We start from the raw sequence: 106,658 nt of genomic DNA, 5'->3' as shown, positions 1-106,658 counted from the left end.
GGGACTAGGTAATGATAATCATCCATGTCCCACAAGCATCGCTGTAACCCCTGGAAACTCAAAACGAGTTCTTTCCTATAGGAGGGATATGTCACCCTGGTAAATACTAGCCGCAATATACTGCGGGGCTAGTGAGAGCATAATAAGATACAGTAAGATCTACTCTGCTACTGAACTACTTGGAACAGAGACTCTCTACATATACATTACTAACTCCATCGACATTTAGCGGTCAATGGCCCCAGGGTGTATCATGTATTATTTACATCAGTTGGCATCACTATCCAAAAGTGGGTACAGAACTTGCCAAAACACGAAATGTATATCTAGCAAAAAACTTACTATTTTTCCCCAAGTAAAAGTTTCAATACACACCCAGAAAGTTTCACATCGACGATTTTCGTGACTAATTAACTTTTAGTCTTGTTTGGTCACATGTTTTGATATTAATATGAGTCATATCATCATTTACAACTGTTGGTTTTAAATGGATCGTATGCACACACTTACAAACAAGGTTTTGTTGTATACCGCTATGTCCTGTTGGTTTTCTTCATTGTCATGTTCTCAGTAAAAAGGAGTTCTGTTTGTCATGGGTACTCATCGGCTATCTGCCTACCACGATAGCACCTAACTTTATCAGACTGGGGTATCCAGTCACATGATCCTCATACTAAATTTAGACCCACTGCGATCGTAACAGCAGCTTTATCGCCATCTAGTGAGAAATGCCTTCGTTTTGTAAGAGTTACCTACCTTTAACCGTAACGATCTTCGTAATTTCTGTTTAAAATTCCCAAATTCCCGAAATAATACGACTGAAAACTAGTAAATTGATACATCACCGAGAATATCTGAAGGCTACACGTTGTGGCTTATCATTCGAATGACAATTCTAAAAAGTAGTAAGATTGATAGAAAAAAGAAACAATTTAGAAAAAAAAAACTTAACACAACTGGGCCAAAGCAATATATTGTATATATTTTTACTTTACCTTTTGATAACACATTTGAAAATAATGTTATTAGGGTATTTATACATCACATGACATGTAATGTACAATAGGATCGTATCAAAGCTTATGTTCTACCGAAGTCCAACAAATAAATTCATCGGATATTTTCTGAAATAATTTGGAGCGAATCAAAAGAAGAAAGTACTTTCTTAATAAGATACTCTTTTCCGATAGTGAAAACCTTTTGAAAATTAGCTCACTTGAACATAATGCATTAAATTAAGCGTGGTATAAAAAATGAAAACCATATCCCGTTCGTGTAGTTATTTATAAGTTCTGTTTTATAATAAGTTAAAAAATAAAGAATGTTAGTCCTGCTAACGAACAACAGGTACTGACTGCCACAGTCAAATATCAAAATAGTGACACGTAATAAATTGTACGACTGTTCAGTTCATGGTTTATTGGTTCAAACAAATATAAATGTGGAGATACTTGATACCATTACTGAAAGTTTCTGAGATAAGAAATGATGGGGTTGAGAAAATGCACGGGATGGATGAGTGAGGATCTCAGAAAGATCTCAGATTCACAGCTTTATACTTCAGTATATCAATTAAAGAGCTGTTTGGGAGAAACTTACCTGGCCGTATCACTCGGCAATGAAGCGAAGTCAAGTGAGAGCGTGCATTGCAGAAGGGATGTGTCTGTCTTGTTTTAATGAAGTTAGAACCATGCACGTACGTATACTCATTAACATAAGCAGGTACATGATTATACCTCCCTCTTGCAGACTCACATCTCCCTGGTAAGTGTATATGTACTTTGGATGGTGTATATAATTTTCTACACTAAGAGACTGTCATTTTTTGAATTTCATTTGGAAAGTTTTAATCAATATCAGCATGGACTTCTATATCTGTGATAATATAGGTCATGAACAATGTTTAACAGTCCACTGCGTACTATTTGTTCCACTAATTTTAAGTACTGAAAGTACTTTTGAATACAGAATATTCTCTTTGCACATGTAGTATATTTCTTTCGTCGGTTAAAAAATGGGGGGTTGTGGGGGTGGCTAAATACTAAAGCCAAGTTATAAGTATTAGATGTATCAGAGACGTATATATGTCTCTGGATATATAGATAAGTATGTGTTCTTCAAGTAGGAGTCGTTTTAGGGAATGTCGCATGAATCCATTTAGCAATATTTCTGGTAGTAGTTTTGTTATCTCTTTTTTGTCATTATAATTTCTATCAAATTTACAACTGCCTGTTCAAATATCTCTTAAACTTTTATCTGACATATCATCTAACTTGTAAGAGTACGTGATGTTTTGCTCTTTTTTTAAAATGTATTCTCAATATCAGAGACGTATATATCACATATCATATATACGTCTCTGTCAATATTGCCGAATCTATTGATAATAAAGAAAAGAACCAAACACACATACACACGATACATTACTCTCTCTCTCTCTCTCTGTCTCTCTCTCTCTCTCTCTCGCTCTCCCACCCTCTCTCTCTGTCTCTCTCTCTCTCTGAAATAGTAATGAAAATATTCGTATCATCTCTTTAGTACCTAAATACATACAGCACGTAGATGGCCAATGTAACGTGGACATAAATAACTAGAGCAAGTCTAATGCTATAAGGCTAAAATTCCATGACGTCACTTGTCCACGAGGTAAAGAAATGGGAATGGGCCCCGAATCAGCATATTGTAATGCTAAAACTGTATTATTTCTTATCTTTTAATCTTATATGAGTATTCTGATCTTTATTTCAACTTCATTTATTAAGAAATAATTATATCTGATTTCTTATTTATTTGTGATCGATACTTTAGACGCCAGATGTGATTACAATCGTGGTCACTGAAAGAAATATGCATCTGGAAATTGCAAAAATATTTCGTGACGTCACACTACGGACACCTCGAAGAAAAGTATCTGATAAAGAAGGAAGCTCCGGATACAAAGGACATTATTCATAACACTTGACTTTTTTGTGAGACTGTTAGCAATTTTTGATATTGGAAATATCTTTTGGAACATTTTATTGGTGTTTAAACCACAATTTGTTTGGCGCTGAGCCGCTGAACGGCATTCGGGCATTGTACTTTTGTCTTCCCAAACGGACGAAACATCCCTTTTTGCAAGACTATGAAGGAGATGCCAATGGCACACATTCACGATACAACAGGTAAGTAATGTCGTGGACAAGAATGTATGACTTATACTACACCATTTCTGTCACAATTTATTGTAAACGCCATTCATAAACATCGTATACTTTGGAAGAGAACATGATGTCGTTTGTGGTTTAGTATCCGGGAACCGTGCGGGGAGGGGGGGGGTCATATATTCCGCTAATAAGACTGTTGATCCTGGGTTACCCCGGTTCTCACCGAATTAGCTGTTATGTTTTGTTTGTGTCCATCATGTAGGAATTTGAATTTTACACCGTACATTTTTAATACTAGGATATCCAGATATGGCTCATTCGGTTTGTGATTTTATTAGAATAATACGAGGAGTTGTCTGCGCCTGCTTTAATCAATAATTAATATATTGTTGATTACAAACAGCTTTGGCTGATCTTTTAATTATATTGGAAAGAAACACTGGCTTATAAATTAATCAATGGTGTACCATTTATCCCACAGGTTTAGCCGAGCTGGCACACAGAGAATACCAGGCCGGAGATTATGAAAACTCAGAACAACATTGCATGCAGTTATGGAGACAGGAACCAGACAACACTGGAGTATTACTACTACTCAGTTCAATACACTTTCAGTGTCGCAAACTGGAAAGGTAATAAACAACAGAAACATCATGTTAATCTGTCAGTGTAGTATCCTACCAACTCTGCTGGGGAGAATTTCTCTTTAGCTCACTCAGAACAGCCACTACATAATGGTGTTCTCTCACATATCATAATTATTAAATTATAATATTTATATTGCATAATGTTATTCTCACCATTTTTTTCTATTATACATTGTCATGACCATGCTAAGTAGTTATTGGTTGAAGATTTAAAATTTTTTAATTTCACAGGTCAGCTTATTTCAGCCAACTTGCTATTAAGCAGAATTCTATGCTGGCAGAGGCTTACTCAAATTTGGGAAATGTATACAAGGAAAGACGACAACTCCAGGAAGCTTTGGAAAACTACAGACATGCTGTCCGATTAAAGCCAGATTTCATTGATGGCTACATTAACTTGGCTGCTGCATTAGTAGCAGCTGGAGACATGGAGCAGGCTGTGCAGGCATATGTAACTGCTCTGCAGTATAATCCAGTAAGTTTTATAATTTCTGTCACTCATGTGAAAAAAATCCAGCCTATAATTCAATTTTTGTTGTAGAATCACAATTATATTAACTGCAAGATTTGTTGAAATAAGATTACATCATTATGAAATTGCTGACATTTGTTTCAGGACTTGTATTGTGTGAGGAGTGACCTTGGGAATCTGCTGAAGGCATTAGGAAGACTTGATGAAGCCAAGGTATGTTTTGATCTCTAATGGCAAGTAAAGATCACAGGGACTAGGATCAGGGCAAACAGCATCTGTACCACTGTCTATGTCTTGCATCAGTGTGATTCAAGAGAACTTTTGACAACATAACATGAAGAGGGACCATGTTCCTATCAGTTTATCTTGTATTTTACATTGGAAAATATTATTCACAGGATCTGAAGCTTGTTGGTACAAAAACATGTAAATAAGGGAAATCCCCATCAAAATTCTATCAATATGTATTTAAAATCTTGCAAAACTTTGATAGTTCTGGAGAGAACAGAAAAATGTATTGAAAACTTTCTGATTTATTAGTCGCATTTGGATGTGTTGTTGACCTTCAAGCTGCAGACAGACATTTACTTGATCAAGTAGATGTAAATTGCCCAAAGGCTATCATGATGTATGATGGAAAAGTTTTGAAGTGGTATGTTCAGACAACTGTGGATATCTGTACAATTTAGAAACATTCAGAATTAAACATTTTTATGGTATATCTTGCAGAAATGACATAATTTATGTTATGTTCTGCGAGATTTCTAGCTTTCTAATAATTGTATGACAGTTTGCAGATATTGAGAAAAGAAATCCACATGTAATGACTGAATATATTGCTATCAATTTTTAGACAATAGCCTATGTTGCAGTGGAAAGAGGAGTTGGCCATGGACTTCTGTGAGGGTCAGTACAAAGACAAAGTCTGCTTAGAAAATATATGCTTGTTCTTGCGTATACATCAGCAGCTGATCTGAACAAATGAGATATTAAAAATCAGTAGATTATTATTATTTTTACAAGACATTGACTGCAACTCTGCAGCTCAATAGTTTTGTGACAGTGAAAGGTTTTTTCTTTATTTTCATTTATTTGTTAGAACATTGGCCTATTTCTGTGGATTCTTGCGCTGACTATTTTGTTGTGTTTTGTGTAGGCATGCTGGATGGATGTAGTGCGACTGAGTTGCCCTTATTTCTACCTTGACTTTGTCCTTGTACACCCATCACAGAGATGTTGATTTCACGTTACACTGATAGGAACATGTATTCCTCTTCATGGCAGCGACACAAATATAAACATCTGATACTTTCTTCCATGTAATTTTCCTCAGAAGTTGTTCGATTTTTATACTGTTGATGTGATAACGCCTGAATTGACTTTCCACGTACAGTACATTCTGCTTTATATTGCCTCTCATTTGAGAAATATTATGCATACAAGATATTTTAGCATGTATTTTTCTGACTTTTTTCAAGCTCATTAAAACCCAAGTTACAAAGCAGAATCTATTCTGACATATTTCACAATCTATGTTTCTCTGTTGCATTACAAATGATAGATGTTCAAACAAATAATTTTGAGCTGACAGTAGCTTTAAATAATCCAACCCATTGCACAAGTCTCTTCAGATTGTCAGATCTGTGTACTAGGCTGTTTACATATGTCATCAATAGTCGAGCTTTCAACAAAACGCTCCAGTCACCAGGATGTTATGTATCTCTAAAATGCTATTTTAAAAATACTCCTATAACTCCACCCCAGTACATTCCAAATGATGTGATATAAAGCAGATGTGAACAAAATTCAATTATATAGTGGAAAAAACTACGTCAAAAAAGTAATGGAAGTGACATTTGGAACCTATGTTTGAATGTACTGTATGAGCTACTAATGTTTATTTCACATCTTACATTAATCCAATTTCAATTTTTTCTTTACAATTTCCGTACTAGATATTTGTGATGCCAGTATCGATCAAAACGTACCAAACAGGTTTTTGTGTGCCCATAATGACGGCTGGCTGACAGGAGACGCCAGAGACGGGTATGCTTTACAATGGTAAATACTGGTACTACCCATTCAGGGTGAAAGCTTAAGAGGTATTGTATACTATCCTCACAATGAATTCATATCGGGTGCAGTTCCAGTGAGTAAATGTAACTTTTGAAAAAAAAAAGAAACAAAAAATTGAAAAACAGAATTTCATTTCAAGATCTTAAGGAAACTTTAATTCTTTACAAAAACAATCCAAATTATTTGAGGTTAATTGCATTCTCATTTTTTCGGCACACTCATGATTTTGATTTTTTAAAAAAAGCTTATAAGGAAAGTGTTGGCAAATAAGGCACCAAATCAAAGAGAAATTATCTGATATTTATTTAAATTTCAGATTTTATTCTCCAGTTTTTCTGTTATTTCCCCCCCCCCCCAATTTTTATTGCGCGCTTTCCCAAATGCGCTGCGTAAGGCGCCAGCGGTCGCTTGCAAAGACTTACTTGTATAGATCAACCACACTGTTTTCAAATGTATAAATCTCTTTGCTTTCTAGTTTTCAGATATTCTTCATAAGTTTCAAGGGATATGAATGCAGATGAGCAGAACTGTATTTAGTTTGCAACAGTAGATTTATGTGCTGATTTATTCCAATTCATATAGAAAAGATAAAAAACAAAATGTTTTATTTTGTGAAAATACATGCTAGAAATATGCAAGTATGTCTTCTTGCAGCTCAGTTTACTGAACAGAATGAAACTTTCAAGACCAGGTCATCATAATCTTTTCTGAAACTAAATCCTGTACATAGATATTTATAAAGTAAACTTTAATCTACCTTTGTAGATATAACGATGATCTGGCCTCTGGTTTCACACTGGTCTTCCTCACAGAGCCAATGATTTTAGCAAAAGTTTTAATAAAAAAGTGGGGGTTTAAATTGAAATCTTCTGATTATTTTGATATGTCAGTCATCTTTTAATATTTAGTGTATTGCTTCTAATCTATGGCTCTTGTGACTTTTTTCAAACTGTTGTTGCATAAATTGCGCTCTGCGGACGTTTCCCTGCGGCGAAATCTTTGCGCAACTACAATATCAATGTATTTTTATCTAATTAAGTATTTTTTCTCCCCCACCCCCTCCTCTCCATTTAGGCATGCTATTTGAAGGCCATAGAAACACAACCTAACTTTGCCGTGGCCTGGAGCAATCTGGGATGTGTGTTCAATGCTCAGGGAGAAATCTGGTTGGCCATTCATCATTTTGAAAAGGTAGGTACATGTGATGTACAAAAATCTTTCTGATATACATTTTGTGTTAAGTATTGGTGCTTTCTAAAAACAAAATGTGATATTTAAACTAACTTCAGAAAACTTTACATACCAAGGGAACTTTTAAATTATCTTTAAGGTTTTAAAAAATGTTGCTTGTTTTGTATATTTAAGTAAACACTATTTAATGGTACATTTGAATTTCAGGCTGTGGCTTTAGACCCAAACTTCCTGGATGCATATATCAATCTAGGAAATGTTCTTAAAGAAGCCAAGATATTTGACCGAGCTGTAGCTGCCTATCTGCGAGCACTAAACCTCAGTCCAAATCATGCAGTGGTCCATGGAAATCTGGCTTGTGTTTACTATGAACAGGGGTAGGAACACTAAACAGTGGTTGTTAGGCTTAGATCATAATTCTTATGTTTCAGTTAACCATTCGCAAAAAGGGATTTAAAAAAAAATACAGTATAGAAGGAGTATTGTGTTGAAAATTACAGTGTAGAAAGAGTATTGCTTTAAATACAGTGTAGAAAGAGTATTGCTTTAAATAATACAGTGTAGAAAGAGTATTGCTTTGAAAATACAGCATAGAAAGAGTATTGCTTTAAAAATACAGTGTAGAAAGAGTATTGTTTTAAAAATACAGTGTAGAAAGAGTATTGCTTTATATAATACAGTGTAGAAAGAGTATTGCTTTAAATACAGTGTAGAAAGAGTATTGCTTTAAAAATACAGTGTAGATTGAGTATTGCTTTGAAAATACAGCATAGAAAGAGTATTGCTTAAAATAATACAGTGTAGAAAGAGTATTGCTTTAAAAATACAGCATAGAAAGAGTATTGCTTAAAAAATACAGTGTAGAAAGAGTATTGTTTTGAAAATACAGTGTAGAAAGAGTATTGCTTTAGATACAGTGTAGAAAGAGTATTGCTTTAAATACAGTGTAGAAAGAGTATTGCTTTAAATAATACAGTGTAGAAAGAATATTGCTTTGAAAATACAGCATAGAAAGAGTATTGCTTAAAATAATACAGTGTAGAAAGAGTATTGTTTTGAAAATACAGTGTAGAAAGAGTATTGCTTTAGATACAGTGTAGAAAGAGTATTGCTTTAAATACAGTGTAGAAAGAGTATTGCTTTAAATAATACAGTGTAGAAAGAGTATTGCTTTAAATACAGTGTAGAAAGAGTATTGCTTTAAATACAGTGTAGAAAGAGTATTGCTTTAAATACAGTGTAGAAAGAGTATTGCTTTATATAATACAGTGTAGAAAGAGTATTGCTTTAAATACAGTGTAGAAAGAGTATTGCTTTATATAATACAGTGTAGAAAGAGTATTGCTTTAAATACAGTGTAGAAAGAGTATTGCTTTATTGAAAAAATTACAGTGTAGAAAGAGTATTGCTTTAAATACAGTGTAGAAAGAGTATTGCTTTAAAAATACAGTGTAGAAAGAGTATTGCTTTATTGAAAAAATTACAGTGTAGAAAGAGTATTGCTTTATATAATACAGTGTAGAAAGAGTATTGCTTTATATAATACAGTGTAGAAAGAGTATTGCTTTAAATACAGTGTAGAAAGAGTATTGCTTTAGATACAGTGTAGAAAGAGTATTGCTTTATATAATACAGTGTAGAAAGAGTATTGCTTTAAAAATACAGTGTAGAAAGAGTATTGCTTTAAAAATACAGTGTAGAAAGAGTATTGCTTTATTGAAAAAATTACAGTGTAGAAAGAGTATTGCTTTATATAATACAGTGTAGAAAGAGTATTGCTTTAAATACAGTGTAGAAAGAGTATTGCTTTAAAAATACAGTGTAGATTGAGTATTGTTTTATTGAAAAAATTACAGTGTAGAAAGAGTATTGCTTTATATAATACAGTGTAGAAAGAGTATTGCTTTAAATACAGTGTAAAAGAGTATTGCTTTATATATACAGTGTAGAAAGAGTATTGCTTTAAATACAGTGTAGAAAGAGTATTGCTTTATATAATACAGTGTAGAAAGAGTATTGCTTTAAAAATACAGTGTAGAAAGAGTATTGCTTTAAATACAGTGTAGAAAGAGTATTGTTTTATTAATTTCTTTACATTTTCACAGGCTAATTGATCTGGCAATAGACACATACAAGCGAGCCATAAAACTACAACCAAACTTTCCTGATGCATATTGTAACCTGGCCAATGCTCTAAAAGAGAAAGGAAAGGTAAGAAAAACTACAATGAAATGTTTCATCGATAAGTAAATCTTGTTGGCGTTCAGATATAATAAAGTTATTCAATTAGAAACTTTATAAGAAGTCATATTTCGTAACGAAAATTGTAAATTTGGAGTGTCTTGAAGTGTCACATAAACTACGAAAATTCGTTTTTTAGGAATGTTTTATACATCATACAATTCACATTTGTATCAAAAGGTGGCTGAGGCAGAGGAATGTTACAACACTGCTCTGAAGTTGTGTCCAACACATGCAGATTCCCTGAACAACTTGGCCAATATTAAAAGGGAGCAGGGCAATACAGAAGAGGCTGCAAGATTATACCTTAAGGCCTTAGAGGTACACTTCACTTGGGTTACTCTTAGAATTGTAAATCTTCCTTTTTTTTGTGTGACTCATTATAGTTGCTTCCCTTAATCTATGATAACTGAATACTTTTTTTATATTGATGAACAAAATGATATAAAGTAGAAAACTTTGATATTATTACCAAATTTGGTCTTGATTTATAAACTTTTTATAATGACTTCATTTCTAGGTGTATCCAGAGTTTGCTGTGGCACATTCTAACTTGGCTAGTGTGTTGCAACAACAGGGTAAACTCCATGAAGCACTTATGCATTATAAGGAGGCCATTAGGTAAACACAAACTATCTAGTGTTGGTTCACATAAAGAACATGTCCTGTTGGTTGTAAGGTTGAGTGTTTGAAATTCTGCTAGATTGTGGGCAAAAGTAACATATTCTTACAATAATATGTGATTGACAACAGTGGCTTTAGTTGTTGTTCCTTGTCAAAATCTATACTTTGTGAAATATATTTAAAAATTGTGGTAATCCAAATAAATTATTTATGGAAGTTCAAATGTATGTCAATGTTTGAAGGAAAATGTCTCGGTTTTCTTCATGATTAAAGTGTAATAGGATTATACTAGATTTTGATTTAAGACATATTTTAAGGGAGAAATGTTTCATGATTGACTTGTGGAAATACAAGTTTTTATTTCAAAGAATGAATATTTTTTCACTTTTCAGAATCTCACCAACATTTGCCGATGCATACTCCAATATGGGTAACACGCTGAAGGAGATGCAGGACATCCAGGGGGCGCTACAGTGTTACACGCGTGCTATTCAGATCAACCCTGCCTTCGCTGATGCTCACAGTAACCTTGCATCAATACACAAGGTTGGTATTCCTATGGCTTTATATGCAAGCTTGCATAAAAGTTCTTATAAATGGCTACCCATACACATGTACACATACATTAAAAGCTACTCAGTACGATGGATTACTTTCAATTTTATGCTTTCTTATTGAATAACATTATGACAACAGAATGTAGACAGAAAAGTTAATCCAAACTGTTAGGTTGTGGATACTGTTAAGATCCAGTTAAACAAACATAAGCCTTGTGTACACTATGAGAAGAATTTGGTATACTATCACTTTCATTGTTGACATGTGTGATTGAAACTACCTTGCATACACACCTCCATACTTCCATACTTGTAATTGATTTTACAGTGGCTATCTCCAGTAATTTATGTACAGGTATGTCGAGGGCATCACTTGATATTTCTGATGGATTTCAGACATGGTAGCTGATGTTGAAATGAGTTCATTTGTTTATTGTTACAAATTTAATATGAAAAATAGACCTTTTGAAACCACTAGCATACTTTTAGATGCTGTAGTAAAAGGTTAGTCTTATGATAATATCATACAGTGTATAACAATCAATGGACCCTAATACAACACAAGCAAATTTTATACTCATTTCAGCATTAATCTTGTTAACAGTGTTTCTGTTTACTGAAAATGTACAGCGGTCAGGCATGAATACAGAGCAAAGTTCATTCCATTGTTCCAATCTTGATTACTTAGCTAGGGTGAAAAACAACTGTCTTACTCTACTTGTGTTCTATCTTGTTCAAAATGTTGAATTGATCAGTTAAGTAGACAGTATTTCAAAATCGAGACATTGTAAGGCACTGGGATGAATTTTGCTGATTTTGTCATTGCGGATGTTACACAGATTCAGAGATGCATTCAAAAGAGAAAATTTTTAAAGTGATTTTGCATTCTGATGTAATCAAATTCCTTGGGTGTAAAATTTGATTCCCTGGATTAGACAGAAGATGCAAGTTTTGTCATGAATTAGGTATCAACAAGATATGATTCACTTATGTTATATATGGTCATGCTGAGGATTAATTTCATTGGAGGTATTTTTCATACGATACATTAAAAACTTTCAGGATTCTGGAAACATCCCAGAGGCGATATCTTCTTATAGAACAGCACTGAAGCTGAAACCAGATTTTCCTGATGCCTACTGTAACCTTGCCCACTGTCTACAGGTAAGTAACCACCTGTGATATATATATACTGTAACCTTGACCACTGTCTACAGGTAAGTCATCACCTGTGATATATATACTGTAACCTTGCCCACTGTCTACAGGTAAGTCATCACCTGTGATATGCATATACTGTAACCTTGACCACTGTCTACAGGTAAGTCATCACCTGTGATATATATACTGTAACCTTGACCACTGTCTACAGGTAAGTCATCACCTGTGATATATATACTGTAACCTTGCCCACTGTCTACAGGTAAGTAATCACCTGTGATATATATACTGTAACCTTGACCACTGTTTACAGGTAAGTAATCACCTGTGATATATATACTGTAACCTTGGCCACTCTCAAAAAGAAATTTGATGAACTCTGACATGTTCTGTAATCTTGATGGTGTCTATAGTTTCTGAAAGGAAATCACCTCTAAAACTTGTATTGTAGCTTGCCAGGATTTTGTTTGTTTGATTGTTTTTCTTCATTTAAACTTTTAAACATTTCAACAAATCTTTTAATGTTGCTTCCTATACCTGTTCCAGATCGTTTGTGACTGGACAGACTATGGTGTGAGGATGAAAAGACTAGTAAGAATTGTCCAGGACCAGTTGGAGAAAAATCGTCTACCTTCAGTACATCCCCACCACAGTATGTTGTACCCACTCACACACCAGATGAGGAAAAACATTGCTGTGCGACATGCCAACCTCTGTCTAGAAAAGGTAACCTTCTGAACTGATGAACTTGTGTGTGATTTATAATAGAATATGATATGTTAAAATGCTTATCATTCAAGACCAAATATTATATAAAAACAGTAATATGAGTTTGTCATTATTCCAAATGCTTAATTGATGGTTTAATTAATTTTCAGATAAATGTGTTGCACAAGCCGGCATATGATCACGTGCAGGACACAAGAGCTAGTAGTGGACGACTGAGGATAGGTTATGTCAGTTCTGACTTTGGTAACCATCCAACATCTCACCTGATGCAGAGTATTCCAGGCTTCCATGACCGGAAAAATGTAGAGGTGTGTCACCAATTAAAATTAAAACAGCTGATATGTATCATTGGGGTGTTGTTCTGTAATGAGCAGAATATAAAGAAATTGGGCATAGTGAGGTAGATCATTGTATACATTATTATGTAGATATATGTATTTATAGATAAACTGTTGGGTGATGGAGAAAAGATGTTCATACCCCATGTTCTATTTCTTATAGATATTCTGCTATTCGTTGAGCCCGGATGATGGAACCTCATTCAGAGCTAAAATTTCCAGAGAAGCAGAACACTTCATAGATCTGTCTCAGGTAAGTAGGATACATGGACTAACACTTTGATTGATTAGAGACAGGTAAGTAGGATACATGGACTAACACTTTGATTAGAGACAGGTAAGTAGGATACATGGACTAACACTTTGATTGATTAGAGACAGGTAAGTAGGATACATGGACTAACACTTTGATTGATTAGAGACAGGTAAGTAGGATACATGGACTAACACTTTGATTGATTAGAGACAGGTAAGTAGGATACATGGACTAACACTTTGATTGATTAGAGACAGGTAAGTAGGATACATGGACTAACACTTTGATTGATTAGAGACAGGTAAGTAGGATACATGGACTAACACTTTGATTGATTAGAGACAGGTAAGTAGGATACATGGACCAACACTTTGATTAGAGACAGGTAAGTAGGATACATGGACTAACACTTTGATTGATTAGAGACAGGTAAGTAGGATACATGGACTAACACTTTGATTAGAGACAGGTAAGTAGGATACATGGACTAACACTTTGATTAGAGACAGGTAAGTAGGATACATGGACTAACACTTTGATTAGAGACAGGTAAGTAGGATACATGGACTAACCCTTTGATTGATTAGAGACAGGTAAGTAGGATACATGGACTAACACTTTGATTAGAGACAGGTAAGTAGGATACATGGACTAACACTTTGATTGATTAGAGACCGGTAAGTAGGATACATGGACTAACACTTTGATTAGAGACAGGTAAGTAGGATACATGGACTAACACTTTGATTAGAGACAGGTAAGTAGGATACATGGACTAACACTTTGATTGATTAGAGACAGGTAAGTAGGATACATGGACTAACACTTTGATTGATTAGAGACAGGTAAGTAGGATACATGGACTAACACTTTGATTAGAGACAGGTAAGTAGGATACATGGACTAACACTTTGATTGATTAGAGACAGGTAAGTAGGATACATGGACTAACACTTTGATTAGAGACAGGTAAGTAGGATACATGGACTAACACTTTGATTAGAGACAGGTAAGTAGGATACATGGACTAACACTTTGATTAGAGACAGGTAAGTAGGATACATGGACTAACACTTTGATTGATTAGAGACAGGTAAGTAGGATACATGGACTAACACTTTGATTAGAGACAGGTAAGTAGGATACATGGACTAACACTTTGATTGATTAGAGACAGGTAAGTAGGATACATGGACTAACACTTTGATTAGAGACAGGTAAGTAGGATACATGGACTAACACTTTGATTAGAGACAGGTAAGTAGGATACATGGACTAACACTTTGATTGATTAGAGACAGGTAAGTAGGATACATGGACTAACACTTTGATTGATTAGAGACAGGTAAGTAGGATAGTAGTTGAGGCAGAGGGAATTATCAATAAGATGACTATCAGCTGTGAAATTTTATATCTTGGTTACATAGCTATTATTTCAGTGATCTAAATATGTGTGACATTCATATTGCTGATCATTATATGTCTACAATACAAAATGTTTCTGCTCCATTGTAAAACATTGACATGTTTCTATTGTAGATACCATGCAATGGTAAAGCAGCTGACAGGATCCATGCTGATGGCATTCACATCCTTGTTAACATGAACGGCTACACCAAGGGAGCTAGGAATGAACTGTTTGCCCTGAGGCCTGCACCTGTACAGGTGATGTGGCTGGGTTACCCAGGGACCAGTGGGGCATCCTTCATGGACTACATTCTTACTGACAAGGTCACATCTCCTCTCAATCTTGCTGACCAGTACTCAGAGAAGCTTGCTTACATGGCCGATACATTCTTTGTGGGTGACCACAAACAGATGTTCCCTCATCTAACGGACAAAGTATTGGAGGAGGTGAATGGTGAAGCGTCTGACAATAACATTGTCTACAATGGTGTTGACTTGGAGCCATTGATGAAGACTGGTGATGTTAACTACACAACAAACAACTGTGAGAAGGGCTTCACAACAGATGAGGCTGATGGATCACGTGGGATGGTTACTTTCAAGAGTATGAACCTACAGGTAACACCAATCCTTGATGCTATGATACAGAACAGTATGCCTTACTCTTACATCAACAACGTTGGCATCCAGAATGGAGTTACGACAACCCAGGTGTGTACAGAACTTAGACATAGTGGTTCTAACATGATTTCTGTAACACAAATTGTTTTTGTTACCTCAATTTGCAATCTGATTGTAGATGCATGACTGAATATTTGTGATTGTTATATGCCTGCTGGCTTGCTGGTTTGAAGTAATGATGAAGAGAGAACAGACACTAATGTTTTAAATACATTTTAAAAGTAATCATTTGATAAAGTCAGTAAAAATATTTTTGTGGCAAATCTGTCACCGGTCTCTTATTTAGTATTATCTGTAGCTGTCAACAATAACATGTTATAGACATATAATATATTGCAGACAAACAACAAGTCTGCAACAGGAGAGGAGGTGCCTACAAACATCATCATCACTGCTCGCAGTCAGTATGGTCTACCTAGTGATGCGGTGGTGTACTGTAATTTCAACCAGCTGTACAAGATTGATCCAGCCACACTAGACATGTGGGTGGAGATCCTCAAGCGTGTGCCCAACAGTGTTCTGTGGCTGCTTCGCTTCCCTGCTGTAGGGGAACCCAATGTTATACAAGCTGCCATCAATGCTGGACTTGGCCTCAACCGTATCATATTTTCCCCAGTAGCTCCAAAGGTATGACCTGTCTTCCATTTACATGTATAATCTTCACATTCATAACTTGTCAAAATCCACCTCTGAATACAACTGTAAGTCCATGTTAACAATTTGTCACACATCATTTTCCTCTAAATATATTTTGTCAACCAGTGCGTTATTAGTCGATAAAGTTTGATCTTTTAGTCTTTCCTTTCTTTATCAGGAGGAGCATGTACGACGTGGCCAGCTTGCTGATGTATGTCTTGATACCCCCTTATGTAACGGACACACAACTGGCATGGATGTACTCTGGGCTGGAACTCCTATGGTTACACTGTTAGGTTAGTATTCCCTGTAATCTATTAGTCTTGGCAGTTTGGAAGTGTGAGGATAGGTTTGGTGATCATTTTGAAGAATTATGTCCAGGCATACAGAGAAGTGTTTCAGAGACACTTTTTATCGTTAAAGTTCAAAAGCTTCATGATTTCACTGAAGAATTTTGAGTTGTCACTTTGGTTTAAAATGAGCCAAGTACCTATTTTGCCATACTGTTGATTCACATCAAAGAATCTGAAGTGTGTTGGTATCCGTTATAAAGCCTGGAGTTTCTGCAAAATACTTCATCAAGTGTGATTGTGTTATTATGCATCCATCTTTTCCAAATTAAAAATTATATATAGGTATGATAAACTTTGTATTAATGAGATTGGAGGTATGATAAACTTTGTATTAATGAGATTGGTGGTCTTGCATACCTTGTTCTTGATGTCATATTTGTATGATTGTATTTCAGGAGAAACACTAGCATCAAGGGTGGCTTCCTCCCAGCTCTACACACTAGGCTGTCCTGAACTTGTTGCTGAGACACGTGAGACTTATATCAACGTTGCAGCTAGACTTGGCTCCAACAAGGAGTAGTAAGTAGATCAGAACAAGAATTGAATCATTTTCTTCTGCCTTTTTCTGGTCAAAATGTGTAGTTTTAACTTACCTTCTTGATGAAAAAGAGTTGGTTCTAGTGGAAGTTTTATCTTCTACTTTACTCACTCTTTGCAAAATTTTGTTTTTAGCAAAATTTACTTTTAAAAGCCTTGAATATCAGGGGACTGTTTACTTTTGTGAAACATTGCTGAATTCAAGATAGATATAAAGATATTGTAGGTTCTTATTTTATTGGCTTGAAAACTTGTTCACTTTCTAATGCAATTAACAATTCACAAAATGTTGGTAGAGTGAGCACCGCAATATATCATGCATGGTTTACATTACAGTCTGAGAGGGATGAGGGCCAAGGTGTGGAAGGCCAGACTATCAAGTCCCCTATTTAACTGTCAACACTACGCCAGCAACATGGAGTCCCTTTACCGCAAGATGTGGCAGAGGTACGAAGAGGGACTGGAACCTGATCACTTATCTGTACAATGATATTGATGTGTAAAAAGTGACAATTATATATGAAGGACTGCTTGTTCAGTAACCTACTGACCTTTTGATGTACATTGTGTAAGATAGTTTCTTATAAATAGAACAAAGTGTTTAGCACTATGAAAGGTCAGAAGACCAGTGTAAATGTCCAGATGTGCTCAAGACTTGAATTTTGAATGGAATTTAGCTGATGGGAGAATGACAGAATCCTTTGCGATTCTATTCATTGCATGCATGTAGTGCTGTTTGCATTTTATGGGTGAATCCTGTATATCTCGTTTTAAAAATGTGTAGTTAAAACATTCTCTTAATCCTTCCATTTCTTATAAGATAGCAGATATCTGTAATTATGCGAGACGATGAGAAGCATGATAGTGTGAGAATGTGTGATGCATGCAATTCATATTTTTTTTTATTATTTTACTTGCAATTTTCCTTTTATTTAATTCTGGGTTTATGTATAAATAATTTATATCTGGTTTGTTTGTATATATGTATATAGCTTTGGAGACCTACATGTGTATAGTGTGTAGTTGTAATTGTCCATACACTGTGTGATATTATGTGTATCTCATCCATATTGCAAGTAAGGAATAAAGCAGGGTTCTAAATTATATCGTGAGTTATGTCTTAATTCTTTCCAATGAACAAAGAGCTTTCAGCATCGTTTCATTTAATATCTTTACAATACATAATGTATTGAATCTCTTAATCCTTCATTGATAAATTTAAGTGATGGTATACATTTATTCATCCAGTGATACCCTTTTCCCAGAGGATGCAGACCACATTTAGTCAAATTCTCATAAGTAGCAATTACAAAAGTTTGACAGACTCCACCCTTTTCCCAGAGGATGCAGTCCACATTTGGTCAAATTCTCAGAAGTAGCAATTACGAAAGTTGGACAGACTCCACACCGTGGCATAAGCACCTTACCTGATAACTGCCAAAATCGAATCAGGTGTAGAACTTTGTGGTGTGATGCTCTGGTACAAATACTACATCATGTACATGATTTCACCAAATAAAACCTACGATTACTGGGATTTTGTTAACGCAAGGATGACCTTAAACTTTGACCAAGAACTATCAAAACCTGATCTTGTGTAAACTTGATTATGCATGCTAGGAACATGAATATCAACCTTGTTTGTCTAAAGGTCCATGGGAGATTTTTTACAAAGATATTTCAAACGTAGTCAAGGGTGACCTATGACCTTTTGACCTTTATCAAAATGTAATCGTGTGTAAAACTAGTAAAGTTAGTGTGAAAAGGAACTCTGTCCAGGTCATGAAGCAAGTGTTATTTCTGAACGAACATTAATGATGCATCATACAAGTCTTTTATAAACGACCAATAATGATGCACTATACAAGTGTTATTTATAAACGACCAATAATGATGCATCATACAAGTGTTATTTATAAACGACCAATAATGATGCACCATACAAGTCTTATTTATAAACAACCAATAATGATGCATCATAGTGTTATTTATAAATGACCAATAATGATGCACCATACAAGTGTTATTTATAAACGACCAATAATGATGCATCATAGTGTTATTTATAAACGACCAATAATGATGCATCATACAAGTGTTATTTATAAACGACCAATAATGATGCACCATACAAGTCTTATTTATAAACAACCAATAATGATGCATCATAGTGTTATTTATAAACGACCAATAATGATGCACCATAGTGTTATTTATAAATGACCAATAATGATGCATCATACAAATGTTATTTATAAACAACCAATAATGATGCATCATAGTGCTATTTATAAACGACCAATAATGATGCATCATACAAGTCTTATTTATAAATGACCAATAATGATGCATCATACAAATGTTATTTATAAACGACCATTAATGATGCATCATACAAGTGTTATTTATAAATGACCAATAATGATGCATCATAGTGTTATTTATAAACGACCAATAATGATGCACCATAAAAGTGTTATTTATAAACGACCAATAATGATGCATCATACAAGTGTTATTTATAAACGACCAATAATGATGCACCATACAAGTGTTATTTATAAACAACCAATAATGATGCACCATAGTGTTATTTATAAACGACCAATAATGATGCATCATACAAGTCTTATTTATAAATGACCAATAATGATGCATCATACAAATGTTATTTATAAACGACCAATAATGATGCATCATACAAGTGTTATTTATAAATGACCAATAATGATGCATCATAGTGTTATTTATAAACGACCAATAATGATGCACCATAAGTGTTATTTATAAATGACCAATAATGATGCATCATGATGCATCATACAAGTGTTATTTATAAATGACCAATAATGATGCATCATAGTGTTATTTATAAATGACCAATAATGATGCATCATAGTGTTATTTATAAATGACCAATAATGATGCATCATACAAGTCTTATTTATAAACAACCAATAATGATGCATCAGTGTTATTTATAAACGACCAATAATGATGCACCATACAAGTGTTATTTATAAACGACCAATAATGATGCACCATAGTGTTATTTATAAACAACCAATAATAATGCACCATACAAGTGTTATTTATAAACGACCAATAATGATGCACCATAGTGTTATTTATAAACAACCAATAATGATTCATCATACAAGTGTTATTTATAAACGACCAATAATGATGCACCATAGTGTTATTTATAAATGACCAATAATGATGCATCATACAAATGTTATTTATAAACGACCATTAATGATGCATCATACAAGTGTTATTTATAAACGACCAATAATGATGCACCATAGTGTTATTTATAAACGACCAATAATGATGCATCATAGTGTTATTTATAAACGACCAATAATGATGCATCATACAAGTCTTATTTATAAACGACCATTAATGATGCATCATACAAGTCTTATTTATAAACAACCAATAATGATGCATCAGTGTTATTTATAAACGACCAATAATGATGCATCATACAAGTGTTATTTATAAACGACCAATAATGATGCATCATACAAGTGTTATTTATAAATGACCAATAATGATGCATCATAAAAATGTTATTTATAAACGACCAATAATGATGCATCATACAAGTCTTTTATAAACGACCAATAATGATGCATCATAGTGTTATTTATAAATGACCAATAATGATGCATCATACAAGTGTTATTTATAAACAACCAATAATGATGCATCATACAAGTGTTATTTATAAACGACCATTAATGATGCATCATACAAGTACAAGTGTACTTTATGGCACAAGACATTTTCAGATAAAAGTCGGACTCTGTCATGCTTTTCATTATATTTATTTCTCACCTAGCCCACAGACTAGTCAGGAAGAAGTGACCGGATAAAATATAGAATTCAACAAAGTATTCTTTTGTAGATAACAAACACAACACAATAAAACTATACATAAATATTAATGTAATATAAATATCTGTACAGGGTTAACTAAACCAGATTCAATCTAAAACTCTTTTTGCATATTGATAAAACAAGTCACTTTTTCTATCATTTACAAATGCACTAAGCTCATGACAAACACTTCAAACATGTTGGAAGGAAACTCTTGCATACATGCTAGCACAGCTTTCCACACTTTTAAAGAACATAAACATTCTCACACACTTACACAGGTCATTTGGCACTGGTACACTCTTTCAAACACCATTAGCTTGATTCTGTTTGACAAACACTTCAATGTGTGTAACAGGCAATGTCATATGACACGCCCACTATCCTGTCGTCTTGTGGCAGTCCTGGCTAAATTACACACAGACCATGACACATGACACAGATTTTTCCAAGATTGGGACATAGCATTTGATCCTTGCACACTCCAAACAAGCAAAAGCCATATAGATTCTATAAGACCCTGATTCTAACCTAGCACTTTCAGATCAACATATATATAAATCAAGCAATCCATCCAAATTACCATACTAGTTGAATGCTATCAACACACTCTGCAAGAAATGGACAGAATGGCTAAGATACATTTGTAATTAATTAAAACCAGATTTGTTAAGATTCATGACTAAAACATACATCTGTAGTTTTCATTTTGATTGATAGTAGAGATCACAAGACTCTGCTCGAGTTTCCTAGGCTAAATTTTGTGTAGTCAAGTTTTTGTGGAGTCATGGGTGTATAAACCCGAGCCTTGTAGTACATCTATTGTGTTAAATAGCACAAGTGTAAATTATATTGTTTTTAGATTATGCTTCTGATCTCTATTATGAGAAACAGTCCTCAATCATATACAGAAATTGTACAAATCTCACTCAAATGCCATTAGCTTACTGTAAGTGGATTTTCAGGTCTTATAAACCTCCTCTGAATGATCCCTGAAAAACCATGCATTTTTATCTAATTTCTCATTATATTCAGAAATCAAGTTCCGTGAAAGCAGGAAACCTTTGTATTGGATATACTCACTGACACCTGTTTGACAACTGCCAGATATCCAAACTTTTAAGATTTCTAAGGTAGCTTTCAATTAAACAGTTGAACCAGATATAACTACAAGAAAGCTAAGCACATATCAGGACTGAGGCTGGACAACAGAATACTCCCCAAATGTAGTTTCAGGATCCAGCCAAACCTGTACAAAATAACTGGCTGAATATGATTTCTCCATAAACCAGGGTTGGTGCACTTACATATTTCTGGAAATGTGATGATATTCAGTATGCATATTGGTTCATTTTTATATAAATAAGATTTCCAACATTCAGTGCAGGTGTTATTGTGGATAGTTCTGTGCTGGCTACACCATTTCAACCAGGTAATGCATAAACAGTCTCTGTGCGAGAACCAAAAAATGTTCACCTTGTGAATTACATGTAGTTGATGGATATCTTCCATCTACAACTCAATATATATGCATTCATATGGTATAATTCATTTAAAGTTGAACTTCTAAGAATTAAACAATATCCAGTAATTCGGTCGTTTTAGAGTTCTGTACCTTATGTTAACCAGTAGTTTTTTTTTCTTTATTATGTAGTTAACACAATGAGCCAACACAAAAACAATATGTAAATCACTTGATAATTTTTTGTAGTTTACAGTTTTTGAATTATTTTCAGTAAATAGTTCTTAGAAATTTGACATTTGGATAGAAAACACTGACTGCAACAATTAAGAAGATGAGATCACTGCAACAACATCTGGAGTTGTTAACAGAAGTGTTACTTTCATCCCTCATTCTCCAAAGTGTGATGGTGTTGTACAAACACACACAAAATTTATGACAGCAACTCAGTTGGATGAGAGGTGATCAGGCTCCAGTCCCTCTTCGTACCTCTGCCACATCTTGCGGTACAGGGTCTCCATGTTGCTGGCGTAGTGTTGACAGTTAAATAGAGGACTTGATAGTCTGGCCTTCCACACCTTGGCCCTCATCCCTCTCAGACTGTAAACAAATCATATACATCTGTAAACTTGGTATAAACTACATATCTATATGTACGAAAACTATGAAATGGAAATAATATGAAACTTTCGAGACAGTCTCAATACTGCATGCAGCTGAGTTTCTATTATAGACCTCAAGTTATAGCATCACAAAGCTGTTTATAGACCTGAAAGCTTAAGGTCTGTTTATAGACCTGAAAGCTTAAGGTCTGTTTATGGACCTGAAAGCTTAAGGTCTGTTTATAGACCTGAAAGCTTAAGGTCTGTTTATAGACCTGAAAGCTTAAGTTCTGTTTATGGACCTGAAAGCTTAAGTTCTGTTTATGGACCTGAAAGCTTAAGTTCTGTTTATGGACCTGAAAGCTTAAGGTCTGTTTATAGACCTGAAAGCTTAAGTTCTGTTTATGGACCTGAAAGCTTAAGTTCTGTTTATGGACCTGAAAGCTTAAGGTCTGTTTATAGACCTGAAAGCTTAAGTTCTGTTTATGGACCTGAAAGCTTAAGTTCTGTTTATGGACCTGAAAGCTTAAGTTCTGTTTATGGACCTGAAAGCTTAAGTTCTGTTTATAGACCTGAAAGCTTAAGTTCTGTTTATGGACCTGAAAGCTTAAGGTCTGTTTATGGACCTGAAAGCTTAAGTTCTGTTTATGGACCTGAAAGCTTAAGTTCTGTTTATGGACCTGAAAGCTTAAGGTCTGTTTATGGACCTGAAAGCTTAAGTTCTGTTTATGGACCTAAAAGCTTAAGTTCTGTTTATGGACCTGAAAGCTTAAGTTCTGTTTATGGACCTAAAAGCTTAAGTTCTGTTTATGGACCTGAAAGCTTAAGTTCTGTTTATGGACCTGAAAGCTTAAGGTCTGTTTATGGACCTGAAAGCTTAAGGTCTGTTTATGGACCTGAAAGATTAAGGTCTGTTTATGGACCTGAAAGCTTAAGGTCTGTTTATGGACCTGAAAGCTTAAGTTCTGTTTATGGACCTGAAAGCTTCAGTTCTGTTTACAGACCCGAAAGCTTAAGTTCTGTTTATAGACCTGAAAACTTAAGCTAATGAGGCAGTTTGGTCACCGATTGTTAGCAACAGGACCATAAGAGTGTTAAGACAAGTAAGTAAAGATTCCAACATCAAACCTTTGATGTTATTCTAGTGTTTCATAGCATTCTGCTCTATCATAGTAACAATTCCAATGACAAACAAGTTTTACTACTATTACTTACTATTCTTTTTCTGTACCAAGCCTGACAGCAGTATTAATGTAATCTTCACGAGTCTCGGCAACTAGTTCAGGACAACCTAATGTAACCAGCTGTGAAGAGGCTACCCTTGAGGCAAGTGTCTCTCCTACACAAAAATGATGTACAAATTAACAGCTTGTATAGAAGACAAACAATTCATTTCATTTAATTTGCTATATTTTCACCAAGTTTCTAATAATTGAAATTTATCCAATTAAACACTTCACTAAAATTATTCTAGTGTCAATATTGACACAAATATTAAACAATTTCATAAACTGAAAAAAAATTTTTTTTTTTTTATACCCCAGCAAGATGAATAGAGTTTACAAATATGAATGAAGATGTATACGGTTTTCTTTTGTGAATAAATCTTGCCTTGAATTGGACAGACTTCAAATTTTTGATCAACAAGTATGTACAAAATGCTAAACCTTGTTACAAATCAATACTTATTCATTACCCTTCATTTACAGAACACCATCTTCTAATTTGTACCACTCACCTGAGAGGGTTATCATGGGAGTTCCAGCCCATAGGACATCCATGCCAGTTGTGTGTCCATTACAGAGGGGCGTGTCCAGACATACATCTGCCAATTGGCCACGACGTACATGCTCCTCCTAGGAATTTCCAAAGTAAACTTGGTAAGGCAATTTTCATGGGAAAAAATGTAAACTAGTAAATAGGAGAAAACATAAAACAAAACCCATGTAAGCCAATCCACATCCAAAGTTTGTCTGCACCCTGAGATTTTACTTAACCAACTAATGCCAACTAATGAGAAATTGGTTTCAAATAAAAAATCTTATTCTTTGCCAGCATATAGCTAAAAAATTACAGAAACCAATAACTTTATTTATCACCCATCATTTCACCTATAAATCTATTTATTATTCTCTTATCTCCAAATTAACACATCAGTTTAGTTACAGTTCATTTCTAGCCGCATGGAAACTAACAAGGTTCTTTTACGTGGACAACAAGAGAAGAAGTGAGATCAGAAAGTGAAATTGTGGAAGGGGAACTCCCACTTGAGAAAATGATGTACCTTTGGTGCTACAGGTGAAAATATGATTCGTTTTGGACCAAGTCCTGCATTGATGGCAGCCTTTATAACATTGGGTTCCCCTACAGCAGGGAAGCGAAGCAGCCACAGAACACTGTTTGGCACACGCTTGAGGATCTCCACCCACATGTCTAGTGTGGCTGGATCAATCTTGTACAGCTGGTTGAAATTACAGTACACCACCGCATCACTAGGTAGACCATACTGACTGCGAGCAGTGATGATGATGTTTGAAGGCACCTCCTCTCCTGTTGCAGACTTGTTGTTTGTCTGCAATATATGAAAAGACAATACTTTAGCAATGCAAACATGCAGATTATTCACCGATAACCTCATTTGTCATTCATAGCCTTTAACTGACAAGTGTTTAAAAAGAACAACAGATAAGTCACTTTCATATCTTAGTATCATACAAATCCGTTCTGATTTGATCTGTTCTAAACTGACTATAGGAATACAAAATCTTTTATATATTCCAGAAGCAAAGTTTCACCAAACACTAAAGTATCAGCTACAGCAACATTGAAATTTACAATTTGGTATATACAGGAATCATAACAACACTATGGAAACCTTTATAAACTTGACTTCCTGTGGAAAACCTGTTATCATCCTGGTGACAGCTTTTCAACTTGCTAGTCTTATCTGTCCACAATCGATAACATATTTGCTCAGTGTAACATCTATTTTGAAAAAATTGTTCACCAAATATAACCAACAACTTCTTAAGCATTTAGAAAATACAATAAATTTTAAATGTTTAAGTTATTGCATTGGCAAATAATATGCAAAATCCAAAACCGACAACATGACAGCTGTATGTTCCTATTAATTTTCTACCATATATTAGAGTTATTGAAACTGTTCAATACAGAACTATTACCTGGTTAGTAGTGACACCGTTCTGAATAGTGACATTTTTGATATAGGAGAGAGGCATGCTGTTCATTATCATGGCCTCTAGAACCGGTGACACTTCTAGGTTCATGGTCTTGAATGTAACCATGCCACGTGATCCATCAGCCTCATCAGTTGTAGACCCTTTCTCACAGTAGGTTGTCATCCACTTCACTTCTCCAGTGTTCATCAGAGGCTCCAAGTCAACACCATTGTAGACAATGTTATTGTCAGACGCTTCACCATTCACCTCCTCCAACACTTTGTCCGTTAGATGAGGGAACATCTGTTTGTGGTCACCCACAAAGAATGTATCGGCCATGTAAGCAAGCTTCTCTGAGTACTGGTCAGCAAGATTGAGAGGAGATGTGACCTTGTCAGTAAGAATGTAGTCCATGAAGGATGCCCCACTGGTCCCTGGATAACCCAGCCACATCACCTGTACAGGTGCAGGCCTCAGGGCAAACAGTTCATTCCTAGCTCCCTTGGTGTAGCCGTTCATGTTAACAAGGATGTGAATGCCATCAGCATGGATCCTGTCTGCAGCTTTACCATTGCATGGTATCTAAAAAAAGATGTATCAATTTAAATGTTACTCATATGTTACTATACTAATAATAAAATCTAGCTTCCTACATCTATTACCTATTTTAATGTATTGATGACTAGCCAGTTGCTGTCTTCATTATTAAGACTACTCTAGCAAAACATTTACAGACTCCCAAACAAATCACTACTACTTAAAGCAATTTGTCAATTTGATCTTAGGGGTTGTATCTCTAAAGCAGGACCTAGAGTCCTGGAGAGGGGGAGAAGTTCTACAGGAATAGCCCTAATTATGCATACTATAAAAGCTGAGTTTTAGACATCAAATTTTGTGCATTTCTTTTTTTAAATTATTTAATCAGCAACTGATCCAGTAGGATAATAGTAATCACAAAATTCATTGCTACTGATATATGTATCAAGTATGGACATACAATTGTGGATTTTACATCACAATAAAGAAACCTTGATGATAATATTAATCCTCATTAACTCCTGTACTGGCTCAGTCTACTAACCTGAGACAGATCAATAAAGTGGTGTGCTTCTCTAGACAGTTTTGCTCTGAAAGTTGTTCCATCATCAGGGCTCAAAGAGTAGCAGTATACCTGTGAATATGACAATATACAAAAGAGTGAAATTATGTCTTTATAATATATATAGACACCACAGCTCTTGACACTTGTAGCCTGGTTTGTTTAACCGTTTAGACCAGGACTGTTCATTTATGACATTTAGCTGACACACAAAAATCTATTTTGCTTTCTGGTGAGTTTCAACTAAGCCTTTCAAGGCCTGTATCAATATTTGCAGGTTCGTATGATTTATGCCTGAAATGTTTCATTTCAAATGTTGACAATTAGTTTATTCGCATAAACAAATAGGTTATTCACAAAGGATGTTATGTCCAATTGTTTATCTGAGCACATGTCTGCATAACATGGTATTCAAGGATTAACTCTGACTTCATTTCAAGTTATTCAGTACAGTGGCTGTGCAACACCCCAATGATACATATCAACTGTTTTAATTTTAATTGATGACTCACCTCTACATTTTTCCGGTCATGGAAGCCTGGAATACTCTGCATCAGGTGAGATGTTGGATGGTTACCAAAGTCAGAACTGACATAACCTATCCTCAGTCGTCCACTACTAGCTCTTGTGTCCTGCACGTGATCATATGCTGGCTTGTGCAACACATTTATCTAAAAATGAGGTAGTGTGTCTTTTAAACTTTGACCCAATACTCTTCTTCTAACAGAATTGTTTTAAAAAATTGAATTCCTAAGCCTCTATCATTCAAACAGTATAAGGTGTGGGCTATCAGAACAAAAGTATATTTGTGGCTTTGATATGACCTTATGGAAAGAGAGTGATGTTAGGTTGTTGAAAGTTTCAGTTAATATCTCATTATACTGGATGAGATACATTTAAATTACAAATACATCAGCTTTTAAATCAAACTTTGTTCTGCTACATTTTATTTCAAAGAAAACATGTTTTATTAAATCATGAACCAAAACGTTCCTTACGCATTGATCTTTGTTTTCTAGTAGATTCAAAAAGGCATTTTTTTTTAATAAAACGTCACCCTGTAACTGATTCAGCACCAAATTTTATAGCAGATTATTCAGTCTTATAAGCATGAAAATTAAGAGAGGAGGACAAATTACATTGTCACAATAAATTAACATTTACTTTATCGAGACACAGGTTGGCATGTCGTGCAGCAATGTTTTTCCTCATCTGGTGTGTGAGTGGGTACAACATACTGTGGTGGGGATGTACTGAAGGCAGACGATTTTTCTCCAACTGGTCCTGAACAATTCTTACCAGTCTCTTCATCCTCACACCATAGTCTGTCCAGTCACAAACGATCTGGAAAGGAAACAACATCTATGTAGATAGAGATATCCACCAAGTTTTTTTACAGTACCAATCAGGAGACAATTTACCATCAATCAGAGGTGATAACTTACCTGTAGACAGTCAGTCTTCAGAGATCCTGTAGACACACCTATCACAGGTGATGACTTACCTGTAGTGTTGTTCCGATTAATCAATTTAATCAAGTATCACTTGTTTGAGATGTTTGATCAATTAATCGATTAAGAAATCTGTAATCGATCATCGTGATGTATGAAAATAGATTATTTCAACATTGAAATTATTTTCAACATTAATAAAATAATTTTAAAAAAAAAGACATTTGTTTATATTAAAAAGTATTCTGTGCAATAAACGAATAACAAGCACACAAAATGATGGTGTAGGTACAACAGTTTTAGTAATTACGTGAATTGCTGTTAAAACATTACACAAAATACATATTTAGACTTGAATAATATCCAAAGACAGACAATTAAGAATTAATCGATTATAATCGATCATCGATCGGTTACACAAAGTTGATGATCGATCAGGAAATCTCCCGATTCCCAACACTACTTACCTGTAGACAGTGGGAAAGGTTACAGTATCTATCAGAGGTCATAACTTATCTGTAGACAGTGGGAAAGGTTACAGTACCTATCACAGGTGATGACTTACCTGTAGACAGTGGGAAAGGTTACAGTATCTATCAGAGATCATAACTTACCTGTAGACAGTGGGAAAGGTTACAGTATCTATCAGAGGTCATAACTTACCTGTAGACAGTGGGAAAGGTTACAGTATCTATCAGAGGTGATAACTTACCTGTAGACAGTGGGAAAGGTTACAGTATCTATCAGAGGTGATGACTTACCTGTAGACAGTGGGCAAGGTTACAGTATCTATCAGAGGTGATGACTTACCTGCAGACAGTGGGCAAGGTTACAGTAGGCATCAGGAAAGTCTGGTTTCAGCTTCAGGGCTGTTCTGTAGGAAGATATCGCCTCAGGGATGTTTCCAGAATCCTGAAAATCAAAATATTGATGATTACTGTATAAGTTGGTGAGTATTGAAAACAGCATAGACTCAGCCTGTTACATAGTACACACTCTATGTAACCTAAAAACATACTCATGACTCCTTTGAAATAAAAACAACTTTTCTAGGAAAAAATCACAGCAGAACAGATGTAATATAAGGATATTTTTTTCCAGACATTAAAGAGGTATCTATTTTTCCAGACATTTTGATCTCTTACTTACAAAACAGTTCCAATAACTTCCTTAATCTATTGTAATTTAGAGAAATACATAAAAAAAACTTGAACAAACAGAGGGACTCATTAGACTCTTTGATATGATATTTACTTTGTGGATTGTCAGTCATGCAGAAACAAAATTTGTAGATAAGTACTACAGCTAGATATCAGTTTTTTGTTGTTGTTTTTTTAATTCCTACAGTGTTTCTTAGCATTGTGAACATTAGCTAGTATATGTTTAAGTTTGAGGACTTGTTTAAGAAACCTTCAGAAAGATCAGAATGCTCTAATGTTCAGTCTCCGCTTTGTAAGAAAGGAATATCATCTGTTGTGTAACTTGAAGACTTTGAAAAATAGAAACAGCATTAAGGAGACAATGGCGTATTCTCAAAAGGAAACAAAATCTTCCATGTTTCTAATTGATAATTTTACAAACAGGAAGCAACACCATCTTCAGATCATTTCACCAAAATACTGATATGTAAACCGAATTGCTGTATCGTTACTAAACAATAGTACCCCACTAAGATTATCCACAGAATCGGAAACCCTCATAGACCCAAAATGTCCATTCAACAAAGACACCTCAAACTTCCTTTACAAAAATTCAGCAATTTCAAGTGTTTGTTGACAAATCAACATCATGCACCCTCACAACTTATATCCAGTGTGACACTATCCTAATATTTTTAATTAGAACCACCACACATACCTGGCCATCATATAACATCTGTCAAAAAAAGTAGATAGCAAAATAACACACACCTGACACTACCATGTTCATGTGAGAAAACCATAAAATCATGTCTGAAATCAGACGGACTAGGGACCAAGTTGTGATGGATGTGAAGACATTTTGATTTGAGGTGAGACAATGTCTCAATTATAATGCACATGGTTTAAAAGTCAACACAGAATTGGTCAGTCAATATGTTCATCTGTGAACTTTTTAAAAAAAATTTAAAATGAATATTAAATTAAGCAACCCATATCACTTTCATTTTGCCCATTTCTCAAATGACAAATATAAAATATTAATCAAAATAAGCCCAAACTGGTAATAATGATACAATCCATTTCATACATCAATAATGCAGGCAATGTGTTCAGTATTCAATCTAATAAATTAAAACAGTGTTTCACTTACAAGCACCTGCAAGCCTTGTAAACATGTTCACATGTTTGTGTAAGAGAACAAATATTATCAACATTTCACAGTGATAAATCTACATGAAAGTCCTGTGCTAATGGAATGTTGATAGAACTGATAAAATTTCAGGAAATATTTCAATTTTATCATATGGGACCAATTGTATTTAGCAATGAAGTCGAATAGGACACATGAAAATAGGTTGTAAGACTGATCACTGCCATAGATAAGATAAAGTTCCCTCCTTACTTCTAAATCAAGAATACCAACCTTGTGTATTGATGCAAGGTTACTGTGAGCATCAGCAAAGGCAGGGTTGATCTGTATAGCACGCGTGTAACACTGTAGCGCCCCCTGGATGTCCTGCATCTCCTTCAGTGTGTTACCCATATTGGAGTATGCATCGGCAAATGTTGGTGATATTCTGTGAAGCAACAAATTACTTTTTTTATATTGGAAAGCCCTGTTGGGTTTTGTTTCTTTTAAATATACATAAAATATTTTAATACATAAGAAAATTTCAAATGTCAGAATCTTTATTTTCATTTTTTTTTCTTCTTATATCAACTCCACCCTACAATTACTACATTTCTCTTCATTTATATGTCTGTTGTTAATTTAGGTTGACATTGGTTGCTGGGTTTCTGTAAGGAGATTATTATTCACTTAAACTTTATCACCAAATCTTCCTGGAAGAACTCCCAACTACCTTACCCCAGTCTGGCAGAGATATCTTATGAGAATAAAGGTCATTTTTGGGTCTCAAGGAATCTTGTAGTGGTACAAGGGATGTGTACGCCTTTTGGTTTCAAGGAATCTTGTAGTGGTACAAGGGATGTGTACGACCTTTGGTTTCAAGGAATCTTGTAGTGGTACAAGGGATGTGTACGCCTTTTGGTTTCAAGGAATCTTGTAGTGGTACAAGGGATGTGTACGACCTTTGGTTTCAAGGAATCTTGTAGTGGTACAAGGGATGTGTACGACCTTTGGTTTCAAGGAATCTTGTAGTGGTACAAGGGATGTGTACGCCTTTTGGTTTCAAGGAATCTTGTAGTGGTACAAGGGATGTGTACGACCTTTAGTTTCAAGGAATCTTGTAGTGGTACAAGGGATGTGTACGACCTTTGGTTTCAAGGAATCTTGTAGTGGTACAAGGGATGTGTACGACCTTTGGTTTCAAGGAATCTTGTAGTGGTACAAGGGATGTGTACGACCTTTGATTTCAAGGAATCTTGTAGTGGTACAAGGGATGTGTACGACCTTTGGTTTCAAGGAATCTTGTAGTGGTACAAGGGATGTGTACGACCTTTGGTTTCAAGGAATCTTGTAGTGGTACAAGGGATGTGTACTAGTGTCATGACGAGAAATTACCTAATAGCTTCCTTGTAATGGGTCAAGGCTTCATGGAGTTTTCCCTGTTGTTGCAACACACTGGCTAAGTTAGAGTGTGCCACAGCAAACTCCGGATACACCTAATAAATGAAAAATTTATTACAAAATCAATGGTATTTAATACCATACTGTTGAACAACCTAAATATCCCTTATACAAGATAGAATTTGTTACAAAATTGATGGTATTCAAAACCATTCTGTAAAAAAACTAAATTTCCCTTATACAAGATAGAATTTGTTACAAAATTGGCGGTATTTAACACCATTCTGTTCCATAATCTACAAATGTTGGGGAGTTTCTCTTTGAATGGCAAAATGTTCTCAAGAAAGGAAACAATTTAATAGCACAGATGCAGCAAATATCTACTAATCTTACCTCTAAGGCATTGAGGTAGAGTTTTACAGCCTCTTCTGTATTGCCCTGCTCCCTTTTAATATTGGCCAAGTTGTTTAAGGAATCTGCATGTGTTGGACTCAACTTGAGAGCAGTGTTGTAACATTCCTCTGCTTCTGGCACCTGTGATAGGATTTCAAGTTTTCCATGTGTTTCAATATATTTACAAATGGTTATTTACAGATTAACATGGCATCAGAAAAAATACAAATCCTCTCACTCTCATTTATAATAAAGTTTTGTTGCATCTTCTTCTATGGATAGTAAATAATTTAATCAAGGTCATCTCTGGCATGTCAAAACATGAAAGCATTCTAGGTAAGTTTAATTAAAATCAGTTGAGAAATGAAGTTGCTAGAGTGATGACAAAAGGTGAACATACACACAAACTGAATGCTATATCCCTGCTCTGTAGCTGCGAGGGGATACTTCTTTATCATAGTAAAGCACAATCCTCAACCAAGTCTACTTTCAACACAAACTTTTCTCTTCCGTCTACACTTATCTATCCAACCAATCATGAAGAAGGCTTGAATAGGCATTGCCTGTTGCCCAATTACCACTGAATCTTTTTGATTTAATAAAATATCTCGAATGAAACAATCCAACCAGGATTGATTTTTTATATCATTGCACAAACATATAGCTGTTTTGTCCAAGTATTTAGTAAATGAGGGCTGACATTTCTATATCCATCAAAAACTTAAAGACAATTGTTGTACCTTTCCCTTTTCCTTCAATGCATTAGCCAAGTTACAGTAAGCATCTGGAAAATTTGGCTGCAGTTCAATGGCTCTCTTGTATGTATCTATAGCCAGATCTATTAATCTGTAAAAAAAAAAAAAAAAACATGAATCTAAAATCTGTTTTGTTTTTTTCTCAAATATATATATAACATTCACTTTTATATTCCGAATTTCTTATGGTGTATCAAATGATAAATAAATATTTAAGTCTCCATGCAAATAAAATTGATTTTTTTTCTCCTGTTCATGTGTTACTTAACAATATAGTGAGGTCCCTATATCAAACATCTTTTGTCTACAAACATTTTGAAGCAAGACATTAAATAAAAATATATATCCTTGTTATTTAAAGGATTAATTTGACAAGATACGACTGAAACACCAGAAATTGTTTATGCCCATAGTCCTGTAAAACTTACCCCTGTTCGTAGTAGACACATGCCAGGTTTCCGTGAACTACTGCATGTTTTGGACTTAAGTTCAATGCCCTCAGATAAGCTGCCACAGCCCTGCAATGGTATCATTTTTATCTTAATCAGAAGAGCAGGTTTTGATTTTAAGATGTTTGACAGCTGGGTTTGTTAACCATTCAACCCAAAATTTGATAGAATTGAATGTATTTATTTTTATTGAAACTGTCAACCAACAGTGAAAACATACAATGACAGAATACTATGTACTTGTTCAAGTAAAACAGAATACTCTCCCCTTTTTCAAGAGCCGCTAGTCAATTGATGAAATACAATGAGGAAGCATACCTGTCAAATATCCTCGCTTCTTTTAAAACATTCCCCAAATTGATATAGGCATCCAGAAAATTGGGATCTAGAGCCACTGCCTGAAAAAAGGAAATAAATACCAGTGAAGAATATATTCTCAGTGATCAATCTAATAGTTTCACGAGTCTTTTTCAATTTTCTTGCTAAAAAAATGGGTCTCACGGTGCAGAAATTCTGTGAGTCCCATTAAAATTCTAGAAGTATATCACTTCATTCTTAACACATCAACAGTAAAACCAAGTTAAATTGACCAAAACATATCTTACCAATCTGCTATTCATTTTATTGGAGATTCATTATCAAGCTTTCCTTTATTATTACAAAATGTTTTGGCCAAAAAAGGAACTGGTCAAGGCCATTTCTCTACATGCGAAAGGTGGTTTGCGTTCAAGAAACAATTCTACTTCATCTCAAATTCAATTACAATTCATGATGCAAATTCAATAATTATTAAAACCAAAAATGTTAATTTAAAACATTTACAATAATGAATAGAAGGATTCCTACCTTCTCAAAATGGTGAATGGCCAACCAGATTTCTCCCTGAGCATTGAACACACATCCCAGATTGCTCCAGGCCACGGCAAAGTTAGGTTGTGTTTCTATGGCCTTCAAATAGCATGCCTAAATAGAGAGGAGGGGGTGGGGAGAAAAAAAATATTTTAGATGACATTAGAATATACATTGATGTGAAATTAGCGCCAAGATTCGCCGCAAATACCGTCCGCAGAGCGCTGTTCATGCAACGTCAGTTTGAATATGTCACAAGAGCCACGGATTAGAAGCACAGTAATAGAATTATTACGGTTCTTAAAATATCAGAAATGCTTTAAAGGTTGGAGCATACAGTTGTGGTAGTTAAAATTTCTATTGTACTTTTGCTAAAATCATTGACTCTGAACAAATGAAGACCAGTGTGAAACCAGAGACCAGATCACTTCTCCATTAGACGTATCAACAAAATGAAAATCACCTATCATTCATTAATTTTGAAATATCAGAAATTTGGAAGATATGCTCATGATCTGGACTTTACTTTCATTCTGTTCTGTAAAACCAAGTTGCAACAAGACACACTTGTATAATTCACAGTCCTTTCCTCTTACAATTATTTAATGAAAAAGCACCTCATTCAGCAATATGCTAAATATCAAAAACAAACTTCCCATTGAAATTTTTCAAGATAGAATTTGGTTAATTAATTTTTTTAATATATAAATTTTTGTTGTTCTTTTCCTCCAAAGACCCATGTAATACAATTCTGAAACATTTCTCTTGATCTAGTAATTGTTCTTTAAGCCAATGGGTCTCTTACTAAAATGTGTTTTGTGCCCCATGCACAACACTTGTGTTTGTCCATTTTCATGAAAGTGTGCTAAGAAATGCTTCAAGTGAGAAACTGGACAGGAGATTTACACAAGAATTTCTTGGCAAGCGTCCGCAAACGCTCTATCGCTGCGCAACAGGATACGCGCGCATGACAAAAAATACCTTCCAAAGAAAAATATTGTTCTGAAATACACAAATATATTTAGGGATAATTAGCCAGTCTCTAGTCTATAAATTTTTGTTCCACAAGATTTTCTAAATACAGACGGTTACTTTTTAAATAGTAAATCACTGTTGGTTTCATTCAGTAGTAATATACACTACAGCTTAAATTTTTGGTGCCAAAATGTTCACAACGATATGACTGACTTCATGACTTTATACAATACCTCACATAATCACCCTGAATGTGGTGTAATTACCAATGCAAAGCATACCCGTCGTCGATAGGTTTTGCCTTCCTTGTGTCCGGCCTCCAAAGGGGCCTTCAAAAACCTGATACAGCCATCTCATTACTCTATTACAGAAATTATAAAAGAGAAAGTTTGGATTAATAACAGGTAAGGAATAGACATTAGTGGATCAAGTCTTGGATACATAACCATCATTTCACTTACATACAAGTTGTATCTCTATACAAATGTGCTTGTATGTATGCCAGAGTTCTAAAACACTAAAGAGTTTGCGCTGGGTAATTCCGGTATATTTTGTAGCTATTAAGATATCAGCAGTTACAGTATGTACATCATACTCCCAAACCTTACAACCAAATTTAAAGTCAAGGTTTAGATTATACACAGGATAGAAAGCAGATGTTTTAAATGAAACTCTTTCTATTTAAATGAAAGCTTATGTCTATAAGATTCAAGGACTACTGCAATTTTACCATATATTTATAAGTCTTTTTTTCATCTTTGAACAGAATCTGTGGTAAAGTACCTGACCAACTTGTACCAAATTCATTCCATCTTTGCTCTCAGAAACTAATGCAGTATGCAGATTAACATTTTAAAATCAAAATTTCACAGAACTAAGCAAAATGTTTATAACTAGGCGTAATTTTCAGTATGAGGATACCATCAACGCAAACTCTGTGACAAAATAACTAGATTTCTTACTGATCCATGAAGAGGAATTAGTTTTCCTATCAGTCATTTGTATCTTTCTCTGTGACAGAGTACAAGAACAAAGAAATGGGAATCGGTCACATATTCTGCTTCCATCAATCCAGTAGATATATACAAAACAACACAACAATCAGATGATTTTTTTTCACACCAGAAGAAATAGAAGGGCTAACACAAGTCATTTAAATTCAAAACAAATCAAACCAAACAAACACAATGGAAGGAAAGTACAGCTGTTTTCCTGATGTACTGGATTAATGAATACAGATTTTTCATCAGGGTTTTTTTTTTCCACCCATGTTTTTTTTTTCATTCATTTCATAAAAGTGACATAATTTTAAATGCAAATTTGAAATGCAGACAAACCATTTCCTCAGACTTTGTGCTTGTATGTCCCAGTAACGTGAGTCCTTTCTCGTCAATATTTCCACTGTGTCAATGAAAGCTAACAAAAGCTTGGTAATAGCACGCACCCAATGCAATGACGATAGTCTTATACATCTGTTATAATTAACAGGCTGACAACCGCAAAAACAACCTGGTACATGTAAGTCTTATACTGAACTGCAGTTATTGATCTTGCAGAAAAACATGAGAATGGTGTTCTTCCTGCAAGAAATTCTGCTTCACAAAAAATGTTTTTCTTTATAATGATAAGTGATTTTGCAGCAGTATATCAATATTTTCCAGGAGGAAGAATTCATCACCTGTTGGGTTAGAGCATACTACTACAAAACCTTTTCATCATACATTATTATAGCCTTTGGGCTTCTTATAAGTAAATGTCTGTCTGCAGCTTGAAGGGTCAACAACACATCAAAGTGACAACCAAATCCCTTTGACAGTCAGAATTGAACAAAATGTGCAATTCTACAGTTATTCATCAATTTTTTAAACAGATTTAATTTTTTATAATAAATTGTACATTTATATTTCCTAAGATGTGCTTCTTCCTGCAAGCTTCAGACCCTGCTAATAATATTTCCAATGTAAGAAAATAATATTAATTTCTGACAGGAAAACCATTATCCCTCTTCATGTGACTATAACAACCAATCACCTGTCTAATTTGCATAGGGCACAATTTTGAGCTGAAAAAAAATCCTACTCCTATACCTTATCTCATCTTCCCTTAAAATTTGATGTTCACGACATCCTTTCAGATGACCCCATAAATAACAGTACAGATGTTGCTGTCTGCCCTGATCTTACAATCTGTGATGTCTGATTGCAGTGGGTCATAATCCAGGAATCATATAAATACCTTGGCTTCATCAAGTCTTCCCAGTGCCTTCAGAAGATTGCCAAGGTCGCTTCGAACACAATACAATTCCTGGGGGAAAAAAAGAAGATATTTAATACACGTGTGAAGTATTCAGTTCACTACAGAAATATTCCCTCTTATTGATAGATTTTGAAGTATTTAGCTTCATCTTTCATACTTTTGTAAATTGATTAATTATGCATTGAACTCAAAACAAAAAGAGAAAAAAATAATGATCTCTAATCTAGCAGGAGTCTCAATATAGGTATGGTTACACAATGTATTGGTTTGCATGAGTCAAGTTCAATTTTTTGGGATTCTTAAGTCATTATTTCATCTTTAATTTTCTATACAGTAAGGAAATTACATGGTTATACTGTAGAGCAGTCACATAAGCCTGCACAGCCTGCTCCATGTCTCCAGCTGCTACCAATGCAGCAGCCAAGTTAATGTAGCCATCAATGAAATCTGGCTTTAATCGGACAGCATGTCTGTAGTTTTCCAAAGCTTCCTGGAGTTGTCCTCTTTCCTTATACACATTTCCCAAATTAGAGTAAGCCTCTGCTAAAAGCGGATTTTGTTTGATAGCCAACTGACTGAAATATGCTGACCTGAAACAGTAATATTTATATCAAATAAGAAATAAATAAAAAGAATATTTAGATAAAGTACTTCGATGACATCCCATCTTATACTTGGATGTGTCTGCCAATATTGATAAAATAAAAATACATTTAACCACATTTCGAACTAAATGTATTGTTTTTAAAATGATTCAAGAAGGAAAGAACTTTGAACAAAAGGCTACTGGACTTCAGTTCTTTAAAGTACAAGATTTGAACCATGAAAATCATAACTCTTCAATCTTTATATCAAACCCACAAAATTAACCTCACCTTTCCAGTTTGCGACACTGGAAGTGTATAGAACTGAGTAGTAGTAATACTCCAGTGTTGTCTGGTTCCTGTCTCCATAACTGCATGCAATGTTGTTCCGAGTTTTCATAATCTCCAGCCTGGTATTCTCTGTGTGCCAACTCTGCTAAACCTGCGAGATAAATGGTAAAGTATTTGTTAAAACTCTTGCTACATCTTTGTATAAACAAAGTATGGCAATGCCATATCAATCTGATACCAACTTCACATTGCGGAGTATTGAGGGCTGTATAATTTTATTCCCAAGTGTTTTATCTGTATGTGATTAAGCTTCGCTGTAGTTTTGGATAAACGGTAACTAACTTGCTGTACCTGTGCAAGATTTCACATCCTTAATTCATCTCTTCAAAAATACCTGACCAGAGATTTATGTCACCATTATGTTTTCTGAACTTGAACAGACAATACACAGGTTGTCTAGGTTTTGAGGGAAAATAACTGCTTTGAAACAGAAACACAAAGGAGGTCTTTTAAACTTTTAGGACAAAACAGAGCAACAAAAAACATGACCCAACACCCAATGTGACACTCTATAGATCTGCATCAGAAATATTAATTTATCCTCATGCTGAAATGACAATTCATATCACTTCTTTGTTCTCCTTGACTACAGTAGTGTTTCCAATGGCAGCATTTAGTGCAAATGTCGTAGGTGAGCACGAATTTACCTGCATGTTTTTTAAGTCACACTTTAAGTAATGGAGGTGATTTTGGCTAAAAGCCAGAAAGCTAAATTAATCACTTCAATGTCAACATTGTAATTGCAGTTCTATTGAGGATTATCGCCAGAATATGTGTATTGGTAAATGGTAGTTTTTGTTGTGCTTTTCAGAAGCTGTGTAAAACATGTCAATTCCAACACAGATGACACGACGTCTTCATCAAAATAATTTAATGTGATGTAAATATAAAGATCAGTTCTCGTGCACTTATTTTTATAATGATGCAAATCATAAGAAAACTAAGTATTTGATTAGGCTGACCTAATCAAACTAAGCGGACATCCCTGTCATCGCCGGTCGAATGATCTTTCAACAAATGTCAAAATTCGGTCTTAGGTCTACAAGAGATCCGAACATTACTGGGAATGCGAACGGTCGGTTGAGTGGGGACGGGGAGGGAGGCGAAACTTTCGTCAAACAATGATTAATTCTGGTACGTGTCTCTAAACAAACGATTATTTTCTTCGCGTACGACACGCATAATGATATGGGACATAAATACTAACCTGTTATATCTGTAATTTCAGCCATTTCCTTCATAATGTTCATGAAACAATAAATATGGCGGCTTGTGCAACTTCGCAGATGCACTTAAACGTGAACTCGCGATCTTGGTTTTGTCGTGTTTGCAATTTCGGAGTAAGTATCCAAGCCCTGTAGCTCCACAGGAGCGTTCCGTCAATTGTTTGTCGTATATAAGAGTTGATTTTGGATGTCGTCGCTTAAAAAAGTAAACACCGAAGATCGACCACCGTAGGAACACGTTCACCTTCTTCTTCAGTGTAAGTCCCCGTACTGTGACGTCACATAGATACTTCAAGATTTATTATGCATATATTATTACACACCAAATAGACTGAACATTTCCAGATTAAGTCTGTCATTTTAAAATCGTAAATGCTAAGTTAAATATTAGATTTGTACATAATCAATATATACATATGAATATATAAGGTAAACGTGTTCATTCTTCAATATTAACAACGGACGCAACAGTCTACTTCTAGTTTATACCGATTGCAGGGCCAAAGTAGGAAAGAATTATGACGTCACGATTCAGATGGCGCTTGTAGTGCAGTGCAGGATTGCGACATCAGTTATGGAGAGCAGGTGCGTGAAAAAGAATACCACATTTGGATAAAAGCGTTCATTTCGCTGTACAAGTTAAGCTGATAGCCATAGATTATCTTTATCAAATTAATGGTTTATTGACTGGAATAAACATGCGCCAAGAAATATATATTGTTTTAGATCAGAGATCTAAAATTTATTGCGAAAGACTGCATTGGAGATTTGATTGCACCGTAAAAATACCTCGATCAAGAATAAAAAGCATGAAATAATTTAACCATAGAAAAATGAATTTTAGTTGATATTGTCTCCTATTACTGTAAAAGATTGAAAGAAGTGTTAATTGCTTATAGAGTTACATTGGTGTCGTTTTTGTCGTCGGAGACCAGACGAAGAGATCTTATACATATATCTTATACATATAAGACATGAATAAAAAGACGTTTAAATAAAAACGTTTTAGTTTTAAGTCTATCTTAAGAAGCATTAAATCAATGGTCAAATAAGTGTTTATGAAATAGTGATTTCTTTTACATTTGAATAAATCCAAGACCCGATTGATAAAAAATTGTATCTTATATCTTCTCCGTTAATATGAAGATTTTTGCATCCATTCATACCTTTGGAGACGTGTAGTATATATGTCTCTTATACCTGACTAAATCACTCGGAAACTAAAACGAAAAATGATACCCAAAATGAAGTATTTAGTTGCTTTGCTAATTTGAAACAACTGATGTCTTCAGCATTTACTAACACATATAACCTTCGGGTCTCTGTAGGATAGAAAATATTACTTAGTTTATAAAAATTACTGACGTGATTTAAAACTTTTTTCTTCATTTTACAAAATCTTCCATACTTTTAAAAAATCCTTATCATCTGTCCCTATAGATATATATTATTTAGTTTCATGTCTCGATTGAATTATGATGGGTGTTTGCTTTATCGTAAAGTACATTGCCATTATTTTTGTTTGTTTGTTTTTTTTCGATAAAAAGGGTGTCAAATTTCCTTTTGACAGATGTGGGTTTTTTTTCGTACAACCGTGTTAATTCAGATGCCTACGACTCTGATAATCGGCACCAAATAATAGGAACCCTTTTAAAGTTGCCTCCCTTCAACCGTTTCCAAAACGCCTTAATCTGAAACGCCGATTAAATTTTTATTTATAACTCTGATTACTTGTGAAATCGGTATATAGTTCAGTTTTACTCAACATATCTCCGACTTAATTACAATAATTACCGAGTTATTGATGATTTCAGAAATATTCAAAAGAACACAAAACCATGAGTGACGGACGTATAATAGAACTACGCCTTGAGTAAACTAATTTGGAATTTGTTTATATTGTTGAATGGTAGGCCCATGCAATTTAGACTACCGTTTAAAAAACTCTGTTCGAAGTTCCCTGAACTGCTCTCCTTGTCACATCAAAAAGGTTTCGATTTTACTTCCGCCTTTTACAAGCATCTTTCCCATCCAGATTAATTTGCATATTACTTCCATATTTGGAACCCAACAGACACACCCACGCTGAAACGACAAACAGAAATCCCGGGAAAGATCGTGAGACTTAGAACTAGCGGCGAAACTCGAGGAAGTATCCCCAAACTTTTCTCTGTCATTTCCAACACCAGGTAAGGTCAAGTTTTCTTTAAGCCATTTTGCTGTTTCTGTACATGTTTAAAGACACAATTAAATTGGTAGTTTGTTTTCAATGGAAATTAACAACGGCAGAACTGTGCAGCAGGTGGCTGGCTCATTTCTCGAAAGTGTTGTCACTTTACGCTCGGGTGACTGCGTATATTTTGATGCTACGTAGAATGTTGTAGACTGGACATTACACGCATCGGTTTGCACAAAGTCTTTATTCTTTTTATGTGTCAGTTTTTTTGTGAGAATTGGTTTGTATGTAAAACGTGGAAGAAAACATGACATTCGGCATATGATATCTTTCCCATTTCCACTTTCAAAAAGATTGAAATGGTGAATGGGAGGGGGTGTTAAGTAATTTTAATGGCGACCATTTAGGTTTTTTTTGTCCATTGTTGTCAAGGAATCATAGAAATATAAATTTGTTTGACTTGAATCTTATATTCGATTTCACAAAATACATAACATCTACAAACATCTACAATTTTCCCCATCCAGACTGGTTCATTTGTTTGCAAGTTTTATTAAATGTTTTGATTATTTATATAAAAAAAAACTACATATTAACAGTAATAGTGAAACAGCATTTTGTTATATATTTCTGCCACAAATTCATTGATATATACTTTGATTTGTGACAGATTTGATGGCAATTTAATTTTTGTTTCATGGTTAATTCTTTGTGGTTTGAAATTTGTTTGTTCTGTGATTATTATAATTGGTTCCCAAAGAAAACTATTAATTTACAAAAATTCTTTTGCATTTCAAAATATCCACTTGAAAAATTCAGTCACTATTTAAGGAAAATATCAAATTGCAAGTGGAAAGTTCATGACTTGACATAATCAGCCTGAGGAAATTTAATGTATGAAATAGGATTTACTAAGTGGATAATATACTGTATCATGCAGTAGTAGGTGCATATTTCAAGTATGTGCAAAAAACAGCACAGTCCCTGTGAACTAGTATATATCTACAACAAACAGCCGACAGTAGCGCCTGCTGTTTTTGTTGAGCTATGTGAGGAATTTGAAGTGGCAGACAGGCCCAGTAAGTTATGTACTGATATGATAGAGTAGGTCAAGAGACTAAACTGGATATTCAGTCAAAAGTACTGTAGCTATAAAACTTTTTTTAAAAAAAGGACAGAGTTGGTTGGATTCTGAAAGTGGTGTTTGAAACTGCTGTAAATTGTCGGGTTTTGCCGTAGCTTGTTGGACATATAGTTTAAGATTCATTTGGTTTCTTGATTATAGATTTTTTTTTTTAATTCCAAGTTCATCTATTCATCAAAATCATTTTCGTTAATAAAACACTTCAAAATACCTTTAGAGAAAGATCGAAACCTTCAAGCAAATTGAAAGTAGTGTTTAGACACTGAAGGTATGGAAACAGAAATGTAACCATCAGTATTAAATAAGAAGCTCTTATCCCTAATTCAGGCGTCATGGTAACTTTAGATGTTGAATAATTTTTGACTATAAGAAGTGTATGACCCAAAATCAAAATCACCTAAATCATACATATAGTTAAGGGATGCAGGACTTAAGCTTTGACCAAGTATGTAATATAGATTTTGTTCAAACTTTTTCAGTTTTTGGTGATGGTTAATATTTTGTTGATATTGTACACAAGAATTATTGACACACTTAAGATGATAGACATGAATATATAGGCAGATGTCAAAAGAGTGCTAACGTCTTTAGTTATATGTAAATAAATCATTAGGTAAGTTTTTCTCTGCTGAAGTTGATTCTTTAATAGTATTGCACTGAATGTAAACAATTTTTCACTTTCAGGAAGAGATGAGGATAAAATGTGTTTGATATTTTTGATGTAGAGAGAACTTTTTATACACGGAAAGATAAGAAATTTCTTAAAAAGTTTCATATTTCTAGATGATTGGTTTAAATTTAGATGAGATATATATATACTCACTTTCTATCCATTGTTGGTGAACGGATGTCTGCATTAGTGCTGAACAGACAAGAAAACTGCAGCTACTAACTGAAATAAGCTACCATTGTCTGAGCTATATATAGCATCCTACCAGACTAGACAGAGAATAAACAGACCAGGTCTTCCTAGTGTCCCTGAACTAGACTGGTATACCGTAAACAAGTCTGTAGTAATATACCTTAAACATTTGATTAATAGGTTACAAGGACTAATGATCAGATACATTTACAGCTTGTGTCAGACACATACAGGATTCACAATTTTCACAGTTCATTTTCTTTTGCCAAGTTCTAAATTTAGGAGCCAAATATGATTGAGTCACAAAAGAACTGAAGTTCAAACTTTGATGTTAATTTTGCCCACAAAATGTGTCTTGAATCTTGATTTGAAAATGTTGTAAACTAACTTTCAATGCATGCTATGAATTAGATAAATACATTAAATATTCCTGACCAAATCGTTAATTGAAATAAAGTGAAAAAATGATTCAAGTTCTTAAAAGGAGGAAGTTAAAAGTGTGTTTGTACTTCATGTATACGATCATAATATCCCCTGTGTCAAGTATAACATGGATACAGTATGTTATTTAGTAAGCACCTTCCCTCTGCCCCATCCAGATCCCGATTTCTTAATTTCTCTATTGTGTTTTAATGCCAACATGCTGCAGACAGGAAGTACTGCACATGTTGATGTTTAGCGGGGATTCCCTCCTCCCTGATATATCGGAAAGTACTTTCATTTTCTAAATATAAATAAAATATAAGTATATTAGATCACTACCAATAATTTCCCTGTCTTGTTTCTGTTATGAACAAAGAGGGAACTTATGTAAGGCTGGAATAACTCTGTTTTTCCGTCAATATTTATTAATTTTTTCGAGATTCTTTAAGTTATCATAATTTTAATTTTACTAGTTTTACGATATAAATTAACATGTTGAAAGTCTTTAAGACTACTGATCATGTCTTGATATGAAACTTAGTGAAAAAGAAAATATTTTGTAAATTTGAAATAGAAATTGTAAATTTCATCAGCCATATCAGTTAGATGCTGGGTATAAGGAAATATAACTGAAGTTGCAGGTTAAGTGGTGAAATGATTTGATCAGAGATCTGGATGTTGCTACTTTTTGACTCTATAAAACAACTTGTACCATATATGCTGTCACTGTTGAGGTATTTTTCCCTTTTTGTTTATTCTACCTGGGGTACAGATTAGGTTTCAGGTATCTGATACTTGAATTCCAGAACTCCATCAAATGAATTTTAATTTCATACTTTGGATGATTTGCTGAACATTTCAATTGTCAACATTAATTATTGTCTAAATTTTATTTGTTTTAAGCATTCTTTTGAAATTAACATTGAAAGGCTTGGACCAGCGACAAGATTAGACCCACTGATAAGGAATGGAATCAGATAGATTACTACAGAAGGAACAAGATTATAATTACGTTTTGTTGTGAAATTGTTGTTTTCACACATTGTTAGAGAAGGAGTTTAAAAATGAAAATTTTCATTTGGTGTTGTATCAGCTATGAAGTTGTAAAGGGCTGAGTTTGACCTCTCAACCCCTAAAAAGCTTTCACACATCATCGGAGAAGGAGTTTAAAAAATTATCATTCTCATTTGGTACTGTATCAGCTATAATGTTTAAAAGGGCTGGGTTTGACCTTTAAACCCTTAAAAATGTGTTTTATAATTGATTCCTATTTTGTTTAGTTGACACAGGACATGTATACACATTTAAGTACTTATACATACTTCCTTTACTAATAATGTTTGTTCGAGATAGAAAAGATCAGCATGATATCCAGTGATGTCATAGTCGTTTGTTTCATCTGTCAGTTATCCCAAGTGGTGGAGGATAGGTCTAAGTGCTTATACATGTATTACATTGTATTTCATGCACAGAACTGTTTTCCTGATTTACAACATAATTGTTTAATATTGAAATAATCATCCTTGATAATTAGAGGGTTACATATTTTACATTGAAATAACTAACATACACTATCATAGAATTGAATGTTCAGACCAGAAAAGTTTTAAAGTGGATGTTGACTTAAAATCATAAACACGTACGCTATAAATTGCCCCACTGCACCAAATTACCCTAAATCAACGTAACGACAGGATTGTAAGCAATTTTAATCCAGCTTTAAAGTACAATTATATGCAAAATCATGTGTTGATTAATTTTGATAAAAAAATATGTAAGTAATGAGATGAAATAACAAAGATTATAAAATATTGTCTCACATGACTTACTATTTTCACACCACATTGTATCATACAAATTACTGATGTCTCACATGATTTGCTATACTCACTAGAACTACTAGGTGTGTATGGACTAGAATTATTTAAAATTATTTTAATGTGCACATTATATGACATGCACAATTTCAAATCAGCTCATTTCAAAATGCACGTGTGACTTTTGGTTTGTTTTTTTTTTACCCTTTTTTCATGGAACTCTGGAAAAGTTAAACATATTTCAGACAAATACATGTCTCCTTAACAAAACGACGACTGACTTTTGATTCAGGAATTTAGGAGTTGATGTGCAGAAGATGACTGAATATTTCCTTGTACATAGATAGGTTTCACTAACATTTCCTCAAGTCTGATCATTTTTCCTGTTTTCTGATAGATTCCCAGGAAACAGATTTTGTCAGTGTTTTTTTAGTATGTATTGTAGTTTAGAAATTTCAGGACAAAGTATGGTTGGTATGCTTAGCATGCTTAGAAGTGTTACTTACTGAAATATTGGGTGACAAGAATAGAACAACACTAAAAGTCAACACATGTTAGCAGTATCATTAAATTATGTAACAGTCATTTGTGGATAAAGAAAAAAGACAGAAAGTATAAAAACCAGAAAGAAATAAAACAAAATAAGAAGTAGTTTTTAAGGTAGAAATGAGCTCCAAGAAGGTCATGTTGTGTTTATAGTAGAAATAAACTCTAGCAAAGGTCAAGTTGTGTTTATAGTAGAAATAAGCTCCAACAAAGGTCAAGTTGTGTTTATAGTAGAAATAAGCTCCATGAAAGGTCAAGTTATGTTTATAGTAGAAATAAGCTCCAGCAAAGGTCATGTTGTGTTTATAGTAGAAATAAGCTCCATGAAAGGTCAAGTTATGTTTATTGTAGAAATAAGCTCCAACAAAGGTCATGTTGTGTTTACTGTAGAAATAAGTTCCAAGAAAGGTCAAGTTGTGTTTATAGTAGAAATAAGCTCCAGCAAAGGTCATGTTGTGTTTATTGTAGAAATAAGCTCCAACTATGGTCAAGTTGTGTTTATAGTAGAACTAAGCTCCAACAAAGGTCAAGTTGTGTTTATGGTAGAAATAAGCTCTAGCAAAGGTCATGTTGTGTTTATAGTAGAAATAAGCTCCAAAAAAGGTCAAGTTGTGTTTATAGTAGAAATAAGCTCCAGGAAAGGTCAAGTTATGTTTATTGTAGAAATAAGCTCCAGCAAAGGTCATGTTGTGTTTATTGTAGAAATAAGCTCCAACTATGGTCAAGTTGTGTTTATAGTAGAACTAAGCTCCAACAAAGGTCAAGTTGTGTTTATGGTAGAACTAAGCTCCAGCAAAGGTCAAATTGTGTTATAGTAGAACTAAGCTCCATCAAAGGTAAAGTTGTGTTTATGGTAGAAATAAGCCCAGCAAAGGTCAAGTTGCGTTTATGGTAGAAATAAGCTCCAACAAAGGTGAAGTTGTGTTTGATGGGGAAAATTAAGCCTAAGAAAAATTGTATTTAGTAAAAATGAGCACAAACCATAGGAATCGGATGTTTTGTGTGTAAAGTAAGAGAAAATAGCATAAAATCACAAAGACAGCCTTTTATCATACATCACATGCTTTTAGGACCAAAGACATGCATCTGTATCTGTTGAGCACTGAATGTGAATACACTTGAAAACTTGTATTCAAATCTACATATCTATATAGAGGATGTAATCAGGAAGTATGGGTGATATCTTTGTGTTGCTAGATTTCCGTGTCGTAAAGAAAAAACTTGAAATGTGAAATTTGTGTCAAGAAACAACCTTCAAAAGGATTTATAAGTCAAACCTGCCTTTGCAATCACCTGAATTAAGTGACTGTCATAAATGACCGTAATTTTTCCTCCCTATCTAATTAACAACACAAATTACCTGGATTCAGTGACTTTGTGTTGTTTTTCACTGAACCTGTATTAGAGACCACCTGTCATATGTGACCTTATTTATTGCCCCCTTTAAAGATAAAATATGGCAGGTTTTACTGTATTGCTTTAGTATTAGTGAAGGAACTGCGTTAGAAGAACCAAGGTACCGTATTTATTCAAATAAACGCCCCGTCTCTAAAAAAACGCCATGCCCCCCCCCCCCTCCCCCCACTTGTTTTCTCAGTAAATTTCAACAACTCAGGAGTCAGGTTACAAAGCTTACCTTTTAATAAATTTTAAATTCCTGGTATCCATAAACATGAACAAATGAATTTTGGCACAAGAAAATTACACTGTCACGACATGTACACAAGTAATATCAATTTAATCCATGGTTCATTTCAATATACTGCAGGCCTAACGGCCGGGGCTGCCATATGAACTACTGTCTTCACTTTCACTTTCGCCAGTCTCGCTTTCACTCAGTTCTATTTGTGGAATAGAAGGCGCTTTCACATCACCCATTAAATTTTGCAAAATGTCATCTGCAGCTTGGACATCCTTTTCACTAAACCCCTGGAATTCCTCATCGTCAGAATCATGCTGGAAAATATGATCCTCGCTACCGTCCAGCGAATTTGTGATACCGCATTTTTTTAACAATCTTCTGATTGTGTCCAGGCTAATGCTATCCCATGCTGTCTTGACCCAAGACAACATTACAGCTTTGGATGGGGCTTTACGATTCCCTGCTTTGGTTTTCTCAATGGGGCCACTGAAACACCATTCGTCATACAACTCTATAAGTTTTTGTGTGAAGGGTTTATTCCACAACACATCGGCTGGCTGTAGCTTACATGTACATCCTCCGGGTATAACACAGATGTCTGAATGATATTTTTGATGAACCAGTTTTTTTTACATCTTCAGTAAGATGACTACGGAAAGCGTCCCATACTAATAACCGCCTAGCTGTATTATTCACACCCCAGAGTTTTTTTAACCAAAATTTTATACTTTCCTCGTTTGCCCAGGATTTTTGTCCGGCCCCACACATGTATACCACAATACCACTTGGTATGTCATCTTTGGAAGGGGACGAATGCCTGGCATGTGCACAAGGGGGGCGATTTTAGTCCCATCGGCATATGCTACCAGTGTCACTGTTATTTTTTGTTTTTCGTGGCCAGTGCTATAAACTCTGACCTCCTTTTCCCCCTTTATTGCCAATGTCGATTTTCCTGGCATGTCAAACCACACCGGGGTTTCGTCCATGTTAGCGATATGGCTATCGGGGTATTCTCGTAGCCGACGCATTCTTAACATGAAATTCAAAAAACTGTCAATACGATCATCAATTGATAAAACTTCATGTTGTGCCACATGCGTAGATCGCCTGAACGAAATGTTATGTCTCTTTTTGAATTTAGAAAACCATCCATATAAGGCTTTGAACGATTGACTACCATTTGCCTTATGCATACGCAGGGCCTCAAACCACAATGCTTTCCCAGTCACTTGTATTCCGGCCTCCCGTCTGTCCTGTAGCCATCTCATCAGATTTTTGTCAATATCTTCATATCTGACATGCCTCCCACCTCCTTTACGGTGTTTAGATGTTTTAGAAAGATTTAAAAATTTTTCTTTGTTTTGACAACAGTCCCGCACTCGTTTTCTGTCAACACGAAACACTTTCGCGGCAGCATGTTTACCCTTCTCCTCTGCAAGGCGATTACTTTAAGCTTGAAAGCAGTGTCGTAATTTCGTTTTGTCCCAGACATTGTTATCAGGTATGTGGGATTTTTTAAGAAACAGACTGGCTTATATACCGCTGTGTTTTTTTATTTTGTTATGCAAACTAGGCCTACAAGCAATGATGAACATTGTACGTTTTTGACGGAAGCTGACACGATTGACATCGTGTCATTTCATACAAGAATTCAGTTTATCAGAATGCAATTGACAACAATGTTTAAAGCTACAACGATGTTGGAATTACTGCAATTTTCAAATGCATTCTTTGCTGAGTAATTCGTTAGTTTGTTAAACAATGTTTTTAAGTGGCAGCCATGGCATGTCACGACCAACAAATTATGAAATTTTGTGTTCTATTAATCGCCCCCTGTCTGAAAAATTTCACGCCCCCAGGGCGTTTATTGGAATAAATACGGTATGTGGTTGGACGTTCCATTGGCATCCTGTGTTTCCTGAAGAAGCTGAGAAATGGACCGGTCTTTGTGTCCTTGGACACTTTATACCTTGCTCTGGATGGCAGGCAGTGGACCTCCCATATGTTTTTCAGTGAGGTAGCCACCAGCTACTACAAGAGAGCCTTTAAATGAACCTAACTGCTCTTAGTACAATAATCCCAGTAAATAAAGTACTAGTGTAGGTAGGGGAATGTTTGAGGAAAATTTAGATGAAGATAAAAAATATTTATCTTTCACATAAACAACAGAAAATGATGGGATGTTACCGTAATGTCAACATTTGTATGGGAGACCTGATGGTTCGTTACACCCAGACAAAACAGGAAATCTTGGCTCAAATAAAGAAACTATTTTGAGACGTGACTAGTGTTGTTAGAAGCTGAGCCAGCAATTGTTTTGTTGTTAATAATAGTTCTGTGTGTTAAAATAATCCAAATTCTTGACAAAGATTGGGATGTACCTTCCTGGAGCTCTACAGCTCATATTGTATATAAGGAAACAATAGATTAATGTTTCAATTTCATGTGATTTTGAACTGAAAATTTTTTGTTTAAAAGATAAATGTGTGGAAAGTGAAGACTGTCACAATTTTGAATTTTAGTTTGAATGTGCCTAGGTACAACAGAACATGGTTTAGAGTTAAGTATATTTCAGTATTTGTCACTCCGCCTCTTTAGTTGTACTTAGGAGTTAATGACCTGCTAAATTGAAATCAGCATTTTAAATGAAAATGAATTCAGTATTTTGTACCCGGAAGCAATATTTTCTACAAAGGCTGGAAATATACTTTGAATTGGCATAGTTTATTAGTGACTGAAGGATCAGTTATGAGTCATTGAACTCGGTCATTGTGAATATATAATGGAAATATTACATGATTTTATATAAATCTAATTTTTGGAATGTTGTCATAAAAGAGGGATGAAACAAAAGAGTTCCTTCATGTACTATCCACATGTAGACAACTTATACTCTTACATAGGTAATATCTGGTTAAATAAAAGGCTAGACTTACAATGTCACAAGTTTTTTTTTATGGATCATCAATTTGGCTTTTCACAAGTTGCCAATTGGTCCTTGACCCACACTCGGCCGATAATGCAATTTGAAGTTTTGATCCTTCTATACCTGACGATTGATTTACCTGTAGATTTTCTGGCTGTTCAAATTTTGCTTTGGTTGTCTTAAAGTAGTTTGTGTAGGTGTCTGGCCGTTTGGTCAGAATCTACTGTTGTTAAGCTATCCGGGTAAGTCAATGACACATCATGTGTCACAATAGGTGGTCACATGTAATGTATGAAGTCAGAAAACCACATTTTGTTTGTAGTTCTACAGGATGTATTTGACTTCTTAGTCATTACTTGATAAAGTATACAATTTTATCTTTGCAGGCATGTTGAAAAAAGAAAAAGAAAAATAAACAAATAAAAAGGTAACAGAGATGTTTAAAAACTTTGATGACAAAATTGCAGACAAGACACGAGTGTCCTTCATTGGAATGGATTTTAAAAATCAATTTAAACAATTACTGTTTGTGTTTTGAATCTATTTGTTTAGACTTGATTGTAATCATATTATTATTTTAACCATGGACTTATCATATCTTATCACAGATATATACCATATGACAGATATATACCATATCACAGATATATACCTTATTACAGATTATACCTTATTACAGATATATACCTTATCACAGATATATACCATATCACAGATATATACCATATTACCTTATTTACCTTATCACAGATATATACCTTATTACAGATATATACCATATCACAGATATATACCTTATAACAGATATATACCTTAACACAGATATATACCTTATTACAGATATATACCTTATCACAGATATATACCGTATCACAGATATATACCATATTACCTTATTTACCTTATCACAGATATATACCATATCACAGATATATACCATATTACCTTATTTACCTTATCACAGATATATACCTTATAACAGATATATACCTTAACACAGATATATACCTTATTACAGATATATACCATATCACAGATATATACCTTATTACAGATATATACCTTATCACAGATATATATACCATATCACAGATATATACCTTATTACAGATATATACCATATCACAGATATATACCTTATTACAGATATATACCTTATCACAGATATATACCTTATTATAGATATATACCTTATCACAGATATATACCTTATCACAGATATATACCATATTACAGATATATACCTTATTACAGATATATACCTTATCACAGATATATACCTTATTATAGATATATACCTTATCACAGATATATACCTTATTACAGATATATACCTTATTTACCTTATTACAGATATATACTATAAACTATTATTTTTTTACATCTTAATTGTTCAAACCTCTCAAATTTCTAGGATGACAAGCTATTTGGATTTCTGATGGATATTCAGTGACCTATTTATAAAACTTGTGTATCTCCTCTTCTGTCCATTCATGATTTAAGGAAGTTAGATCTTGTATATCAGAATATTTATAAAACTTGTGTCTCCTCTTCTGTCCATTTATGGTTTAAGGAAGTTAGATCTTGTTTATCTGTGAAATCAAAACCCAGGAGACTTCTATTAACACCCATGCCTTTGGGACAGAAATATGGGTTTCTTCATATCTTTTGTGTGTTGTTTTTAACGGGATATCTGTTTATAAGTAGAATGTGTATGTAAATATCCATGCTTGAAGTGCAAGGTTTTCCTTCTTCATATCGGATAACATGAACTTTTGAGTCTGAAAAAAACATACTATTGAATTTCTTCTTCCTTGTTGTCAGGTGAAGATTTTAATCTTTTTAAAGTGACGGAGCCTTAAAAGCTCCTAACAGCCTGTCCTTACCTTATTCTGCTGATATGGCATGTTCATTCAAAAGAAATATTCAAACAAGTTTTTATTTTACTTTGAAAGATGACAGACTCTTGAAGAAATGAAGTAAGAAATTCACTTTTACATTTGCCATTTTAAGTTAAGGCAATGGGATGTAATGAAAACCTCTACTATACAATGTGCTGATTGGCTGTTTCAATAGATTATGGTGATGCTGTCATTTCTGATTGGTCATTTTTGTTTTAATTGGATACTTGGGTGTAATGGGCTAGTGTTCTGGCTGTTGTTCCTAGGATGTAAGTGATACTAGTTAGTCTGATGACAATTGAAGGATTAATTTGGAAAGAGGATCTTGATCTCCTAATGACTTTACTGATTATCTAGTGACCATTTGTCCTTTTACAAGTATAATACGGTCATTGGCACTACAAGGGGACCTGTTCCTATCCTCAGACATTTTATAACAACAGCAATAAACACTGAAGTATAAAGATCAGTGATCAATGATTTATTACCGTATTTATCCACTGATAACCCCACTCACATATATGACAGTTTCTACCACCAAAGTTTATATCACTCTCCTGCATTAAAGCCCATCCCCTAAATATACTCTGATTCACCTCACTATCAATGGTTTGGCTGCCGACTCTTTCTTTAGGATTGTACAAGATAGTAGGTGTCGGTGTCAAAGAGGGAAAAACTATTATGTAAAATATATTTTATAAGGAAAATCATGTCCAGATATATTTGGAAGGTACTTGATGAAAATTATGTATCTACTCCCAATGGTGTGTAAAGCATGATGATTGTATCATGGTGACCTCCAAAGGTCAGATTAAACCACGAAATGAAGGTGTTACCAAATAAGACAAAATTGGTTTTTGTTTAGATTTTTTCAAACATTTTAAATAAAAAATTCTTAGACGAATCAAGAAAAAACTTGAAATTAGCTTGCAAAAGTACAAAGTATATGAAGAGTGACCAGGAGTGACCAGTACATTCTGTTGATTGGATATAATGGTTTCATTATTTATCAATTGTCTGGTATCAATCTGTGATAAAGTTGTTACTATCCAGGATGACCGATAGGACATGGTCATTACCTGTGGACACAGGAGATAGATGGCCGTCTGCCAGGGATATATTGTGGCAATAAAAAGATTAGGGACCATCAGTCTGTATTTGTTTACTCTGTATTTATACAGGTAAACAAGAATTTCTATAGTTTAGAGAAATACAGGGTATAACAGCCTTCAGTATCCACCCAGTGTAAAATAAATTTCTCCCTCCAGCCTCCATTAGGAACCAGAATCGGGACTACAGAATTTACTTCCTCCAGCCTCCAGTAGGAACCAGACTCGGGATTACAGGATTTTCTTCCTCCAGCCTCCAGTAGGAACCAGATTCGGGACTACAGAATTTACTTCCTCCAGCCTCCATTAGGAACCAGACTCGGGACTACAGAATTTACTTCCTCCAGCCTCCAGTAGGAACCAGACTCGGGACTACAGAATTTACTTCCTCCAGCCTCCAGTAGGAACCAGAATCGGGACAACAGAATTTACTTCCCCAAGCCTCCATTAGGAACCAGACTCGGGACTACAGGATTTTCTTCCTACAGCCTCCAGTAGGAACCAGACTCAGGACTACAGAATTTACTTCCCCAAGCCTCCATTAGGAACCAGACTCGGGACTACAGGATTTTCTTCCTACAGCCTCCAGTAGGAACCAGACTCAGGACTACAGAATTTACTTCCCCAAGCCTCCATTAGGAACCAGACTCGGTACTACAGGATTTTCTTCCTACAGCCTCCAGTAGGAACCAGACTCAGGACTACAGAATTTACTTCCCCAAGCCTCCATTAGGAACCAGACTCGGGACTACAGGATTTTCTTCCTACAGCCTCCAGTAGGAACCAGATTCGGGACTACAGAATTTACTTCCCCAAGCCTCCATTAGGAACCAGACTCAGGACTACAGAATTTACTTCCCCAAGCCTCCATTAGGAACCAGAATCGGGACTACAGAATTTACTTCCCCAAGCCTCCATTAGAAACCAGAATCGGGACTACAGAATTTACTTCCTACAGCCTCCATTAGGAACCAGAATCGGGACTACAGAATTTACTTCCCCAAGCCTCCATTAGAAACCAGCCTCCATTAGGAACCAGAATCGGGACTACAGAATTTACTTCCCCAAGCCTCCATTAGGAACCAGAATCAGGACTACAGGATTTTCTTCCTCCAGCCTCCATTAGGAACCAGATTCGGGACTACAGAATTTACTTCCCCAAGCCTCCATTAGGAACCAGAATCGGGACTACAGGATTTTCTTCCTTAAACCTCCAATAGGAACCAGACGATAACTCGTCCTTGATAATAATATGGAGGAGATGGAATCAGGAAGTCTTCTGTAAAATTGTTTTAAGACTTTACAAAAAATGCAACAGGATGTAATTCTAGCCAAGTTAGATAATGAGAGTTTGTTAATAGATTCCTTAGTATATAGCAGTGACATCATTGTAGACATATTATAGGTGTTCCTGTATCAGGTGTGTGTAGCATACAATACACACCTGGTTAGAATTAAGACAGGTGTGTGTATAAGATTAGAACAGGTAACTTGGTGAATATAATGTGATAGGTCTACTGCAACTCAAATATGCAAATTATACAAGATATGTTTAAAGATATCTTTTACTGAGATTGGAGATAACCTAATCTTGAATTGATTAAACATGTTTGGTTTTTTTTCTGTTTGTGATATTTGTACAATTTCATCACTTGGACTGTAATTAAGTGTCTATACGACTGTTAAATAATTATTCAAATTTAAAGATAAATATCTTCTAAATATATTTGATCAACTAAAGAGTTTGTGGTTACATATGCAGAGTGTGCTAAATACATTTCATATGCTTCCTATTACAGTGAAATCCTCTTAATATCATGTGATATTTGTCAGGAGAAAATGTGATAATAAGTGGAAGGATACATTAAGATCAGATGCATTATTTTCCTGTGGGTTTCTGATGATTATTGTTAACTTACACTTTTCTATTCTTTTAAATATGTAACTTGCTGTAAGAAATTATTGTGAAAAGTCATGTCATATTTACAGTAAGCTGGCCTACATCTGTGGTCGCTTGTCTGTCATTAAACAATTCTTGTTTTCACTATGAAAAATACAAGATATCTCATTCTCCGATTTCATTTGTAGGTTCCCCTTGGTCCTAAATTGTTCTTGTTTGATTTTAGGACTGATCAAGAAAACAAGATGGCTGACAGGTGGCCATCTTTGATTTTGAAAAAGAAAGTTTGTTATCAACAAAAGGTTCCCCGTACTCCTAAGTTGCACTCTTTTGACTTAAGAGATTGATCAGAACAACAAATATAAAGAGGTCACCACCTTGGCTTTGACAGTTTGATATCACTCTTTCTTGAGAGGAACTTTCCTAATTAAGAGAAAAAACAGAAGAAAGTAGATAAAAGAAAGAAAAAGATCCAACTTTTAAAGAACAAATAAAGATCAAACAATGATGATTGCTAAGATCGGTCTGGTATCTGTTCAAATCCTTCATGTACTTATGTGTGAAAAAACAACTCTTACCAGCAATTCACTAATTATTCTTACAAACCCGGCCAATAAATATCTGGGTAGCCGTAATATGCAGCAGGAAATAAAGACTTACAAAGTGAACACCTTTATATATCGTCTTCAAATAATAGTGTCATTTCTGTTGTATTTACTGTAGGATTAATCCTGTTGGAAAAGTGTGTATTTCATAATTCCTATTGATTTTCTTTGGAGCATCTCTCGACATTTGGGAGCGTCTGTCTGGGTACGGCTGCATAGAATTGGATGTTTGAGCACGTAGTATCACAGCAGAGATCTACACCTTTACTCTCCCACCTGTAACAAGGTGTCGTCACAGGTAGGGTGGCCAAGGTTTGTGAGGACAGGCTTATGCAGCCTGTCAATACCCTGTGGAGGCCTCCTTTCTTGATACACCTGGAAATAAAGCTGACATCGATGACCCATTTCCTGTTGTTGTCAGTCGTAAGCTTGTACACAGTATAGACAGAACACTCTCCGGCCAGCTGTAGCACTGGGTACACCATAGGACGCATACTGAGACAGATCAAGTGGAAAATACTAGTATTATATATTCTGGAATTCAAACTTTGATTTTGCAAAAAGTGGAAAGGTCAACTGAAAGAGCGACAAGACTTCATATAACTTTTACAGATCTGGAACTTAACTGGGAAACTTTCTAGTGGATCTTGCCAAGTTAGTATATATTGTAAAAAGGTATGTTAAAATTGATTCAACTGGGAAACTTTCTAGCGGATCTTGCCAAGTTAGTATATATTGTAAAAAGGTATGTTAAAATTGATTTAAGAGTGTCTTGTTGGTACAGATTTGTAGGAATGATTTTGAATGTTGATTTGTATCATATATACGTGTATGATCTGTTTCTGTTTGAGCAACAGGTTGACATAATGCTTCATTACTCATCAGTTACATGTAAGATACAACCTTGTCATGTTCTATAAATAGATCAAATACTACATATAGTTCATGCATGCATGAACTTTTGAATTATACACTTAAGAAGACTATTTCTACATGTACATATATTTGTACTAAACACTACAACAGTACTCTTATGATTTTTCACAGTCATCCATACATATGATCATGTTTATTTAAACTTGAAAACTATCCAAATTTAAAGCCTTTTCACCATACATGTGTAAGATACAAGATTCAAATGTATTTAATCCTGTATTAAAATTTCCATTCAGACCTTCAGGAATGCTTTAAAATATTCATGAAGGAAAAAATTGTTTTGTAGTGAAAAGCTAAAATTTTAAATTTTCTTTCAGACCATTTGGAATAATTTGAAAAATTTTGAGGGGAAAAATGTTTTGTAGCATAAAGCTTTGGGTTTCAATGACTCCGTGGCTTATGATCACAAAAACATTTACAGCTTTACAATTTTCAGAAAAGATGTATTTCTGCACTGACATGCTCATTGTTGTGCCCGAAACTCTCGGGAACTTTAGTTTTGATGTATCATTCAGCCTAACTATTTCATGCATTTAATGAAAGATTCTGTTATCATTAATGTGTTATGATAGCCATTTCATGAGGAAAAAACTTCGAAAATAAGAGCAATAGAAAGTTTGTATTAAACACAATATTACATTCCCATGTAATATAAACTATAGGTCTGATTTTGTAGAATGATCTTTCTCTACTTGTACCACAGATCTATGTAGATTTAGATTTAGTCCAGATTGTACATTATCTGGGTCTTATCTATTTATTCATCCACCTGCAATTGGCAAATTTCAAAGATATCTGTTGGGTTTATTAGCTCCACATAACAATGGTCACAGATTTGGTTTTGTGCCCAGTTTATGCAGAGTTACTGCCCTTTTTATACAAGGTCACCTACAATTAGCGTTTGTTAAATGTGAGAACTTTGTGTCATTGCTGAATTAAGGTTACTTAAATTTCTTGACATGCCTGTTATATACAAAGTGTTTTCTTATTGTTTACATTATCAATTAGCGCAGACTTATTTACTTTGACACCTACAATTGTCATCATTTATATGATATTATTGAATGTAGCTTAGTGGAATTTGTTTTTTATGATATACTGGGTTATGGCTCTATTTGTTTAAAGTATTGAATTTTATCTACATGGCTACACATTGCCTAAAAAATTGCTTCTTTTAATGGTTTATGATCTTTCCCCTTGTGGCAAGTTCCAAGTTTTTGCACCAAGATTTAAAATTTCGGACTGGCAAGAGTTGCTGCAATTAAAAAGAAAAATACTGCAGTTTCCAAGCAAAACTGTATGACAACTTCATATAACCTATCTCTTGTCACCTTAACATTATAGCTGTTCAAGTTATACTTTATCATTTATGATTTGTTCAAGGGAACTCCTTTTCACTGTAATAAGTGTTTGCACTACACTTACAACCGTTTCATTATGACCATGAGATATAACCGTTTGACCTTGTAACAGTATGATCACCTCGGTGAAAAACATAATTGTTAGACTTAAGGTCTGAATAGAAATGTAAGCACAGGTAATGACAAGGTATATACACAAGTTATCTGCACAAGGTGTAAAATTTTGATTTTGTTAAAATCTGTCCTGTCAGATTTTATACTCCCACTTAGGTAAGGAAGGATAAATAGTAGTTACTCTGCTTGAACTCCAGAACAGATTTTGTTCATGTTCACACAATAGCATCAATACCATCAAGGTCAAAGGTCAACAGTCACAATTTACCCATTTGGAAATAAACAGCTTGTGTGAATTGGGATGCAGAGAGGGGGGATGTCCGTGTGAGCCCTGCTCCCTTTGTTAGCCCACCATCATCAGATGGTGGGGTATTCAAATCGCCCTGCGTCCGTGGTCCGTGGTCCGTCCGCCGTAAACAATTCTTGTTACCGCTATTTCTGGAAAAGTACTGGATTGATCTTTCTCAAATTTCACATGCAGGTTCCCCTTGGTCCCTAGTTGTGCATTGTACCTTTTTTGGACTGATTCAAATTCAAGATGGCCGACAGGTGGCCATCTTGGATTTTGGATGTAAAAGTTTGTTACTGCTATATCTGAGGAAGCACTGGAGGGACCCTTCTGATATTTCATAAATATTGGTTTCCCTTGGTCCCTAGTTGTGCATTGTACCTTTTTTGGACTGATTTGAAATCAAGGTGGTCCACAGGCAGCCATCTTGGATGTCGACAGTAATACAGCACAAGCATATTGTCCATTATCCACCTGTAACTGACCGCTATCTAATGATACTTTGGGATCTTTTTCAAATGATATTTGCTAATAGGTGCTTAATAAAAATATCTTGTGCCATCATTGAGTACATTCAATGAAGACCAGTTCATGAACATTTACAACACCTGTAACAAACAAACAAAAAATAAACAAATCTTCAAGAACTGAAAACAGATCCTCAAATGGTGGGCGCCAAGATCCCTCTGGGATCTCTTGTTAGTATTTGTTTGATCAATTGATTTTATTCAGGCACTGTTAACAACAAGAAATGATGCTCCATCCTTCTTTCCATCTGTCCATCTGTCTGTCACAGTTATCAGAGATGATTTGGTCATCAAGCAGTAAAAATTGATGAAACTTCACATTGTGATATTCTGCTAAAAGTACAATATGAATTAATTAAAGAGTTTTGAAAGACAAGTCACTGTTTCTGAGACATATTCAAACTAATGTTCTTTCTGACCAGTCAGTGCTTCAGTTTAAGTGGCACTTTTAGTTAAGACTGTGTACAAAGATTGTTGTTTGTGTGGTTGTTCTGGAGTGCTTGATGCTTCAATTATTTATGTAAGTGTTGAATAGACTTCTTTGTGTGAAAAGCTTCTGTTTAGATTTGTACTGCAGCACTTCCTGTTTATACAGGAGACTTCTCACTGGACAGGGTCAGGGGCTGGCTAGTGACTGATCAGATTATGGTTATATCTGAATATCTTCATTGTGTACAAAGACAAATGAAATATTGTCAAAAATGTTCTGTAATTGTCAGTCACTAAGCAGAGTAGTCAAATTGTTGTCTGTGCAAACCTCACTATATTACATGTACAGTGAATTTGACACACATAATCAACAGTTTGGCACAATTCTAGCATTGTGTTTAAGTTGCTGATAATTGTAGAATTAAGAAACATTACTGATTTCTTGGGTACCTCACCCTATTAACACATAACTAGTATACATTGTTTACAAATGAAAAAGTTAAAAAGTAAAACTGGAAAATACAGGTATTTATCTAGGTCAATAGAACAAAAACTAGGAGATAAGATGTCATTTTATTACTACTGAGATTGAACATATCTGTATAGGTGTCATAATTGACAAAAGGCCTAATGGGGCTGTAGACACAGGGCTCAGGTGTTACCTGTAATCCCATTCCTTAAGGCAGAGGTGATTCACATAACACAAGTGTCCTGTTATATAAATAGGAATTGATTGGTAGGTGGAGTAATATGTAGGTGTCTGTTTACTGGATCTGTTTAAGTCTACAGACCATCCTATCACCAGCTCAAGTCTCTAACAAAGAAAAATGGTTAATCTTTTAGGTGTCTGGGTTAAAAGTTTTTGCATGATTAATGTTTCCTGGGAAATGTTGTCTTATTTTGCTGACATAAACATCCAGTACATTTTGTAATATAAACAAGTAATAGATAGATAGGATAGATGGTCTGTCTCAGGAATGACACTAATGGATACGTCCACAGAGATGGTCTGTCTCAGGCCTGACTCTAATGGATACGTCCACAGAGATGGTCTGTCTCAGGCCTGACACTAATGGATACGTCCACAGAGATGATCTGTCTCAGGCCTGACACTAATGGATACGCCCACAGAGATGATCTGTCTCGGGCCTGACACTTAAGGATACGTCCACAGAGATGGTCTCTTTCAGGCCTGACACTAATGGATACGTCCACAGAGATGATCTGTCTCAGGCCTGACACTAATGGATACGCCCACAGAGATGATCTGTCTCGGGCCTGACACTTAAGGATACGTCCACAGAGATGGTCTCTTTCAGGCCTGACACTAATGGATACGTCCACAGAGATGATCTGTCTCAGGCCTGACACTAATGGATACGCCCACAGAGATGATCTGTCTCGGGCCTGACACTTAAGGATACGTCCACAGAGATGGTCTCTTTCAGGCCTGACACTAATGGATACGTCCACAGAGATGATCTGTCTCAGGCCTGACACTAATGGATACGCCCACAGAGATGATCTGTCTCGGGCCTGACACTTAAGGATACGTCCACAGAGATGGTCTCTTTCAGGCCTGACACTAATGGATACGTCCACAGAGATGATCTGTCTCAGGCCTGACACTAATGGATACGCCCACAGAGATGATCTGTCTCGGGCCTGACACTTAAGGATACGTCCACAGAGATGGTCTCTTTCAGGCCTGACACTAATGGATACGTCCACAGAGATGATCTGTCTCAGGCCTGACACTAATGGATACGCCCACAGAGATGATCTGTCTCGGGCCTGACACTTAAGGATACGTCCACAGAGATGGTCTCTTTCAGGCCTGACACTAATGGATACGTCCACAGAGATGGTCTGTCTCAGGCCTGACACTAAAGGATACGTCCACAGAGATGGTCTCTTTCAGGCCTGACACTAAAGGATACGTCCACAGAGATGGTCTCTTTCAGGCCTGACACTAATGGATACGTCCACAGAGATGGTCTGTCTCAGGCCTGACACTAATGGACCTGACACTAATGGAGATGGTCTCTTTCAGGCCTGACACTACAGAGATGATCTGTCTCAGGCCTGACACTAATGGATACGCCCACAGAGATGATCTGTCTTGGGCCTGACACTTAAGGATACGTCCACAGAGATGGTCTGTCTCAGGCCTGACACTAATGGATACGTCCACAGAGATGGTCTCTTTCAGGCCTGACACTAATGGATACGTCCACAGAGATGAGCTGTCTCAGGCCTGACACTGACACATCATCTCCACAGAGATGGTCTTGGCCTGACACTAAAGGATACGTCCACAGAGATGGTCTCTTTCAGGCCTGACTGTGTGCTCTTTCAGGCCTGACACTAATGGTCATAAGATGTCTGTCTCAGGCCTGACACTATACGTCCACAGAGATGGTCTCTTTCAGGCCTGACACTAAAGGATACGTCCACAGAGATGGTCTCTTTCAGGCCTGACACTAATAGATAGTCCACAGAGATGGTCTGTCTCGGGACCTGACACATCATCTTGTTTGTGTATGCGTTTCTGTGTGCATGGTCATAAATGTTCGTTTTATTTGTGGGAGAAATCTAATTTAATCTAACAGTAGATGCGTATGACATTCTGATACAAGCATTAGTGTCGGATTCCTGCTGTAATATCATGTGACAATAAATTTTTTCATCATTTCTTTTTTGGCAAAATTGCAATCATGCATTCAAGGTCAAGGTCACACTGTAAATAGAAATTCACCACAGTTACATCCTATAATGATGCATCTTCACTTATAGTTGGATTTCATGAACTTTTTACTTTTTATTTTTATCTTGAAATGTTGGAGTTCTATATTTTGCTACTAAGGAAAAGTTCACCACTGATCTCTGAGGAATGTTGTCACTGTCTGAATATTTACAATAGCATTTACATGGAGGCATGTTATACCGCCAAACAAAATGTATTTTTGTTTCCGGTAACCTATTATATTCTGTGCCTACCCTAAACTTCATAAATTCAATTTTTAAAATTTCTTATTTGTTAAGATTAAGATATCTGTGAACCTACTTACCCTGAATTTTTCAACACAAGAATCATTGAATTGAATGAATTGGTTTATTTTTTGCCTGGTCTAATTGAAAGGCAGTGAATATAAACCTTAACGTTGTTTGAATTGTTGTACTAAAGTGAAAAGAACGATGAGCTCAAACAAGCTTCATAAATTTTCTTTAGAAATATTTCTTCAGCTGAATCTGGAATATACACGTTATAGTGTATTGAATTGGCATTTCGAACCTAAAATCTTAATGTATCATGCAATACAATTCATAGAGGAAGTACTTTCAATCAGTTTTTGTCAATATTCTTCCTACCAAGGACTACAAAGTATCTGTTATTGATGTTGTGTCTCATTGAAATATTTGAATGATAAATATATTTTAAAGAAACCTAACATGAAGATTTATAAACAGCTGTTAAATCAAAATCATTCAGAAGGTTGAGAAGATATCTGTATGTTACTTCCTTATCAATTTGATCTCGCTCGTTGCACGATCCAAGCAACATATCTTGTACACAGAGCTATGCAGTAATTAAACTGCAACCAGTTTTAGATAAGACATCGCAATGAACACCCACGATTTTTATTTTGGAAAGATATTTCACAAGACTAAAGACTGCATATTCAAGTAGTGTTGATTTCTAAATTTAACAAAAATTTCATGTTTTGTAACATGAAAGGGTCCTGTAAATGAATCCAAGATTCTGCAGTGGTGGTAGTTGTATGTCAGTTATCAGATTAGGCCAAACTTAATATCATTTTTCAGTTGTTTTAAGAAAAGAACGGTGACATTTTTAGTCTTCTGTTTGTTTCTAAGTTAAAATATACATATCAGTGTTATTTGAAGAAAAAAACCCTGAATTACTGTCTGCTGTGGATAGTTTGTGTTTTAAATGTATTGTCTAGTAAAATCTGGAAAATTAGTTTTAAATTTGATGTTTTTTCAGAAGTATTTAGAAAATGATAGTAGCCATGGAACATATCATGTATTTATAACCTTTATGGTTTAACTTTTTAATAAATTGATTTAAATAAATAGATATGTATATATTTGATGACTTCCCCAAGGGGGATAACAACTTTGCATGATTTACTGGTCTGTTGACATTCGAATGTACACCCACCACCCCCAGTCAGTTTATCAGCCATACATTGAATTATTCTACATGTGTCTGTTTACAGTAGATGTTTGTATCTCATTACAATCAACAAGAGGTTGTTTATTATTGTTGTCCAGTCACTAGTTGATAATAGGACATTGTATCTGAATTTCTCCTTGGACACCTTTCACACATATGATTTATTCTGTGTAATTTTCATCGTCACGCACACAAGCTTCTGCGGTTAGTATGATCACGATGTTGTGAAACATTACCAAGGTAACAAAAATTTCATTTGAAAAGTAAGTAAATGTGAAGGATATATTTTGTACTTTTGGAATGAAGAGTGATATACAAGCACTATTTATCTCTATATGTAGGCTTTTAACAGCATCATAAACCTGATGTAATTTTTTTCAGAGATCTTTATTAAGTTTCTGACAAATTACTTTGTTGTGTAACCATCATCTATGACATGACTTTTAGCTGATACTAAAGGCATTATACCACCACTTAAGACAAATGTACTATTTCTTTATCAGTGTTAAGAGAGAATGTATAGTAATTTTATCTGTGCATCTGTCTGTCCATATGTCCTTGAGGTGTTTGCATCTATGAGTGACCTGGTAAAGTTGGTGTCAACCCATCAGTCCTCTACTTTATGGTTTTGTTTCAAGAAATTATTTCTGATTGCAGAAGTATAAAGGAATGTAAATAAATAAATGTGGATGTACAAGTATCAGTTTGGAAAGTTTCTAAGGTCAAGGTCACAGTTTCTAAAAATAAGACAGATGTATTATGTCCCTGGATATTCAGGTAGACCATTATTGACCCGTCAGTGGCTGTTGACAACAGAGCTAAATGTGCATGATGTGGTCACTGATCATCAGACCAGATACAGAGAGAGTTACGCATGACATCATACATTGCTGACCAGATACAGAGAGAGTCACGTATGACATCACACATTGCTGAACAGATACAGAGTCACGCATGACATCACACATTGCTGACCAGATACAGAGTCACGCATGACATCACACATTGCTGACTAGATAGAGTCACGCATGACATCATACATTGCTGACCAGATACAGAGAGTCACACATGACATATACATTGCTGACCAGATACAGAGAGTCACACATGATATCATACATTGCTGACCAGATACAGAGAGTCACACATGACATCACACATTGCTGACCAGATACAGAGAGTCATGCATGACATCACACATTACTGACCAGATACAGAGAGTCATGCATGACATCATACATTGCTGACCAGATACAGAGAGTCACACATGACATCACACATTGCTGACCACATACAGAGAGTCACACATGACATATACATTGCTGACCAGATACAGAGAGTCACACATGATATCATACATTGCTGACCAGATACAGAGAGTCACACATGACATCACACATTGCTGACCAGATACAGAGAGTCATGCATGACATCACACATTACTGACCAGATACAGAGAGTCATGCATGACATCATACATTGCTGACCAGATACAGAGAGTCACACATGACATCACACATTGCTGACCAGATACAGAGAGTCACACATGACATATACATTGCTGACCAGATACAGAGTCACACATGACATCATACATTGCTGACCAGATACAGAGAGTCATGCATGACATCACACATTGCTGAACAGATACAGAGTCACACATGACATACACATTGCTGACCAGATACAGAGAGTCACACATGACATCATACATTGCTGACCAGATACAGAGAGTCACACATGACATCACACATTGCTGACCAGATACAGAGAGTCATGCATGACATCACACATTGCTGACCAGATACAGAGAGTCATGCATGACATCATACATTGCTGACCAGATACAGAGAGTCACACATGACATCACACATTGCTGACCAGATACAGAGAGTCACACATGACATATACATTGCTGACCAGATACAGAGAGTCACACATGACATCATACATTGCTGACCAGATACAGAGAGTCATGCATGACATCACACATTGCTGACCAGATACAGAGAGATACAGAGAGTCACACATGACATCATACATTGCTGACCAGATACAGAGAGTCACACATGACATATACATTGCTGACCACATACAGAGAGTCACACATGATATCATACATTGCTGACCAGATACAGAGAGTCACACATGACATCACACATTGCTGACCAGATACAGAGAGTCATGCATGACATCACACATTACTGACCAGATACAGAGAGTCAAGCATGACATCACTCATTGCTGACCAGATACAGAGAGTCAAGCATGGCATCATACATTGCTGACCAGATACAGAGAGTCACACATGACATAATACATTGCTGACCAGATACAGAGAGTCACACATGACATATACATGGCTGACCAGATACAGAGTCACGCATGACATCATACATTGCTGACCAGATACAAAGAGTCACACATGACATCACACATTGCTGACCAGATACAGAGTCACACATGACATCACACATTGCTGACCAGATACAGAGTCACACATGACATCACACATTGCTGACCAGATACAGAGTCACACATGACATCATACATTGCTGACCAGATACAGAGAGTCACACATGACATATACATTGCTGACCAGATACAGAGAGTCACACATGACATCATACATTGCTGACCAGATACAGAGAGTCACACATGACATATACATTGCTGACCAGATACAGAGAGTCACACATGACATCATACATTACTGACCAGATACAGAGAGTCACACATGACATCACACATTGCTGACCAGATACAGAGTCACACATGACATCACACATTGCTGACCAGATACAGAGTCACACATGACATCATACATTGCTGACCAGATACAGAGAGTCACACATGACATATACATTGCTGACCAGATACAGAGAGTCACACATGACATCACACGTTACTTGTGGATTTTATTCTTCTTCATCTGTGAATACCTGTAATGTCACTGTTGATGTCTTGCATTGATAAAAATATCAATTATTTATCACTAAACATTGTTGTATATAAAGGTCATCCAAGATCATTTATGTAATATCTGTATTGTTTACAGAGAAAACAATGTGTGAATGGTTTCAAACATACCAGTCGGTAGTCTGTAAGTTCATGCCTTTAAATCGTTGGTAAACTGCCAAATTATCTAGTTTTGTCCCGTTTTTTATGTTGGAGCGACTATTTTTCTGCTCACGTACCTTCCCAGAGTTAGTCACCTTCTATTGACAGGAAACAAGGCATTCAAAGTTTGGAGCTCGTACAATAAGCACCATCTGTACTTTTTCTATTTTCATTTTTATCATTGCTCAAATACTTAAAAGTTATGAGTAAGCATGTAAAACATTCCCTGCCTGTCCCCCATACGTTGAAGTTTTATATCTCTGTCATGAAGCAATTGAGCATTTATTACTCTAACTGTATACATTACACTGAAAATGGACATGCTGAAGTTCATTGCCTGTGAACTTTGTCCTTTGGTGATAAAATTATCAACTAATCCTTGTCTAATGACAAGATGACAAGGAGACAAGTGGACCTGACTCACAAGAGACAAAAATCACCTCGCATAGTGTCACAAGTCCAGGATGAGTCTTATTGTCAATAGTCCAGTTAGACGTCTTAATCCTTGCATATGTAACTGGTAAACCCTAACCACTTTGGCTATGTTTCATATTCTTACGAGGAAGTTTTTCTTGTACACAAAGCATGAACATATGACATGGCTAACATATGACATGGCTAACATATAAAAAAGAGGAAACTTCTATGTAGGGCACTTCTTAGGATACATTTTGAAATTTCAGACTTTATCACATCACAGTCTGCTGCTTAAAACATTTCCATTATTATTTGGAATGAGATTCACCAGTCATTGATTATGACAGAAAGTTTTGCTTAACACAAACTGCAATTGAAAAATGTATTTTGTGAGCTTTGAATACTTTCTATTTCCTTTACCAAATAATGGTGGGATGTTGATGGCAGTTTTCTGTTAAGTGAATAGATGATAAAGTCAGGCGTTAGATTGTCACAGTGTTTTTCCCAATAGCACTCTTATACTTCAGGTAATGTGAGGGATGTCTGGTATTTCATCAAATCTTCCTCTGTTTATGATCCCATCAAATATATTTACACAACCTATTATGGTATGGGGTTGTCTGTCTGTCCATTGTAAACTTTTTTGAGCAGAGATCTCCTCCCACTGATATTTCTTAAAGTACCATGACATGAAGTTTTGTTTTGCTAAACAGCAGTTTGATTAGATATTATTTAGTAGAGTTACTGCCCTTTGTTGGTTTCTGAATGATGATATTGTTTGGGGATTTCTACCACAGTTTCCAACAAATATCTTTAAACTTTGTTGACTTAATCACCATGACATGAAGCTGTGTTATCCTGAACAGCAGTATGATTTGACTGAAAAAAAAATTGTTTCTCATGGTTTTCATAATGTTTATATTGTTCAGTGATCCCATCGCCCAGTTTTCAACCAGTTTCTTTCAAACTTGGTACGTTTAATCACCATGACATGAAGTTGTGTTTTCCTGAACAGCAATTTGATTGGAAAACAAGAACTTTATGAATTTCAATTCTACTACTTCAATTAATTTTTTTTCAACTTTGAACTGATAGAAAAACAATTTGTTTCCTAGAAGAAAATATAAGGTTTAGGTAATAATAACACAAAATGATGTTTTTTTAAAACTGTATCAAAAATTATACTGATATGAGGAGGAAGCATGTGTACTCGGACTTGGTCAGAGGTGACCATCAGCTGTAGAGGTTATTGTAGATGGCTGATGGACAGCTGTTGATTAGTCACATGGACAGGACACCTGTCTAGCAGTAAACTCACCAAATGGATGGAAATTGATGTTAGTTTCAGGATAATTTTCATATTATTTTCGGGAGAACTCCGTATCGTTTGATAAACCAGGTCATTGTGACTTAATCCTTTGAATATAATACATATAAAACCAGGGTAAAAACAGCATCATTAGCATTGAAACCTGGGATCTGTTGGACGATCAGCCACACCATTTATGGTCAACTCTGATTTCACTCCATTCTCTCAGTAATGTTACTCAGATTACCTACAATAGATCTGTGTTTACATTTAGTGGAGACACCAAGTGTTATCTTTACAAATAGAGAAAAACATTTGACCAGACCAGAAACCAAACCAGGGATCTCCTAACACTCGAGCTGTCTGTCCTACCTGGTGACTGGTGGCGGATTGACACCCACTACATATTAGCAAATACCTACTGTCATTTCAGCAATTTTAATGATTGATAATAAAATGAAAAATTTGTACGTAATGTGATAGTTATGTGGATCAATATTCTGGAAGCGGTAGGGTTAGTGTGTACATGATAGCTGCAATACACAGCACCGTCATACTGTGCAGCAGATACTAAACACAGTACTATGGTGAATGTACATCAGTTCTGCTTGAAATATTTTAGCATTATTACTGTCTGTCAAATTTAAATGTTTCATCAGTTTTTTTTTTAAACGATTCTGCTAAGCATAGACACTTCTTTCTCAGTGTTATCTGTAAGCTGTACTGATCAATGGTTTATAGAAGTCGACATTTATGTTACAGTATTGTTGTTGATAAATGGAGCTAAATGATCTCCACCTCAATATGTAATTACAACTTTGCAATAATGTTATTTTAGTGTCAAGTTGACAACAATTTTTGTGGAGTGTGGAATTGCTGAATTATCTATTCTGCCATTACTAAAACATAGATATATGAGTTTAATACTGTATCTATTTGAAATTAAGGCCAGGGAACCAATATGTATTCTGTTTGGCAGAGTCGCCAACAACTTTGCATTCTGCTGTTATAAGTTCATCCCTGAAGATTGTGAATATCGTCTGAGGAAGAACAACAATTGTCAATTTTCTTGTTTTTTTTTTTAATTCTTTAAGAAGATTTTCAATATTTTCTGAGGAAGAAAAAAAAAATTTCTGTTCTTTGTTTTTTAGGAAAATTGTATGTGATTTCTTTTCCTGTTTTATCAATTCAAATTTTTGCCATAGGGTGTCAATTTTTTAAAGTTCCTTGGCATATCAAATCAGTAGTTCAGTTAAATTGTTGTCAAACTAAGTAAACTATGCAAGACATAGCCTTGCCCAGCTGTTATACTTTTCTCTTGTAAACAACAATTTAAAAACAAGAAGGAAGTTGTGAGGAGAATATATGTGGGTCACTCGGGATTTTAAACACGAAGAGCCTGGGGACTGTTATACATTGATCATAATCTGATAAATGTTTTAGCAGGTATATAATAATGTAAATGAAAGGTAACCACACCATTGTTCATTGTTATATATATATATACATTACTAAAGCTTCTAAACAGGAAGTTGAGTCATCAGTCTATTTTCCTTTATATCAATGAAATTTACATATATGAACTGTATACAGTCTGATTTATCAAAAATATTTTCTCACGATGACACAGATCACTTCTGGCATATAAAGGTCAACACATAAACACATATTTTAGACATCTTTACAATTTTGCAGTTTGTAAATATGCTTATTAAAAGGCTAATACTGGTATTTGATTTGAAATGTTAAACAAGATCTGAAAAAAATGAACTGAAGAAGAAAACAATTCCAGAAAAATCAACATCATCAATTAAAACCGTATAAAGTCGTGTTTTATTTATTGACAGAAATGATATGATCAGGTAGTTGAAAAAACAAGCTTTTTTGACTTATAGAAATAATAAGAAAGAAAAAGTAATTGTTAGATATTGGTTTGCACATACGATGAATGATTGATGATGTTTATGTACTAGATGGTTCACCAACAGGCTCTCTCTAGCCTGAGGAAGCATTTGTCACATGACTATATATATTTTACAGTGTTTTGATGTTTATTAGTCTGAAACCAGTGGAGTGTGTCGCAGTGAACTTCAGGTTGACAACAGGTGACATACGATAGCATTGTAGATAAAGAAAACACTAGTTTAGGACTTGTGCAATTTTGGAAATCTGATCATAATTTACTCCATTCTGGCTGTCCTAGTGAAAGAAAAACTGAATTCATCTGAAGGGATATCATTATATCATCCATGAGTGTCATGGCCATATTGTGCTTTTATGTGTTAACCATTTTCTGTGTACACAAAACATGGTGTTCAAAAAGTGCTACACGCCTATTACAAGACTGTGCGAGAGCATTCACTTTGTCATCAGTAATTCAGTAATCAGCATTTTTATTGTATTAAACATATTTATAAAAACCTTAAAGTTCTTTTCTTACCGAATTACAATTAATACTATTGTAGCATCTGATTTGTCACACACAGAGAAAGGGTTAGACTAAGTTGGCAGTTTTCACTGTTAGTTAGCTGGGTATTCCATTAATTCATATTATCTGTTACAATATCTCATTCACTCTTTCACCTGAAACTGCCTAATTTTGTCTCTGAGTGGGTGAAGGATTAACATATTGAAAATTCAAGTCTCTTGATTAGTATATGTAGATTTATTGCCCTTTGTTGATAAATATTTGTTCTGAAAAAAATCTATTTATAAATTGAATAAGAATAAGATGAGAAACCATGGTTGTATAGATCAGGAGATAAGTGGTAATATTCTATAACAAGAATCCTCTCGTTCTTTAAGAGAACGGCGTGGCGGTACCCCTTTTTTTTCTGTGACTTTGCTAGTTTATAGACCACTGTGATAGTATCTCAGTTGTCTGTGATTTTGCTCTTTCAACAACCCCATGCTATTATCTCTGATTTCCATGACTTACACAAGATCATCCTCAGTTGATAAAATGGGTTCTGGTCCTCACATAGAAAGCATTTTATTGGCTGGGTTTGTACATACTGCAAATCTGGGTTATAGTATGGTGAATGTCTGTCGGGTGGGTGGGGAAAAGAGGTGCCAGTTTTGTAGAATCATCTCCTCCTAAGAGTTTTTGACGTAGAAGATAGATACTTTGTAGCATGTTTATATATATGTTGAAGATGTGCACCTCCTATTATGGATTCATTCCGTACGTTTTTTCTTGATTTACCGGGCTTTTGAACTTCGTCATTTTTAACAGTCCGGCATGGAAAATTCAAGATGGCAGCCTTTGCCTCTTAAAACAAATATTCTACATACTCAACAAATGAAACACTCGTAACTGTCTTATAAATACCATATAACAATTCACTCATCCCACAACCCGGCCAATTGTGGCTTTGCCTCATTTTTAAAAATCACCATGGGTGTTTGTGTGATTAAATATGGTAATGATAACATTCAATGGTTAATGCTTTGCTGTGGTAGTCACCCTTCAACGTTGACATTTATATTAGACAATTCATAGTGAACAGACAAATTATGATTTCTACTTTATAGATAGTTATTTTACCGTTGTGTGGCGTGCAAGGATAAAACATATTTTGATCTTCACTAGAAGTTGTTTTTAAAAAGTCGGTCAACTATCCCTTACAGATTGAGAAACATGTATGAATGTGTATAAGTTTCTGTATTATCAGAAACTTCCAGACATCCTTGATAAATAGAAATATCAGGCCTAATCAATATGGAATGGAGATTTACTCTGAACTTCGGTCAGATGAGGTCTGGTTTTTTTTATCCTGTTAGTGTAAACAGTAGATGGTTTTGTAAGGAAAGTACAGAGTCTATTGATATTTTCATTTACTTGAAAATATGCTGCAACATTTAAAGGGAAGAATCTTTTGACATGCAGGGGTGTATAAAAAGGAAGCATCATTACATATAGGCCCTTTACACACTGTGTCATATTTACCTGGTCATGTATCCTCAGATATTCAGCTGCAAGCTGGTAAAACAGCAAAAAACACTCGACCACGTATGAATTGAAGTGACCGTTTGTTAAAACAAACAATTATGAAGTTTATACAGTATTATACAAACCTATGTGACTGATATTGAAATTACTCCAACTGCAGTGCGTTATATCAAATAAAAGACTAAGTAAAAAAAGTAGACTCACTAGAAAACAAGAAAAACTTTCATCATAAAATAAATTAAACTTCCAAGTCTAGTGATATTTGATTATTGATTTAGCAATACTGCCAAACACTGGGATGTAAATCCTTTATTTGTATGGCATGCATTTTGTTTTTATTGAGTTATTGCCCTTTGTTCATTTCTTATTTCAAACTTTGATATGAAGTTGAATTACTTATCATGATTTTCAAAAGTTGATTTATAGCAGAATTTTCTGAGAAGGAGAATTGATATCTATAGCTGAAGTAAGACTCACACATTGAAGTGTAAAAATTCATGTTTTGTGTTTTACAGATCAGTTATCACTATGGCAGCAACAGCAGCAAACCCCGCCAAGCAGATCCTGGGAGAAATTAACAAGGGTCCCAAGCTTCAGCATGTTGAGGTTTCTGAAAAGAATGTCCTCCCCAGTAAAGAAGGTAAGAGGTTCATAGAGGTTATAGTAAATAATGTAACTTAAGACAAACTCCGAAAAACTGGTATGTCATTAGGCCAGTTATCTCCCTTGTTGTACTTCATGGAATAACTTCTCGGATGTCATTATATCAGTGTGTTGGGACGCTAATGTTACTGGGATGTTAACTTTAAAGGTTAATAGGGTGTTAACTGTAATGTAACTGGGGTGTTAACTTTAAAGGTTAATAGGGTGTTAACTGTAATGTAACTGGGGTGTTAACTTTAAAGGTTAATAGGGTGTTAACTGTAATGTAACTGGGGTGTTAACTTTAAAGGTTAATAGGGTGTTAACTGTAATGTAACTGGGGTGTTAACTTTAAAGGTTAATAGGGTGTTAACTGTAATGTAACTGGGGTGTTAACTTTAAAGGTTAATAGGGTGTTAACTGTAATGTTACTGGGATGTTAACTTTAAAGGTTAATAGGGTGTTAACTGTAATGTTACTGGGATGTTAACTTTAAAGGTTAATAGGGTGTTAACTGTAATGTTACTGGGGTGTTAACTTTAAAGGTTAATAGGGTGTTAACTTTAAAGGTTAATAGGGTGTTAACTGTAATGTTACTGGGGTGTTAACTTTAAAGGTTAATAGGGTGTTAACTGTAATGTTACTGGGGTGTTAACTTTAAAGGTTAATAGGGTGTTAACTGTAATGTAACTGGGGTGTTAACTTTAAAGGTTAATAGGGTGTTAACTGTAATGTAACTGGGGTGTTAACTTTAAAGGTTAATAGGGTGTTAACTGTAATGTAACTGGGGTGTTAACTTTAAAGGTTAATAGGGTGTTAACTGTAATGTTACTGGGGTGTTAACTTTAAAGGTTAATAGGGTGTTAACTGTAATGTTACTGGGATGTTAAAGGAGTAACAGTATTAATACACCACAAATATACTGCATACTGATATATAGATATCATATATACAATTGATGCTATAATCATTAAATATTTAGCAAACTATGTTTAATTAGCTTAATTACTACCTAACACTAATTGTAATTACTTCTTTGATTAATCCCATTTAGTCATATTTCAGTCCCAACATTCAACAAATCTCAAAATTTCTATTCATTTTGAAGTTTAGTTGTTTATCTTTTGAGGTACACTTTCATGAACATCATAGATCTGTTAAAAAACCATTGTTGTTCTATGCTTTATTAGGGTCATTATCCTGCAATAAGCCCAGGGGACAAAACTTCACTTCTGACTGAAAGTTATTTTTACAGGACAGTGTTATATTTGTCTGAATTTTATCTGAAATCTCAATAAATGTGGACAAGCCTATAACCAGACATGGTCTTATTGCTGGATAAACAAGATATATGTTGAAAAAATATGAATATTTCAGGAAAGATAAATAAGTTGCAATTGAACATTGAGATAAAGTGGTGCTACATTTTTGTATATATGTTTACATCAGGACTACTACCCACATGTCCCAGACAGCAATATCACAGAATATTTGTAAATAACGAGGTAAATGTTACAGCTCAAGGACATTACAGATCCAATGGTTACACCAGCTGTATATTTACTTATTGTATATGATTTTCAGCATCCAGCATTTTTTTTTTCTGTTGTCAATTGTTCTAGGGTGAACATGTCTACAGGGCTAGCCAGACCAAGGGAAATGTTTGTGGTTTAAAAAAAAGTTGGACGATTCTTGATTGTCTATAGGACACACATTAGCAACAATTGTCAATTGTCATACATCTCTTTTTGTACACAATAAGCGTTTCTATTAAAACAGCTGGCATGTGTGCAAATTGTTTTAAGAAGAAAAGATGTGTTTTATATCGAGCTTTAGCAATTTATCAATAATGATATCATTGGCTATATTCTGCTGCATAAAACAGACTGTTTCCATGAGCTAAAACGGAAGTTTATTTCTCAAATTAGAGAAAAATAAATATCTTCCCTTCATCTTAAAAGAAATATCTTGGAATTTTCACATTTTTTACGGTCAAAGACGGTCTTAAATCAGAAAACTTCTGAAAAGGTATATCATCTATATCTACCGAGCTCTCAGTTCTACCGAGCTCTCAGTTCTACCAATTATTTAATATATAATTATATCATCTATTTCTACCGAGCTCTCTGTTCTACCAATTATTTAATATATAATTATATCATCTATTTCTACCGAGCTCTCAGTTATACCAATTATTTAATTTGGTGCAGTTTTAAGCACACGTTTTGGCCAACTAAAACTAACAATATCCCTCTACCCCACCTACATATGGAGATCAAAGAGAGGCTTGATTTTTTAATCAGTGACAGATGTCTGGCTATCCATGTAGATATTAAATGATAGGGTGATGATGGTGTTGGTTCCTGTACACTAGAACCTCATTTGTCTGCAACCTCTTTAGTCTAGAAACTAATTATCCTAATTCTGGAAATATTCAAACAATCTGAAAGTTGAAGAAGCCAAAAGAGGTTTTACCTTGCTATGTTTCCATGGTTATATTTGCTATGTTTCCATGGTTATATTTGTTGTTTCCATGGTTATATTTGCTATGTTTCCGTGGTTATATTTGCTATGTTTCCATGGTTATATTTGTTGTTTCCATGGTTATATTTGCTATGTTTCCATGGTTATATTTGCTATGTTTCCGTGGTTATATTTGCTATGTTTCCATGGTTATATTTGCTATGTTTCCAAGGGTTATATTTGTTTAACATTGTTGCAAGATTTTCTTTTTTTGATCATTTCTTACTTTATCAAAATGTTGCCCAATGTCTTTGATGGGTCATTCCTACAGTTTGATAACAAGTTTGATTTTAAATTCTGTTTCACACAAATTGTTCCTTGCACTCATCACATTGTTTGAAGCTTACTGATCCTGATGTATGTTTTTGAGCCTATCCATCAAGTTGTGATTTCTGTGTTGACTTTGTCAGAAAAAAATTCTTAAAAACTGAAAATGGAGTTTGTTAATATTACTGTAACAAACTAATAGAACAATAAACATTTAGAAAATGTGTTTTTGAAAATTAAATTAAGTTACTGCTTTGCACAATTTTTCTCCAACTGTTGTATGATGATGCTAGCACTGCCTTGTGTTTTACAATCTGTTTCCTGTTTAATGCAAGCTAATTACATTGCATGGCACCATTAGATTTAGATTTAGAGAAGTCTCACAAGGAATTCCTGACGACCCTGGAGAGCTTCAACGCCGGTCAGCTCTCGCCCACAAAAACAAGGGAGAGAATTATACTACCTGACAGTTTGAGTGAGTCTGCCTGCTGTGTGTATCATCAAATCACATATATCTTATGTAGAGACTGTATGATACAAATATCAGAATACATTATTAATCTCCATATCCAACAATAATTCATTAAAATCCTCTCCAAAAATCTCAATCGTTCAAAAAATAATTTGTATCTTCACTACATTACTTAGCTTCTAGTGTGCTCAAAGGAAGGTTGATTACGTAATGTAGTGAAGGAGAGTTCATATTTAATTGTGATTGAGGATATCAATTGATCATACTCTACATTTATTTCCTAAAATTTACAAAATATTTTTTTTACATTTCGCATTAATGAATTTCTGTATTAAGATCATAGTTGTCAGTATTTATAATCTTACGAAATACAATTCCCTTCCAAGGCCATAGGAATTATAACTTAAAATAGAAAAAAAATTATTCAATACGGTTTTACTTTGAATTATTTAACGATTATAACATATTAAAATTGATACAAGCATCACTTACGAGGAGAAAGTATTTGTAACTGCTATATATAACATTAATAGGTGTGTTATACTTATTGCTGGAAAAGCGTGCAGAATATCTTACTGATAATTAAAAAAAAATTCTTATAGAACCAAAAAGAAATTAGAATCACTCTAAACAGAAAAAGAATTTTAATTCTGAATTAGAATCCTACAAATCACACTAACTCTAAAAGCATGCCTCTAAATCAGCAGATTTTATTGTAATTATCCACGGGAAAGCTTGATCACTGGTCCAGAAGGGTGTGTATATACACGGGGCAAGCTTGATCACTGGTCAAGAAGGGTGTGTATATACACGGGGCAAGCCTGAACACTGGTCCAGAAGGGTGTGTATATACACGGGGCAAGCCTGAACACTGGTCCAGAAGGGTGTGTATATACACGGGGCTAATTAAGGTAGATACAGTATTAAATCGGTGGATTCTTCAATTCTGATTGGTGGATGGTTTCTGAACTTGTTACAAAGAGATATTAGTTAATGCATGTACCTATATCATATTTTATTAAGTGTAATCTCTAACTTTCCATGGTTTTAGAAATGTATTACTGGATATTTAAGAGTACATAAATAAAGTGGACCCAAATGACCTTTCATATTGAACTTTACGTGGAATATTCATATTGGACATTACAATTATTTTCAGGTAAGGATAGAAAATCCTTCCTGTTTATGCTGAAGTGTTTTAAGATTATTTGATATATCTGAGATGAGGATGAATATGTCCTATGAAATCAGACACACCTGACAGTTTCTTAGAAAATTCTGCACACCTTTTATGGATATTGGTGTGGCATGTAATCAGTATGATGACCAACATCAAAGGTCACCCTGGTCTGACTTTCTCTAATCTTGTATATGTACAGTGGAATGAAGCCAAGATCAATTCCGACAATCCTTAAAACTTAACACACTACCTGTGATGTTTAAGAAACAATTCCTTCCAGTTGGTTTTCTTTCGTGTTAGAAGTTATTTTGTTGGTTTGGTTTTCCTAAATTTTCAAAAAACATTGTTCATTTTATAAATTTTGTAGATTGTTTTTTAAAACTTTGGACTAAAGCATAACCAGACCGTTATGACAGAACTTGTAATTATTCTATTAATCAATCTTGTCAGAACACTTAAAACCACTTAATACAGGACAATGAATGTTTCCAAAATGTGCAGTAAACAAATCCACTGTATATATATATATATATATATATAATGCTTCTCCTTGTACTTTGTTCTATACTAGTAATCTGCACAGGGGCTTGTTTAATACATGTATATCTTGAGATGCTGCACAGGGGCTTGTATATATTCCATGTATCTGCTGCATGTTCCTGTAGTGTTAGCGGAGGAGAAAGCACGTCACATTCATCTGGTCAGTATTTCCGGCTTCCCTAGAACTGACCTCAAGCAAACGACCCTGAAAGAAAAGTCAACCCTGCCTGATAGCAGTAGTAGGTATTGGCTAGGGATGAAAGGTGAACCAGTATCATGATATATTGTTAAAAGATACAAAATATTGACTGTTATAACCTTGCTTAAGCTGTGCGACAACACAAAATATTAAAGTTTTCTTTCACTCTCTCCCTTGTGTGTGTAACCAAGTATAATACAATTCATTGATGTCATGATTTGTTGTTACAATTTTGTACCAGCCACACCCTCAAATGGTGATATACAGTTTTCATGTTACACCCTCTCTCTGATGTGCATATACTGCCATCTGGTGGCAAATTATACTTTCTGTCTGATGTACATGTAGTGCCACCTGGTGGCAAAATTTCACTTTCTGTCTGATGTGCTTATATTGCTATCTTGTGGCAAGTTAAACCTTCTTTCTGATGTATATGTAGTGCCACCTGGTGGCAAGTTTCTTCGTTCTTTTTTGTTAGTGATGTCACTTGCTTGCTTTTCCTCATTTTGAATGACATGCTTGGCTAAAGTAGATTACTTTACATGTGTTGAAATATACACTACTTATTCAGATAAGTAACTGGTTTTGCTTGGGAGACAACCCTCTGTTTAAGCTGTATTGAAAGCAGAAAGCAAGATGCTTTTACCTCAAAGAATTTTGCCATGATATGGCAAAAAGTAATGAGCAGGTGAATGACAGCTTAAGCTTGTTCTATGAAAGAAATCAAATCTAAATCTGTTTAACAGACATTAATTAAATCTAAGTGCTTGTAAAGACAAATATTACGCAATCTTATCATTTCTTATTGTGGTGGGCTTTTTCTGCACAGTGCAGCATTGATAACATAAGTCTTGGTTGCTAAGAAGCTTGTATAAATGACTTAGCTCTTATGTGCATGTGCTTTTTCCCCAGCTATACAGCAAGAAAAGAGTGAGACAGAACACAGAGAGAGTTTGCAGAGATTTGACAGAAACAGTTTAAAGAAATCCAGCGTTTCAGAAAAAAATCCCCTCCCTGATGCTTCTGGTTAGTACTCACACAAACTTCCCTTGTATGACACCTGGACCAAAGAAAACCTTCATAAGCACAGAGCCAAATAATCTTGTGTATTAGCGATGAAGGGAGATATACCACTGTTTGAAAGTTATTTAGTCTGTGTTTCTTGATCCGAATTGTATTGCAGCCAGCAGAATGGTCCGGGAAACTTTATTAGTACTTCTATACTGGACTGTTTAGGGGGAGGTGAGGGTGCTGACATATAGTAGACCTAGGGTCCACTGTCATAGTAGGGATCAAGTGACTATTGTACTGTTTAACCATCAGATTTAAGAACATGTATTTTAAGACTCACATGCTTTAATTGATACAAGCTTTTGTATTAACACAAATGTTAACATTGGCTGCATTCAGTCTTGATTTTTATTTTTTGGGCTTTTTTTTCTTCGCCCTTTTTAAGATATTTTCTTACAGAATCAGTGCACCAGGTTGACGTGTGGGTTTAACATTTGGTGGAAACTGTGTAAGGTGATATATGTCATGTTATTATTCCAACTGATATCCTATTGGAACACTTAAGCTGTATTGTAACACTTGTGGAAAAAAGAAATTTGTTCCCAATACACTGTTCAGAAATGTAGAAGCAGGATAAAGGTGGTCTCCTGTGGAAACAGAAGTCTGTTTTCCAGTGTACATATTAATTATTTAAACCTCATACATTTTCAACAGCTATCCAACAAGAGAAAACAGAGGTTGAGCTTCGTCAGAATGTAGAGAATTTCAAAAAAGAAGGACTCAAGCATGTCACGCCCTGTGAGAACAGCCCGGTTACTGAGGCCAGACTGGTGCACAATGTCAAGCAGTTTGATCCTTCACAGCTCAAACATACTGAAACAACAGAGAAAAACCCTCTTCCGGACCAGGATGGTAGGTATTCAAGGTTATTTAGTGACATAATTAAGTTCATCAAAAGGCAAATCCATATGGATAGTGTATTTGTTCCAATCTCTGTATAAAGATACAGGTTAATGTGTTTGAATATCTACTTATGATTTACAGCATCCCTGTATATTATCAGGACCAGTGTTAGCTTCAACCTTCAACGACACTTGAATACTAACTAAACCTTCAACTTCAGTTTTGAGTAATAGGCAAAAAAAATCATATATCTCAATCTGAATTTATTGGACATTTCTATACATAAAGTCTGCTTTTGTTTATGGAAGTCTGGTGCATGGTTAGCAGTTATTTCCTGCATCTGTCATTGATTTTTTGTCAGCCATAGCTGATATCCTTACAATTTTTCTTTTAAGCCATTGAAGTTGAGAAAAAAGAACAGACTTTTAGAAAATCTGTGACAGAATTTGACAAGTCTGGTCTAAAACATACAGATACTGTTGAGAAACAGGCTGACCTTCCAGGTGTTAAAGGTGAGTCCTCCTCTAAGGTTAACCACTTTTGAATTAGTGTATTAAGGTAAAGGTTTAATAAGACACATGAACTTCTTTTGACAAGATAGTGAAAAATCTGTGAAAAACACTGTGAAATTACAAGGCTCACTCTACCGTAAAAATCAGTGTGTAGCTCATTCTACTGTAAAAATCAGTGTGTAGCTCATTCTACCGTAAAAATCAGTGCACACCTCAGTCTGTTGTAAAGATTGGCACACAACCCATTTTGCTGTAAAGATTGACACACAACCCATTCTGCTGTAAATATTGGCACACAACCCATTCTGCTGTAAAGTTTGGCACACAACCCATTCTGCTGTAAAGATTGGCACACAACCCATTCTGCTGTAAAGATTGGCACACAACCCATTCTTCTGTAAATATTGGCACACAACCCATTCTGCTGTAAAGATTGGCACACAACCCATTCTTCTGTAAAGATTGGCACACAACCCATTCTGCTGTAAAGATTGGCACACAACCCATTTTGCTGTAAAGATTGGCACACAACCCATTCTTCTGTAAAGACACAACCCATTGGCACACAACCCATTCTGCTGTAAAGATTGGCACACAACCCATTATTCTGTAAATATTGGCACACAACCCATTCTGCTGTAAAGATTGGCACACAACCCATTCTTCTGTAAAGATTGGCACACAACCCATTCTGCTGTAAAGATTGGCACACAACCCATTTTGCTGTAAAGATTGGCACACAACCCATTCTGCTGTAAAGATTGGCACACAACCCATTCTGCTGTAAAGATTGGCACACAACCCATTCTTCTGTAAAGATTGGCACACAACCCATTCTGCTGTAAAGATTGGCACACAACCCATTCTTCTGTAAAGATTGGCACACAACCCATTTTGCTGTAAAGTTTGGCACACAACCCATTCTTCTCTAAAGATTGGCACACAACCCATTCTACTGTAAAGATTGGCATACAACCCATTCTGCTGTAAAGACTGGCACACAACCCATTCTGCTGTAAAAAGCAGGACACACCTCACTCTATTGGAAAAATAAGTACACAGCTCACTCAAATGTAAAAATTGGCACACCACTCACTCTATTGGAAAATAATAATACACAGCTCACTCTTCTGTAAATATTAGAAAATTACTTACTGTATATATTGTCTTTTTATTGTAGATATACAAATATTGTTATGTTTTAACCTTTTTACAGAAATTGCGGAAGAAAAACAGGGCACAGGTCTGAAGGAAGCTATTAAGACATTCTCACGAGAAAGTCTTAAACAGTCCAAAACAGAAGAAAAAGTTGTACTTCCTGATGTTGAAGGTAAAACTCACCATATATTTAGACATACTGGGGAAAAAGTTTATTTCAAAAATTTACTTGCGATAATGTGCGCTAAAAAATGGTGATTAATATTCCTTGTTCATCAGCATATGGACATTTTATTAAGGAAAAGAGAGAGAGAGAAAATGGAGTGTTGGAGAAATTTGACATGAGGAGGTTTTTACTGCAAGAACCAAGAATTGCTTTCCTATTTTTGTTTAGCAGGTTTTAAAAAGGAATAATAAATGTATAACAGAATGTGTGGAGAATGTCAGCAGGCAGATAAATACATGTACACAGCAGTAGTCATGAAGTCTTAAGTGGAGAAGGGTTTAATACAGGGGTGTGTTTGATGTGGTAATGACTGCCCAGTCTCATGAGTAAAGTGGCTTCAGGTCACTTGAGTTAGTTATCTGTCCTAAGTCAGCTAAATCAACAGGAAGGAAGCTAGTTTCCTGAGTACGGATATTTATTGATGTTCCGACAGAATCCGGTTCCTGTGGAAAGTTGATTAGCCATGACAGTTTGTTCTTTTATGTGTCCCAATAAATCTGATTCAAAGCTTCAGAAAAAAGGGGGTTATACTTGTGAACATGTAACAATAAAACTCTTTGTGAATCCTTTGCTTAAACTTAACAACTGCTGCAAAATAATCACACACTTCTAATGAAGTAGGAGTTATCTCCCTTAGTTTTGTTCTGCTTGCCTGTGCATGAACATGCATTGTCAATTTTTTTTTTGTAAAAAAATTGTAAGAGGTAGTTTGATGAAGAAAACTATGAAAATGCAGACCATGGCTTCTTATATGTATTTCATGCATGCATAAAGCATGCTGTTCTATGCATTTTCATGCACATTGTGCTAACACAATATTTCTCTGTATCTAAAAATCCATTGACCAGAAAATAGGATACAATACCAGGCATGTTTGAATCAGGAGGGATGTAAGATAAACGGGTAGACAGGTAAAAAGGTTTTGGTTTGGCTTGGAGTCCGTTTCATTATTTTGTTTTTTATTTTAGATAGCATTATGTGTTTTAATAGTGTTTGGTATTTTTCACATCTGTGTGGCCTTCATTGATATCTGTGTAAATGCCAAAAACATTTGCCTACAGAGTCATCAGAGATTTTAGTGAGAAACAAAAATAATATCATGCAGGAAGCTCTGTGACTTTTTCAGATCTTGGCAAATCCTGGATTTCCTTCTCTTCAAAATTTCTATCTGAAAAGTAGGAAGTAATGGAGGGATATTGGTTTTGGTATTATTAAGCTTTTTGACCGTACATTAGGGTTTTGCCAAACGTAAATATCATACCATCGGGAGGGTGTTATATTGTACACATGACATGGAGTGTTTACTATAAATAGATATAAGGGTTGACAGGATAATGTTGGGTTATATTGCTACTGAGTGTCGTGTACACATGACATGAAGTTGTAACTATAAATAGATATAAGGGTTGACAGGATAATGTTGGGTTATATTGCTACTGAGTGTCGTGTACGCATGACATGAAGTTGTAACTATAAATAGATATAAGGGTTGACAGGATAATGTTGGGTTATATTGCTACAGAGTGTCGTGTAGACATGACATTAAGTGTTTACTATAAATAGATATAAGGGTTGACAGGATAATGAGGCAGTGAGGATGTTGTTGGGTTATATTGTTATTGAGTGTCATGTACACATGACATGAAGTTGTAACTATAAATAGATATAAGGGTTGACAGGATAATGAGGCAGTGAGGATGTTGTTATTGTGACCAAGTGTCCTGTATACACTTTTCTGTACTTATTTGGTCAGTGCTGCTGGCAGAGAAGAGAGAGGAAGCACTGAAGACCTCCATCAAGGAATTCAATCACACCAAACTCAAACGATCTCACACTTATGAAAAGTATAGTTTACCTACGTGGCGCGGTAACTAACCTTGTCCGATTTACTTGTGTATTATCACACGGCATGGATCTGTACTTTTTCTGCATTGATCTGTCTTTTTGTTGATGTTTTAATCAAACAATATTTTCTGTGTCTTGCAACAAAATGATATTCTAGTCTACCCAGCTGTGAAGTGGGAAACAATGTTGTGATTGATTGGCTACCCTTCTAGAAGATTGCTGTTCTCTAAGTTTGCATATGTCTGAAGACACTGAAATGTCCAGTTTACAAACATATTTGTGTATATCCCTTTTTCGTGTTAATACTATGTACATGTTTCACTGATGTATCTGTGGTGCAGCATGAGTGCACTGTGGAATGTTATACATGTAAAACATCTTCTCTATGCAGCTGTACAATTGATAACAAATAAAATATAAGAGTCTGTGACCAGGGGACAATTACAGGTACATTTAAGTATGCAGTATTCTGCTGCAAAATTATGCTTCTAAAAGAACACACAAGTAAAAACTATAACAAAAGAAATGTGTACTATCATGATCTCCCGGTCAGCCCCCTGGAGAGGGTCTTGTAAATGGATTCAAATTCCCTGTACCACATTTCATTTTAGAATTGTTTTTAGTTCTTTAGTATAACTAGTTATCTGATTGCCCCAAAAAACAGGTCCAATTTTTAATGAGACTGAATATAGACATGTGATTCTGTAACATACTGTTGAGAGGTAAAACTCCATAGTGTTTTATGTTTAATGAAAATCAGTCACCGAGTTTGTATCACAGAATAAAAATCAGTCACCTAGTTTGTATCACAGAATAAAAATCAGTCACCGAGTTTGTATCACAGACTATAATGAAAATTAGTCACCTAGTTTGTATCACAGACTATAATGAAAATCAGTCACCTAGTTTGTATCACAGACTATAATGAAAATCAGTCACCTAGTTTGTATCACAGATTATAATGAAAATCAGTCACCGAGTTTGTATCACAGACTATAATGAAAATCAGTCACCTAGTTTGTATCACAGACTATAATGAAAATCAGTCACCTAGTTTGTATCACAGATTATAATGAAAATCAGTCACCTAGTTTGTATCACAGAATGAAAATCAGTCACCTAGTTTGTATCACAGAATGAAAATCAGTCACCTAGTTTGTATCACAGAATGAAAATCAGTCACCGAGTTTGTATCACAGACTGAAAATCAGTCACCGAGTTTGTATCACAGAATGAAAATCAGTCACCTAGTTTGTATCACAGAATGAAAATCAGTCAGTGAGTTTGTATCACAGATTATAATGAAAATCAGTCACCTAGTTTGTATCACAGAATGAAAATCAGTCACCTAGTTTGTATCACAACTATCAGTCACCTAGTTTGTATCACAGACTATAGAATGAAAATCAGTCACCTAGTTTGTATCACAGATTATAATGAAAATCAGTCACCTAGTTTGTATCACAGATTATAATGAAAATCAGTCACCTTATTGAAAATCAGTCACCTAGTTTGTATCACAGAATGAAAATCAGTCACCTAGTTTGTATCACAAACTATAATGAAAATCAGTCACCTAGTTTGTATCACAGAATGAAAATCAGTCACCTAGTTTGTATCACAGACTATAATGAAAATCAGTCACCTAGTTTGTATCACAGATTATAATGAAAATCAGTCACCTAGTTTGTATCACAGACTATAATGAAAATCAGTCACCTAGTTTGTATCACAGATTATAATGAAAATCAGTCACCTAGTTTGTATCACAGACTATAATGAAAATCAGTCACCTAGTTTGTATCACAGACTATAATGAAAATCAGTCACCTAGTTTGTATCACAGATTATAATGAAAATCAGTCACCTAGTTTGTATCACAGACTATAATGAAAATCAGTCACCTTGTTTGTATCACAGAATGAAAATCAGTCACCTAGTTTGTATCACAGACTATAATGAAAATCAGTCACCTAGTTTGTATCACAGACAGTCACCTAGTTTGTATCACAGACTATAATGAAAATCAGTCACCTTGTTTGTATCACAGAATGAAAATCAGTCACCTAGTTTGTATCACAGACTATAATGAAAATCAGTCACCTAGTTTGTATCACAGACTATAATGAAAATCAGTCACCTAGTTTGTATGAAAATCAGTCACCTAGTTTGTATCACAGAATGAAAATCAGTCGCCTAGTTTGTATCACAGAATGAAAATCAGTCACCGAGTTTGTATCACAGATTATAATGAAAATCAGTCACCTAGTTTGTATCACAGAATGAAAATCAGTCACCTAGTTTGTATCACAGAATATAATGAAAATCAGTCACCGAGTTTGTATCACAGAATGAAAATCAGTCACCTAGTTTGTATCACAGACTATAATGAAAATCAGTCACCTAGTTTGTATCACAGATTATAATGAAAATCAGTCACCGAGTTTGTATCACAGATCAGTCACCTAGTTTGTATCACAGATTATAATGAAAATCAGTCACCTAGTTTGTATCACAGATTATAATGAAAATCAGTCACCTAGTTTGTATCACAGACTATAATGAAAATCAGTCACCAAGTTTGTATCACAGACTATAATGAAAATCAGTCACCGAGTTTGTATCACAGAATGAAAATCAGTCACCTAGTTTGTATCACAGACTATAATGAAAATCAGTCACCAAGTTTGTATCACAGACTATAATGAAAATCAGTCACCTCAGTCACCGAGTTTGTATCACAGAATGAAAATCAGTCACCTAGTTTGTATCACAGACTATAATGAAAATCAGTCACCAAGTTTGTATCAATCACAGAATGAAAATCAGTCACCTAGTTTGTATCAGAATGAAAATCAGTCACCTAGTTTGTATCACAGAATGAAAATCAGTCACCTAGTTTGTATCACAGAAAATCAGTCACCTAGTTTGTATCACAGAATGAAAATCAGTCACCTTTGTATCACAGTTTGTATCACAGAATGAAAATCAGTCAGTTTGTATCCAGACTTAGTTTGTATCACAGAATGAAAATCAGTCGCCTAGTTTGTATCACAGAATGAAAATCAGTCACTGAGTTTGTATCACAGATTATAATGAAAATCAGTCACCTAGTTTGTATCACAGACTATAATGAAAATCAGTCACCAAGTTTGTATCACAGACTATAATGAAAATCAGTCACCGAGTTTGTATCGCAGAATGAAAATCAGTCACCTAGTTTGTATCGCAGAATGAAAATCAGTCACCTAGTTTGTATCGCAGAATGAAAATCAGTCACCTAGTTTGTATCACAGAATGAAAATCAGTCACCAAGTTTGTATCACAGAATGAAAATCAGTCACCTAGTTTGTATCACAGACTATAATGAAAATCAGTCACGTAGTTTGTATCACAGATTATAATGAAAATTAGATATTATAATGTATGATTAATTGATTAGGCATGAAATGTAGCTTTATACATAATCTCCTCTTCATATAAATCATATTTATGTATATCAATATTCAAATTTACTTACTATATTGCCTTGAATACACAGGCCTTTTCTGCCTCCTGTTTGACAGGGTTAATGAGACAGAATTTCACAGTGATGGGTTGATTTGATTGATGTCCTGCCCCATTGGGTTAGAAAATAGTTTTTTTGGCTTGACATGTGTCTCATCTGTTTATCAGATAATTTAGATAGTCCCCTCTCGTGAATAAATTTGAGTTTGTCACCGAGTAACTCTAGATATTGATTTCTGTGTTTAGGGAATATCTTATTGATATTGACCCAGGACAGATATCACATTTCAGCACCATTAGACAGTGTCCATTTCATCTCTCTCATGAATTTCTTATCAAGATACTCTCATTTGAAAATCATTTCATTGTTTTTTGTCAAAGTTTATTTTAGTCCACGGTTACTTATAAAATTAAGTACATTAATGTCACCTCTTCTATCAATTCCCAAAGTGCATCTTGACCAGCTCAGAAGTAAAACTTCGATGGTTCAATCACCAAACAGTTAACTTTATGGCAAATTCATTGTATCATAAATTAATCACAAATTAGTGTCTTGTACTTATTGAGGGTAAATGAATATTTCTTCTCCTAGAACAACTTTCACCATTTTGAAATGACAGTTTCAATTTTCTTGAATTTATTTACCAGTTAAGGAAAAATTCAACTGCAGTTTGAAAAGGAAAAAGGCCAACAAAAAACCCAACAATACCAGTTATAATGAGATTGAGATTCATCAGATTAGTGTTACAAAGTTATCCTGTTTATCTGTTACAAAAATGGTGATTTAAAACGGCAGCTTTGCTAGCTTTTTAAAGCATCTGATGAGTCTTTATGAGTTCACTATTTGGCAAAAGAATGGAAGTATGAAGTGAGCTGTCTAATTGTCACGATGTCTATCCCTCCACTGTTTCAGTAGTTTTCAGTGTTTGTGTTATAGATTAACTACTTTTATAGAAAGTGTCAGTAATAATTAGTTATTTTGAAATCTGATGAAATTTTACTTTCGATGAATCACACTATCTTACATTTGTACATAGTAACCTGCTGAAGTCTAGTGTGTCCACTATGTGATATATAGTGTCTGGCGTTACCTGTATTGGTTGAAGATTATAAGAGATCTCTTTTGTTACAGCCATCAGTCTTGAGAAACAAGAGGCAGAATTTAGAAAGTCCTTGACAGATTTTGACAAAGCCAAGCTTGCAAAAACAGAAGTAAATGAGAAGAACCCTCTTCCTGACCCTGCAGGTAATTACATCAAGTGTATTTTAACACAGTTACTTTGTCCAATTAAAGTTAAGGTACTGGGCAGTGTTTAAATAATATGGATATTCCATCAAGAAAATGACTATCCACTTCAGCCTTTCGTAAGAGGCATACTAAAAGACATTTGTGCTTTGAAAAGATTTTCAATACAAGGGAGATAACACTGTATGAACACTTTCATGGAGTGATTTGTCATAGGAATATGTTTTGCAAATGAAACTCAAATTTGTTTTTTCCAGCAATTGAAGCAGAGAAAAAAGAATTGGAACATCAAAACTGTATCAAAAGTTTCAAGAAGGATAGTATGAAACGCACAGACACCACTGAAAAGAATAGACTACCTTCTCAAGATGGTATGTACACAAAATATCTTCATAATTAGCCATATTTAGTGATGGAAGGGAGACAGCTGCTTTGTGCAATTCATTTAAAATTCTTTTCATATTCATTGTTTATTTATTTCACATTTATTGTGTTTATTATTTGTTTTATTATTTGTGGTAATACATGAAGGTCACATCAGAGGTCAAATTCATTACTCAAATAGAATTCTAATTATGTAAAATTAAACCAGAAATCCTGCTGTTGATTTTTGTCCTAAGTTGATTTGTCTTTAAAAGGTTTTTCTTGTTTTTTTCTTTCAGATATCCAAGCAGAGAAGAATGCAAAGTAATATAAGTTGCTATTACTTCTGATGAAAACCTTTAGCACTCTGATACAATCACAGTTGCTGTGGGAACAATTTACCATAGAAGAAACTTTGTGATTGGTCGAGTGACAATCTGATGTCAGTTTCCAGGCATGCTTTGGTTGATCTGCTTGAAAACAGGAGAAAGAAACACTACAAAGAAGGACCACAACTTTGTGCCAAGAAACATAAAAAAAATGGATGCAAAAATAGGTTAAAAGTAGAAGTTGCTAGGAAGGAAAATTTACAACACTTAAAAGATTGCCTCTTAGATATTGATATGATGTGCTTTTTTTTGTCCACAGCATTATATATTTGTGAAGAATATTGTTACAAAAATGAGACTGGCTGAGTGTTAGATTATCTCCCTTTCCCATGGTGAGATATGGATTTGCGAGTATTGAAGAAGAAAAATCCTGGTGAATATAGCATGGATTTAACTTTGTTCTTTTGTTTAAATTTCTGAGTGAATATTAGACCTGTCTTATTTCACAAAGTCTTTCAGTCAAAATGTAAATATGTCATCCTGTTTTACGGTTTGTTATTATCAATTTTGTACTATGCAGTACATGGATGAAACAATACAGAATGATATTCTATGTATTTTCAAGTAAACATCAACATAAGAATGTAATCCATGGTAACAGTCCTGTGTCCATGGTAACAGTCCTGTGTCCAGTTTAGACAACCAGGAATGCCTGGAGGCTGATGTCGTGTAAATAGGTGCATACCATGTAGTCCAATAAAGCAATAATCATATGCAATACTGTTTAACAATTCTATAGATAATCATATTTTAACACTGTTAGGACCTGTTCACAGTTGCTCAAGCGTTTCAATGTTTTGTTCACAAACTTTTCCAGTTTGATCTTTATCAACATAACAGTTTAGAAAACAACTTTGAGGGATTGATAGCATTCCTGATTGCCTTCTGTTGGTGATCGTAATTGTGCTTGTGTTTGGAGAGCTCCAAACTTTTTTCTTTGATATGGACTGGATTGGCTGTCATGATGGTTGTGCAGCTCTTCGCTATTTGTCTGTGCACTAGAATATATGATACATTCATTTCAAAGTGCAGCCTAGTGGAGAAAAACATTACCAAGGTCAACAACCCAGTCCGTCTTGGAGAGTTCTTGTACTAGAATTTTCATTGATAATTAAATGTAATCATTTCTTTGGTTAGAGAGTATGCTATGTTTGAGATTACTATTACCTGGGTTGGAGTGTAGAACTTTGGTTTAAGAGTATCGGTCCTTTAGTTCAGGAGTATTGATTTAAAGCAGTGAAAACAAACAACTTTTAGGGAATTATCATAATTTTTGTTCGATGGAGAATAAAATAACATTTCTTCACAAATTATATATCAAACTATCTGATTGTGTTAAAAAGAGCAAAGAATATTGGTACTCTGGTTTAGGTTTATTTTTGAAACTAATGTACTACACTAATACTTGAAAGGCAGAAAGAAAAGTGATATTGACATTATAATAACTGGGCATTTTAGTAGAATAGATAAAAAACATCGCAGACGATCGTTTACATCGACAAATGTTATTAGTGCTAGTCATCTGTTCCACGTTTTGTGAGAAGGCATTTCATTGATAAAGATTTCAGTTTAGAAATTGTCCTTTTTCTCTTACATTTGTTTTTTGTAAATCGTGTATATAATGATTTTTTTTCACCAAAAGCTTTCCCATTTTACGAAAGGTATTGTAACTTGTCGATTCGAAGTTTATTGTGATATTTTCCTATGTTAAATGTTTCTTAATGAATAGTGAATGAAAAACTGTGAAACACCATTTACAGGAAGTTTCTACTTTATAGAAAAAAGCGGTTTGTCCTCAGAAAATCTTACTTAGTATTGATCCTATCAAGGTTTCAGGTTTATTTCATCAAGCTTCTATGTGATGATGGTTTAAGTTGTTGTGTCCAGAAACATGAGTAATATAGTGTATATGGTCATAACTTTCATATTTAATCCTTCGCTGTTTCAGAGTTAATACATTTGGTCTTGTTTCGTGGGTGTTTTCTTGCTAAGTTCATCAGCACATGATTACATTTGCTTTTGTCTCAACTTTAATTGGGCTATAATTGTATTATAAATATATTTTGCTGAGTCAGGCCAGTGTTGTGTTGAGCTGTGCGCAATTTTTGCCAAAAACAAATTAATTTTCATTGTGTTTATTTTGAATAAATTCCATTTAAATGGTTAATTAATTTCACCATATTGCAGATCACAGATTTGTTCTACATATCAAAAGTTTAAATATTTTAGAATGAATTGAAAATTGACTTATCTGTAATTTAGTTTTTCCCATCTGTCAATAGGAAGTTGTAAAAGATTTAATGAATCATTCCAGTCAAGAAAGTCTTCACCGACACCTTGCTTGATTCTTAATTATTATTCAGTCATTTCATATAGAGTTATATTTTGAGAAAACAGTCATCAAACCTCATTTTAATGGACAGTCTTGTTGAATTTTCTTTTTAAGTGCCTTGAATAAATGCTTTCTTCTAAGAGATCAAAATATGAAAACTTTGAAATCTCATTCTGGTGAAGTCCTCCGATTTCTGTTAATATTTTTATGAAACAGTCCTTGTTAAGGGGTACTTTTTTGAAAAGTAAATTGCTATATTTTTGAGTATCAATGTACTCTCTAAACCAAAAAAGGATATATTTTTTTGAGAAAATTTGCTCTATTTTTGAGTATCAATGTACTCTCTAAACCAAAAAAGGATATATTTTTTTGAGAAAATTTGCTATATTTTTGAGTATCAATGTACTCTCTAAACCAAAAAAGGATGTATTTTTTTGAGTGTCCACATATTGTTACATGGTACACATGTGTTATGACATGGACCTGCTCTCTAGCCAGCCCATATGTACAGTATATATTACATCTGCATGTAGTCTTTCTACTCTCATAAGGCATCATTGCCAACATTTTCAATAAAAAAGTTCTGAAAGAATATCTTGAGATTTTGTATTTTCTGGAGAGACAATATTTCATATTTGTTAATACGTACTGCAATAGACATATCAATTATGTTGTCTGTCCATAGTGTTATATATGTCTTCCACAGAGAATTAAAAAAAAAAGTTAATTTTTAATTAGAATGTTCTGTCTATCATTAGGACAGAGAAATATAAGGAACCTTAGGATATCAAAGATCAGGGGGAATTTGTCAAAATCAAAATTAATACAAGGAATAAGAAATTAAGATGGGGACCATCTAATGGATCAGTTCACTGACTTTGACCCTTGGGACTGCGATATTTGAGTCCTGGTGCTTTACCTCTGGGACACACAAATTGTGATTTACTACTCTATCACTTAGTATTGGGACTTGTCACAATTTTAGAACTGGGTGTTCTCTACTTGCCTTGAAAATCCTTCAAAAATACTGATGACTGGGATAATACATCAATTTTGATTTTATCTGTGTTCTCAGCAGCAGAAGAGTTCCCATTTGGATAAGACCCCAGCGGCCCAATAATACATTTTATTTGGCTACTCCAACTCTGAAAGGCCTACAGGTCATCGTAATAACAGACAGAAAGTAAAAACAAGATTAATACATTATAAAGTAGTAACTTCTATAGAAGTGTCATAAAGAGACTGATGGATACGGGACTAAATACAAGATACAAGACTAAATACAATACACAAGACTAAATACCAGATACAAGACTAAATACAAGGCACAAGAATGAATACTGAATACAAGACTAAATACAAGACACAAGAATGAATACTGAATACAAGACAAGACTAAATACAAGGCACAAGAATGAATACTGAATACAAGACTAAATACAAGACACAAGAATGAATACTGAATACAAGACTAAATACAAGACACAAGAATGAATACAAGATACAAGACTAAATACAATACACAAGACTAAATACCAGATACAAGACTAAATACAAGACACAAGAATGAATACTGAATACAAGACTAAATACAAGACACAAGAATGAATACTGAATACAAGACTAAATACAAGACACAAGAATGAATACAAGATACAAGACTAAATACAATACACAAGACTGAATACAAGATACAATCCTAAATACAAGACAAGACTAAATACAAGATACAATCCTAAATACAAGACAAGACTAAATACAAGGCACAAGAATGAATACTGAATACAAGACTAAATACAAGATACAAGACACAAGACTGAATACAAGACTAAATACAAGATACAACACAAGACTGAATACAAGATACAAGACTAAATACAAGACAAGACTAAATACAAGATACAAGACTGAATACAAAACACAAGACTAAATACAAGATACAATCCTAAATGCAAGACAGGACTGAATACAAGACAAGATTGAAAACAAGATACAAGACTAAATAAAATACAAGACAAATGACTAAATACAAGATACAAGACAGGACTAAATACAAGACAAGACTGAATACCAGATTGAAAACAAGATACAAGACTAAATACATGATACAAGACAAGACTAAATACAAGATACAAGACAAGACTAAATACAAGATACAAGACACAAGACTGAATACAAGATACAAGACTGAATACAAAACACAAGACTGAATACAAGATACAAGACTAAATACAAGATACAAGACTAAATACAAGATACAAGACTGAATACAAGATACAAGACTGAATACAAAACACAAGACTGAATACAAGACACAAGACTGAATACAAGATACAAGACTAAATACAAGATACAAGACTGAATACAAAACACAAGACTGAATACAAGACACAAGACTAAATACAAGACAAGACTAAATACAAGACAGGACTAAATACAAGACAAGACTGAATACAAGATTGAAAACAAGATACAAGACTAAATACAAGATAAAAGGCAAGACTAAATACAAGATACAAGACTGAATACAAAACACAAGACTGAATACAAGACACAAGACTGAATACAAGATACAAGACTAAATACAAGATACAAGACAAGACTAAATACAAGATACAAGACTGAATACAAAATACAAGACTGAATACAAGACACAAGACTAAATACAAGACGACTAAATACAAGACAGGACTAAATACAAGACAAGACTGAATACAAGATTGAAAACAAGATACAAGACTAAATACAAGATACAAGGCAAGACTAAATACAAGATACAAGACTGAATACAAGATACAAGACTGAATACAAAACACAAGACTGAATACAAGACACAAGACTGAATACAAGATACAAGACTAAATACAAGATACAAGGCAAGACTAAATACAAGATACAAGACTGAATACAAGATACAAGACTGAATACAAAACACAAGACTGAATACAAGACACAAGACTGAATACAAGACAAGACTAAATACAAGATACAAGACAAGACTAAATACAAGATACAAGACTGAATACAAAACACAAGACTGAATACAAGACACAAGACTAAATACAAGACACAAGACTGAATACAAGACAAGACTAAATACAAGATACAAGACTAAATACAAGACAGGACTAAATACAAGACAAGACTGAATACAAGATTGAAAACAAGATACAAGACTAAATACAAGATACAAGACTGAATACAAGACACAAGACTGAATACAAAACATAAGACTGAATACAAAACACAAGACTGAATACAAGACACAAGACTGAATACAAGATTGAAAACAAGATACAAGACTAAATACAAGATACAAGACTAAATACAAGACAAGACTGAATACAAGATTGAAAACAAGACACAAGACTGAATACAAGATACAAGACTAAATACAATACAGGACTAAATACAAGACAAGACTGAATACAAGATTGAAAACAAGATACAAGACTGAATACAGGACACAACTAAATACAAGACAAGACTAAATACAAGATACAAGACTAGATACAAGACACAAGATTAAATACAAGATACAAGACTGAATACAAGATACACAAACATTATACTGTAGTAGCTTCTACAGAAGTGTCGTATAGAGGCTGGTGAATACAAGACACAAGACTAAATACTTCAGGTTTAGTTGATTTATTAATCGAATTTAATACTATATATATCACGATAGCCATTTTGTTTTGCAGTTATGTGAAGTACCTGCTTCCATATTATATTTAGGTACATGCAAGCGAAGGCACTACAAAACATTGGAAGATAAAAGGCAAAGGGCTATGTGTTAGATGCCATTTGAGCAATTTTGGCACCATGCTGACAAATGTACAAATATACAGGTCTGATGACATCTTGATCACACTAATGGGGCTTAGTATTTGGGCTACGGGAAATGGCACTGTAAAGGTGTTACAATGATAGTCGACCTGGAGCACGTGGAAACACGTCCGTTAAAAGTACATGTATATTGACAGAGTGCAGAAAAGATGGCTGATTCCCAGTGCTCCATTTTCGGATTCAGTCACAACCTGTAGTTAGGGCATTTTCACGAATTTTGACCATTTACACGTGCCATATTAAGCACTACGTGGACAGGAAATCAATGTATGTTTCCCGCCGAGTTTGGCTGGTGTGGTCGTACCCGACGACCTTGATTTCTGTGCCCCCGAATATGACCTCGAGGTCAACAGCACGCTCCTTGTCCCCTGTCAGATCGGGCATTTCCACTACTAGACAGCCACATTTCTCCACTCCGTCTTCATCTGTGTATTTAAGTCGGCGTTTGGACGACTTAAAAAACTCGAAAATAATGCCTTTTTGATTTGTAATGATTGGCGTATATGTTTCCCGCCAAATTTCGTTATGACCTATGACCTCTCCAGTTTCGGCCCAAGTCTGAAATATGTGTTTGCATAGCACCATTCCGTCCGAGTCGACTTTCAGATCGTCTCTGTGTTCACCCTCCTCGAAAGGAAGGTACGATCCCACTCCATATGAGTACCGACAAATTCGTTGGCAGATGGCACTAGGATCGCAACCAAATGCCACGGCCCCCTTGACGACAGACAAGCTAGCTTCCTCCGGTATCAGGACTGTCACCTGTTTCCCAAATTCTGATCGAATAGAGTTCTGAAGGCGAACTGACTCGGCGAACCCACCAACGAGGAACATGTATTTTAAGTCCTTTAACTTTGGCCTTTGAAGAAGATGACTCACGTGATCGTTTATCTGTTTGAGTGCGTCACAGAACAAGTCTGTGACCACCTCTGAGGACAATACAAGTTTTCCCGATGAGAATTTGACCCGTCCGCCCTCCGACGCGGCATACGACTTGATACACTCCTGTACAGACCTTCCTTCATGCCGGAAGTTACAAAAGTTGTAGGGCAGCGACACGCGCACACTTTCACATTCGCCACGTTTCTTTATCTCGAAGTCCTGTAATAGCTCGACATAATCCTTTGGAAACTCGTGCTGGAAGGCGGCAATAAATTCAACGCCAAAAATCTTGTCGAGCATTGAAATAAACTGACGGTCTATGACTGTCCCACCCCAGGCACCACCTGTGGCGCGGAAGAGCTCCCGAATACGACCGTCTTTACGGACCTTGTGGGCTACAATATCTATAGTACCACCTGTGAAGAGAACAGAAGAGTATAAAAGTGGATGCTGGGCTAATTTTGTGAACAAAATTAACAAATAAATTTCGGAAAAGTGGATTTCCAGATTAACGTATGACATTAATTCCACTAATTTGTTGGTAAAATAAATAGAAAAAGAAAAGTGGTTTGAAAATGCATTTTACTCCATATTTTGTACTCAAAACATACCTCCTGCGTCAATGACGAGGTATTTAGTCCCTGGTTCAAACGTCAGCTTTGACACTTGTTCATTTTCTGTCTGGACGAAGGTGCTAACCGGAAGTGATCTACAATTGAGTGATGCTGCTTCCGGCTCCAGTGCGATGACTAGTTGGTTACTATATGTTGTGTCAATGAGACCGCCCTATTAGAATAAATTAGATGCATAAATGGATCACAAATAACACCCATTATTTTGAGGTTGATATGATCTCAAATTCTCAAGTTTTCTTGTGAAAGAACCAATACAAATGAAGAGAAAGATACCTTGTGTGCTGCCTCCCTCATAAACTGCTTTGCGTTTTCGTCCCAGATGGCAGGTACTGTGATAACCCAGCGGACGGACTGTGGGTCGGGTTCGTACCCCAGGGACACGCTCAAATGACGTAGGAAGTGAGATTTCATGAAGCCCAGAGATTTGGCAAAAACATCAACGGCGAGCTGCTCCTTTCCGGAAGTGTCCTGTAAGGTAATGTCCGTCTTCAGCTCCTGTCAAAAAAATGAATGTGTTTGATTTTGACATCCAAAGATAATTTATACGTTCTTCAAAACATTTTGCTTTATGTTAAATGAAAGTAGGATTATTTGTTTTTTAAAACATTTTTTGTCTGATGTTTAATGTTTAGATATGATTAGTAATCTCTTAATAACACAGAAAAGTATTTTTGTTTTAGTTGGTGAGTTTACAGTTAACGACAAATATTACAAATATTTGGTATCCAGAATAAAAATCTTAGTGCTTCAGAAAGATTTTGTACATCTTGTGCATATGCTGCATGCTTTCGTCATGATTTATGTACTTGGTAATACGATCACAGAATCACTGCCAGCTAAATGGTCTTTCTTCAGCAGGAGAAAGCCAATTGTGTCATCATCATGTAAGATATTTATATGCGATGTTAAATTTTCCAAATTTACGAAGGTTTGTATTCGTTGATTTGGAGATCTGTTTCAGAGACAAAGACCATTTGTTGTGTTGTACTATGTAAAAGGAGATGTTATTATCTGGGTTATTTACCTGTTTTATTGCAATTCCTTAAGTTAATGTTCCGTTTCAGCAAGTTTCATTAAACATGGTACAAGGATTTTCAATGTATAACGCTAATTCAATCAGTGTTAATTTGAGAAAATTTTCACTCCGTGAACATCATGTTTTAAACAGCAACACTACTCTTTAGTTAGAAAGGTCCGTTCCTGAATGATTCATGAACCATGGGTTCCGGGAATGTTCCCACAGACGCGAATAAAGTTAATTCCCAAACGAACACTTAAGAGCCAAATTCTCTAACGCCAGACTACCAATAACTCATGAGAATTCCCGGTTAACCTGCGACTAAACTCTCCACCGCCGCACTACCAATAAATCACGAGATTTTCCGAAAACTTGGACCCACAAACTCTTCCGGAGTTTGAACTGAACTAACCAAGGAACTTTCCAATTAACCGAGAAAGATGGTCTTAAGTGGATCAGGTATGGAACAAAATCAATGGGATATTAAGAACCCATGAATTTCCACGGTCGCTGTAATCGACGTGATGTGCTTCAAAGCCACAGACAATGAAACATTCTCTGTTGTTGGAATATGCAGATACCATCTCTAAGGAATGAAGTAACATTTAGCAGTAGACGGACGTTGGTGCTGGATATTACGATCTTAACAATAAAAAGCATTGTCAACTTAAGAATCGTGACTTAAACTGTCGGAAATTGTACAGAAGCCAATAGCACCCTTTAATAATTTAGAGTTAGATACAGTAGAGCTAAACAATGCATTACACTACACAATACAACTGTTTCGTCCTTCTAGGAGTCGTCAGTGATGGTACACCATACAGCTGTTTCCTCCTTCTAGGACTCGTCAGTGATAATACACAATACAACTGTTTCGTCCTTCTAGGAGTCGTCAGTGATGATACACCATACAGCTGTTTCGTCAACGATGCTAAGGGACTAAAATTTGAAGCCTCGGAGGCAAATAAGGAAAATTTAAAGTTATCGAAAGAAAAGTCAAAATCAAGACTGGGAGATACAGCAGTCCCGTGACAGAATAAATCTTGTAATTTCTATATATCAGATAAATGTAGAACAGTGTCGTGTACATGTGCATATTCTGAACCGTGCCATTATTGGAATGAATTAAAACGTAGCCAGCAGGTTAAAAAAGAACAAATTTGTATTAGATAATGTATTCACACAATGATATAAAACAAAATACTGCATGTTGTTAAATGTCATTTCGGAAAGATTTGGAAAAACTCTATTCAAAATGGCTAAATGTTTACATTACACCATCAAAGAAATGGTGTTCAATTGTTCATAAAATATCGTGTCTTAACAAAATCCAACGTCATTACGTGTATCCCAGGAATAAAATTCACAACTAGGCTTCGATTTGACGAGTCTAAAGCACCTACTGTCAGATTATGGACCTTAAAGCTGATATTAAACTATGAGACGGAGATATATATACATAAAAAAGATAGTAACGGACAGACGGAATTTATCAAACATAAAGATAGTAACGGACAGACGGAATTTATCAAACATAAAGATAGTAACGGACAGACGGAATTTATCAAACATAAAGATAGTAACGGACAGACGGAATTTGGAGCTTTCACACAATGATGAGGATAATTAGGTGTAGATGTTGAGTTTCTTCTAGTTTTGATTACAATCTTAATTTCTAACATCTGTTTATCATTCACGTGTAAGACCACACGTACATTATGAATTTTTACTCACTAACATGATTCATCGTATTTAACTTTCCCCGTCAATGACTAACAGAAGGATCGATTTCAGTGTTTACGATCGATTCTCACGTACACGCGTGTGCGTATTTCAGAATTAACCGGAATGCATAGACATTTATAATAGATTGCAAAGTGAAATCGATATCATTCCACGCGCCTCCGTTGATCAATTATAGAAACGCGATACCGATGCCATGGCAACGGTTGTAATCACCACGACAGTTGATGACCTTGTCTTTTCAGTATCATTGTTTAAAAGAGCCATGGTCTTTATTGATGCCATCGGGAAGTTAAACTACAATTGTTGTATTCGATAGAAAACGGTTTGCTCCTAAAGATATCTGAATATATCCCTAGATATGTGGTATCAAAAGGCTAGCAAAATCATATCTATTTCTGTATATTTTTATTCTGTCATCGCTGAACGTGTTTGTTTATTGATCATATTGTGTCTACCAATACTCCCCAAGAGCATGACACGAATCACCCAACACTCCTGGCGTCAACACAAGTAGTGATATCATAGGATATTATGATAAAACAGTTTGATCTGGTATAAGACAACTTGAATAAAATCATCAGATTTCAAATGGCAAAAATTTCGTTGTTAATCCAAACAGGTAGATCACAATGGGGATATTATAGTGACAACCACCGTGCGAGATTTCCTAAAAATGAGCACATCGCCTCATATCGATTTGCTACCAGAGATCGTGGAATGAATCTTAATATAATGATATAATATCGTTTTAAAAATGTTCAGCATGTTGACAACAGCATTTGTAATTGTTAAGGTCATGTATGAGCCTGAGGTATAATTGTGTGATGTCGTGCTGTGGTACGATGCTTCATTTCTATGACAGCGGCATGCTCGGAACGTATTTGACAACACGTGGACGACCGTTATGTATTTGTCTGATATTTTCATTATTTATGCGAGTTATGACTTTTTGACATTTTACCTAGAGTTTAAATCAAGCAATATTGGGGTTTATACTGTAAACGAAGCTGTTACCATAGTAGTGTAACTCAATTTTGTAAAACGGCCACTCCAGACTGTTGACACTTTCCAGTACGAACATGCATTCTCATTAAAAATCTACAAATTTTTCCATGTAAATCTACAAAAATTCACTTGCATAACGTATCAACATTACATACATTCAACAGATATTTTGCAAATACGTTGCATTTGCAAGTATCAACCGCATTGCTTGAATGACAAAGTTTAGAAGACATATCTTAAAAGAATATGCGACATTAATATGACGGTACCTTGTTGTCGTAAAGGTTCATCTTGAACCTGTCGAAGTAATAATATTCGGCAGCTTCTTCCTCTGATAAGTCATTGTATTTCGACACAGCCTCAAACCCGAACGCCTCGAACTGACCGTCAGGTCTTAGAAGTAGAGAGGTAGGAGTCTTATGAAGCAGAAAACCTTGTGTTTGTCCCCAATTCTTGTTGGTATATATGACGTCACGATTGGACACAAATGTATAAGCATAGCCACTAAAAGTCGTTCCAAAGTCTATGGCAGCCACAATTTTGTAGGGGTCCTCCTCGGGTTCAACTACTTCCTGTTCGTTTTCTGGAGTATTAGTTGCACCTTCCTGCCCCGGGGCTTGGTCCTGCTCTTGCTCCTGTTCCAAGGCCTTGCCTGAGTCGCCATTTTGTGCGTCCTTGGCACTGTCAGCCATGTTGAGCACTGCTTGTCTTTGTTTCCGTTGGAAGCAGACGAGGTACTCCGCACTGATGTACTGGACGTGTGCCTACTTTCCAGTTTCATCGATTTTTCCCTCGTTTCCGTTTCCAATCCGTGTGTAGTTGCCACATTAATTATGCCAAGATCGATACCGGTTGATAGTTCTTCCCCGATACACAGTCACCTTCCTCCTCGATCCCAGCGACAAGGCGACGCCGACCTGGTGGAAACGATTATGGAGAATTTGGTCTGAGGATCAGCTGTTGGTTGAAATACTTGTAGTGCTGAACTTCCTGTAATCATATGCATGTGGTGCCATTATGGCATGGTCTTCAGATATCTAGAACCGAAGATTTGTCAGCATTGTCATATCTGGGACGTCAACGCCCCTATTCCACGATATAACGGTGCTTGAAATCAGCGCCAAACTCAATACGAACGACAGACGACACACGTGTTTTGGAGGTAAGGTCACAGATTAAACATGTCGCCATCTCGCCTTCGCAGGAGATGGAGATGTATTGTGGTTGTTGTGATAAGGATCACTATACATAACATTGCTTTTGAGATGCTGGCGTTTGTCTGTGTTTGATTTCGGACTTGTAAACATATTTTATGTTGTGAGTGTTAGAATGTGGGATGGGCAGAGGGACAGGGTTGGATAGGGTAGGTATGTCGATGAGGACGAATTCGTTTATTATAACAAGGAGTGTACTCAATGAACGTCCGACCCTTAGGTCCGTAACATTGTTTTGGTGACCATTAACATTTGAGAGGCTGATTTTGGTGTTTTATTTAGGTTTGTACCTTAGTTTTGTGTAAAGTGATTCCCTAAGAGCTTGCACAAACCCCGTCCATACCCCATCATCCAGCCTTCTCTATAGTTTGATAAAGATGCGTATGATTTCAAGAGCAAGGTTAGAGCTTAATTCCATCTTTTCCGATTCTCTAACAGAATTTCTTCAGTTTTACCGTTCTTTTTCTCCCTGTGATAGCATACTTGTGTATTTAAATGCTACATGTACAATTAATTGTGTTTTCATTTGTAAAATTCATATCCTCAACTTTTATTTTCATCGTTCCTGTGACATTTCCTTTTGTGAGCTGTTAACTTGCCTAGGTTGAACCTATGACTCCCAAACTGCGCCACATATATTTTATCCTATAACAATTTATTTTGCACGTCACCATCCCTGTGATTTGTCATCGTCTACACATATTCTCTGCTGTAGGCTGTATTGATTGACGTCTGGTCCGACCTCATCTGTCTAATACTCTTCTACTTGTGGAGATCAGTATGTTGGTTAATTTATCCGCTTAGTGATAAAAAAGATCCTACTATGATCATTCTGTCATTTAGCACAATTGGCAATGTTTTTAGTATTTTGTGTGTCTGTTCAGAAATCAATATTTGTTATTAATCGTGAAGAAAAGTACCTGAACATGCGCCCATCCCTGTGAGTCGCCAGGCTGTTTAGTCAGTTAGTGTTTTACGTCATCGATCATAACAGAATGATAAGAAATAATGCGATGACGCGAGATGAAATCTGACAACAATAGCAAGTAAAGATCTTATTTCGAAACCTAATCAAAATATACATTAATTAATTTGAAATGACCGTTTAATTAAATTATGCATGACTGATAACTTAAATTCATTAAATACATCTCGTGACCTGTTGACCTTACCATACCTGAAATTCCCGGAATGAGTTCTGAACCATCGGCTGACATAATCCTCTTATTGCTGAAAATGGTGAAGCCGCAATCATTATTGGGTATGGAAAAAGAACTACCCTGTTGTATTCTCTAGAATATAGCTAAACATGTGCGCCATTTTAGGGAACATATTTTAAAAAAAAATAAACCAGCTTAAAGATTGAAAATATAACACCAGAAATGTTGCATCGATGAGATGGCAGGATTGAGGAAACTGGGAAGGAATAATTAGGACTGGGATAGAGTAATTAGTGCTGGGATGGATAAGGTAGTAGTGGGATGGAGCAATTAGTACTGGGATGGATTAGGTAGTACTGGGATGGAGCAATTAGTACTGGGATGGATTAGGTAGTACTGGGATGGAGCAATTAGTACTGGGATGGATTAGGTAGTACTGGGATGGAGCAATTAGTACTGGGATGGATTAGGTAGTACTGGGATGGAGCAATTAGTACTGGGATGGATTAGGTAGTACTGGGATGGAGCAATTAGTACTGGGATTGATTAGGTAGTAGTGGGGTGGAGCAATTAGTACTGGGATGGAGTAATTAGTTCTGGGATGGAGTAGTTAGTACTGGGATGGATTAGGTAGTACTGGGATGAGGTTAATAGTAATGGGATGGAGTAATTAGTACTGGAATTGGGTTAATAGTACTGGGATGGAGTAATTAGTGCTGGGATTGAGTAATTAGTAATGGGATGGAGTAATTAGTACTGGGATTGAGTTAATAGTACTGGGATGGAGTAATTAGTACTGGGATGGAGTAATTAGTGCTGGGATGGAGTAATTAGTACTGAGGTGGAGTAATTAATACTGGGATGTTGTATCCAGTACTGGGATGTTGTAATCAGTACTGGGGTGTTGTAATCCGTACTGGGGTGTTGTAACCAGTACTGGGATGTTGTAATCAGTACTGGGGTGTTGTAATCAGTACTGGGATGTTGTAATCGGTACTGGGGGGTTGAAACCAGTAATGGGAGGTTGTAACCAGTACTGGGATGCTGTAACCAGTACTGGGATGTTGTTATCAGTACTGGGATGTTGTAATCAGTACTGGGATGCTGTAACCAGTACTGGGATGCTGTAACCAGTACTGGGATGTTGTTATCAGTACTGGGATGTTGTAATCAGTACTGGGGTGTTGTAACCAGTACTGGGATGTTGTAACCAGTACTGGGGTGTTGTAATCGGTACTTGGATGTTGTAATCAGTACCGAGGTGTTGTAACCAGTACTGGGATTTTGTAACCAGTAATGGGATGTTGTAACCAGTACTGGGGTGTTGTAACCATTACTGGGGTGTTGTAATCGGTACTGGGATGTTGTAAGGTACTGGGATGTTGTAATCGGTACTGGGGTGTTGTAACCAGTATTGGGGTGTTGTAACCAGTACTAGGATGTTGTAACCAGTACTAGGATGTTGTAATCGGTACTGGGATGTTGTAATCAGTACCGAGGTGTTGTAACCAGTACTGGGATGTTGTAATCAGTACTGGGAGGTTGTAACCAGTACTGGGATGTTGTAATCAGTACTGGGAGGTTGCAACCAGTACTAGGATGTTGTAATCGGTACTGGGATGTTGTAATCAGTACCGAGGTGTTGTAACCAGTACTGGGATGTTGTAATCAGTACTGGGAGGTTGTAACCAGTACTGGGATGTTGTAATCAGTACTGGGAGGTTGCAACCAGTACTGGGATGTTGTAATCAGTACTGGGATGTTGTAATCAGTACTGGGAGGTTGTAACCAGTACTGGGATGTTGTAACCATTACTGGGGTGTTGTAATCGGTACTGGGATGTTGTAAGGTACTGGGATGTTGTAATCGGTACTGGGGTGTTGTA

General features: G+C 35.2%; 4 protein-coding genes across 11 annotated transcripts; 2 read left to right on the top strand and 2 right to left on the bottom strand.

The window, feature by feature from the left end:
• The first annotated feature begins 2,903 nt into the window (after nucleotides 1-2,903).
• LOC132544722 (UDP-N-acetylglucosamine--peptide N-acetylglucosaminyltransferase 110 kDa subunit-like) lies at nucleotides 2,904-18,156 on the top strand. Of its 3 annotated transcripts, none has more exons than XM_060208368.1 (19): nucleotides 2,904-3,164; nucleotides 3,628-3,778; nucleotides 4,025-4,268; nucleotides 4,410-4,478; nucleotides 7,416-7,532; nucleotides 7,740-7,909; nucleotides 9,638-9,743; nucleotides 9,954-10,094; nucleotides 10,294-10,394; nucleotides 10,790-10,943; nucleotides 12,017-12,118; nucleotides 12,662-12,841; nucleotides 12,994-13,152; nucleotides 13,346-13,435; nucleotides 14,978-15,556; nucleotides 15,866-16,153; nucleotides 16,341-16,458; nucleotides 16,911-17,034; nucleotides 17,389-18,156. In XM_060208368.1, exons 1-19 carry the CDS (start codon nucleotides 3,125-3,127, stop codon nucleotides 17,540-17,542), a joined length of 3,087 nt encoding a protein of 1,028 aa, XP_060064351.1. In that variant the 5' UTR covers nucleotides 2,904-3,124; the 3' UTR covers nucleotides 17,543-18,156. The 3 variants fall into 3 exon arrangements, with proteins under 3 accessions (XP_060064351.1, XP_060064350.1, XP_060064352.1); XM_060208367.1 differs by having other exon boundaries at nucleotides 15,848-16,153; XM_060208369.1 differs by lacking the exons at nucleotides 2,904-3,164; nucleotides 3,628-3,778; nucleotides 4,025-4,268; nucleotides 4,410-4,478 and adding an exon at nucleotides 4,496-6,326 and having other exon boundaries at nucleotides 15,848-16,153.
• A 2,716-nt stretch (nucleotides 18,157-20,872) lies between these two features.
• On the bottom strand, nucleotides 20,873-44,466 carry LOC132544702 (UDP-N-acetylglucosamine--peptide N-acetylglucosaminyltransferase 110 kDa subunit-like). Of its 2 annotated transcripts, none has more exons than XM_060208338.1 (20): nucleotides 44,390-44,466; nucleotides 38,961-39,111; nucleotides 38,432-38,675; nucleotides 38,065-38,133; nucleotides 34,852-34,968; nucleotides 34,324-34,403; nucleotides 33,985-34,074; nucleotides 33,542-33,647; nucleotides 32,802-32,942; nucleotides 32,403-32,503; nucleotides 31,302-31,455; nucleotides 29,547-29,648; nucleotides 28,450-28,629; nucleotides 27,798-27,956; nucleotides 27,268-27,357; nucleotides 26,190-26,768; nucleotides 25,289-25,576; nucleotides 24,743-24,860; nucleotides 24,220-24,343; nucleotides 20,873-23,002 (listed from the first exon to the last, which is right to left on the bottom strand). In XM_060208338.1, exons 1-20 carry the CDS (start codon nucleotides 44,421-44,423, stop codon nucleotides 22,849-22,851), a joined length of 3,081 nt encoding a protein of 1,026 aa, XP_060064321.1. In that variant the 5' UTR covers nucleotides 44,424-44,466; the 3' UTR covers nucleotides 20,873-22,848. The 2 variants fall into 2 exon arrangements, with proteins under 2 accessions (XP_060064321.1, XP_060064319.1); XM_060208336.1 differs by lacking the exon at nucleotides 44,390-44,466 and adding an exon at nucleotides 40,228-40,502.
• LOC132544703 (thymosin beta-like) lies at nucleotides 42,335-93,856 on the top strand. Of its 5 annotated transcripts, none has more exons than XM_060208339.1 (9): nucleotides 42,335-42,435; nucleotides 74,465-74,589; nucleotides 80,685-80,798; nucleotides 81,498-81,695; nucleotides 82,082-82,198; nucleotides 83,415-83,528; nucleotides 90,067-90,180; nucleotides 90,438-90,551; nucleotides 90,843-93,856. In XM_060208339.1, the coding sequence occupies exons 2-9, from the start codon at nucleotides 74,478-74,480 to the stop codon at nucleotides 90,869-90,871; spliced, it is 912 nt and encodes a 303-aa protein (XP_060064322.1). In that variant the 5' UTR covers nucleotides 42,335-42,435; nucleotides 74,465-74,477; the 3' UTR covers nucleotides 90,872-93,856. The 5 variants fall into 5 exon arrangements, with proteins under 5 accessions (XP_060064322.1, XP_060064326.1, XP_060064323.1 ...); XM_060208340.1 differs by lacking the exon at nucleotides 42,335-42,435 and adding an exon at nucleotides 57,774-57,951; XM_060208341.1 differs by lacking the exon at nucleotides 42,335-42,435 and adding an exon at nucleotides 57,774-57,972.
• Nucleotides 93,857-97,359: 3,503 nt separating this feature from the next.
• Nucleotides 97,360-103,091, bottom strand: LOC132544799 (heat shock 70 kDa protein 12A-like). Its single transcript, XM_060208445.1, has 4 exons — nucleotides 102,669-103,091; nucleotides 98,904-99,125; nucleotides 98,607-98,781; nucleotides 97,360-98,411 (listed from the first exon to the last, which is right to left on the bottom strand). The coding sequence occupies exons 1-4, from the start codon at nucleotides 103,089-103,091 to the stop codon at nucleotides 97,360-97,362; spliced, it is 1,872 nt and encodes a 623-aa protein (XP_060064428.1).
• Between the last annotated feature and the right edge of the window lie 3,567 nt (nucleotides 103,092-106,658).

The sequence above is a fragment of the Ylistrum balloti genome, unplaced genomic scaffold (assembly GCF_031769215.1).
Source record: "Ylistrum balloti isolate Yb309-2 unplaced genomic scaffold, AGI_CSIRO_Ybal_v1 Utg369808, whole genome shotgun sequence".
NCBI lineage: Eukaryota > Metazoa > Mollusca > Bivalvia > Pectinida > Pectinidae > Ylistrum > Ylistrum balloti.
Note: the sequence above shows the minus strand (reverse complement) of the source record. Positions and strands in the feature narration are given on the sequence as shown.

Excerpts from the sequence above, each read along its gene's own strand:
- LOC132544799 (XM_060208445.1), bottom strand. The coding sequence starts at position 103,091 with ATGGCTGACAGTGCCAAGGACGCACAAAATGGCGACTCAGGCAAGGCC. Across the intron at positions 98,782-98,903 it reads TGAGGGAGGCAGCACACAAG|GGCGGTCTCATTGACACAAC; the intron begins GTATCTTTCTCT and ends TTATTCTAATAG. Across the intron at positions 98,412-98,606 it reads CCTCGTCATTGACGCAGGAG|GTGGTACTATAGATATTGTA; the intron begins GTATGTTTTGAG and ends TTCTCTTCACAG.
- LOC132544702 (XM_060208336.1), bottom strand. The coding sequence starts at position 40,270 with ATGAACATTATGAAGGAAATGGCTGAAATTACAGATATAACAG. Across the intron at positions 34,969-38,064 it reads GAAGACTTGATGAAGCCAAG|GCATGCTATTTGAAGGCCAT; the intron begins GTATTTATATGA and ends CTCTCTATTTAG. Across the intron at positions 29,649-31,301 it reads ACCTTGCATCAATACACAAG|GATTCTGGAAACATCCCTGA; the intron begins GTTGGTATTCTT and ends TTTGATTTTCAG.
- LOC132544703 (XM_060208339.1), top strand. The coding sequence starts at position 74,478 with ATGGCAGCAACAGCAGCAAACCCCGCCAAGCAGATCCTGGGAGAAATT. Across the intron at positions 90,181-90,437 it reads CCCTCTTCCTGACCCTGCAG|CAATTGAAGCAGAGAAAAAA; the intron begins GTAATTACATCA and ends TGTTTTTTCCAG. Across the intron at positions 90,552-90,842 it reads TAGACTACCTTCTCAAGATG|ATATCCAAGCAGAGAAGAAT; the intron begins GTATGTACACAA and ends TTTTTCTTTCAG.
- LOC132544722 (XM_060208367.1), top strand. The coding sequence starts at position 3,125 with ATGAAGGAGATGCCAATGGCACACATTCACGATACAACAG. Across the intron at positions 10,395-10,789 it reads CATTATAAGGAGGCCATTAG|AATCTCACCAACATTTGCCG; the intron begins GTAAACACAAAC and ends TTCACTTTTCAG. Across the intron at positions 12,119-12,661 it reads ACCTTGCCCACTGTCTACAG|ATCGTTTGTGACTGGACAGA; the intron begins GTAAGTAACCAC and ends TACCTGTTCCAG.